Source organism: Callionymus lyra, chromosome 6 (genome assembly GCF_982586985.1).
Source record: "Callionymus lyra chromosome 6, fCalLyr1.hap1.1, whole genome shotgun sequence".
Classification (NCBI taxonomy): domain Eukaryota; kingdom Metazoa; phylum Chordata; class Actinopteri; order Syngnathiformes; family Callionymidae; genus Callionymus; species Callionymus lyra.
The window spans coordinates 23,971,798-24,093,693 of NC_141823.1; the positions used below are offsets into that span (position 1 = coordinate 23,971,798).

Below are 121,896 nucleotides of genomic sequence, written 5' to 3' on the forward strand. Positions count from 1 at the left end.
ACATTGTACATCATTACCAGCATACTTTATATGATCACAACCACTGTAGGAAGCTAGGAAATGCGCATCCTCTCATGTTGTGTAAAAATGCTGCAGTTGTTTCCCATTAACTTTCATTCATTTTTAGCAACTATCCAAGTAACATTATCTGGTTAAATATAGTGCTCTGTAAAAGGTAAATAGACCATTGTTTAAACATATTTGTATTAATGGGAGAACCAGGATGTATATAACCTTAAATGTATACCAAGATGAATTCTATAGACTCATGTCTGGAATGTACAGAGCCAAAAACATTATGTGTGTTTTTCTCCTGAGGTCTCCCGGCAAAAGACTATCTTTAGCCTGTAGAGTGATCGTGGCAGAGCTCAGCAGGCCTTGTTTGGTCCCCCAGTGCAGAACAGATGTGCTTCAGATCAATAGTGGCTCAGAGGCAGCACTGAAACGAAGACGAGCACCAGAAACACAGTTGTGTTTTTAGCCTCTCACCATGCCAACAACCCCCCCTTTCAGCCACAATTGTACAATTCTTAAATCACATTTTTGTATATACATAACTGCAAATCCTCAGTCAAATTGATTCAAATGTCCACATCCATCGTGTGTCTTATTTCGCGTCAAGCTATTCATGCTCAGGATCCTCGGAGCTTGAACTAAATAGCCTTATCTGGGCGAACCACGTGTCGCGTGTAGGCCGTGTCAAAGAGAATTGTTTTCACATCACAGGCAGATGGACGGATAGACGCCGTACGCCCGTCTTTCCGTCAATTCTCAGAGCGGCGGCACACGCTAGCTGTTATCGGCCGGTAGATTGATTTCTGTGTCCCTCTTGTTTGTCCTTCCCTTTGTATTTCGAAGCTCAATTTATAGAAGCCGATGATGTATTGACGCGCGTGCGGAGGAATCGGCCTGTTTAAAGATGCAAGCGCACAAAATACCTCACACAAACAAACAGGGTCTCTCGCTTCGGTTGGCCACGGCGGGCTTGTTTGCCGTTCCGGGCACGTTCCTGTGGTGTGTGATGTCTCGCACAGATGAAGCTAATGTTTGGCGGCCGAACCGCTGCAGCGCTAACTAGATTAAGCCACACAGAAATAGGATGTCAATTGTGACTAATAAGAAACTATTTTCCTTGTGGTGAAGGACTCTTTTTTTTTCAAACTGGAAATGCATCCATCAGCAGACACACAGGACAGCAAACACCATCACTCTCTGACGCTTACACACACATACACACACACACACGTCTACATCATTACCTCGACAGGTCATTTGTAGGCCTTAATGTGGACGTCCAATTAACAAACTTACTTAATTAAAAAAAGAGGTAATAAGCCTTTATTGGTGACAAAAATAATGAGCGTGTCAATGTGGGACTCGGTAATGACCAGCTACACACACACACACACACACACACGCTCAGCCTCTGCTGTTTGGTTTGGCAAGACAAAAGAATTGAAATGGTTAATGTCTGTAAACGATGCGGTCATAAAGCAGGCTTTGCTCATCAGCAGACGGGCAGAATATCATTTGCTAAAGGCCCGGAAGAGAGATTCCTCCAGAATACAGACGAGGCTGCTGCTTAAATGCCAGCGAGGCCAGAGACATTTATCTTCCTCTAATATTTTCGCGACTATCATTATGCTCATTTTCTGGCTGCAACGTGCCCGAGCGGAGAGTTCAGAGGTGTCAGATGATTCTCACGCTGTAAAACGTTGGAAGTTTTTGATGATAATTGTCAAACATTTGACCCTGCCTCTTGAAAAAAAAACCTGGAGGATGTTAAATATCGTCTGTAAAAGAGAGGTTTTTAATGGCCGGGTGCTCCATCTGAAACTGCTCAGAGATAATTTGCGCTTGACAGAAAAGGTTCTGAGGCTAACAAGGCTGCCGAGAAGAAACTGCCGGGTCAAGTATGAGTTTTCCTGATTGGATAAGTGAAGTGTAGATGCTGGTTTAATGTTTATTAATGGTTAAAATACAAAAATAAAGGCTAATTTTACAGCATCAGGAGTTAAATTTCTCGTCCACAACTTAACCAATTCCCATCTGATGCACAGAGTTTGACATAAACACCAGCACCGAGGCTTATGAATGCATGTAAATACCTTCATGAATGCTGATGGCACATTTACAACACAAAGCAGCAGCTGAAGAAGGTGAAGGAGCCGGAGCATCATGGCAGCGCCACATAACAGATGGTTGCACCGGGCTGTAAATTTCCCTCTCACAAGGCCGGAAACTCTGCAATGATATGACCCTGCAGGAAAGGCAGAGGAAGGATGAAGTCAAGGATGGGTTTTTCATTGGGAACACCTGTGATTGACAGACACTGGCTTTGTTTGTCGCTGCACTGAAGCGATAATCAATGGCTGTCTATTAGCATGAGGAGGAGACTTTCTTTCGTCGGAATGTGATTGTGGCTGCTAAGGTCAGACATCAATGAGCAAACAAAACATGGCTGACGACTGCCTAACCTCTAAAACCTTCAGGCTAATCAGTTTTTTCAATGGTAACATGGATACAAATACATCAAATACTGTTTATTTTCGGTCAACTATGGCAAGTTTTCAGGTAGGTTCCTCTCAGGTGGTCCAGTACTGTGTACGTTGGGACGGTTCCAGGACTGTCTCACCCTTTCAAGGAATGATAAGCACAATGCCAAAAAAAACATTTAAATAATCGTATATATTCACACACACAATACATTACTAATTAAAGTCCACAGCAGACAACAGAGTTCTATATCACAGTCAAAGTCTTAATAAATCCAACTTGTTCAGAAACAAAGGTGAAAACGAGGTGGCGGCAAGACGCAAAAACAAAGGAAAAAAAAGTCAATGATCAAAATAAACCAAGTAACTGAAAACACTGACAAAAAGAGCTGGAATAGGTCCAAAGAATAAAATCACAAAAGCAATATAAATCAACAAATGAGAAATCAAGGGAAGTCAATCATACCTGTTAGAGCTGTAAAACGAGCTGACGCCGGTCTTCAAATAGCCCAGCGTTTGTAAACAGTTGTATGATTTGCAGATTGCAGGCAGCCAACTTTTAAATAGGAAGTCCTGCCACACTGTCTGGAACCCGCCCCCCAACAACTACTGACAACACAAGGTGAAAAAATGGAATGGCTTGACAAAATAAAATGTCGCTGGAGAGAATCGTCACACCTCTCCGTCTTTTCCTTATCCTGGGTCAGGTAGACCGGAGTCAGATAGACCCTGCATAAGCACAGTAGGGAAGCCCACAGCTACATCATAATCAGGGGTTATACTCTGAACCTCTCCTGGTCATTCTCTGTGGAAAGTTACAGACATCCCTCACCTTTGAAACTTATCCTCTTGGCCATTTTATCTCACATCTCTCCCCGCCAGAACATCACAATGTGCTCATGTCTTTTTTTGAAGCCAATATTTATTGTGAAAAAGGTTATCTGACTTTAATTCACTTGTAAACCAAATTGTTTATTCTGCATATCCAGTGAAGCATCACATCCATATTCTGTTGTTTGTTGCCCACATGCTGCTGTAGTGTAAACAAGTCTTAAGCCTTCAAATCTTCTTGCAGTACGGTATACGTTTTCTTTGTGATGACCTGACATTGTCTTTGTGGCTATTTTCTTGATGATACAGCCTAATCACTGAGTCAACTGAATCAATAGGTCAACATCCTAGTAACAGACCCTGGACAACCTTTCCAGTGATGAGTTATTTTAGACATTTTGTCAGTTTTTTGTCTGAGGACATCTATAGCGATCGGTCTGACTGAAGAAGTTGAAGCACAGCACTCTGCTGATAGCACAAAATTATCATTCTTTTCAACAATGTGTGTGTTTTTCGGTTCTTCCTCTTTGATTGATTTGTTTTTGTTCGTGCCTCATGCCCAGAAGGCAGTGACACATTGTTTAACTGGAGGTTTAAATGTATTTATTTGTGGACGTGTCAGCAAAAAACTAGCTTTTCTAATTTTCAGGAAACATCCTCAAAGGTTCCTTGTATTAGATGTCTTCCTTTTCTGGACGATTTTCAACCATGCAGGATGTTGATTTGCAAAAAAATATGTTATAAAGCGTCTTCAAGTGTTTTCAAAAGTACTATATTGAATAATAATTATTATTATTATGATAAGTGCTCAGACTTAACAAAATCACAATAGTTACTTCACCTAAATAATCAAATGTAATATAAATTATTAAAATAACACGTTTGTATAAATCTCTTTATTATTAGGGATTAAAGGCGTATAAAATGTTGTCACAAACTCAACCGCACTCGTAATAACGGTATTTTTATATATTACTTTAATCTCATAATAAATAGAATTGATCTTGTAAAAATGTATGTTACATGAATTCAGTCTCGTATTAAATGTAATATATTGGACGTGAATTTTGTAATGAATATATTATACACAGATTAAATCTTATAATAAATTATATACGAATGTAATCTCCTAATCTAAAAAAAAGATTAAAAAATTGTCCCTAATACCCTAAAAGAAAGTGTAAGTTTGGTACAAAAATATTGTGTCCTGGTATCTAACTTCAAGGTGGCCACCGAAACTTAATAGTGATGTGAGATGTGACATGAGAAAGTAATTTCCGGAGACATCAGGACCATAAAAAAAAACAAAAAAACAATTTATTTCTCACTATATACATGACAAAAACACTTCTATGTTACTTGAATTAACAACCATACTTTAATAATTGTTTGAAAAGGTTTTCTATTCCATCCACCAGTAACTGTGAGCTAAGGACCGGCTTCCTCCTGCACGTGAGGCTAGAACTCTGCATAGATTCTCACAGTGACAGTCTAAAGATTGTTTATTTAAAACCACTCCTTCATTTATTAAGTGCACGCCTGGTTTCGGTCCCTCTGTCGAAGTGAACTTAAGAATACTCACTGAGGTGGAAACCAGAGTGCCTTGATGAAGTCCACACATTCAGAGTTAACAAACCCAGAGACTCGCACTCGCAACCCTCCTGCTGTGAGTCCGCGGCACCATCTCTTCCACGTCTAGTTGCAAGCGAGTGACCTGAACCTGTCGCCTTTCCTTTTTGATTTAGCGAGTTCCACGAGACGCTCTGCATGTTGGAGCGCAAGGACGATCTGATGTTAATAGGTTTGCGAGCGCCGCTTTAATTTCCCATGTGGAGCCCGGCGGAGCCCGTCCTTCTGACCCCTGTGTGTGTCGGACAGCCCTTCCAAAGCTCGGTGGAGAAAAACGGCCTTATTAGCCCAGTTCATTAAAATCATTAATAGTCATGAAATGAGAGGCACCGGAGTCCAAAAGGCTTAATGCACCATCCATATTAATTAGACGCCCACAAATCTGAAGTGAGGGGAAACCGGAGCAGTTCCTGGCACACGCACACTTGCAAGAGAGCTGCCTACTGTGGCGTTACCGTCTCATCCCTCCCCCCACTGTCCTCCTGTTACACCCCCGATTAAATTCAATTTTAATTAAAACAGATCACATTAAGAAACTGATGTGCTTAATTAACTGGACTCTCGTGGAAGCGCTTCCTTCTACATCTGACGGCCGCATTGTTAAACATTTCCCGCCACAGCAGGAGCGGTCTACCTCTCCCCGCCCCAGTGTGTGTGTGTGTGTGTAGCTATGTGTGTGTGACTCATGCTTTTGATAAAGAATCTCACATTCTATGGTCTGAGGCCGAATGGAAACCTTTCAGATTTGTTTCTATGGTTCACCGTCGTCGACAAATAACCTAATATTTAGTTCATAACTTAAACAAAGTAATGACCAGAAGATCTACATCTAAAAAACCCTTGAACTGGACACTTGTGAATCCATTGTATGGACAGAATGAAGGTGAATATTGTCGTATTCACATTGAAGAAAGAATGGATTTTAACCCCCTTAATTTAGAGTTTGACAAATAGAAAAATGTGTGTCGTGTAACAAGACACTGTTGTGGTTCTTGGGTCTTGGTCATTGTTGATGTCAATCTCAGGGGTCTCAAACTACTGACACTAGGGCCATTTGCTCCCAGTGTTTGATACTCTGTGGCCCTCCATTTATCTCAGTTGTTTTTATGAGTGCAGGCAGAGCGAGGGACTCCATTTATGATCAACGTCAGATGTTTATGGAATAAAAAAACATCACATGTTGTGATTTATAAACCTTTGATTATATAGTTGAAGTGATAGTTCACCCAAAATGTAATGTTATGTGAGTTATAGACAAAAAAGGATGTCAATTTTAATGTAGCGACTGGAGATCAGTTGTCTTTATCTTCGTCCTAAAAAACACTTAAATACATCCAAACACCTCCATACTGCTCGTCTATGAACGCCTTTCTTGTATTGAAGCCTCGACATGAGAAATTGTTCAGAAAAACTTAAATAAGTTATTTGTATTTTAAGCTTCTTCGTAGTGGAAGTTTTCAGTCTCTCAGCCACTGCTACACGTTTATATATATATGTCCAGGATAGCCATGTTTCTTCTGCTAAAAACAAACCTTAAATATAGACTTGTTTCATTTTTGTTGACAACAATTTCTCATGTCGAGGCTTCAATACAAGATGGATGTTACGGACGAGAACCTTGAAGGTATTTGGATGTTTTTAAGTGTCTTTTCGGAGGAAAATGAAGACCACTGAGCAGTTTATTAACAAGAAAGAAAGCACAAACAGGCAGGCAAGCAAAAAAGGAAATACAAAGGCTTCTCATTAAAAGTTCACAAAATACAGGGATCAAACTCAAGGACTCCGCAAGGAATGAAGGTGAGCTTAAATACACAAACACATGCATGGCAGAAATAAACAGGTGTCGCTAAATACAAGCCTAATGAAGCAGTGGGAAAAAACTAAAAAAAAAAAGTTGCTTTGGAACTCTCTGGTGTGCAAATAAAACAACTAAAACAAAAAGCTAAATCCTTACAATTTCTAAAATAAAAAACACATAAAATGACATAAAGACAAAAGATGTTCAGTAAAAACAATGTGAAATATATATATATATATATATATATATATATATATATATGAAATATCCAAGATTTGACCTCTGCTGGTCTCGGAGATCATTTAGTTCACAAGCTTGTTGAGTAATAACTTTAGTTAGCTAGCCTGACTAACTGTAATTCTCACCTCTGCTATGTATGAATAAAACAATGAATAAAAATATATTTTGACTATTATTTGATATATTTTTGTCTAAAAAGCGACGGCTTCTTGTATGTATTCCAAAAACAACAAAACCGATTATAAGTCCTAACCAAACTACTTCACTAAATCAGAGATGTAAAGTTAATTATTGTATTTTAAAAAACTGTTGAACCATTGTTCTATGAGTATATTTTATTAACAAGTATTTTGTTTACAAACCTTCTCTACCCGCAGTTGGAATACTGCTGTTTCAACAGGTTTCACAAACAATAATTTACAGACTCATATCATCACCTATTACTACTCATTTGCGTGAGTTTATAAACACAGACTTTTCAGCAGATCTAGATTCTAGCATTTTTCAACTGGCCTTGTTTTATGAACACTTTCACCAGCAAGGTCTGGTTTTATTTATCTTTAGTTCAGCTTCTTTCACTTCTCTTTTGGCTGCAACTTCTCCATGTTCCTGCTGGATTCAAACTGAAGAAGCTCTTCTCTCTACCTGCCTCACTATGTCTCTGTCTGCCGGCCACCTGGCTAGCTTGCTAGCAGAGAGAAGTTATGGTCCGTGGCTGCCGAGCTGACAGCGTTACAGCGAGGGCGAGATAAGGCTGTGACCTCTGAGGCCGAAGAGGATGAGATGAATACATTTGCTGCCCGCGTGATGGGAGGATGAGAGCTGGTCCCACGAGTCTAGAACTACATCTGCTGTATCTATAACAAGGACCTCAGACACACTCCGTCTTGATGGTGGATGATGTCCCGAAACCAAGGTTCTTTTCCACATGAGCACAGTTCCCCAGACTGAGTGAACTGGTTCAACTCCAGTACTAGCTGAAGCGTGTGTGTAGTTCTTATAGTTGTTAAGAAATCCTGTAGATTAACATGATAACTTCCTGAATATTTTTACAGTTCTTACTGACTCAAAACACATTTTAAATATGGAAGTACTGATACCAGAATTAAGTTTTTTGGATCAAGTCTGCACTATTTGTTCAGGCTTTTCCTTGAATTTCTCGAACTCCTGTGTTGTTCTCAGTATTATCTTGATCTTTAAAGTATGTACTTTTTTTGAGTATTGTTTTGATTGTCTAAGTGCTTTGTGACCCTGGTCTGTGACCAAAGCGCTATATAAATAAATATTACTTACTTACTTACTTACTCAGTGTTCAATGTATTTTCAGTGTTTCTCAGTGTTGATGTCACCCTTCCTCTTCCTTTCCTCTTTGCAATCACTTCTTACGAGATGAATTGCTCAAACCGTTTTTGGAAATCACCTACCCCTCCTAAATAACTTGGAGTAGCAGGTTGTTTACCAGCAAGTCACACAGAAAACAATGCAACAGAATACAAGAAATAATGCAGGCATTTTATAAGGTTACAGCAAAACAGAAGAACAATTGGGACCTAAAATATCAGTTAAATGATAAGCTATATACAAATACAATTTTTTAATCTAAAACCATTTTAAATATGTATTAAACAATATAGTTTAAATCTCACATATGCCACACTAGACTCTTGGATGCTAATGACGCGTATATGAAGCATATCATAAGAATATACTGAAAAACATTTCAAGATCATTAAAATATTTCTCAAAAGTGCTCTTTACACAACTTTATGGCAGTGGTACTGATATTTTCTTCACAGCAATAATAAATTATTTTTGGGGGAAAATATTTTACTTTGTTTTTAGAGATGTGTTCAATGACACAGCAAACATAGGGAACAAATCCCACCACCTTCCTAATGCTTAACATAAACGTCAAATACGACGTGAAATCCTAATTTTAATGGACATGTTTCAATGATAATTTTTGTCTTCTTCTATGTGATGATTTGTCTCTTTTTTAACCCCAAAAAACCTTGCCTGGTACCACCTCTGCTCTATCAAGAAGCACTCGTGTCATATTCCTGTGCTGCCTGATGAAATTCATGATGCATTTTCTTCATAAACATGTGAGGAATGACTTACAACCCACTTCTCATCTCATTACTCTAAGTTAAACTTTAAATCCTTCTTCCAACGAACGTGCTCCTTCTCTCAGCCTGTTCTCCAAGAGCATCATTTATCCAGCTGCCCCGGGGCAAAAACAACCTGCTGCCAGTATTGATGGTTCTTCTGCAGCACCTATGTGGATTGGGTTCAGAGTTCAGCGGTTGCAGGCAATCAGGAGTAAATGGAGCCTGTGTAGCAGCAAACAAATGACCGAGAGCAGTCGGACAAAGCCAAGGCCGAGCTCCGTGGTCCAGTATCTCGGCGGCCTTTGCAAGTGAAACAGGATTAGTTCTTAGTCACTTCCAGTCGTGTGACCTCGCAGGTGATCCGGGATTTGTCTTAAAGAGCGCACCTTTTACCCCAAAAAACTCTAATCCTTTTTACGTCTGACAAATAAGCCACTCAGCCCCTGATCCTTTCATCCGCCTCTGGAAGGTTTAACACTCTCAGCTCCCAGTCCGGCTTCGTCTGCAGGACTCATCCGACTCGTCTTCTTTGTCTTCCCTCTCTGGGCCGACGCCGAGGTTCATAAATGCCGGTGGGAAGCGGGGCGAAAGCGAGCTGTCAGATCCAGCATCTTGGAGCGGGACAAGCCGAGGCAGGAGGACACATATCAAAGAGGCATTAAATGCACTGATCCGCCGAGCCTTAACTCTCTCTTACATCATCATAAAACATCATCCAATTTAGCTGCTCCGTCAGTGAGGAAGCAGAACACATCTGCATAATGCAGCGTCCTCACTATGTTAATTCTGCCTCCGCTTCGCCCGGGTTCCACCACGGACTCCCTGGTTTTTAGGACCGACTCTCTGTGTGTTGTGCGAGCACATTACTCCACGAGAGCATGCCAGACTTGCGGACCGATTACGAAGGTAAATGAGGCTCTCCAGAACCCTCCAGGCTCTCCACAGAGCCGCGTGATACTGCAGGGCACATTACAGGAGAAGCAATAGAAACACATTATCGCCCCAAATCGCATTGCTGTCCTCCACTGAGGGGTGTGAGTTACCGGGGGAAAAGGATGGAGCTCATAGGAGTGTGTGTGGTGGGGGGGGGAGAGGTGATGGCTGAGAGCCTCTCCACAATTCCCATTGACTCATGTGAGCTCTTTTTAATTTCCAGCCCGTGTGAAATATGGAAGATGACTTGATTAAATTCTGATCCGCGGCTGCACGCCCACCCCCCGGCTGCCTTTGTGCTGTGGAAGTTCAAGCTTGTTACGAGAAGAAAACCGCTTTAAAAAAGGGATCCAGAGGATACTTCCTTGTTTGATTTGAGGCTGTTCGAACTGTTAAACGATTAACAAAAAAAATCTCTAAAAAGAATTTAATCAAAGACCGCTTTTTTTTTGTCTGCTTTCGTTCAAATAGAAAATCCCTTCGCTCTACAACAGTTGACACATAACTGTGCAAATACACTGAAGACTCTCCTGGGTCCTCCCTCGCTCCACGCTCTCTTAGAGCCTGAAAAAAACCCTCAAATCAGGAGGAACAAATGACTACGAGGGATCGCTTTGTTGCAAGCTCTCTCACCTCCAGTGTAACGAGAAACCAATTTACAACTAATGTTTTTCCAAAATAGAAAGTTTGTCTTTTATTTTCTGGTTTAATCTAAATTCAAAAAATCAAGTCTTTTTGTATTTTGTTTCTGTTTGATTAAATGTTCTCTGCACGCTACTTTTTTCTGTATTCCTTGAGTTTTAATGTGAGGTGGAGGACACACGTGGGTGAGTCCGAGCATGGAGGTGCATGTGTGGAACGTGACATTGATTGTGATTAAATAGTATTTTGTGAACGTTTTCTGTACAGAACCGAATGTTGCCATGTATAAATTTGTAAAACCATTTTTACTTTATCAATCTCTAACCAACTTAAAACATATGTTGCCATTTACAAGTGCATTTTAAAGACAGGCTTCAGTCATTACACTTTGTTTTGATAATCAGAAGGTGCCACAAATCAACATGTTGGTTTTAAACATGTGCTTCATCAACATTAATGTCATTAACAACATTTTTACACTTAAGTTTAAAAGATCATGTAACAAAAATAAATCTTCGACCTATAGGTTTAAATTAGTTTGAATAAATATGTTATCTTTCTTGTGAGTATTGACACAGACAATTTAAACCAAGTTGAAATCATAGTTTGTCAGAAGAAGAAATCTCTGATAAGTTTTACTTGTAGTTCAGCATAAATTATGAATACTTTTATTTTTATTTTTCATATACAGTGTTTGACAAATATATGGGACGACCCATTTTTAATTATTTTTTGGGAAGATAAATAAAAAACGAGAACTCAGAGAGGATTATTTTGTTATTATTTATTTCACAAATAGTGTTATTTATTGCCCGAACCAAGAGAGGTTATGGTTTTCTTAAAAACTATATATGTTAACGTTAAGCAGTCCTGTGATCTTCACACTTTTTAAGTTACTGACCCTGGCCGCCCATCAGTGACGGGAAACAAGTTTGGCGACAGTTTAACACGAACATAAACTCAGATCAAGATAACCTAAGGACTTTGCTGCCCCCTACAGGTAAAAATGACCGGGTGCCGATTGGAACGACCTTCCAAGTGATACAAACACATATTTATACCGTATATGTATATTTTTGTATTCATTTTTAATAAAGGAAGAAAACAAAAGATTTATTTTTGCACGAATTCTGCAGTACTTAAATACTCTACTGTAAAACACTACTTCAGTACATTTGTAAGTATACAAGCCATTTCACCAATACACTCAAGTAAAAGCAAAATTGGTATTTTATAGTATTAATTGTTTTTATTGACACGTGTTTTTGGAGATAAAATGTGTATTTTCTGCTAAAATGAATCAAAGTCACCAACTTAAAATTAATAAAAGCTGAATTTAAGTCACAGAAACAATGTAAAAATAAAGGTTTCAAACACAAATACATGTTAATATCGTTTTCTTTTGAAGTACTATTTAAAAAACTTGTGTATATAATAATTTATACTTATAGCTACAAGCTAAAAAATATTTTTTTGTGTTGGTACAAGCTGGACTTCTCTCCTCATGCAGTAGTTCAACATTTGTTAGTTGTATTTTTTTTTCATCATGGGATGTCAGTAACATTAATGGCATAGTATGGAATGTTCTCCGTCTATGAAGCCGTCTTAGATGTTTCAATGACCTTCATCTCTATGTCTCTGGAGACGTGTGTTCATCACAGCACTTCATCAGTAAGTAAGTAATATCTGTAGAGCGCTGTTCTAGACCAGGGTCACAAAGCGCTTAAACAATCAATACAATACCCAATAAAATAGATCTCTCCAGAGTTGATCAGAGCCACTGTGGTCATCTGTCCTCCTACCATGTGACACCTGCTGAGCTCTGGTCCTCAAAGATCTTACTTGTTGATGACCTCGGTCAGTGTTTATTCACATTGTGAGTGACTTCAATAAAAGTAACTAATGAACTGCTGCAATCCTTACATAGAACTAAACACCCTTCATACAATCATTCCTTGTAAACATCTCTACATATCTATATTTGTGTAAAAATTCCACATTTATCAGTAGTGACACAACCATGATTCTAATCATAATCTCCTAAAACATGGTTGTACTGCCCCCTGGTGGATGCTATTTAAACCATCGCCTTTAATTGAATTATTTTAAGTGATATGTATTTACCTCCAAGCTGAATAAAAATAAACAAAATGTATCTTTTACGCAATTTTGTACAAAAAAAATCATTAGCCGCTTCACATTATGCAAGAAAATGACCACCAATGGCATCAATAATAAAATAAACGTTTTTAAATTGAGACATTTTCTAAAATCTAAATGATGCTGTCATTAAATGCCATCAATTTCATATAATAAACTATTAGTTTGTTGTTTTTCAGATAGATGGATGAACTTTAAAGGCGAATTGGTTAATTTCACCTAACTGTGTCTGCAGCTAACACTGGTAATATCTGAAATACATCAAGCTATCAAGTCTAACATTCATTAAAAATGTCATTCATTTCACATCACAGTTTTACCTTTTTTTAAACTTTGTTCGGGAACTGTAATATTTCTCAACTAAACAGTGTCTTCATAAACGCTGCAACAGCAGTTACCCTTACGAGGGGGTATGTAAAACAAATGTAGTATAATAATGAAATTACTCTATAAAATGTGTGAAAATTATATGATAAATAATTTGATAATGCAATGTGAATTATTTTAATAAATGTCTAAATCATTTTTTTCACACTGACATTATTGATTCATGTATTACTATGTAGTATCTATTGGAAAGTTGTATTTTTTCAAATATTTTTGACACATTTTTACATTTTTGAGAGTGTACTGGTAAAGGTTAGATTAGTGAGTCTTTCTTCATTAAACAGCAGGACGAGGTATTTTTTTGCTGACGAGGCAACATCTGACGACAAGAATAGCATCAACTATAGATGATGTTGTTTCTCAATCATGTCAATACTTCAACTCACTGTGTCTCTCAGTCCAGACTGAGGCGGATCAGTAGTGTTTTGGTTCTTCTTCAGGAGCTCAGCATGGCATTCGCAGACTTCCTGATCTCCACCATCTGGATCTTCTCTTTCATCCACGACCTGAGTGGATGTCCAGAACGCTGCCTCTGTTCATTTCTTCAAGCTGACTGTGGGAACCAGGACTTGACCGAAGTCCCTGCCGGTGTTCCTCCTGATGTGACCACTCTGGGTCTCGGCGGCAACAGGTTAACTCTGGTATCACGAGGAAGTTTTGACGACAACGCTGGGCTGACCGGTCTGTGGATGTCCCGCAACAGCATCGTCACCGTCGAGTCAGGATCCCTCGCACCCTTGGTGGACCTGCAGAACCTGGACTTGAGTTACAACAGGATAAGGGACTTCCCGTGGGCTGATCTTCGAAATCTCACCGCCCTGCGACTGCTGAAGTTGAGCCACAACAAGATGGTTAAGTTGCCAAAAGACGCCTTGGTCCGCCTGAGAAGTCTCCAGTCCCTGCACCTCAACAGCAACAGGTTGGTCTCCATCGAAGCGGGGACGTTTGACGGTCTGGTGTCTTTGGGGAATTTGCGGATTTTCAGGAATCCATTCCTGTGCGACTGCTCTCTGTACTGGCTCACACTCTGGATGTCGAACACCACCGTCTCAGTTTCAGAGCAGGATTTGATCACGTGCGCAGCTCCTGGAGAACTCAAAGGGAAACCGGTTGGTCTGACGCCCGGGTCAGTGTGCCCGAGTCCAGATGTCACTCTTAGACCGGATGTTGATCACATACGTCTACTGGAGGGGGGTGAGTTGATGGTGACGTGTGAGGCGAAAGGAAACCCTCCACCAACCGTGAGGTGGCATGGAAGCAAAGGTGAAACCATTCTCAGTGGGGAAGCATCAAACGAAGACCACCAGGAACCAGTTCAGGTTCATGACAACAGGACTCTTCTTATACCAGAGGATCCAACAGTGACCAACGATGCCTTCACTGACACGTCCGTGGGGGATTTTCCAGTGGAGCAGAATAGAAGTAAGATATGCGAAGGGACCCGCGACACTCACTACATCTCCAACACGGTTCTCAACAGAAGCTCGACAGACGATCCAGCTCGACACGTGTTTAACTTGGGCGTCATTTCGTTGGGTGTGTCCGAAACTGACGCTACCGTACGTCTGAATCCTTTACTTCTGAGACGATCCAAACAGTCTGAGGAGCCATCATGGATTCTTCTTGAAGAGCAGCCTCTACGCTTGTATCTCTGCGCCACAGGCGACCATTCATCCGTTCAATGGACCCGCATCAAGGCCGGCGTCAACACCTACCTGTTCGATGACCTGTCACCGAGAAGGACCTACTCGTTGTGCCTGATGGACCGTCAGGGCGAGTGTGAAGTCCACGTCTTCTTCACCACGACGGGAGGAGCTCCTGATCTTCTGGTCATCATCTGGGTCAGCGTCTGCCTCCTCGCCGTGGCCACCCTTCCTCTCGTCGTCGCCGTCGGTTACCACTTGGCGTACAAGCGCCGCAACCGGATGCGCAACACACTGAACTCACACCGGCATGATTCACCCACTGGATCTCAGGTGGACATCAACGGGAGCCGGTCAGACGAGGAGGGAAGTGAAAGTATAGAAGAAGAAAAGTCGACTGACAGCGAAGAATCTGTTTTGTTTCAACGATCACTGGACAGAGAGAATCTGGATTCTTGCGTCTGAGAACAGTGTTTTTCAAGATGTTGAAACTAGTAATATTACTGCAGACAATAAAAATAGCTCATTTTGCCTAAACCAAACTACTGTGAAATGTTGTTTCTTTGACCTGACGCCCGGTTACATAGTGAAGAATATCATTTAAATAACACACAGAGAGTTCTACTGACTGTTCACATTTAAAGCAACCAATGTGAGAGAAATCTAATACAATTATTCCACAATGTTACATATTGCTGCTTTAAAGTCCAAAGAAATACAATCTTGGAATGTGAAACTGATAAAATGGTAACAAAAAAATATTGTTTTTTATATAATAATAAAGCCCAAAAATGCACATACATGAGTTAGAAAGCCACAAAACTATATTTCTTGTGTATGTGTTTCTACTCATGGTGTTGCATTCATGTGCTGTGAGTGTGTGACTGAAGTACATTGTGTTGTTTTAGTTTTGTTCAATTAACGTGTGAAGTTTTGGTGTAATTTAATTATTTTTGGCTTAAAATGACTTTGACCTGTGATTCATAAATTTGCCACATTCGGTGGAGAGCAAATATCACCAGATACAATCTGACCACCAGGGGGAAATCTTTTGTACACAAATATAATGTGTTTCAATCATATAGGAGGCAAGAGAGAGAATTCTGATGAAGGTATGAAACAAGAGCAGGCTTGATATATTTTTATGTAGTTTATATTTCAAGAACAAGTACAAATGAGTGATTATATTCTGTGTCACTCTAACATTAACCTGACTGATGTGTTTGCTCAAATAAAGCATGTCTGAACAAGATAAACAGGAAATCAGTAAAAGTGATCATTGAAACAGAAACTTGCAACTTCTGTAAAGAGAGAAATGTGGCTCGGAGATAAAACCACAGGTTTCATGTGTCAACATACGACTGTTTTTGTTTGTTCAAGTGTGTTTGTGCACATGTGATCCATAACTGGTATTGAAATAAGTTTCAGTTTTAATCCTGTATTTCAAAGACTAAAGATGAAAACTCGTTTGTATTTTTCTCTTGATGTATCGTCTTGAGTATCCAGTGGCTTTAGCAGCTTGTGACAGTATAACAGCTTTATCTATAGTGATATGAAGCATGACCTTTGACCCTTCTGAGCTCATGAACCCAGACTTAACATGTCAATATGGAACTGCAAACCTCATCTTGTCTCTATTGCTTCATTCGTTTACTTTTACTTTTTATCCGTTTTTTTTAAGGTATTAAATGTTTTAAGCGTTATTTTTATTTTTCTTCCCATATATTATTATTTTTCTTACTATGGAGGATTTTGTAAATATTGTTGATGAAAAACATTTGAATATATGTATTTTTTATTGAAGTGTGATTAAGTCACATATATGTTTTGCTTTTTTTTTTTTATTAAAAATGTTTTTATTAAGTTTAGACAGACCAGGCAATGTTGTTTTGCTCATTTTTCAAAAGTACTTTATCAACCACTTAAAATACACACAATTTATTATTTAATTAAATAAAAAAAAATACATTATCAAATAATCTTTCTAATTGTTTGAATTTTTAAAAAATGTATTGTATTTTCCGCTCTGTATACTATTATATAATATCCCTATTGAATTTTGTACCATTTAATAATTTATAGAACATTATTATCATTATTATTATTACATATTTATTTCAAGATAGAGTCTCTAATACTTCAAAAATAGTTTTATTTCTATAAACACCACAAACAGTATAATATTATGACATGTTTTCTTTCTTTTTTTTTATCTTATAAAGTAATTAGAAAATATCAACAGTGAAATCCGAGAGGAGCTTGTTGAAATGACATTATGGGGTTTAATTTAAAAGAAGATTTTTTTTTTTTTTACTAATTAAAAAATATGATAAAATGTTTGTCTTGAGTTGTATTTATTAAAAAATACACAGAAACAACATATGTTTTCAGAATCTGCATGTTGGTCATAACCAATATCTGTGTGAAGATCTATAAAACCATAAGTATGGACGTCTAACAGTGCCTTCAACGGATCTCACTCAGTCGTGTCTTGTCCGGCTGGGCTCTCTGTGGCCTCCTCCGGCTCGGCTGTGATCTTCCCAGCTTCCCTCTTGCTGCCTTTCTTGGACGTGTGTTTTGGGGTACCGTTGAGGGTGCTGTCTGAAGTCTGAAGGGTCTGGAAGTGTTTCCTGCAGCCCAGCAGAGATGGGTTGTTGACCAGAGTGTACACCAGGTGCCAGCGACAACGAATCCTCCGACTGCTGCCGGCCCTGCTTGCTTTGTTCTCCTGGATCCCTGAGAGCACGAGGGAGGAGACCATCAGGGACAGAATGGAGAAGACCACAGCCTGGAGCTCAGTTTGGTGACGGGTTTACGACAGAACTTGTGTCTAAATAAGGCTGCTGCTCTTCAATTACTCGCAGCAGAAAAAATGAAAGCATGTTTTCTCAGCAATAACCCAAACGAACCTTCCTCTGCATCTCGTATCTTCTGTCCCACTCGACCTCCCTCCACCATCATGTCCAGCAGGAGGCCACAGAAAGCCTTCATCACCGGGTGTGACTGGCTGACCTCCACTTTCAGGAAGCCGGTGTAGTAATGATAGGCTGAAAAACACACATTTGGCATCTAGTTTCAGAAAAGTAGTACCATAATATTCACTCTTTTTTTCTGTATAATTACAATAACCAAATCATAAAGATGCTATATTGTCAGCATACAGTCACTAAAAGTCATATTTTTTACACATTTGAAAAATATATACAGTAATAGAACATTACGATTTTCTCCTACACAGCATTAAACTAATATATCATACATTGAAATGTGTTTGAAAATATTTAACCGTCAAAATAAAAGTTGAATACCCCAAAATGTTTTTTAATAATTGTGCTTAATTTTTCTACTTACATTACTAGTCTTAAGGCCTAATTTGTTGGTCTTCTGGCAAAACGATGTCCATTTAAGCCCAATATACTTCAAACTCAAGCTATATCACATAAGAATTTCTATCAACTTCTCTGACAAACGACTCCTCAATCAATCAAAGTTGAGTCGTGTGAAATCCCTTCATTACCGGGGTCGTAGGACTCGGCGGTGCGGTGCAGGAGACTGATGTCCACGCGGCCCATATGAACGATGTTGTAGAGCGCCGTGATGATCATCCTCCACATGACCACGATCAGTCCGATGAAGGTGTTGATCATGAACAGCAGGTAGGTGAGGAGAAAGAGACTCTCTCTTCAACACAAACACATTTAGACACACACTTTTAATACCCATGCTTTATACAAACACAGTGGCAGAAAATAAAATGAGTAGTAACTGTTATAACACAATCGACTGTTGCAGTGCATTATGGTGCTTGCAGTATCGGTGGTGAAAGTGTCTTTGGTGCGACAGTTACTATTTAATGGACAAAATGACTTTAATAAGATCAATGTGTTGTTTTTGGAATCACATCAATATGCAATGATTTCTGATCGTGTTTATCCGTGAACATGGTTACCTGTTGTGCAAGTCTCTGGTTCCAGATTCTTTCTTGACAAATAGAAACTTGGCCGCCACGTGCTGGAGCGCCGTCACCAGGAGCAGACAGACCCAGGCCGGCCTGAAGATGAAAACACATCAAAGTTTTCACTTTTTCTTTTACTCTTCAGTAGCTATTGCTGCTGATTGAAGTATAAAAGCTGAGTTAGCTGTTAGCTGTTAGCTCCACGACAAACTGGACTCACCATGCTTTTCCCAAAATCTGAAAGACGAAAAGGTTTCGTCCGTGAAAAACAGGGATGATTACGATAAACACCAGGAACAGGAAGCAAATGAAAAACACCAACGTCTGTATCACCAACGCTGCAAGCAAACACCACGTTAATCCAATAATTGCGAGAAATAACCAGATCTTTAAGAAACAAAACTCTATTTAAATGACAAACTCTCTCATTACCCAGACTGACGATGGCAGCTTGGTATCCAGTCAGACCCAGCCAGCAGACCACGCCACTTCTGGAGGGACGGATGGTCTTCTGGCTGTTGTAGAGACTGTAAACATCTCCCTTGTACAGTCCTCGCAGGTTGCACCTGAAATATAACGTGTGTGTAGTTGAACTAGCACTTGACTCATTTATATTCATCGATACGATCATCAAGACAGATGTTGGAGTTTCTAGTTATGTTCTTTGAGAAAATCTAACCGATGTGATTAAAGCAAGGTCACAGGAATTTGTTTTTTCCATCACTCCGTCAGACAAACAAACAAACCCTCACATGAACACCTATTATGAGGAAAAACGATGTTAGAAAAATGGGGAAGAAACATGAGTGCAGAGAAAACCTGAACAGCCTAAAAACGCCCCTATTTAGAAGAGAAATGTTACATGAATGCAATGCATAAGGTTTATTAGAATTTTCTTTTTTTTCTTGTTCAATGTTGTGTTTTTTACATGTCTAATGGATTTTGTTATTATAAGTTAAATAATAATAATAAAAATACATAAATAAAGTATATTATGTAATAAGGTCTTCCATTACTAGTAATACAAATTCTAAATAAAAAAATATGATGGATTTGTCATGTCTCTCTATTTTATTTTGTATCTTTTTTCCTGTTTTGTTGTGTTTCGTGTGCAGGTGTGCACAGGAGGAATCAACAATTTTCCCCTCAACAGGAGTTCCACAACTCATTAGAAGTCTCCTGACTAGGTAGTGGCCTGGTCAGGATCTCTCTCCCTGCCTCTGTGGATTTTGTGATGTTGTCAGCTCTTTATTATTCCTAACATGAATTTGATTTGATTTTGTTTCCAGCTGTGCCTCTTGCCTGGAAAATGTTTGTTTCAATATTTGCAAATATGGATCATTTTCTGGAGTTTTGGGATTACTTTGGATTAAGACTTTCAAACTCAACTTCCTGTGACTGTTTCAACTTCTGAGTTCTTTTTAAAAACCATACATATGACATGAATGGCCACCTGTCCAGGGTGTCCTTCATCTCTCACTTTATTTAGATAGTAGATGTTCATTTCTGTCCTTTTTTGTAACCAGGAAATGAAGTACACAATCATGTGACATCTAGGGAGGCACGAGTACCTGTGAAGCACCAGGGACCTCATGAGCATCACCAGGCTGATCGCACACGACAGGCTCATCGCACAAAGGTAACACACTGTGAAACAACCACATTTAATTAGTCAACATTCATTATTGTTGTTTTTTTAAAAGCTTCCAACCTTCGAGCAACCAGGTGTAAAAGGTCACAATCTGCACCACCTCCATCCTGTCATCTGACAGGACCACGTCCACGCTCAGCAGCAGGAAGGCGATGTTTTCATCGATGCCGGCGCGGACGATGTGAAGAGTCGGAATCACCGTGACGACCAGCAGCAAGGCGGTCTGAAGCCAGGAGATGAACCGGATGTTTCGCAGGTTCCTTGTGGATCACGAGTCTTGTGTTGGAGGAACTTACATGATAGATGGCCATGAACGCCACCATCGTGGACACGGCCAGTTTCAGCGGGAAACGGAATGCTAAAGAAAAGTTATTATAAAAGTAAGTGGATAGATAAATGTGATTTTAATGTTGAATGTTTGAAGGACATTTATATCAAATTATCGTGATCATGATTCGTATGTTGTTGCTTTTGATTAATCTGACTTCACAAACCTTTTTCTGGGAAGTAAATGTAACTTTTTGGAACTTCCAGTATTCTTTCTGTCCACGACTTCTTGTGTTCAGTGGAGGAGCTGCCGGATGATAAAACAAGTAGGACGGACAAGCATAACTGACCATTGAGTCTCTGATTTGTGGAAACTGTACCTGCTGGTCGACGACTTCTTCTTGAGGAGTGACTTGACATAGTTGGAGTAGTAGCTGCTGTCAAGGTCCTGCGTGAACCAACACATGTAGTCACTTATGGTTCTCATTTAACATCATTATTCCATCAGTTCAACAGCATTTTGAAGGTAAAATTATTATTATTTTTAATTTCCTGCGAGCTTAAGCAAATATTCTGAGACTTTTGGGCACCTTTCTGTTTGCCTGTCTGATTAAAAAGTTAGTCCAAGAAACTTTTATCAAGTTGTTCTTTTGATTTAATTCTATGCTTGGCAATATTTTAACTATTTATGTTAAGATTCTATCAGTTCCCATGACAAGTTAAATGTAAATATTAATGTAAACAGTTGAGAACATCTGAAAACTTCTTCTTGTTTCCCTTTTTTCGAGCCTTGACCCCAGTTGTTGTTCGCCCCCTGAACAAAAACGTGATTCAAGAACAAATTCCTGCCGTTGCTATAATCTGTTAAACGTGTTAAACCTCCTGCGATCAGTTCAAGCAGCTTAATGTCACGTTATTACAAAGCAGTTTACACGTAACACTGGTCGTGTTCTCTGTGATCGGTTATAGCAGAGTTTCTGTGTCACCTCGTCGTTGTGGGCTCCTTTGAAGAACAGCAGACCGTACTGGACGAAGATAAAAGCCAGACAAGCCAGCTGAGGAAGGGTGGCCAGCAGCAGGTAGAACTTGTCAATCTGTCAGGAGACATTTAGAGGTTTGTAGACACATGGTTTATAGGTGAAAGGAAGTGACATAATTGGGTCTACTTTTGTGTTTTTAAGCAGTATATTTCCCATTTGAAGGCCAAAACCCTCTTGTTCTGCAGTGGTCAGTACCTTCAACATGATAGTTCAATGCAGTTGAATCCAATTTATTTCATTTTGAAGTCATAACAACGTTGTGTAAGAGAAAAGAAGAACAGGTCCAAGTGAAAAGATCCACCTCAGGAATAAGTCTCACTTTTTTTTTACTGTCGTTGATATTTTTGAAAGCGAGTTGTTACATGGCGTCCAGTGACATGTTGGTCTTACCTCTGGAGTCTTGGGACAGTCGAACTTCTGCCAGAGCGTCACAGCAAAGTGTGAGAACGACAGCAGCGAACCAAACACGAACCCTGCTCTGTGCTGCAGCGTGCTGCAGGCCACCAGGGGGTAGTAGAGAACAGGGTAGTAGAAGATGGCAATTATCTTCATGAACTCTGAAATGAAAAGTTTGAAGCAGATCAGTGAAACAATAACTTGAAACAGCTCACTAGCTCCCCCTACAGGTATTAAGAAACACCCCCCAACTTCAAATACAGGTTCAACCTGTTGATGTTTTATTAAAAAAAATTGAATTAGGGATAGTATATACCAAATAATAAAATAATAATTTTCTAATTTTCTGATAATTACCAGTAATCTAAGTGTTTTTTTTTAGAGTGAATACTTAATTAACAACCTAGGAAAGAATGTATTCACATAGACAAATAATAATAATAATAATAATAATAATCTCTATTTATATATGTCCTTTACCTTTAAATTAGTTTAATGTCTAATTAGTTAAATGAATTATTTTGATCTGTAGAGAAAGTTACCTTTCATCTCTGCCGGGGTATCTGTGGAGAAGGGCAGAGGGTCTGGAGCGAGCAGCAGAACCGCCAGTTTACTGAAGATGAGTCCGAAAACCGCCATCACCAGACCCTTGTTCTGAGTCTGATCCATGAAGTTTGTGGGACTGTGAGGGGTGAATGCGTCACAGTTAATCCAAAAAACCTAAACTCGCCGAGTCAGTGCCTGAGCTCACCTGAAGATGCTGGAAGATCCTCTGGTGAACCCTTGGAAGACTTTCTTCTTCCTGACCACAGTGGCCAGGATCAGCATAATGACCAGCTGCAAAGAGATGCCACATGAAGAATAAACAAAAGACGTTCTTAACTCACTTTTCTGGCTATTATTTATGTGGAAATAATGATCTCTTTTTCTACAAGTGTTCAGGTGCTATAATATGAGATCAATAATCAATGTTCAAATAATGCCACTCGTGAATGTGCAAGAACACCCATTAGGGAGTCAGATCTTAAACTAATGTCAATAAAAACTGTCAGTCTGGATATGGACTAAAGCTCTTAAAGAGAGAAAATGTTTTGAGGGAAAATTTCAATTTTAAAATACAAAAAAATGTAAAAATCCTTTTATCTTTGATGAGATAAACCTGTTTCCTTCTTTCCTTCAACCCTTGACTGCCGACTATTCGCAACAGAGTAGGCATAGACTGGGGAAAATATATTTACAACAGTGCTCCACTAGGATACATATAAGGTTATACTTATACATATAAGGGATACTAATAAGCCAAAAATCAGTTTAAATTTTTCCACCAACAAAATATTTGCTTTTTTTTCATTCACTGGGTTCAAGACCTTATGTGTTATTAGGCTATAAAGTCTTTTAAATAATTCTTCCTTTTATCATTGGAAAGAATGTTTAAAAAGAAACATGATTTGTGATTTTTAAGAAACTAAAATCAATAAATGAAAAAGTGATTGGTGGTTCAAATACCTACAGATATTGGAAGGACGCAGATGTGGAAAAGCCTTTCTTCCGCTAACGGATAACATGGTGGAATAATTCTGTTGGGGAAAAAATACAACATATGAATTCAGAAGAGAATGTAAATATACTTTAAACGTGATCTTAATCAACAAAAGTTAACATAGAAACAGTAATTTTACAAAGACACACAAAGTAGAACTGAATAAGAGTCATCGTGTACATAAATAAATATTTACAACGTTCAACACAATCACAGGAACAAACCTGATACCTGGTTCTGATACTCACTCTATGGGTGGTTTGGTGGGCTCAGCGTTGTCCGAGTACCAGTCGGAATAGTCATAATAGGAATATTCGAAAGGTTCAAGGTGGACTTTGCTGCTGTTCATGGTGACAGATGAAGAGTTGCAGGTCAAGCAGGAGGAAGAAAGTTCCTCTGACTCTGCTGCTGCCGGTTCAATTCCTCTCAAACATTCCAGACCCCCTCGGCAGGGAGGAGATTTAAGCTTCAACATGAGTTAGTCACCGAGGATGTGGACTGACTTAGATCGCTGCAGAAACTACTGCTAACAAGCAAAAATAACATTAACACCATTTAAATAAATAAAAATGTTTCATAGCAGGAATTAAATAAATAATCACAAATGTATTTTATTTCTATTTCACATCAATTTTCTCTCTCACTTCCCTCTGTTCTCACTCGAAATATCTCGTTTCACATGTTCTGAGGAGACGCTTTGATCGTGAACAATAACATTTTTTAGTTGTATTTGTTTCTGCTGAACTATTGAGGGTCTGCTGCAATTTGCACGCCTGTTACCTCAGAAGCTAATCTTATAATAAGATGAAGATGGAAACAGAGAGAGCTTTGTTTGGAAAAGCTGGAAAAAGTTCAACCGTGTGAATGCTGATTATTGAAGCACGTGAAGAAAACACTGTTTGCAGTCTTTGTTTTGTTTTTTTAAATGGAAAATATATAAATAAAATAATAAATATTTGATGACAGAGGAATAAAACGTGGCATTATTTATTTAATATTTAGTAGCTGGTCGATCGTTGATCATTTATAAAAGTTGTTTGAATTTTTTGTGTGTAAATTTGTGTTACACATTTAAATTAAACCAGTTTCCATTCACACTGAAAGGGAGTTTTATCATTATTGTCCAGTTGTTTTCTTGTTTGTTGTTGCCAGATAAATTCCCAGTCGTGGAGAAGAGAATTTCTTGACGAATAACCACAAATCTCAATTCAAAAGATGAACCTGTCATTTGATATGATAGTAAAAGATGGTTTATTATTTTTTCATATATTCTAGATTGATTATTGACCACTAAGAAAACTTAACCACTAAAATAAAAATAATTACTTCCACCCAATGTATAATCTGTGAAAAATGAAAGAACCGATTTCAATAAAAAATTTCAAGAAATGTCAACAATAGAATAAGGAATAGATGATAACGTGTCGGTGGTATTCTGCACTACCATCTGGATCTATGAACCTTTTGAAGAATTTGTCACATTGTGTGTCGATACCTTTTTTTCTCTCACTGTGTTTGGTGCCTTATTTTGGTGCATCATTATTTTCCATATTAAAATGTTGATTAACCTACAAAAATGTATTTGAAATATATCCGTCATGTCAGTGATTGGCAGCACTCTCGGTCCATATCTGAACTCAGAGACCCTCATACGTACCGTCTCACACACAATTTAGCCACAAAATTATTCTGAGAGAAGATAATTCTGACAATACGTTACATTTTTGTGTTTGTTTTTGACTATAGTTAAAGCATTTGGGAAAAATTTGCGGTGTATTGTTAACACCCACACCCATGTCGAAAACATTTGAGTGCTTATCTGTGACATGACGTTACTTAAAGGATGAAAATAAGATTAGTGGATAGAATTTTATCACTGTGTTAGTCCACTGTTTAAAAGTTGTGCCTTTTTTAAATTAAATATTGTTTGATGAGGAATAAAGGATCATGAAGGCAGGAAAGAAATACCTTTAAAAATATTAGAAAAAAATACGAATAGTTGCCTTTTGAAAATGAGTTTTTGATTGGATCAGTACTTGAGAGTAAGGGTGAAGCATGACATGGGTATAATTGAACCCAATGAAAGATTTCATAAAAAAATAAAAAAAGGAATTAAAACGTCATCATTTTATCAACACAGAAAGTCATAAACATCAATTACAGGCTTTCAGCAGCTCCACAAATATTTCATAAAAACAACAAGATATGTAATTGAAACACAATCAAAGGACAAATTCTAAATATGATGCATGTTATCATCATAGCAAGTGCATTTTTTTCCGGGTGTAATATAGAAACAAACATGATAAAGTGGCTTAAAAAAATAACAGCATGCAGAATCTCTGGAGTCTCTTTACACAATAGGAAGCAGGTTTTGTTCCAAACATGTAGACTTTCTCGTGACTGCAAGGGATTATGGGTAAAGGAGTCAGTTCTTGAACATGTCACACAGGAGTTTCTCCATGGGAGTGTTTCCGATGGTTCTGTGGAAGAACAGCAGCTCGATCCGCTCGGAGTTTACGAAGCGCAGAGACGGGAGAAGAAGAAGAAGCTTCCCGAACCTGAAGACGATGTCAACGTTAGAAGACGAATACTGAAGTATTTCAAACGTAAAAACAAACTTGTACCTTTTTTCATTTGGTTTATACTAAATATGAAACATGTTTATCCTCATTATTGAGTATGTTTCTGTTATTTGTATTATTTATTTATTTGTATTTATTTGCTGTTGATCCAAAGGTGATCATACACTAATGAAAATATATTCAGTTAAATCAAAAAAATATTTATGTTGGAAGAGAAACATTTTGGTGTAAAAATTATAACATGTTTAACATGCTTTCCTGATGATATATCAATAAAATGTCTTCTTATGTCTCAAAACTAGATGTAATGTTTCTTTAAATCCAAGGATATACTAAATCAAATACATCTCTAGTGGACACTTCATATACATGTAAATATTATGAGGTAAAGATGAAATAAAATTGATAAAACTGTCTTAAATGTATCATTAAATGTACTGCCATACTGTTTAAACATATATAAAGAGGCTTCTGTTACCTGGCAGGCTGACCGGGGTAGTGCGAGCGGACGTGCTGCCCCAACATGACGTGGGACTGGTCCTGGAGGTTCTCCACCTGCTCCGGATCTTTCAGACCACGAGTCTCTGAGGAAGACGACGAGTTCATGAATGTGGGGTCAAGCATTACGTAGAACCGGTATGACCTTTGACATGAGGTATTTACCTGGCTTGAAGAGCACGATCGCCTTGAGGCAGGCGAACTCAGTGGGGTCCACGGCGAGGGCTTTGAAACGACTGAAGACCTCCTGCAGGAGGCGCAGGTCCAGGCTGGTGTAGCTGGTCTTGCCCTGCATGCCCGGGCAGAGGTCCGGGAGCGAGAGCAGCGGGCAGCTGTCCAGCGGGAGTGACCACTGGATGGCGCAGAGCAGGAAGAGCTCGCTCCAGGCCTCCTCCAGCAGGATCACCTGGTGGCAGGTTCAAGGGTGAGTGACAGTTCTATACGAAAGGGTCAAACCTCTGAGAAACCATCTCACCTGGTCTCTGAAGGGCAGGTTGGAGAACACGGGCAGGTTCTTGGCCCACTTGACGGACATGAAGAGGAGCCTGGCCGACGTCTCGTAGACGTTTTCCGTGGCCGACGGGTACACGGCCATGTGGTACTCCGAAGACGCTCGCTCGGGCTCGTTGCTCGTCACGTCGATGTTCTCGTCCACTGGAGATAAAGAAGGTCAGTAACCCAGAGGTTCTCCCCGCTCGCTCTCCTTCAACCCAGCTCCTCACCGTCCTCGGGCTCCAGCTTGGCGCAGGTCTCCGCCGTCATGAGGCTGGCCATGAAGCGGTGGTTGTTCTGCGGGCTGGAGCAGCGCTGGGAGGCCGCCGCCGCCGCCGAGGTGATGTTCATGGAGGAGGTGATGTGGGGCCACGTGATGACGGAGCCCGTGGAGGAGGAAGACGACGACGAAGAGGAGGAGGACGTGGGCTCCCGCGTGGTCGCCAGGTGGTCCTTCTCCGGATCCACGTCGATGGAGTCCAGGCGGACCTGAGCGGTGCTGCGGGGCTGACGCTCGTTCTGAACGGCTGCAGAGAGATTCGTTGAGACGCCTTTAAACTTCTGAGTCGACATGAGTTGAAATCTCACCATCTTTGTTCATCCCCGCCTGCAGGCACTTCTTCAGCCGGCAGGCCTGGCACTGGTTGCGATGAGCTTTATCCACAGGACACATTCCCGTCCCCGCTTGACACCTGCGACGGACAACGACGGCCTCGCTCAGAAACGTGGCCTCGGAGGAGAGTCAACAACACGTACCTGTAGATGAGTCTCCGCCGGACGCTGCGCTTGAAGAAGCCGCTGCAGCCGTTGCAGGCGTAGATGCCGTAGTGTTTCCCGCTGCTGGTGTCGCCGCACACCTTGCAGACCAGCACCGGACTCAGAGCCTTGCCGGGGCCCGGGCTCTTGGCTGCCGGTCAAAAGAGGGGGGGGGAGGTCAGTTATGATGGTATTGTTCGGGTACGTGTGCCTGCCATCTGCGGCCTGAACTCAGACCCGGCATCCGAACAAAACACACAAGTCGATGCGACGACGGCAGCTGTGGCCCAAATAGCTAAAAACACACGTTTGTGGAACTACATTTTTTAATTTTTCAAATGTATTAAATTCATGACCTGAAGTATGATAAAGTACTTACTAAACTGAAGTGTCATCAGAATTAAGTTAAGCCATGATACTCAATTTAAAAAGACTATTTATTTTTGATGTATTATTTTAAACTAGTTCTTAAACTTTACCTTTACAGCTATACTTATTGTATAGATCTTTTTTTTTCATGCTTATCTTCCGTCTTTGCTTTGCAAAATTAATTAAAATAAGAAAAGTGTAAGCATATTTTCATTATATCTGTTTTAATTCATATTTTTGCAAATAAAAGTTAAGTAAATATTTTTGTGAGCTTCCTTTTATTTATTCAAATAAATTAATTATTAATTCACAAAGTATTTATTAATAATTTAGAATATTTTCCTAAATTTCCAAACAAATTCTCACCTCCGCGACTGTCGTCCGTCCCGCTGCTCCCATTGGAGTCGGTGGGTGAAGACGAGGGTCTCATGGGAATCTTACACAGGTGGTCCTCCATCATCATGGTTGTTAGTGACAAAGAGTTTTGTCTGGCAAAAAAAAAGTTTTCAAGAGAAAAACAAGTCGTAGAAGAGAGGTTGTAGCTGCTGGGCGTCCGTGCAGAGGATGGTGTCGCAGGTGGTCCGACTGCTACTTGTTGCTCAGGTCGTGTGTCCTCCCACCAGTCAGGGACCGTCAGTGTCTGTGGTGCTCCTCTTGTGGCAGCTCCTCAAAAGCGAGCCCAAAGGGGGGGCGAGAGAGGCTGGTTGATGGGGGGGCGGAGGGGTTGGATTAGCCCCGAGCGCTGTGTAAGCAGCATGCTTCTTTGTCATCCTCTTAATCTTAACTGTTCATCTACTGGATCAATCAGTCATATTGCCACTAGATTCTCAAGTTGGGTTCCTCAGAGGAGACATGGAGCTTCACCATCCATTTGACTTTTTCTCCAGTATTTGATCTAAGTGATTGGCTCTCATTTTAAATAATGTTTGCTCAAGAGTTGATTATCTTCCGAGCCTCTCTGACCGAACTATTTTCCGGGGGGGGGAGGAGAGTGTCGGGTCACAAGTTCAAATTCTGAACGATCACTAATAATATGACGGCTTTCTCATGGATTATTAATGGAGGAAGGTTATTATAATGTGCTGTTCACACACGTGTGGAGCGGCTGATCGATCCATAGAGGCCTATTTCTCTAGTTGTTTCAAATCAATTCTTAAATTTATCAGCTCATTATTCTAAATTGTTATGTGGATTTCATTCAATGTTTTCTATGTATCAATAATAACAGTTTGAATCAAAAAGTATCTATATTTATTGACATCACTTTAGGATATAAAACACAATTTCACACACACAATAAAACTCAGATGGGAGTAGGCTGCGATGCATCATGCCAGCTCACCATCAGGAAACCTCTGGCCTAAGTGTCTTGCTCAGGGACACAAAGGCACAATCTAAAAAGAATCTAAAAAGCTAGTATTAAACCTACAATGCTGACCTATGCTGCCAATGCAAACATTGTTCATTACATTGTAGTTCTTAAAGTTCAACTAATGTGTAGATTTAAGTGTGTCTTAATTAGATCTGTTACCTCTATTGTATCATCAGTTTGTGTCTGTTTGTACAAAACTCTCTTTTCATTTAAATATTTACATTATAAATACATAATTTATACTTATAAATTAGTCAAGCACTGAGGTTTGTCAGCATGTGTCATAAATCCCAGAAGTCTCTGTCCCCAGGGGATTTGTTGTATAAACAAAGCGGGGCATGATTACAGCTGTCTGGAGGAGGAGTGAAGACCATTATTACATCATAATGGACTCTCGTAACCTTTTGTTCATCAAGATTTCAGACGGGGGAGAACTTTATATAGTAATAAGTTCAAAACATGGTCATGACGAGAGACTTACTGCATCTTGGAGAGGAAGACTTTTCAACATTTGAAACATGTGAGTGAGTCACATTAGTTAACCTTTAAACTTTAATCAGTTGAAAATAACGCAAAAGTTAAGCTGAACAAACTTTTGGGTTGTCTTTTAAGTTTCTTTCAAAATGGGGTAGCATTTTATGTTGTTTTTTTTAAATTGACATTCGACCCCAGATGGAAAGTTCATTGAGTTAATATAAATATATTAACTGATAAATCAGATGTACTTTTTCTCTAATAGACTTACTGTGCCTTGACCTGCCTCGGATATGCATGTGTAGTCTTTGTTGCAATGCTGTGAACCAAATAAAATGCATAACTAAACTATAAGAGCCATTCCTTGGTATTTATATAATCCAAACACTTATGTAAAAACATCACAGAGTTAGACAAATAGAGTGAAGGAATCAAACCTGCTATGATCACAAAAATGTTTTTTGACACGACAAATAAAACAAAAAACATTTAATTAAGGAGTTGGTAGTGGATGTGGGAGGCCTGCTCAAACATCATCAGGTGGTTTTGTTTTATCCTCTTCATGTATTTCCTAGTGAAGGTTCGTTTTGCATTACCTCAAGAAAATGACAAAAGGAAAATGTTTATGTAAACTTGTTTAGACAACTTAACACAGTTCTCTCAGAGCTCAGAAACAGACTTTCAGTAACAGCAGATATCAACATTCAAAACTGTGTGATTGAATATTCCGTTCAATCAGGTTGCACCGATGACTTGGAGAAACGATTCGCACAAAGAGCAAATTTCACGTCGGTGTCAGCGACTTCCTCAGCCACAACAACAAGGCCGCAGCATAATTGGAAAAACAAAGTGGAAAGCAGTTAAGTAGATTAGAGTTTGACCACATTTTGTCTGCCTGGGCACCAGAAGACTTTGGGGGGGGAAGAAACACAATTAGCTCAAAAGATTAAAAGAGCAGTGAAGACACACTTCTTGTGGGCATCTTTAGCCATATGGTGGCTACTCTCTTCATCCCTGACCACCACATCCTTGACCTTTGCAGTTAATTAGTGCTGCGGGTCAGTGCTGGACAGGCCTTCTGCATGGATTCACATAATCACACGCCGATTACTGATCCGGCCATTTAAACCACTCGAGCTTTATCGACACGACCCCGAGTGGCTTCTAAGGTTGAGCAAAATAATTATTTAGACAACAAATAGTTGCTGCGGGTCCATCTCTAACAGTGAGTCCTGTAATTTCCTGCAAAACGAAAAGTAAAATGTGTGATTATGGGATTGCTTGTATCACGGCAAGATAAAAAAACAACAGACCAGAACAGTCAAGTTGTCAAGTTCATCTTTCTTAATCTCTAATGCTTTTGTTGTCTTTTTGCATTGAGTCAGTTCTTTACGCTGCCGTCCCCAACATCTCACCATCGATTAATTTGTCCCAAGTTTACATACAGCATCTCTATTTCCTTCATTAATAACCAAATGAATTGTCTTTAATTTCCTCTGCATAGTTTGTCTTCCATCTGTTTGTGACATTCTTAAGTTCCTGCCAGAGCGCCTCCTGGAGGCAGCTTACCTGTAAAAATCCGTTCATTATCATCGTATAAACTGTGACATTCAAAGCATGTGAAAGAAAAGTAGTCGCTTATAGTCCAGAAATGACCCTTTCAAGTAAAAGCATGAGTATAGGAAATGTGTGATTCCATTTTTTATAGTAATTTTTCCTCGTCTTTCAGGAAATATGATGCACATTTTTTCAAGTAAATTAAAACCCTTGCTGTTCTTTAAATCCCCCCTGAATGCGTTTATTAATAACTTACTTAATAATAATTAATAATATTCCTGGGAAAAATGTCCCTCAAGCTACATCCATTTACTACTTTTGAAAAGAGTATTTCCTATAGAATACAAACAAACTTAACCCTACAAATACTTAATCCACTTCAATAAACTATATCAGACATAGAAAAACGTCAGCTAGCCTTGAGCTAATAACGCCTTCATTTCAATGCAGCTAGCATGAGTGGAGATGCTGATGTAAAGAAATATATCTTATATGGATGCTTTATTTTCCAGCACCACTGTATCTTATCTCACTTTTATTCTATTCATTATATTATTATTATTTTAGAGCTATTCATGGTCAGGCTCCTCCTTACGTCACTGATCTGATCCAGCCTTACACCCCAGCTCGGGCTCTGAGGTCTGTGGATCAGAATCTACTGATGGTTCCACGCACACGGTTCAGGACCAGAGAAGAGAAATCCTTCCAGGCTGTTGCTCCTAAGCTTTGGAACGATCTTCCTCTCTCTTTGCGCTTGATGGAGTCTACTGACTCCTTTAAAAAACATCTTAAGACGTTTTTATTTGTTCAGGCTTTTCCTTGAATTTCTGGAACTCCTGTGTTGTTCTCAGTATTATCTTGATCTTTAAAGTATGTACTTTTTTGAGTATTGTTTTGATTGTTTAAGTGCTTTGTGACCCTGGTCTCGAAAAGCGCTATATAAATAAATATTACTTACTTACTTACTTACTTACTTACTTATGTACATGTTAATCTGTCTCGCTCTGCCTGCTGTTTGTCAATGAAGTGAATTATAAACATGCTCGCCGTGGAGGGCGTGGATTGTTAGCTTGACACAAGGGTGAATGTTACAGTGAAGAGAATTTTTTTTACTGACTTTTGTTTTTTAATATCATGAGATCCCCAACCTAATCTATTGAATGATTTGTTGTTTTTCTTATACTATGCAAAGGTTTCTAAGTCCAAATAATGCAAATTGATCCATGTTAGAAAAATATAATCACCGGTGTTTCTCCCTAAGAGATAAACATTGACTTTAAAATCCAAAATTAAATTGACATTTGTATATATTTTGGATTCATTAATGATCTTTACTGTTGTTGGTGAACAGCTGGACTGAAGCAGGATCACAGCAAGTGATGGGAGAACGAGGCAAATATACTTTTGAGACAATGTTTGGTTTTTGTGACATATTTTAGTTTGTTAATTTTTCCTCTCTCCCTCTCCCATTTTTAATGAGCTTTCACTGAATTATTTCGATTCTGGTGAAATATTTTAGGATCTAACTGAAACACAATTCTCAATTTTTTCAACTCCCTGGATGCGTAACATTACTGTGAACAATCAGAGTCGCCACACTGAGGAATTTGTTTTTCACATATTCGATAATTTTTGGATTATTCATTTGACATGTAAATAATAAAGAAACATATATGAATAAAGCAATTTAGAACATGGTACAGATTTATAAACTTGTTAATCTCAGAATATTGGACTTCCTGACAGCAAGGCTGCATAAACTCAAATTATTTTATACATTTTAACTGTTATTCCAAATGACTATTTCAAACAATTATAATTAATGATTAGTGATCAATTAAATCCTACTGTATAGTATTTGACTTCCTTTATAATATTACCAAAAGGAAGCAGACAGGAATAAAAGGCAGAACACGGAGGGAATTAAACAAATCACAGTAAAGTTCATGAGCTTCATGTTTTATTCAGCTTCATTATACTTCATATGAGCCTTTGAATATATCATGAGGTAAGCATTATTGCATTATTATTTATTGAAGCAGGGATCACGGCTCGATAAGACGTGAATTACACGTGTTTTTTTGATGAAGCGTCACAGATGGAGCAGCGATAGTTTAACAGACATTCACACGGATGATGGAAGAAGCTTAACAACATGTTGAAAAAAATAAAAACATGTCTGGAGTCTGAGGGCAGCACTATGACACTTTGGATAATAAGAATAATCCCAAGTGTCGCCACGAAGATGAGTTTTAGTTGTAGACTTGCTGACACGAGCGGGTCCATAGATTAAGCCAAGACAAATAGATTAACAGTCTAATATTAGGACTCATGGAATAGCAGGACGGGTTACGCAACATTATGGACGTACAGCTCCACGTCCTGAGTCCTGGCGAGACGCTGAAGCGAAGGTTCCGGGTTTTAAGTCGTGATTCAGGCGACCCGTTTGAAGTGGTTTTCCTCAGGCTACTCCTCTTTTTTTACTTTATATAAATACAGTAGAGCAGTTATCATTTATAAACAACAGTATTACTTGTTTTTTACTTTATTACTTCTTCAGAAATAATGGAATCACGTCAACATGTATATCAGTATGTTTTATCATTTCAAGTCAAAATATCTTTTGACACTTAATATAAAACCTAAACAGGCGCCAGATTATAATAAACATGGTATGTACGTTCTCTAGGCAGCTGGGATTACCACCAGGACCATCTGTCATTCAAATAATATGATCACAGTGAGGAAATCAATTTAGCGAGTAAATATCAACTAACTAGCTAACTTAGTAGTAGATGAAGTAGAATGTATTTTCAACTATTTTTAAAAGAATATCTCACACAAACACACACTTCTTTACATCTGTAGTTGTACTGGAGAGGATTTTCTTGTACTATTTTATATTTATCTTTATTAAAAATATATATTATTATTTATTATTTTACATTATTAATTTTGTTTTATTATTATATTGTCATTTTTTTTACTTTGTTATTACTTCTATTGTTTATTGTTATTATTATTAAGGACAATTATTTGTAAAAAAAAAAATAGGTATAGGTGATATAGGTATAGAATAGGTGTACAGTATGTCCTAATACAACATTTAAGTATTGTGTACTTTAACATTATTAACAATATTAAATAAAATACATATTTAATTTTAAAATGTTTGATTACAAAAGAGATTTTTGGTAATAAATAAATAATCTAAATGTATTTATATATATATATATATATATAAACTTTGATCATATGCAATAATGAACAGAATAAGTTCATTACGCATTCGGATAAAACTAAAGATCAATTAATTAAAATAAATGTTTCTTAAATCGGTTTCTCTTTGTTCCAATGAAAAAGTAGAATATTCTTTTGAATTAGCTATATCATTTATTTGGTCACTAAAGGATAAATATTAACTCTTAATATAAAACCCAAACATTTGTGTGATGTATAGGAACTTGTATTTATTCATCTTTGAAGTCTTGAGAACATATTTGTTGGGTTTAAACTAGAGACGGACCAAAGAACAGATGCGAACAGCAGATAAAAACGGAAAGAATCCAAAAAAGGTGTAATCAGAATCAGAATCAGAATCCTTTATTTGTCCCGTGAGGGGAAATTCGGTTTAAACAGCAGAGCAATATACAAACAAATAAAAACACCCAGAAATAAAATAATAAAATGAAAAAAATCTAAATAGAATAAAATAGAAATCTGCACCATATTATATATACAACATATTTACAAAAATAAGAAGAAGAGGTGCTGTTAATCACAATAGTTCATAAATAATAAAAAACAGTAAGTCCACATCACTGTCCAAAGGAAGCTCAAAGTGCACCACAAGTCGGGCAGAGATAGAAACAAGAGGAGACCAGGCTCAGGCACAAGGAGGAAAAAAACACCAAAAAAAAAGAGTGAGAGAGAGAGAGAGTGTAGAGATCGTACATACCATAGAGTGACGATTATAATCTGGCGCCTGTTGCTGCAGGGGAGGTGCCTTTAAGGTCTGGTGATTGTGTGATTAGCTGCAGCTGCAGCAACAGGGGCCGTTAGGGAGTTAGAAAACATAAGAACATTTCAAAACAAAATAAAAATTATAAAACAGGTTAAAAAATGTTTTTTGACATCACAAAGGTTTTTAAAGTTATTTTATATATTGTTTGATGAAATAATGTGACTCAAATGAAGACGTAAAATCTGCTTCATTGAAAACCACAAGAAAACAAAAACGTCACACATTATAATGATAGTTAAACTTTGGATATTTTTCTTCTTACACATTATTACCAGACCTTGATTGGTTTATATATTTTTTCTTATCTCAATAAATCTTATCAAGATCATTTTCACTTGTTTTTTTTAAATATATTATTTGCTTTCTTACAAGCAAACCTTCTAAAATCTTATTTTTTTGCTCCCTTTTTTGCTGTGTCGAACATTAAGCCCAAATTCAGAATTGATCTGTTTCTTTTTTTTCACTTAAAATTTGCTTCACTTAATCAAGGTCGGAGAGTTTGAAGGATGTCTTTCCTTTTCATAGTGTGACTAAATAATAATTAATATATATTTAATATATACAATCTTATAATTCATCAAAATGAAAAAAAAGTCGATTTTCAAGTTTATTTCTAAATGATAAATGATTTCCAAAAAGTAAAAATGTATTTTGACAAATTAATATAAAATGAACAACAATTACATTTTTGTTAACCAGTTTTGATTTTGTCGTGAAAGAAATTCAGATCTGTATCTATGATTATTGTTATCATCAAGACGACCAGAAGTCAGACCGGCTGACTCAAGTGCAGATGTTTAGGAAGAGGATCTTGGACGACGAAATTATAGAATCTGATTTTACTTTTCATTGTAAGGTCCATAACGAGGAAAATATTGACAGACTCACACTCATTCACTTCTTTGTCAATTTGAAAATTACATTATTTCACTTTTATATTGGATTATCGAGAAGTAAGATCGTGAAAATACAAAGAGAGTTATAGTGAGAAAGAAACATTTGAAATACATTTTTAGGCGAAAATATTCAGCATCACTGAAGACCCCAGCATCAGGCAAAAGATGTATGACAATGTAACTACTCGTATTTGTGTGTAGAAACAACATCTAATGATGTGCGTCTATGTAGTCTTTGTCTCTCAGGCCTGGCTATGATGGTCCGTCTGGTTGACCTGAACACATGCAGAGCATTACCATGGATCATGAAGAAAACTCCGGGAGATGAAGGAGGAGAATTAAATCTGATCTGATCACTGCTGACGATGGCATCCCTTCCTCAGAGTGTGTGTGTGGGTGTGTGTGTGTTATATAACAGCGTTATAAATCTTCCAGTGCGATCTGACCGCGGCTGCTGAGCCTCTTACCTGCACGTCAGGTGTTCTGACACCAGATCTTTATCTTGCACACGGGTCAGTGGTTGAGCTGTAAATAAATATTAGTCAGATTATTCCAAAGAATAAGCTGATGGTGTCTGAGAGTATTTTCCATTTGAAAGAACCTTATTGAATTTAAAGCAACATCTGAGATCAACTGTTGATGGAAATAATTATTTATTTATTTGTGTAAAATATGGTTTTGCTACAAAAAATATGACTTTAATAAGCTTCTACTTCATTTAAGTGGCTTCAGAAACAAGTTTGTTAAATATTTTTTTATTTATAGAAATATGTGTTGACAGTACAAACTTTTATGTCTCAGTGTTGGGATGCAAACGGTTGCCAGGATCACGTCCTCCACTGGACGGTCCAGCTCTGCCTGTCCTGACCTAGATCTCTGACAGTAAACAGCTGCTTCCTAAAGCGACGTGGCGCTGCCATCAGCAAAACGGGCCCTGAGAGATAAATGTCAGATTGGACCTGAGCTGAGCCTCTTCATGCAGCTCAGGCCGTTTGTGTCGCCGAGCCACTTCCCAACTGCTGCTGCTGTTTTTGTGCGGTATTAATTAAAACTGCTTCTATTCAAGCCGCGCAACAAAAGAGGGAAACGTGCGACACAATGTTGCGTCCCTAGTGCGCTGCGAAGAATGGATTTAGAACAAAGAAAAGTTCAATGTCGTGTCCTCAATCTCGCAACATGTGACGAGAAACTACATTACATCGTTAAGTTCACAGCCAGACTTATTAACCCGCGCTACAGGAAGGAGAGATTCTGCCGCTCCTTTCTACCCACTACTGTCATAATTAAAACATATATAAAAGTTGTATTCAGTGTTTATAGGCGCTGCAGAATGGCTGCCTTTGTGTTTGGTTCTGTTTTTTTATTGCTTGTTTTGTGTGTTATCTTATTTAATTCTTTTATTCTGTACTGACACTTAAAAAACTCTTTGTTTTGTTTACAATACTTGCCAAAGTGTAAGTAAATAAGTTTATAATTCTGAGTTTGATAACTTTCTCTCCCTCTTCTGTACTTGTGTATGTAGAATAATGTTAATTTCTTAATGACATATTAATCATTATTTTATTTATTATTACGCAAATTTGGTTTATTATGTGTATTATTATTATTATTATTATTATTATTAATGTTTTATTTATGAATCCTAGTTTTTGATTAAAGAAAAAATATATGTGAACTGGTTTATATTTATTTGTAAACTGCTGTAACAACTTAATCTACTCTATTTAAGAAAGGAAAAAAAACAATCAATCAATCAATCCATCATGATATAAAAAACCCTAGAAAACTTGAATGAATCAAATAGATTATAATTCATGAAATTTCATTTGACTCATGGCCTTCTTCAACGAGAAAGACTGATGATAGACATCATGACCTCACCCTCCATCTTTCCCTCACTCATGAGCAAGACCCCAAGATGCCTGACATAGGGAGGGATCTCTCCTCTGACTTGATTCTTCATCGACGTCCCAGCAACTGTTTTTTGGTGAGGGAAAGTTGTTCAAGTCTCTTTGATGACGCCATCTTCTCCATAACATCCTACCGCTGACACCTTGTTACCCTCGCATCAGATGCGTAAAACAAACTAATTAGACCCCCGTCTGGCAGATGGCTGTCAGTCAAAGACCTGATTCACCTCGACCACTGGTGCCGCTGCGCAGGATTAGTGGAGATGACTTTAGATGAGATTAGGGGCCCGCTGGAAACGCAGAGGAGGCAAGAAGATTACTGCAAATGAGGTAACTGAAATGACCATTGTTTCGTTTCTGTCGGCTCAAAACCGTTTTCGTTGTTCCTCGTGGAGGTGGTGACTTTGAGGAGGAATACGACTTTCTACACCGAGGCTCACACGGATGACACGGGTGACACTGAACACAACGTCTAGAAACTTCAAAATAGACATGTTGCTAAATAAATGATCGATAGATACTAATACTACTAATAATAGCCAAAACAACTTTTATTTCCTACACTTCTTTAATCAGTGAAATGATGATAGTTTCAGGACATCAATGTGTCACTCCAGTCTCACTCCTCCGGCTCATCTGCTGACCGCTGACTCAGCCTTTACTAACCAGCGCAAAGCAGCTCTTTGGTCCTGCAGCTCAGCCGCTCCGTTTAGTTCTGGGTTTTGGGGCGGGGGGGTGGAATTGGGGGGTGACTGCATGTTGGTTTGGGAGGAGGTGGTAGGTGTAAAAGGGGGCAAACCAATAGGCAGCTGGGATTACCACCAGGACCACCATCTGCCATTCAAATAATGATCACTGTGAGGGAATCAATTGAGCGAGTAAATATCGACTAACTAGCTAACTTAGAAGTAGATAAAGTATACTGTATTTTTTTATATCTTGAAAATATATATATTATAATTTATTATTTTATATTATTAAAAAAAAATGTATTACTATTAAATTGTGAGTGATTTTATTTTTGTTATTTCTTCTATTGTTTTTTATGATTATTATTATTATGTACAATTCTTGTTTATTTTTAATAGGTGTAAAGTATGTCCTAATATAATGTGTAACTGTGTTAAATGTTCAAACAACTCAAATTGACCAAATGACAGAGAGAACAATGGTTTACAGTAAATCAATAAACCAGTCAAGTCTCAAGTATTTTCTTCTTTTTTTTTAAGTTACAGGTCATATATATATATATATATATATAAAAAATCAAACATAGATTAATATTTCTGAGACATATTGTTAATATTGAGAACTGTAAAATTTGAACCAAATAATTCATTTTGTTTTCATAATTTCACTGAGTAAATTAACATTATATTAACATAATAATATAGAATATTAAATATAATGTATCTTTTTTTCAAATCAGTAATATTTATTCGTAAATTCATCATTACAAGATCAGTAAAAAAAAAGGTTCTATGGTAATGAATACATAATCAAAATGTATTTTATATATATATAGAAAAAAATAAAAATAATCAGATACAATAATGAAAAGAATGAGGTCATTATTCATTCAGAGGTTTCTTTTTAGAATTGTATATTTGAAAAATGTTGAAGGGTTAAACTAAAGATCAATTCCTTAAAATACATTTTGACAATAAACTAAATTAATGAATTTAATAAGTATTATTAAACTAAGATTTAAATGAAAATCCAAATAATGAAATTGTTAATTTATATACATATGTTTCTTAAATCAGTTTCTTTTTGTTAAAATAAAATTCACAATTTAATAAACATTTTGAATTAGCGATATAATTTAGTTTATAATTTAGTTGGTCACTGAAGGATGAAGATTAAAACAAAGTGGCAGCTGAAATAGCGACTGTATATTTTATTTTATTTAAAAAAATAATAAAGTGAGTTATAATTGCATATCAATTGTTTGATGTTTTGATGTGTGAATGGTTAATTAGACACATATTTAATAAATATTCAATAATATTATGTCCATTTATTATTAATTTGAGAAAGACTGAATTGGTTATTCTGGGAGTTTCCATCGTTAATCTCAGTGGTTAGTGACAAACTGACCAGTGTGAGCCACAATTGTCTAGTTTTGAACACAGATGCTGCAGCATATGAGTCACGAGCTTACAAGCACTAATTCAGACAGATGCCTCGTTCTTTTCCCGCCTTTTACAAAAGACTCATATTGTGATCTAATCGGCTCAGCAATAATTAAAAATGATGCACACATCCTCTCTTTTCTTCTCATGCAAATCTCAAACTGTCCTAATCCATCACTTGCTGGTCTGAGCGCAGTGATGTGGGAACACAGGACAAGTGCTGGCGACGAGTGGTCCGTGAGGTCATGGCACTGGTCATTTGGTGGGAGTGTGATGCTGCACGGAGGCGTCAGGGCAGGATTAGCAGCAGTGAGAGTGTGGACTGAAGCGTGCTGGAGACGCCGGACGTCATCAGACTCAGAGCTGCTTACACTTCATCTCCGCAGGGACACAGACCAGGGTCACGACCATGTCATGGTCTATGGAACCACAATAATATGTGATGTAAAAACAACAACAGCTCTTGACCATCAGTGTCAGTTGAAGAGTTTCCAAAATATTGATTTATGTCAGATTTGCATGTGGGCTCTCTATTTGAGATCAGACGAGGAGCTCAGTCATTGATTCAAACTAGAACCTTTTAGAACTAGTTGAGTTTTTTAAGGATCTCTCATGGACCCCTATTGTGTTCTGGGCATTTTCACCTACCAGCGAAAGAGACCTCGGAGCAGGGGAGACCATGTCCCAAGCTCGGTGTTACTCCAGCATAAATGGAAGAGGCTTTATGGGGAGAAAACTCTGGGCCTTTTAATTCCTGCTGATATCGTCTCAACCATACATTGGTAAAGTGGAAAAATAAGTATGGATGGATGGATGGATAAATGGATGGATGGATGAATGGATGGTAATAAAGTTTTACCTTACCATACCTTATAAATGGATGGAGGGATTAATAAATGGGTAGATGGAAAGACGCATGGATGGATGGATAAATGGATGGATGGATAAATAAATGGATAGATGGAAAGAAGCATGGATGGATGGATAAATGGATGGATGGATATATAGATCGATAGATGAAAATAATGATGGATGAATTAACCATGGAGGGATGAATGATGGATACAAGGATGGATCAATGAATGAATGGATGGATAAATGGATAAATGGATAAATGGATAAATGGATAAATGGATAAATTGATAAATGGATAAATGGATAGATAGATAAATGAATGGGTGGATGAATGGGTGGATGGATGATGGATGGATAGATGGATACATGGATGGATAGATTGATTGATGGATGGATGGATAGAAGGACAGATGAATTGATTGGTGGTTGGATGGATGGATGGATGGATGGATGGATGGATGGATAAAAACATAGGAACTATACTATTAGAGTTGTATTCTCTGTGTTTTCTTGATCATTCTAAAACTTTGATTTCCTCGCTTGATGAAAAAGTATTAATGAATATAAGGAAAGATGTTTATTAATGAAAAAAAAGTTTGATTTTTAACGTGTTATTTTTCTTAAGCTATAGAACAGAAACCCTTCACCTTCATGTATTCACCGCCTGCCATTACAGGGCTGTCACAGACGTACTCACGTCATCCAGTCATTGGTGGACCTGGGCAGGTTTGCACGAGCTGCCATGTAATCAGGACTGGAACCGGAGCCCACGCTCAGCAGGTCGCTGTGGCCCCGCTTATTATCTTATCTGCCATTGTAACCTGTGTAATTCCCCCTCTCTCGATTGATGATGTGCACGTCTGATTACAGCCAAACAAAACCTCCTGAAGATCACGTTTCTCTGTTGTGGCCAACTCCAAAACTCCATGAGGTCCTGCAACAGAACCCAACGCCTTCATCGTGTCTGCCTCAGCAGCAGCAACATGATTTCCATCACCGCGTAGGATAAACAAGCGCTCGCAGATTCTCTATCAGTGTTCAGAATTAAATGGAAAATCATATATTTAAAATCAGCATAAAGTAATATATTATTTATTCTATAGTATTTTATATGTTTTATTTTTGAACTGAGCTTAAAACTGATGTTAAACTACCACATAAACAAAAAAAATGATACTTAGTTTTTGCTATTTCTAACAGGTTTTAATAAATAGTGTAATGCTTTGTCAGCATTAATTTTGATATACATAGTTTTACTGGCAAACAACAAAAATACTTTTACAGGCAAGCATTGTGACCTGACACTGGTTAGTAAATGAAGATGTTCTTTGGTGCACATCTGGTTTTGACCGTCAAGCATGAACATACACACAACATAAAATAGTGAAAAAAAATTCAGAACCCATCCAAGAGAAACAAGGGGCAGACAATATAACGCACAAGGTTGTTTGTTACTTCTACTTTTTTTCCTTTGGAAAAGTTGGTCAAAATCAACTCCAAAATGTTGCAAGTGACAATTACAATTAAATAAAAATTTATATAGGTTTTGCTTGATCATGTCTTCATCTTGATTTCTGTCTGTCCTGGTCTTGTCTTGGACTTGATCCTCCAGTGAGTGTCGCTGAAACAACCAAACACAGAACAGCTTCTCCTGCACGTGTGTCAAGAGTTAGTCCGGCTTTTCAGTACAACAACTACAAACGATTCTGAATGCAGAAAACAAGAGTTTAAAAATCATATTTTGCTTGTGCATGATGACGATAAAGATCTGCTAATAACTAATACTAATGCATCTACGGAGTGTTGTTGAAAAACTATATTGAGTTGGAAGGTAAGTTGGAAAGTAACACTTCAGATCAGGGGTCTTAAGCCTATCCTTAAAGGGCCAAGGCCCCTACTCTCCGGACTGGTTTTAGACCCCTGCTGTAGATGGTACAGCTCAAAATCAACTCCAAAATGATGCAAGTGACAATTTCAAGTAAATAAATATATGTAGGTTTTGCTTGATCATTTCAAGAGTTAGTCCGGCTTTTCAATACAACAACTACAAGCGACTCTGAATGCAGAAAACAAGAGTTTAAAAATGATATTTTTCTTGTGCATGATGATGATAAAGATCTGCCAATAACATGCATCTACAGAGTTTTGTTGAAAAACTATATAGGGTTAGAAAGTAACACTTTAGATCAGGGGTCTTAAGCCCATCCTTAAAGGGCCAAGGCCCCTACTTTCCGGACTGGTTTTAGACCCCTGCTGTAGATGGTATTTGGGCAGTATTGTGTCACATTTTTTAAGTCAAAATTTGTATGAGTTTTACTTCAGGATCTTTTCCATGTTCCACAATAATCCCTAAAAAAACAGCTCAGCCTTGCAAGAAAAGCATAATAATAAATAATAGCAATAAAAGAATCCTTGGGCACACATGTGGTGCCTCACACGTGATCCGCCTCACAGCTAGAAGGTTGCTGGTTCGTTTCCAGGTGGGGAGGGAGGCAACTTGTCACCTTTCTGTATGGAGTTTGTAAGTTCGTTGCATGGGTTTACTCCGGGCACTCCGGTTTCCTCCCACAGTCCAAAAACATACAGAGGTGAATTGGGAACTTGAGGTCCCCCGCCCCTTTCCCAATTAAACTGGAATAGGCTCCAGCCCCTCCTGCGACCCCCCATAAGGGATTAAACTGTAGAAGATGAGTGAAAATGTAGAGCTTACAGCCTTAAATTGCAATAATAATAGTTATAAAGTATTTTCAGAATACTTTGATCTAAAACAAATACAGCCATAATGACAGATTATTTTCGTGTGTACAGTCTTCGTCGAGGTCTCTGTAAGTCAGTGTGTCTGGAGGTTCATTACAGTAAGTGAAGACCCCGCCTAGACCCCCCCCTAGTGGACCCAAGAAAGCCTTGGTATAAAACATTTAGGCAGAAGGCTCCTCTGCTCCCCTGGCTCGAGGAGGCAAATCAGAAAAGTAACCTGTCGTCTTTTGAAGCGAGACAGTGATCCTGCTGTCAGCAGGCGGCAGGTGGAGAGAGACGCCTCATTATCCATGCCCCCTTCCTCGGCATTCAGTTTCCAGTCAGCCACACCGGCGAGCCTGGAGCGCCGCCGGGCCCGGCTCATCTCTGACCTCGGTGAGTGCAGGTCGCTGGCAGAGTCACATTAAACTTTCAGAGGACCCAAAGGTCCCCGTCAGGAGTGTTAACAGCAGCATTGTCCCGGCTCCCCCATGACTCAAAGGGCCAAGTGTAACAGGGCACCCCCTCCTGCAGTCAGGGCCCCCCCGCCCCCCCCTGGACTCACAGATACAGTGACAGCCTTCGACTCATCTACAGTTCCCTCAGTGTTAGTCAGGGAACATTCAAGAGTCATTTAAAGGTGTTTAGTGACTCAAATGTTCGAATATAAAATGCAGAATTAAGAGTTGTGTAACTGAATGACCATCTTTCATAAATATATTGTCTTCTCTGTATTTTCTTCGGACAGACTCGACATACTCGGGTCTCCTGAAGGACTCGTAGAATAATCTACAGGTGTTTTTATCTCATATGAAATCTAACAAGACAGGTCTCTCTGATTATGGCAAGTCAATGAAAATGTGCAGAACCACGAGTGAAATACAAGACGGTTTGATCAATGCTCATCATTCACATGTACAAATGAAACGTATACTTTGACTTCTTGCTTGTTATTAGTCACATTGGTTCTCTGTCCTGTAGGTTGCACCTGGAACTGCAAGTTAGCAAGCGCCTTAAGTTTACTAAGAACTGGATCGCAATCATTTAAAGAGGCCCTTTGGTCTCTTTTTAAAAAAAGGCTTTTGTGTCAATTTTGAGAAAAATGAATGTCTCAAAAGGACTTTAGACTCAGAGTCGCTGTAATCGATTGAATTTCACTTTTCAAAGCACTGTTGTTCTTCAATGTATGTTGACTATTACATGTAGTTGTTTCTTTACTTCTTTTTTTCATAATATTGATTTCTAGTTTTTAAAACACTGTACATTCTCAGTGAATGCATCAAATCTAGTTTACATGTCTGTGTGAATCCATTCTGAAGCACAGAGCTGTTAGTTCGCTGTTATGTCTCTGTCGCAGGTTCGCACGACATTTATGATCCTACTCCAAAGGTTTCTCACCAGAAACATGCTTGGATGAGTTATTATCCTTAAGGTCGTAGGTGTGAGGCTTTAACTTGAGCCGGACCCAAGTGCAGATGCAACTAAAAACAGACAAAAAAGGAATGAATCAAAAATAGTTTAATCACAATAGTTCCAAAAAATGTAATTAAACTCAAAGTGCACCAAAGGTCATCCGGAGAACAAAAACTCAAAGAGACTGAAAAAACAAAGAGCGGGGATTAGAAAAAATAAACACACTGGATAAAACAAAAAAAAGTACAGCACAGGCACTTGAAGGACAAAACTACGAACAAACAAAATGTATTCTAGTAAGAGAAAATATAGAATGTACAATTAGAATTACGTTTAGAATCTGGCGCCTGTTGCTGCAGAAGAGGTGGCTTTAAGCTCTGCTGCCGAGTTGATTGTTTATCGAGCTGCAGCTGCTGTGAGAGCAACAGGCGCCGTTTAACTCAGGAAACAACATACAAAATAAGTGTCAAAATAAAATCATGAGACAAGACATGACAGTAGGTGGCGTTTACTCCTACAGAGACCTGTTTCTGGCATGAAGGCATGTCTAATCCTCACGTTACTTTCTCACACATGCAGTGATAGAAAACAATAGCAGTGATACATTTATATTATATGGGGTTAAGTACATTGATTAAAAAAACTCTCTCACTCTAGCCCAAAACTGACCTATCAATAGCTTAAAAAAAAAAGGGTTTAAAAAACAGAAAACATGCCTAATATTCTTGTTTCTTCAAAGTAGTCATCCTTTTCTCGGATTACCAGTTTTGCCAATTTTGGGCTTTTTCTTGATGAATTCAAGAGGTAGTCACCTGACATGGTTTTTACTTCAGAAGATGTGTCCAAACCTTCGGCTGAACTTCACTTTTACTCTACATTTACAGTAACACAGATACTTCTGTTGCTCATTGTGTGAACAAATTAGCAAAGAACGTCCAATCAAACGCTTGATAATCATTCTTTGAAGCGATGACCCCCTGCGGTTGGATTAAGCTGTAATCGCGGTGGATTGTACAGTGCGATGTGTGAAACAACAGTGCCTGGAAACAATGAGACACCTGCTGCGGATTTTGTGACATCACAACTGGCAGCCAAATATGCTGGACGGCAGAGACACACGACCAGGACATGATAATCACATGTTCCCTTGTCTTTCTGCCCCAGTGGAGAAACATAATTTCATCCTGCTGAACCGGCAGGAATTTAATCCCTCAAGCGACACCTCGTCTCTATAGACACGTGATTCAGAATCATTTTTTAATGTGTCATTGATATGCAGATTAGCATCGCTGGTAACAAAAACGTACAAAAGGACCGAAAACCTGCTCTGGTGCGACTAACCTGATGAGACATGGATTCATATTTTACCTCAGATCGATCATTTATCTGAATCATTTCCTCCTTTTATAACTGAATTATCACTTTTTAATACACTTACATATCAGGGGTGTTACACTCAATCACACAAGGGACCAACATATTTCAACCCCTAGTGTTATCTCAGGGTCAAGGTGACCCGAAGGCCCGAAAACAATTTGTTTTATACTTTGTTGCTTCTGGGTCAAGACGAACAACCTCCACCACTGCATTTGTTTTTCTGGCCGTGGAGATCGTACACTTGACGCATTTGTTTTTACGGACCTTCGGGTCACCTTGACCCTGAGGTAACACAAGGTTGTTTCACAATGTATGACAACAGCCAAACAAAATGTTTACCAAACTTCCTGTAACAGGAAGTGTTTATTTTCAGGTTTTATTTATCTTGATCATGTTCTTGTTTTTTTAAACAAATTATTTTCCTACACATTATTTTGACTCTGACAATAATCTTGGCACCCTTTCCAGTGTTTCCTCTGCCTCTCATGTAATTCAGGCTAACAAAAACATGTACATTGAAAGATTAGCTCATATTTCTTTCCTAGAGAAACTTTTTTACAGCCTTTTTCAGGGTTTAACTTAGAGATCTTAGAACCAATAAAAGATCAATGCTGTAGGCCCTGATATTGTAATTAATTTGATTTAATCAACTATTTTCCCACTTTTGATGTAATTTATCTTATTCATCTGAATTCAAAAATTACATTCTGTACTGTCATCACCATAAAATAATATTTTGTGTTTATACATTTTATGATTCTGGTTAATTTGACATCCCGGCTTTTGAGCGTGTTTGTTTGTTTGAAAAATTGCAGAAGATGGAAGAATCCTTTCAGAATCTAAAATTGCTGTGATGAGAAGCAGGTTTCTGGGATAATTACAAATATTCACATTAGAGTTGAGATCATCTGAATGCCAGTGGATGAAGAAACTTTAAACGGGCTTGAAATATATAATTTAGTAGAAATAAAAAAACAATGAAGTAAACGATCTTGAGGTTTATTGGCAAAAAAATAATAACATGTCAGATATAAAAGTACATTTAAACGTGTTCTATCTTGTCAAAGATATAAAAGATAAGGTATTATCCAAAGGGATCAAAAAAGTTCTAACTAACTATCTAGCTTAACATAAATATATTGATCAGAAAAAGTAAAATTGAGTGTCATCTAGTGGTCATTTGAAGGATTGCATGTAGGACAGTCCGAGAGATCAGCGCTGACATACTTGGAAAAAAAAAGCAAAAATGTAGTAAAAGATTTTAAATCTTGCATATTAATTAAGGTTAAACTCTAGTCATTCTTGGGTTTGAGGGAGCGGTTCAGCAGGTAGATAAAGACACCGGTGTTCACGGTGAACTGAAAGAAGCCCAGAGAGGAGACGCCGTGGTTCTCGTACAGGTATCCTCCCACCGTCGGTCCGATGGTGCGGAGCAGAGACTGGACGGAGGAGCAGAGGCCCATCATCGTGCCTGCGTGGAACGTAAGAGTTTTATTACGATGATACGATCAAGAAAATGAGACGGTGGTCGTGCCTGTGTCGGCGGCCGGGACGCTCTTGGTCAGCATGCTCTCGGTGATGACGTTGAACATGCTCAGAGAGAACATCATGGGGACGACGGTGAGGCAGAAGTGGAACACCGTCTTCATGTAAGCCTGTCAAAACAACACGTTCTGTTTATGTGACCATCAACCCATAATCACTCTGTTCAATCTTGCAGTTGCAGATATAATAATAGTGTGTTCACACATAATCAAGTCAATTTAACAAGAATCAGTGACATGTATTACTATTTAACAATTAAGAAAAATTGCAAATGAAAAAAGAAACTGAAATCAAGACTAAGGTAAAGGTGAATGATTCAATCACATGGCAGAGTAGATAGTTTGATAACATGAACTCTGACCATGACAATCATAAACTTACAAAGTACTTTCACACAAAATAAAAAAATCCTTCACTCATTGTGAGATCATGTAAAACACGTTTCTTCTTATCCATTTACCTGACCCAGACCAACGAAGGCGGACACCGCGATGGAGAGAAGCAGCAACGAGCCCTCGGAGTATCTGGCCGTGAGTCGCCCGATCACTCCGCCCTGGACGATCTGAGAAAACGTTTGGATTTTTTACCTTCAACCTTCATTCTCAAATGAAAGATTATTATTTGCTAACCATCTGGATGATGCCGAAGTAGGCCATCAGGTAGCCGTTCTCCTCCGGCATGAGCAGGAAGAACTCTGTGGCGATGGTGGAGAACATCACCTGGAAGATGCCTGAAGAAAAACAAGAAATACTTTTCTTTTAATCAAGTTTAAACTGACAAACTGGACCATCATCGATGACTCAAAATACTGATGTTTATAGTAACTTACTCAACGGCATTTTCTAAATGTTCTTAAATATTCAACAGTTCTTGCTCACTAGTAATAAATATAATTATTTGCATCAGGTCAGTCTATACCTGCTGGTAATCCTGCAAAAATCTTCACAAGGAAGGTCGGGGTCACTCCTGGGAACCTCATCAGTCTGGTAATCTCTCCGAGGTTAAACACAGATTGTCTCTGTAATTCGGCTGAAAAGAGACGACAGCGGTTAAACTGGCAGACAGTCTTAAATCTTCTCGGAAAAAGAGGGTGCAACAAGCTTTACACTCAGTGTCCGATCCGGGAGCTCGAGTTTTGGTGGTCTTGGGGATGAAGAGCAGCACCAGCAGCAGAGTGATGGCACTGCCGACAGCACCGAAGTAACAGGCGGTCCTCTCCCTGAGAAAGAGACAATAAAGTAATAAACGGGAAAAAAAAGAACTAATGTGGTTCAAATCTTTCACTGACCCGTATTGGGCAATGATGTGGCCGCCCAGTGTGGAGCCGAGGATCATGCCGATGCCAAAACACAGACCCAATTTAGCCAGTCTATCGGCGCGCTTGTGGGGCTCTGAGAGGTCAGCGAGGACCATCTGACAGGCTGCGGGCATGAACCCATGGTTACAAGAAATGTGTCAAAAACACTCAAAAAGTGGAAAAGAGAAAATAAGTAAACGTGAAAAAATATTAGAGGTAAAATGTCATTACCAGGCACTACATGCATGAACATGGTGGGGAACTTGTGGATAAAGAGCATGTAGGGGTTTGCGGCCAGAGCGAGAAGCAGGAAGAAGACAATGGTTGAGGTTGTCGCGAGCGTCAAAGCCATCCGTGCACCGCACAAGTCTGCGAATCTATGGTTCAAAATAACCAATGGGGAACATTTGAGGATTTTTAAGGACATTAAGCAGAGAAAAAAGAAAAGAAAAGATGTATGGTCCAAATAACTTACCGTCCAAATATTGGACCCCCCAACAGTTGCATCAGGCCCACTGTGGTCTGTAAGTATCCGAGCCATAAGGTGTCGAAGCCAAGTTTTTTAGCCAGATACTGCAACACACATCATAAAGATTTTTTATTTTCACTTTCGCTATAATGCAATACAAACAAAAAAACACTATTTGCAGTGAGTTAAATAACTGTTAATGTCAATAAGGAAGTGGTCGTTGTAAAAGGGATAAAGAAAATGGTCGAAAATGTTATAATAATTATTAAAAAGATTTTTTTTTTTTTTTCAGATTTGGTTTTAAGCAGCCAGACCTAAAATTTGATTTTGTGTAAACGTGTTAAAACTAGAGGCATGAAATGTTATTTATTACACTGTATAACTAATACAAAGGTTGAAGGTACGACTCCAGATTATGCCATTACATAGGAAGGACAACCACTGGCTTATCGTGTGAGAAACTGTATATATATATATATATATATATATATATATATATTAACGGTAAATACAAGAACTTAATGATATTTAGTGGAACACCTGTGGGTTACTATTAAAATATAGTACTGCACGTAATAACTATACAATAATATCATGATATTATTGTATACTATACAATAATATGATACTTCTATAGCTTCATTGCCGTGTTTATCTGTGTTATGATGTGTTTATGTGTCTAAATCGAGGGTTTAAAACAAGAATAAAAAAGCTTGATAAAGATCACAACAAATCTCTGCCGCCACCATTTCCGCACCAAGCGACTACTTCGCGGTCATCACGTAAATCCGAAACCCCCCGGGTGGTCCCAGCACGGATCTTACTCACGGGGGTTATGGAGAACTGCAGGAACATGCACGTGATGTCCAAGGTGGCGATGAGATAAACCAGTTTGACGGTTTTATCTTTCTGCTCCTGCTCCGCCGTGGAGCCGGCGTCAGGCGAGGCGTCTGGAGGATCATCTCGTCTTCTCATGGTGCCCTGAACACACCAGGACTAGTTATCACAGCGAGACACGCACACGCATGAGGATAATATTCTAGTAATGGTTCAGCGTTTTGACCCTTTGGTCAAGACACTCGCGAGCCAGCGCGTGCACTTTGGAACATTATAGAAACATGGAGGCGTTCCCGATGTAAACTAGCGAGTCATGTGTGAGACAGAGCTAGATCTCACGAAAAAAAAAGCTGGTTTAATAAGTGTCTATTTGATCGATTAGTTATCGATTTAATATCATGAGTCGATCATGTCAGACGCAAAGAAGTTGAAACTTCCGCGTTGAGATTAAAGAGTGTTGCGTTCACGTCCTCGTCCGGTAGCAGACGGTTCCAAGTAGGGTAAAGTGAAGCCCTGTTGTGTCATAAGAACACGTAACATTACTTGTAGTCTAAGTCCATTAGACCTTGAAAAACAAAGATTTTAAGTTTTAAAAGTAAATTTGTTAATTAATTTATTTTTATTTTTATTTGATTAAATTTAACTAAAAATATATATATTTTATTTGTAGACGGAAGATAGTGGAGAGAAGTTATAAAGTAAGTAAGTAAGTGAAAGTAAAGCGCTCAAACAATCAAAACAATATTCAATAAAGTATATACTTTAAAGATCAAGATAAAACTGATAACACAACAGGAGTTCCAGACAATCAAGGAAAAGCCTGAACAAATAAAAACGTCTTAAGATGTTTCTTGAAGGAGTCAGTACACTTCATCAAGCGCAAAGAGAAAGATAAAGGTACTTACAAATATATTACAAAATAATCAGGAAAAACGTCAAATAATATATCAGTGTAGTAAAGACAGTCCTTTATTGAGTATTGTTTTGATTGTTTAAGCGCTTTATGACCCTGGTCTAGAAAAGCGCTATATAAATATAAATATTACTTACTTACTTACTGACTTTATAAAGCCCTGCAATACGATTAATGTTTTCGAACAAACAAAGTATCATGGCTTGAGGAATAAAGATTCTACAATGACAGTGTGTTTATGTATTTATCTTTACACTAAAGGCACTTAACTGGTCATAAGAAAATTGTCAGTCAACAACAGTCGTCCACAAACACAGAAAAGACCCACAACATTCTTGAAACTCTTCTGTACTTGAGATTTTTTATAAAAACATTCTTGAAACTCTTCTGTACTTATAAAATAGACCGACAATGTCTCGTTGTTTTTATATTCACTAAATGTTTCTATTTGCCTAGATAAGTAATTACACACAAATTATGATGAAAATGTTGCTGAAGTTCATAAAGATTAAGGGTTAAAACATGGCAAAAAAAACAAAAACAAAACTAACAAGGCATGTATCAAGATATCTTGTATTATTAATCTGTCTGTTGAAAATAAAAACAATCACACAAAACATCTGTACTCACGGACAGTAGATGCCGATCAAGTGTGTAAAATCTTCTACTTGAAGACACGATTTGTGTGTCAGTATCCTCACTTGTTTCTTTGCTTGATTCGAAGCGTTTCGCCAGGTCACTCAGGCTGATGTTTAACTTCCAAATCTTCTCAATTTAATGCTAAATATATTTTTTCTAATTTCTCTCCCATGTTCAGTATTAAGGCCAATTTGAGGGGAAATCATGTGTATTAAAGTCATTCATCACATTAGAGTCTGGATGTTCTGGCACTGATCATGTCATATTTCTGGACTAAAGTACATTAGTCTCTGTGGATCCTTAACCCTCACTTCTTTGTCTATTTTGATAGATATAATAGGATGTTCTTGAATGTCTCAACTTGTGCCTAACAAATCTTGTCGTAATTAATTGAAAAGAGTGAATGATTTAATGAACACTAGCAAAATGTGAAGTACATTTCTGTTTAAATAAACAGATGGTGGGCTGGTACCATATTTTTGGTTATCAGGTATGACGTCTAACACAGGGGAAAGATCATCATTCTGTAACACAGGTGGACATTGCAACCAAACTTAATCTTACTATTTTCAATAAACCTATAAAGCTTTTTAAATCTTTATTTACTTAAGGGATCTATAAGCATTTCAATTATAAGGCAATACATGTACATATATACATATAATACATAAATATTTTGGTAATATATATTCATTAATAAGGATGTATGACTGGTAGTCTGGAGTAAAGGGGAACACACTCGCACACCCTTGTCCTCTTTAGCTGTCACCTGGATGACACTGTTGACCTGAAAAACAAACCGTTCACATGACGTGTATGTCAAAAAGGGCCAAAATCAGGATTGGGAAATTAATTTTCCTCAGTGTCCACCTTTGAAACCATGACTGTTAAGCCAAAAGCCAGACCAGATTCATTAAAATCTGCATTTAAATGACTGGAAAATGATACAAAAATAACAAGGACAAAAATAGATTTTTAGGGACAACATACTCAAATGCAGTTCTAAAAATGGTTTTAATGAAATGGAAAATACAACATAAATTATTCAACATAATAATAAGATTATAACATAATACTTACATTCATCAGAACAATTTCTTCATGACCAAGTTAGATTCTCTCTAAGATTCATAGATTCACATGTACTGGAGAAAAAACGTAAGTCATGATTTCTAGTTTACATATAAGAAAAATACACAGTTAAACATCAGTTAAGAGAATCATTTTAATAATGAAACAAAGATAAAGGATTTTTTGTGTTACTTTCAGACATTTGATTCATATTTTTGTATTTGGAATTCAATCCAACGGTTATCATTTGAGTTTGGCACGTGATCGTGAGACTGACCGAATTGATACATATTTTGTTTTGAAGCCGCTCACTGGTCCATGCTTTTATTTTGAAAAAGAGCCACATCCTCCCCATCCCGGAAGTTGAATCCCCCTGTTCCCCAGTTACCTCTGTGTTTATGGGGGTTTGTGGAGAAATGTCCCTCGTTCCTCGGATTTAGGAATCACCAGCGTTTTGTTTGTTCGGCACCTTGGCGATGGAGGTTCTAACCCCGCGAGTGTACTGGGCTCAACGGCACCAAGACATTCTGCTCCGTGTGGAGCTGAGCGATGCTTCGGTATGACGGAGCTCAACATCCTGCTTTATAACGTTTCACCTGCTTGTCTTCCGCCTGAATATATTATACATTTTAACTTCAGGACGTTATTTTAGGTTTGTGTTCATTAGACTAATAATGCTGTTACAACTCCTTTTCCTTTATATTGAAATGTATGCTTGACATCTGTCCTCTGAAACATTCATGAGCTGAGATCCTGGATCACGTTCACACTGTAACAATAGAAGCTTCAAGTTACACCTTCGACATTTAATACAAGTTTACTCGTATTTTACACAAGAGACTTTTTATTATTAGGGTTGCTTCTATTATTCTTCATTTAAAAAAAAAGAAGTATATTTTAACTTCATTTTTGCTTGAATAAACAGTTAATATTAACAGTTTCTGTTTGTGTTTCCAGAATATTCAAGTCAGCCTTCAAGAGAACATCCTTCACTTCAGAGGTTTGTATGCACTGAATTCATGAATGGATGATTTTTAGGTCTACTTTCGAATTGAAAGTCCAAATAAAGCGTTTTTTTTTAATGTTATTGTTAAGCTGGTTTTGTGTTAGTGTCATATCATTGGCGACATCAAACTGATCTCGCTGGATTATCTCTCCGGCAGCCATGGGACACGGAGCTAAAGGAGATAATGAGTACGAGTTCAGATTGGAATTCCTGGAGCCCGTCGATCCGGAGGTACTTACACGTTTTCATTTGCTATTAATCCTCGACTCTGAAGGACGAATATGAACCAGAAAAGGTTCTGGACGTATTCGTCAAGCCGCCTCTTTTCAGACTCGAATAAAGAATACAAAACCTTTTCAAAACATTACATTTTTCAGGCCAAGTACAGCTCCAACCAGCGACAGGTCGACGTCAAAATAAAGAAGCAGAACGAGCGATGGTGGGACCGGCTGACCCTGCAGGAGAGGAAGCCTCTTTTTCTGTCTCCCGACTTTGACCGGTGGCAGGACGAGTCTGACGCCGAGATGGAGCGTCAGGCGAAAGCTGACGATAATGGATTCATGGTATGTTCGTTTAGTAACAATTCAGTCAAGATTATAATAATAGGTAATTAAATAATAATGGAAATGATTTATTATTTATTTAGATCATTTCACTGGCAGGAAATGATCTCATGTTTTGTACAGACTCCATGTTCTCTTTAAATAATTGGATCCTAATATGCTCAATGCAATCTTGAGTGATTTAATTCAATAATAATGTATTGTTTCATTTTATTTGATGTGTTTTTGCGATGACTCAATGATACACATTTCTTTTAAGCTGGGAAACAATATAAAAGTGGAGTCGAGAGTCCGTGAAGACCGTGAGTTGATCCTCTTTTTTTCTTGTTATTGTTATAACAGTGTCACAACAATGCTTTTATTTTGTCTTGTCAGCGTATCTGGGTCTGAAGAAGGGCTACTTGTTCATGTACAGTCTGGTACAGTTCCTGGGGTTCGCCTGGATCTTTGTCATCATGACCGTCCGCCTCTTCGTTCTTGGGGAAGGTTTGTTCGTTGTTACGTTGTTTGAATAAATATTCGGTCAGTATTTTTCTCTTTGTGCGCCATGATGGTAAAATTAATAATTGTGAGAGTAAATCGATGTTTTTTGGAAGTCCTAAAGTCTGGGTCTATTTAGTTATTAAGCTACCCCGACAACCCGATAATTGAACTGAGAAAACATAAGATTTGATAAAGTTATTTTAATGTGGCACAACAATCTTCTTATTCCCCTTAATTTATATTTTGATTCAATAAATCATCAGATTCACCTGAATCACTAGTAAATGGTTGCTTGATACTTCTTTTTCTGACCCTCCACAGACTCATTCTACGACACATTCGACAACATTGCTGACATGATGTATTTCTGTCAAATGATGGCCGTGCTGGATGTCATTAACCCTTTGTTGGGTTTGACAAAGTCAGGAGTTTTCCCGGCGATGATACAGGTATGTTTTAGAGACATTTATAGTCTTCATAGCAATACATCAGAAGAACGATCAGCTACTAACCTAAGTGATTATAGGAGGTGTTGTTCTGCCAATGTCTCATCAACTGTATGAAAATATAACTAAATACATTTTAATTGAAACTCGAGTATTAAAGAAATATACAATAGCAGTATTTTTTACCTTTAATATAAATAGTTTCTCTTGCTTTCCCGTTATTGCTTACATCTTGAAAATATTATTTTTGCTGAAAATACTTAAACTGGCTTGGATTTCAGTTTGAGCACACATTCATAACAGCTATTTATGCATTGATAATGTTTGATGATGAAATATGATGCATTCATCATTTTCAAAGGCCACTATTGGCACGCTTTGCTCTTTGGCTATGACCCACTAATTTAATGAAACCCTTAAATAACTCCAATGTGTCACCCAACTCTCCTAACTTACATGTTTCAAATGTTAAAGTATTTCTATTTTCCAAGATGCAGAAAAACCATCATCATGATGATGTTTTGAACTTATTACTTTATAAAGTTCTCACCAGTCTGAAGTCTCGGCGAACGAGAGGTTACGAGAGCAGAGTCAGTTATTTCATAATATTGGCTTCACTCTTCCTCCAGCCAGCTGTAATCACGCCCCTGCTTTGTTTATACAACAAGTCCATTGAAGGTGAAGTGATTGATAACACATAGTGACAAATGTTCATGTTTGACCAATCACGGCAGAGTGGGTGTGGATTATTTTATATTTTAAAGTGTTTTCAGTGGGTGGGGCTTAAGCACATTTTCTAATGTAAATATTTCAATGAAAAGAGAGTTTTGTTCAGACAGACACATACTGATGATACAATAGAAGTTCAGGCTTTATTTAAGGCACACTTAAATTCAAACGTATATCTAATACATCCCATAAGTTTCCTACTGCATTTGTATTCATTGTGCTCTGGTGTTGTTTTAGGTCGCGGGAAGGAACGTCATTTTGTTCGTCATCTTCGGCTGTCTGGAACAAATGCAGAACAAACCAGTTGTCTTCTTCGTCTTCTACATGTGGAGCACCATCGAGACCTTCAGGTAGGCATGAGAGAGACCTCTGGTGGTGGACCATATACGACGTCTTCTGCTCCGGCAGGCATCCTTTCTACATGCTGGCGTGCATCGGGATGGAGTGGAAGCTGCTGACGTGGCTCAGATACAGTCTGTGGATTCCTCTGTACCCGCTGAGCGTGGTGGCTGAAGGTGTGACGAATGCTCGTACGTTGAGATGATGGCCATATTTGTTGTCTAACCGTGTGATTCTGTGAGCAGCTGTGGCAGTCGTCCAGTCCATGGCCATATTCGATGAGACTCGCTTGTTCAGTTTTCCACTCCCTGCATTGCTGGGACACTCGCTGAGCTTCTCCTACACACTTCAGGTCTATCTGGTCATCATGTTCCTGGGTGAGAAATCACTAAGTCCTCAAATCACTTGTATTCCTACAGATGTTTTAAAATGATGAGAAAAGAATTGTGAGTTAACTCCAGTAATATTTCTGTCCGTGTCAGGCCTCTTCATCAACTTCCGTCATCTGTACAAGCAGAGAAGGAGACGATACCGCTCCAGAAAGAGGAAAGTCCAATAAAAGAAGAACATTTTGGAAATGAAGACTGTCAGCCATTTTCACGAAGCCTCTTCCTGTTTTTGCCTTCTTTGTTATAGCGGTTATCCTTTGTTTCTACTGGATCATCTTCTTGCTGATGAGGTTTTAAAGTGTAAATGACAAGAGCGCTGCTATCTTTATATTTATGACGACTTCTTGAAGTATTTGCCTTGACAAGTTCCCAACTTTCAGAACTAAGTTACGCTGAAAGAAAAGATCATCATGTATGTGTTAAAATTCCGCATGTCACACAAGAGGGTTATTTATTTTAATAAGTTATCAATGTCGGCACATGGCTGGAAAAGGGTTCTTGAAAGTTGTCGGATTTCTTGGTCTTGTTTGAAATGTATTTATTTATTTGTACCAGCAGGGGGCGACCTCACTCCAATGAAGCGTCGTTTCTGTCAAGTTCCTTTTTAATTTTAAATACTTTCCAGAAAGAACTGTTGTATATGAACTGATCTTTCTGTTTTTATTGTTTCTTGGTTTCATAAATTATTTTTTACCTCTGTTAACCTTTTCATCCTCTATGGTTAATAAAAGAGTTGAAAATTATTTATCATTCTTCACCTCATGGTTTAATTTCCCAGCGACTTTTTTTTTCTTCATCATTTCTCTAGTCAGACCAATAATATAGTAGATAATTATTTGATAAAAGTAATAGTAAAATACTTGGACGGCTACTGTAAAATTCAATAACGTATACATATTTTAATATGCAGTTAAAGACTCCCAGTATAAATCATTAAATAATGTAGGAACTCTTCAAATGTTTTTGAAACAATAAGACATTTCTGATAAAAAAAAGAAAACAATGTTTTCAAATAATAATAATAAAAAAAGACATTATCTGTGCACAGATTTCAATGTAAATATATTTATTTCAATATAAGTTTGTTTAAAAAAAAAAAAAAAATGATAAATATCACCGCAGAAACTTGAAAAATATAAAAAAATATATTTTTCATTTTTATTTGTCCATATAAACTCATACCGAGGGCCGAAAGGGGCCCACACGCAGCAGGTAGTCCAGGTCGTTGGAGATACTTTAACTTCCTCAAAAGTAAGTACTTAATCGCATTCTGACACGGGAATATCTTGGTTTTATTAGCTTTATAATCTTACATTGTTTTGACTCTACTCCCTTTCCTTAATGTAATTCAATTTACAATTCAATTTTATATAAAGTGTCTTATCATAACAAAGTTATCTCAAGACACTATACAGTTGAAGTAAGACTATAACCTTATATATATATATATATATATATATATATATATATATATATATATATATATATATATACAGTATATATATATATTTTTTTTATATATATATAAAATATATATGTATAATAGACCTTATATGTTATGTATAAGACTTTCCTACTTAACTTATTCTCTCTTACTTCCTCGTCTACCTTCTTCTTCTCTAAGATAGCTGATGACAGACAAACATTTCCATTTGACCCTCAAATCCACCAGACATTTTCATCCTCAGGCTCGACATAAGGGGATGATCTTTCTTCCCACTCCCACTCCCACAGCAGACCCTCCCCCCCGCGGTGTGTGATGCTGAAAGTTTAGTGTGCCAGCGCAGGTGAGATGTGTTCGGCTCATAAGCCTCTTACTTGTATAATGCTGAGCCTCTTCTTCTCACATGTGGTTCTCTCCAAAAACCCTCAGTCAGCGTCTCCGCGTCCGTCACGCGCAGCTGGAGGGTCCGCCGGCGGCGAGCAGGTGAGCGCGACCACCTCTATTCTCCTGGATCTCACCATCTGTGAGTTCATCCCTGCGACTGTTCTGACTCGCGTTCTGTGTTTATTTCTGTTAAAAATGATCTTTTTGTTAAACTGGATTCCGGGGTTAATTGACGTGACGTCTGTCTGGAGGGACTGTTTGATAAGAACCCGGTGGTTATGTATCCATAGTAACAGGTGTCTGTCTCCATCTCTGCCACTTTGTCGTCGTTTCTCTTCAATCTGTTAAATTCTATAGCGTTGAAAAACGTCTTGGTACTTTCACATCTCATGTTCTTGGATCGTGGCAGACGACGTGAAGACACCCCAGAATTCCCTCTTGCTAGACACCAGAATCCTCTTTCAGCATTTCTTACAAAAATGTTGAGTTCTTCTTGCAATCTGGGTCTGCACCTGGACCTCCTCCCGTCTCCCAAAAATGTAGTCAATTACAATTACTTTAATATACTGTATACTTGATCAATATTATAGCCATTAAAATGCTTAATTAAAGTTTCATTATTTAGACCTACTTTGTGGTCCCTTTACAACAGTTATGGGCAAAGCGACTGTATTTCTGGTGCCCTCATGATGTCAGGGTAGAACTGATCCACGTAGATCCATTAAGACAATTTTTCTGACAGCTAACCATTTTATTTTCATTATTCTTTTAACTCTAAATACATCTTCATTAACCTTTTTCTGACAAGTGTGTTCCATCTGGGTCTAGGTGACCCGGAAGCCCGAAAACAAATGTTTTTTTTTGGTGAATATTTTTTGCTCATCAACATAATTTGAGTGGAAATTTTGTTGGAGAAAAAAAGTTATTTTATATCCGTTGTATTTATTTAGTTAGTTCTGTTCTACAATGTTCAAAAGTCAGAGTATACAATGTGGCCCTTGAGGAATTGACCAACCCTGCTTTAGTCCCCGGGATCAAAAGATGAGCCAGTTTGAAGATGCTCAGGTTCACATCTCACGTGTCGGAGTGTATTGAAATCCTTAAATGTATAGTTTTTTTATGGTCAAGGCTTGTCGTTTAGGGGTTACATTTGGTCACTAAGCCATACCAGAGGAGAATCGATGAGCTCAAAATCATAGCCATTTAAAAATGCTTAAAGCATTTTATCAGAATAAAATTGTGGCTCCCTGTGATTGGTGGAGAAGTCCAGCCAATGGCAGCAGAAGGCTTCAAGCAGCAGGTCTCTGATTGGCTGTCGAGCGCGTGTGTATGACATGTTGAACGCACGTCTATGACTGGTTGAGCGCGCAGCAGAGTGATTTTGTTCCAAAAAAAAAGCCAACCAAGACACACTCGCTCCAACCTGTGGCAGTAATCTCACTCACTCATACATTCAGCTCCCCATCATTAACGCACTCGCCTTTGAAATAGAATAGGTCAGAGTTCGAAAAAATTATCTAAACTTTCATATTGTATTATACAATTATTATTATTATTTAAAATTAATTTCATTTTTTTTTTAGACGCAGCTCACTGGTGGTGAATTGTGCTATTTTTAGAACAGGCAGGTGGGCGCCTCATATGGTCCACTGTGTGGGTGACCCCTGGTCTAAGGCCACATGTGGACCCACAATTTTCTCTGTTATAACAGTTAAATAAACTTTGTGGTGTAAAAACTCACACTCTGACTCGTGTTACATTATGTTATGTGCATTGACTGTTGTGTCTCTGCAGGTCAAAGCTGGCAGCAGTCAAACGTGAGGAACACGTTGATCCTTCTCAGCTGTATCTTCTCATCATGTGACCATGCCGGAGCACGACTTAAGTTCCTGCTCGGATTCTCAATCACCATGCAGTCCCGTCCACGGAGACTGGGCCGCCAGCGCGTCGTCTTCTTCCTCTCAGGGCTGCTGCTGTGTGTCCTCTACTCTCTGACTCTGAAGGTCGGCCCGGCAGATCTCAGGGCGTCTGTCGGGTCAACTCCCAGAGATGCAGAAGAAGTCCGGGTGAACATTCGGCAGGTTGTGGTGAGAAATGAGAGCCAGGCAGATGAAGCGTTTTCTGAAAGCACAGAACCTCCTGTAGAAGTCAACAGGACAGATGTAGAACAATGTATCTACGTGGAACCAAAACCACCTCCAACTCCACCTGCTCCGGTGACCCCACCTCAGACGCCGTCTCACAAGAACGGGGAGTACCCAGAGGACATCTTCAGCGTGGAGGAAAGGCGTCAGGGCTGGGTGATGCTGCACGTCATCGGCATGACCTACATGTTCGTGGCTCTGGCCATCGTCTGCGACGAGTTCTTCGTCCCGGCTCTGGAGGTCATCACCAACAGTCTGCAGATCTCCGACGACGTGGCCGGCGCCACCTTCATGGCCGCCGGAGGCTCCGCCCCCGAGCTCTTCACCTCCCTGATCGGCGTCTTCATCTCCCACAGCAACGTGGGCATCGGCACCATCGTGGGCTCGGCCGTCTTCAACATCCTGTTCGTGATCGGGATGTGCGCCATCTTCTCGCGGGAGATGCTATACTTGACCTGGTGGCCGCTGTTCCGGGACGTGACCTTCTACATCGTGGACCTGTTCATGCTCATCGTCTTCTTCCTGGACAACACGATCTGCTGGTGGGAGAGCGCCATGTTGGTGCTGGGCTACGTCAGCTACGTCAGCTTCATGAAGTTCAACGGTCAGATCGAGCGGGCAGTCAAGTCGCAGCTCAACAAGCACATGAGCGTCGTCAAAGTATGGACGGCAACAGAGCCGGAGAAGGTCAGTGTGTCCGTGACATCATCTCCTCCTTCAGTTCCTCCAGATTCTATATATCAACTATATATACTTTATATATATATATAGCATAACCTACGGAGTCCCGGAGGGGACATGAATGTGATTTATCTTGAGTCTTGTAATATCAGTACCACATGCCTCCTTTAAGCGCGGAGAAGACCAATATGATGGACTGAGAGAGTCCATATATGTGCTACCCTGTGCACTTTTTGTACATTTCTTATTCATAAATATTTTTCGCTCTTTCAACGAGAGGGAATCCCAAAAAACACAAGATACGAATCCCACAAGATACAAATCTCACAAGATACGAATATTACAAGATACGAATCTCACAAGATACGAATATCACAAGATACGAATCTCACCAGAAAAGAATATTACAAGATACGAATCTCACAAGATACGAAACTCACAAGATACGAATCTCACCAGAAAAGAATATTACAAGATACGAATCTCACAAGATACGAATATCACAAGATACAAATCTCACAAGAAAAGAATATTCCAAGATACAAATCTCACAAGATACAAATCTCACAAGATACGAATATTACAAGATACGAATCTCACAAGATACGAATCTCACAAGAAAAGAATATTCCAAGATACAAATCTCACAAGATACAAATCTCACAAGATACGAATATTACAAGATACGAATCTCACAAGATACGAATCTCACCAGAAAAGAATATCACAAGATACGAATCTCGCAAAATACAAATCTCACCAGAAAAGAATCTCACAAGATACAAATCTCACAAGATACGAATATTACAAGATACAAATCTCACAAGAAAAGAATATTACAAGATACAAATCTCACCAGAAAAGAATATCACAAGATACGAATCTCGCAAAATACAAATCTCACCAGAAAAGAATCTCACAAGATACAATCTCACAAGATACGAATATTACAAGATACAAATCTCACAAGAAAAGAATATTACAAGATACGAATCTCACAGGATAAGAATATCACAAGATATGAATCTCACAAGATACGAATCAAATGAAATACGAATATCACAAGATACGAAACTCACGAAATAAGAATATCATGAAATAAGAATATCACAAGATACGAATCAAATGAAATACGAATATCACAAGATACAAAACTCACGAAATAAGAATATCATGAAATAAGAATATCACAAGATACAAATATCTTGAGATACGAATATCACAAGATACGAATCCTGCAAAATACGAATATTAAGAGATACACATATTTTGAGGTATGAATATAATAAATATGATTATCACAAGATACAAATATTTTGAAATACAAATATCACGAAAACACGCATATCAACAAAAACAAATAGCACAAGATATGAATATCTTGGGATACAAATATCACAAGATACAAATACTACAACATATGAATATCACAAAGCATATCACAAGAGACGAGAATATCTGGAGATGTTGCATCCATGTCATTGATAAGTTGGAGTGATGGAGACGAGAGCTGAGTATACAGTTGGTGCTTTTATCTTCAGGACAGTGAACTCTCTGAACAGGTGAAATTTACTGCAAACCTTTGATGCTGAACACAGAGGATGGCAGGTGTCTCTCACACACACACACACACACACATCGATTTACTCACACACACAAGGGAACAATGACGTGTCAGAGGCTCTTCTTTAAATTCCCTCTGAAACAACCAGATTTTTTTTATTGATATTTACTTGAGAAAAAATATTTCCCTTTAGAAATCCATGTAAAAAGCTCCTGATTTTTGTTTCCTTTCATTTGAACGGATCTTATATGAATTTGAAATGAAGACAAAAACAACCATTACATATGTCTGCCTATACGGGCACTTTGAGGGGAAACCTCTGCCAAAGCAGGGAGTTACAGCCTCTTCCTTGGTTGGTACAGATGTGCTTGCCTTGTAAACAGCTGTTCTGATTGGATAATTTCTTCACTTTATATTTTTTAACACATGTCAGGAAAGCGAAGCAACACAACCCTCTGCGCCTCCTGCTCCTTCGCTGGGACCCAAAGAGCCATCTAGAGAACAACACGAGCCACAAAACCCGCAAGTCACCAAGCCTTCGGATCCACTTGAGGACAAATCACGACTCAAGGTGACTGGAATGTCGTGTCACTAGAAATGTACACAGGAACCATAATCTCCTCATAACTGTTGATCGTCTCAGGCTCGACCCCTTCTTCAGCGAGGTGGCAGCTCCGCTTCCCTCCACAACACGTCGATGAGGAACACCATCTTCCAACTGATGATACACACACTCGACCCACTTGGAGAAGGTAAAGTATCAAGGTGTTCAAAGTTATTTTCGGTCAAAATGGAAAACTAAAAACAGATTCATAGGGAGTTGGGCTGAACTTGTGATGCAAACAAACTACTGTTGTATTGTATCGTGGAACTTGAAGTCTGAGTATTGAAAGTTTTGAAACTAGTTGCCTCTACTATCCAAAGTGACGAAGCTGGGGAAATTCATCAAATGTAATGTAGATTAAAAGATCTTCTTCAGGGACGTTAGACAAACGTACAAAAGAGCAATGAATGAACAACGTGGTCCTGTGGTGTTCAGCAGACACAGTGTTGAAGGTGTCTCTCAAGAACCCCAGCCTGGGCAGGTCCTTGCAAGGTACGAGAACCTCCATGACTGGAGGTTTTCTGTGTGTGTTGTTTGTTGTGTTCTAGGGTTTTCCTGTTTTCCTTTTTCGTTTTATTTGTCTTAACATTTGTCTAAGTCAAATTCTTTTCATTTTTAAATGAAATGTAATCCAAAAAGGCTTCAAACACATCATTATTTCTGTTGAGAATATGTTCATGTGTTCATCCATTCTCACCGCAGTGTCCACACGACGTCTACAAAACTGTTGTTCCGTAAATATTTGAACATGTGTATATGTATTTTATCAGCAGTGTGCTGTAAATTATGTGTTTTACTTCTGTCAGAGACTTCCTTTAATGGTGATGTGAGAGGGGAGAGCTCAGTAAGCAGGAGTGGTAAGAGACTTGCATGTGTGTTTCTTGATGTCGTGATACTGCGTCAATATTGTAAGTATGTGTAGACACAGCAGTGCCAAAATAATTACATTGTACCACCTCAGCTGTGACACCAATAAAAACTAAGACACTACCAAGACCAAAATACTAACAAGACCAAGACTTTCCAGATTGAGACCAAGTCAATGCCAAAACCAAAACACTAGTAAGACTTTTCCAGAATACGACCAAGACAATACCAAGGCCAAAACCAAAATACTACCAAGACCAAACAACTACCAAGTCCAAGGCGTCTCCTGATTAAGACCAAGACCAAACTACTACCAAAATACTACCAAAACAAAGACACTATTAAGAACAAAACACTACCAAAACCAAAACACTACTAAGATTTTTCAAGAATACGACAGAGACAATACCAAGGCCAAAACCAAAATACTTCCAAGACCAAACTACTATTAAGACTAAAACACTAACAAAACCAAGACACTACTAAGAAAAAACACTAACAAGACCAAGGCACTACTAAGACCAAGCCACTACCAAGACATAAAAACTATCAATACGACAAGACTACCAATACCAAAACACTACAAAGACCAAGACCTTTGCAGTTTGAGACCAACACACTACCAAGTTCTAGCAACTAACAAACAAAACCAGGACACTACAAGGTCAAAGCACCAACAAGTTTAAACACTACCAAGACTTTACCAGATCAAGACAAAGGCCAGGACACTACCAAGACCAAACTCTACCAAGACTAAGTCACTACCAAGACAGAACCCCTATCAAGACCAAGATGTCTCCAGATTAAGACCAAGACCAAAGACTACTAAAACCAGTTACTACCAAAACATTTCCAGATTGAGACCAAGACAAAGATTTGATTTAACAAGACAAAAACATGACTAAGACCAAGATATTTTTCCAAGGTCAAGTCACTACGAAGACCAAACTTGTAGTCAGAGAGAATCCAGACCAAGATTTATTACATCCCTGGATTTGTTTTTACATTTGCAAACTGTTGCTACCTTCGGTAGTAGACGGGTGTGAACACGTAGGAAACATACAAGCTTTGTTCCTACGTGGTTCTGTTAACTTTGTATATTGTAGATACTTCTGTCATGGAAATCTGTTTGATTGAATCCTGGCCAATGATATCAACCAGAACACTCAAAGCTTTCGCAAAAATAAGACATTTTAAAGAATGTGAGCACTCTTGAACAGCCAGTGTGTGTTTTGGTGTTGGTGTTGGTGTTGGTGTTATGAAGTGGTGTTCTGGGGTGAGAAGTGTCAGTCGGGTCACCGGGCCATGTTTCTCCTAATTACAGCCAAGAACAAAGTAAGAACCTTCAAGTGTTCATCGCAGCAGCCTCACTCTGGAGGTGAGTGACTAGTGACAGGTTTGTGTTTCGCACAACGTCCATCTTTTCGTGCAGTCCAGATATGATCAAGGTTTCTGCCTGTTTTTGAAATAAAAGTGCTGAGTTTGTTTACCTGAATCATTAAATGACTCTACGTATGTCAAACCACAAGTATTAAGTACTTTTATCTAAATATATTAAAGCTATTTCTTCTTTAAATGGAACGATTGTTAAAGAAAAGAAAGGCATAAGAAATAATGTCAAATGTTACCTATTGTTGCTTTAACCCTTGCTTTATCTCTGGGTCAAGGTGACCCAAAGGTTCGAAAACAAATGTGTTTGAGGTGTCCCTTGTGTTGTCTCTGGGTCAAGGTGAACGACCTCCAGCACTGCATATGTATTTATGGAAGCCAGGAAGGTCGTTCAGCCAGATTATGATATTAATGAACAAGAGGAAATAGTTTCGTGGATGACTGGTAAAGATATATAATGTTCTCCTCAAAGATTTGCTCCTACTTTTGTGATTGGGTCAGTAGGCAGGTTAGGACTTGAACCTTCTTCAATGCTTACAAACAAACGGTAAAATAAAATAAAATGTCTAATAAATATGCATTTTCCTTTCAATTTCCTGTTTATCCGATATAAACGTTCCTTTAAAAGAGCCGTTGAAAGGACTGGCTCGTTTTTATGACTCATTCCAGTATCAAAGGATATTGGACAATAGAACTTGCAGTACATCTATGCTTGTAGAAGTTTGTAGACGAAAACAATTTTTTTTGGTGAAGTTGTTAGGATGTGAAGGTTCTTCATGAACCTCCTGAATCCAACATCCTGGACATTGATCTAACGTCTCAATCCTTCTCATATGAAAGAGCGTTTTCGGTAATTCGTCTGCGCTCGGCCATTTATCTAACAGCAGAAATGATTTTGGGCTGAAGAGGGTCGTCGAGCCTCATCAGCCGTGCCATGTGTGTGCGTCACACTTCACCGCTGATGAGATGCTTCAGACGCACAGATGCCGGGCCAAGTAGGTCTTTGGGGCTCTGGATGTTCCAAGTCAATCAGCAGGAGAATCAACACTGGGCTTGTGTGTGTGCGAGCGCATAATGGACGCATGCTTGTCTTTTATTTTTTAACCAAATAGTCACTGTGTTTTCTCAGGTGATGAAGACAAACCTGAGTTACCTGCTGGACCGTCCACCTCGCAGCAGCCTCAGAAGGAGACGAACGAAACAGGAAAGGAGCCTCCAGAGAAGTCGAAGGTACAGACGAATTACAAGAAACGGCAGTTTAAAAAATCATACGGCTCAGGAGGTCTTTTCATGTTTCCTGAAGGATGACGTTCTAGGATCGGATGTTTCTCAGACCAGCAGTGAAGAAGAGAGCGGTGGTGGCGAAGAAAGCGACGAGAGCGATGATGACGACGATGATGATGATGATAAGGGAAAGGAGGAGGAAGAGGAGGAGGAGGAGGAGGAGGAGGACAATGAGCCGCTGTCATTGGAGTGGCCGCAAACGAAACGCAAGCAGGCCACTTATCTCTTCCTGCTGCCCATCGTCTTCCCGCTGTGGCTCACGCTGCCCGACGTCCGCAATCCGGTGCTTGTCATCTCCATCGCCATGACAACCGTGCATGGACATGAATACCATTCCCCCGCTTATTACCGTGTCTCCCACTTTTCCTCACGTCTTCATGTGTCTCTCTCCAGGACTCCAAGCGGTATTTCGTGGTCACGTTTCTGGGCTGCATCCTCTGGATCGCCGTCTTCTCTTACCTGATGGTGTGGTGGGCTCACCAGGTCAGCCTCACTGTCTGTCTCTTCTGTGACCCCCCTGTCCCTGACCCTGACCCCACGTCCACTCCTCTGTCCTGCCAGGTGGGAGAGACCATCGGCATCTCGGAGGAGATCATGGGTCTGACCATCCTGGCGGCCGGGACGTCCATTCCTGACCTCATCACCAGCGTGATCGTGGCCCGCAAGGGTCTCGGGGACATGGCTGTGTCCAGTTCTGTGGGCAGCAACATCTTCGACATCACTATTGGGTGAGCGTCAGGAAAGGGGCCCGGGGGCCAACTGGGGCACAGCAGGTCATTGTATGTGGCCCACAGTGGGTTTGGCTCGAATTTGAATACATTTATCTTTGAAAGGTCAACATATCTTATAAACATTTTTGTGTTTATTAATCCAGAATTTTGTTTAAATAGAGGCCATTATTAGACCATCGATAAATAGTGTGTAAGAAGGTATTGATAAACTTAAATATTGCAATATTTTACAAGATATTCGACAGCACTGCATCATAGATATTTATTAATTCATTTTTGTCTTTCAAATCATATTTTCTTTTTTTTTTCATAACCATTTTATATTTCTATAAAGTGTGTTTAAAATTAAATCATTTGATGTATTCTTTCATTTACAATTAACATAAAAATATTCATGGTTTCATTACTTTTAACAGTTATTTTATGGTTTTCGTTTCAATAATGTTTGTACACAATAAAATAATTACATTTTTTAATTTACAAATAACATGTATTATTACAATTTAACTTCAGCCGCTAGATGGCAGCAGTCATTATGTTACGTCAATGACTGAGGACGAGAGCATACAGCGACTTTTAGAATTGATGTTTGGACATATTGAGGTTTCAAAACAAATGAAAGCACTAACAACTTCATCAAGAGTCATGTGGTCTGTAGATTCTGTAACGCCAGAATCAAGTACTCGACAATACTACAAATATATTGTATCGTTGCTGTAATCGTTCTTTCTAATACACCTGTATCTCTGAATGTATTCACCCACCCCTCTCTCCACCAGTCTTCCTGTGCCCTGGCTGATCTACACTTCCTTACATGGCGGCGCTCCAGTCACTGTCAGCTCCAACGGCCTCTTCTGCGCCATCGTGCTGCTCTTCCTCATGCTCCTCTTCGTCATCATCTCCATCGCCGTCTGCCGCTGGAGGATGAGCAGGAAGCTGGGCTTCACCATGTTCCTGCTCTACTTCGTATTCCTGGTTCTGAGTGTCATGCTGGAGGATCGGATCCTCATCTGCCCCGTTTCCATCTAAAGAGCGTTTCATAGACCCCCCAGCAGGGGGCGACGTCATGATTGAATGGTGCAGTAGCTCTGAATACATTTCTCCTCACAAACTTTACATGTAAATGTACTTAAAACATTAAGGTGTTCCACCTGGCACAACCTATCAAAACATTAAGGCAGACCTGCTGCCCTTTCGAATGAAGTACTAAACTGATTTCTAAGTAACAATTTTATTTTGTACTTATTTTTATTATTCATTAAAAAAACAACATAAGTGAGTTTTTTTGCCCTCAAAATAATTCAAAGAAATTCGAATAAAATATTTGTAAAAAAAAAACGAATTTAATTTAATTTTAATTTAAGTTTCCCCCCATTTTTCAAGGTTTAATTTCTTCTTTCTATTGGCTTGAAGGTCCTTTACAACAGTCACAGTATTTAATGTGGCCCCTGAGGAAAATTGTAACTGCCGCCCCGGCAAGATGACAACCTTAGAAAACGGCTCTGTTTTTTCCTACTGTAGGTCAAATGTATTTGGGCATCAATTATTTTAATGGTTCATTTCCACCGAGTGTCGCCGCTAGATCTCGATACTTCATCCGATAGAAGTAACCGATCCAGACAGTTTTCTTCTTGGTAATCCTCGCTGCTTTTGTGGAAACACAATTTTAAAAATACGCACAATTATCAGATTTTAGGGATATTATTGAGAAAATACCTCAGATAACTATGGTCGACAGAAGTTGTATTGCAACGTAGGACGTGGGACAAGGGCTCCCTCTACTGGACATAATAATAAATAACTGGCCAGCCAGGGTTCATCATGATCTTTTTTCTTAAGAGCAGAAATGGTCCACATGTAGCTTTTGTGTCCATTCTTGCTGCTTATAACTCTGCAAAAAATACCACAAGTATAAACCACGTTCTTTGGAAAACCTCCATCCTCTGTGGAAACTAAATAAGTTACTAATATACCATCATCTGGGGTAGAATTGCACCTGCTGTCAGAAGAATTAAATGATTTGTCAGCAAATTAAAATGTAACAAAACAAAAACACTTAAGTAATTTCTATTGAACACAAATACACATTTAACAACAAACCGGAAATACAAAAAGGTATGCAACTAGATTGATAATTGAACTTGTCCCAAACATAGAGCCGTCTAGTGTGTGTTTTAGGTGTTCAAGGGAGTTTGTGACGTGATGTCCAGTGAGTCAACATAACGACAAAGGTTGTTCGATTTCGTCAATGAATAATTGTGTTGTAGTGTGAGACGTTACGTGTGTTGTGTGTCGGACGGTGTGACTCTTCAGCGTCTCCTGCTCGGTCGACTCAGAGGAATGAAGTGTAAAATAAAAGTTTCATCTCAATGATATTCTGAGGCGGCGAGAAGCTTTTGATGACGTGTTATACACATGATGTGAGAGTTTAGAATGTTTCCTCGTCTCATCGCTCACGGATCAGGATGTTGTCAGCATTTTCATTTCCAATTTCATGCTGCAATAAATTATTTTTTTAACGGTTCCCAGTATATTTATTCAATGACACGATTATGAAATTTAATAAATATGTAGGCGATTAAAAAGAAACATACACAATAAAAATACACAATTAATAAAGAAATGAGACAAAAAATGTATTATTGTATAATTTTATATACAATATCTCATCATGAAATTTTCTGTACATACATGACTCACACATTATGTATGGTTATAAAATACATTACAAAAAAAGTAATTTGCTTTTTTTTTTAATTATATCATTTCATATCGACTAACAGCTGTTGAGCTCGCTCTGCCTCTCGTTTTAAAGCTTTGTTTTCATCCCAACAAACATGGTCGACATCATAAGACCGGCGGCTGCAGACCCCGGCCCTCCCTCGACCCTCCCTCGACCTCAGTGAATCACAAGAGTTTAGAAGCCAAAGCACTCACTGGGCAACTCTTGTTAGAAATGCTGACTAGGCGGAGCAAAAATACTCTCACGACCTCTGTGCTGCAGCAGAACCCGTGCTACAAGTGCTGGTGAATAGTTGATGTAGGGGCTGATCGAGTCTTTGGACGGGACACTTTAAAGCGTTCAAGAATCACAACTACAATGTTGGGACAGCGACAATGACCTGTCGCACCAGCAGAGGGAGACAAAACCAACATAAGCCTCGCTCACAGAAAAAAAGTACCTGGTCATCAATGTTTAGTTTTCATATGAGATGTCAACATTAACCACAAAGACTATTTGAATGAGATAAACATGTAAGTGTTGGTTATATAAGTATAATGCATTTAAAATACATGGTGAATTTGATAGTTCCTCAAAACATATGCTCAAAACTGATTTGGATGAGTTCAGAAGTCAGACTTTTCTTTACGATGTAATATTTTTAAATGTCTTTTTCATGATTCTTTCTTCTCTCTGTCCTGCTCACTTCCAGCAGCAGCAGAATACATTGAAACACCTTTTTTCTACTTGTGCTCATGATTCATTTACTGGCAGTTTGTACTTTAAAGCATTAAGAGCAAAATTAATACATTTATTAAAAGTTCTAAAAGTAGCAGAATACTCCTCCAGGAAGATTTCCAAGCAGGTTTGGTAAAATATATAAGGGACCAAAACCCATTAGTCGTCCAAGTCATGGGCCAAACCAAATGCTATTTTATAATGTCCGCAACGGTGAGCATTAGTCGGATTGTGATACCGTTTTTTATTTTTGGAGGCTAAATAAAATATTAATAAAATATTATAACACATGCGTTTTTCCTCCTGATATTGAGAGACCTTGTAAAATTGTTGACAACAATAATATGTCTCAGTTTCAGTTTATTTTAAAAGGTCAATGTCCCTTATCTCATCTTAAACACAGGCATACCTATAGGACACCATGTAAAAATTAACATTAATCTACTTTGCTTTTTATACGGGCCAAATCAAATGACTTGGTGAGTCAGATTTGGCCCCCGGACCATGAGACAAGTGACCTAAACGAAGCATGAAATGACCTTGTATGACCTGTAGTGGAATGATGTTGTAACAAGACATGGACAACAGCGGATCGTTATTTTAAAAACATATTTGGTAAAAAGTGCTTTGACATCTCATGCAGCGACAGACTGTAAAATAAATAAAGCTCATTCCTTATAAATAAAGCTATCGTCGATCACCACGTGTAAGCAGGCTACTCACTACAACTGGACTCGTATTGTACAGAAACAGTCGCAGGATTGGATCAAGTGTCGTGATCCCTCAAAGTGCCTTTTTTTTCATTGAAACTTACAACAGCAACGTTCACAGTCGTCCCCAGGATTCCTGAGCTGGTCTCGGAGCAGCGGCGCGAGCTCACAGGTACGAGCTCACAGGTACGAGCTCACAGGTACGAGCTCACAGGTACGGCTCCCCGAAAGTCTTCCGACACTCCATCACTCCGGTGCTGGGAGGACGGTCGCAGTTGTGCGTCAGCTTCACCAGGTTGGGAGTGAGGCGGTCGTAGGCCAACTTGTACTCACGATCGAAGGCATCTGTGAGAGACGAGGGGAAGATTTCACAAACATCCAGGAGCATGCACTGATCCAGGATCAGTCAGAGTCTATTCAGAGACAGAATCCCCCAAAAACTTGATTGAACTAGTTCAGTTCAACATTAGAATCTATGATGTTGCTGCTCTAGTCCCTGAAAAAAAGACTAAATAATCATTTTAAATCAGCCATTATGAAGAAAATATATATTTCAGTTAATATTACATAAAACATTACGACAAAATACCTGTTCTTAATGTCAATAAAAACAAATATGTACATTTATTGATAATATAACAAATCCAATTATCCTATGTTAATTAAATAAACAGAAGAAACTGTGGGAAAAAAACTAGTTAATAATTAATCAAAAGCAACTAATATGTAACTTTAACTCTCCTGACAAATGTTTCAAATGTTGTATTCTTCCTCTCCAAGATGCAGTAAGTCTCTCATCATGACCATGTTTTCAACTTATTACTTTATAAAGTTCTTCCTCATCTGAAATCTCAGCGAAGGAGAGGTTACGAGAGCTAAGTCCATTATGACGTAATAATGGCTTCACTCCTCCTGCAGCAGCAAAGAACGCCTGCTTCTTTTTTTATACAAGTCATTTGGAGATAAAGACAAGGATTGATGATGCTGCAAACCTTGACGCTTGACCAATCACAGCAGAGTGGGCGAGGTTATGGTAAAGGAGATTTTAGCTTGAAAAAAACAAGGGCTTTCAGTTGGCGGGGCTTAAGCACATGTTTGCACTGCTGCAACAAAATATTAACATATTAATACTAACAAAATACTATGAAAATAACAAAAAAATAAAAAGGAATGCTTTATTATTTATTATTTTTGAGTTATTACATTCTTGAAATTCAAGTCGAACTTTACCTCGAAGATGCCATTTAAAAAAAATATCTGCCCTCATTACGGTGTTTCTATTGAGGTTTATAGCAGGATTTTAGATGAGCGAGCAGTGACTGTTCTTACATCTGTTTAACTCTGTTTCCTGATTCCCTCATTTAACTTAGACTTGTATTTATACCTTTTACATCTAAATGTAAATGTATACTTCTTCTCTAGCCTTTTAGTTGTACTACTCCTGTCAGTCTGATACAACATCAACTAAACATGATTAGAAAAAAACTCACCAATGTCAATGTTTTCCTTTCCCAGAGCCACCAGAGAGAGGAAGAGAACGTCTCTGTACAAACTCCTGAACGAAACAAATGAAGAATTCACGTGAGTGATGGCTGACACATCAGTTATTGAACTAGTGAAACAAACAAAAAATATCATAAATATGAGGATTAATGATTTATTCAACGCAACCGAGTGTAGGATTGTTTTTATTCATTTAGTTTTGTGTTGGGGATGGAGAAACAACACTTTGATCAGAAGACACATTAACATTAATAATGCATCAATACCAGGAGCATATTAGCCAGTACTTCATCATCATAAAGTACATATTAGCATCTGGTTCAACACAACTATATCCTACACAACAGGATGGTGAGTTTACTCTTAATAAAAACTCCCTTTATTACGGATTATTGACCAATATATAAGGTGCCGTCCCTCTGATCAACCCTCTGCTGCCCAGTCAACCAATCACAGCTGTTGCTCGCTTTTAACATTGCAACGTTGACATATCATTTAAATACAGTATATAGTGACCGGTGAGCAGTCAATAAATAGAGCAGTGTGTAGAAAGGCATTGTGGGAGTTCAGTGTTAAGTGGCACCATAAGTAAGGTGCAGTGATCAGTGTCTCCCACTAGTAAGTAATGACAAAGAGATTTGCAACTCCTGACTACTACTTGCTACAATGTTTTTTAAATATGCAGTCATTTAATAAAAAGGGATCATTTCCATTTTGTGTGCCAGTCATTCAGGATCTCCTACCGTTGCCTGGTGCCCCCTGGCGTCTGGTCGAGGAGCTGCAGCAGCTGAGCCATGGGTCTGCTGACGTCATTCCTCTGAATGCTCCTCACCACGTTCTGCAGCAGCTCTTTGCCGACCACACTCTCCTGCTCCAGGAAGGTCCGGGTCAGAGGGTAGCCCACGTCTTCACAGACACAACAGAGGTCAAAGGTTAACAACGAGCCCGGATGTGAAGTTCAAGTTTCACAGATTTACTTAATAATGTGTCAGATTAATGACTGTTCAACGAATTCAAACCTTTATAAACAAATCTACAGTAACGACTAAGAACAATAAAAGTTAATCCGGTTCATGAAACAGTGTCCAGTAGATGGCGCTGTCTGCTAAAGAATAGTTGGCTCTGAGACACTAAAACAAGCCTAAAACAACGGAGAGCGCCACCTACAGAAACCTGACCCAAGATAATGTCCTGAGAGAGCACAACACACGGTAAACGATCAAATACAAGAGCAGGTGTATTTGGCTCCCACATGGTTGGACTGTGCACAGACGTCACAGGGATGTATGGAAGCAGAAACACGACACACAGAGGGAGAACGAGAGACTCACTTTCTAACAACAGAGAACAATTAAGTCCTGAAAAACAAAGAGCAGACAACAAGCGTGATCACCAAGATATTTTTACAAAGTTTTATTAGGCTCTGCTGCCTTCTGTGTAAATTCAGTTTACACAGAAAATGTATATATTTTATTACATAATTGTCTTCAAAACAAAGAGAAACAAACAACTAAGGTTGAACATACAATAACTACCTTAAGGTTGTTAGTTACTGAAGGTGAAATATGCACTTATGGCAACCCTTAGAGCAGACACTGGCGTAGTGCAGCCGTCGTGAGGTCAAAGATCGAGTAGAAAATAACCATTTTATTTTCTGTTTATTTCTGTTACTCATTATCAGTCTCAAAATATTTTTTGTTTGTGGATTTTTGTCATTCTTGTGATAATGTTTTGCCCCTAGAAAGATTTAAGTAAGTATAAAAATGATATATATTTTGGGGAAAAGTGCTTTTATACAAGATTATAAAAAATAAAAGTAATTTTAAATACAATAAAATAATTCTTTTAGCATTAAAATCTTGCTTTTAATGCTAAGATTTTTATTTTTTTTTCCTTTATTTTTGCTTGCTGGCCCCTCACAACAGTCACTTTGTAAAATGTGCACAACTTATTTGTTCAGTTTTGGTTTTATAGAATCTCAGAAAGGTAAATCAGAGTACTTTGGACCTGTGGCTGTGTGTGAGGAGGAACTCACTGTAAGTGTTCCAGAGGATGTAGAGCGGCTGCACGCGGTCCTGGTGCATCTTCAGATTGTCCCACAAGATTTGTATCAGGACGTCTTTACTGTCCTCTGACATCCAGTGACGAGGCGTCTGTGGAGATGAAACACGGATCAAGAAACCAAACTTGGAACGCTGTCTCTACAATAAAGCTTCTTCTCACAGTGGAGTCCCTGTTGCAGTGGTCCGAGGTGAGGATGAGGCCGGGCAGGTTGCTGGGAAGGTCAAGCCGTCTGAAATACCAGACCAGGTTCCAGTAGATGATGGGATGATGGTCCACCAGGCCGGGCTCCGTGATCACCTGGTCGCCCTCGTTCTCCAGGAGACTCTCCAGCTCCTTCCACAGAACCAGAGGACTCAGGTAGGGAACCGTCATGGGCTCCGGGTTGTGGAGCTTCCAGTCCATGCTCAGAGGATCCTGTTTCAAGAGGCCCTTGTTAACAAAACAACACAATGCACTTTAAATGCTTTACTATCAACTCACGGTTGCTTCACTGAGGCGACACGGAAGACTCCCGGATATTGGTAAACTGTGATTCCTTCTGGTGGCTTCGTCGGGAATATCGATTCCCTGAGTTCTACTTGACGGACGCCTGAGCGGAGAGAAGAGGGGAAAACTTCATGTTAAAATTCATTATTTAAATTGTATTTGTTTTATGTAATGTTTGCATTTTCATAAATAAAAATAAAACTACATTATAGGAAAAAAAAAACAATTAATTTGTTACTTTTTATGATCATTCTAATTAATTTAAAATCATGATTAAATGAAACATCTTCCTAGAATCTTAAATATCTGGTTGATACAATATTAGAATGTCAAATACCTCTCAGTCAGCAAGTTCTGAGGCAGACCAGAAGTGGGGGAAGGAGGGGACACGGCTGATGCTGGACCTGGGGTCGACATATTGGAAGTACCGGTACCGAATCCCGTAGAGGCGGAGAACGAGGACGTCATCACTTGATCTACCGACGGGCAGGTCTTCAGGAACAGCCTGGAGATCAAGACAGATCACAGTTTCTAGGTTACAAAAAAATTAAATTAAAATTGAAAAATAAAATAAATGGAAATATTATATCAACATCTTTTCATTGTCGAGCCCATTCTTATTGCCACGCCAATAAACGCTTACTTTCTTAAAATGAAAGTGAGATTTGAATGTAATTCTACTAAAATACAAGGGATGGACATCAAATACCTGCCGGGTCCTCGCATGTCTCTGATCTCCACGTTGAGAAAAGGCAGGAAGGGGTTCCCACAGAAAGGACACGTGGTGTTCAGGTTGGAGTCGTCAGCCGTCCAGCCGGCCATGATTTCCTCGTCGTACACCAGACACTCGCACGTCTTGCAGCAGGAACAGCTGGAGATCAGCAGCTGAGGAGAAGAAGGTGAGAAAAGATGATCGACTCAAGTCGCAGCCACGAAAAAGTGTGGCAGGAAGTGCAAAGTCACCTCCATGGCGTAATTGTTAAAAATGCTGGTGCTGCTGGTGTTGGTGGTGTTGCTGGTGTAGCGTGAAGAACTGAGCTCCGACTTGTCTGCGGGAGAAACCACTCGATCTGTTGATGCAAAAATAAAGTTGTCAAAACTGATGCATGGTCGTGTCGTTCTCCAGTGTCTGTCTGACCTTGGAGCACGGAGGCGGGGCCATGTGTGGGGCTCTGCAGCCGGCTGCGAGCGGGACTTCGTCGAGGCTGAGATCCTGAGAAACCAACAGCTTTGGTTTTATGCAAGGAGCGAGTGGAGCTCTTGGTTGAATCTCTGCAGTCATCTTCGTCATCGTCGGGGGAGGAAGAACAGTCTGGGTCTTCAACACTGAGACGATGCTTTTCAAACCAATGAAACAAGTGGAGAGAAGGTGAAAACCATCATAGTGGAAGAATGGTTATGATTATAATATATAAGTTAATGTGCATCAAGATATTAACCAACATAACGTTTTAAGCAACTATATGCAACATTTATATTTTTTTCCTCACATTTCTCACAGTCATGATTAGTTTCCTTTTAAGAAGTCATGACTCATGTAGAAAAACTTTCTGGCTTTTATTTTAACAACTTTTTCTGGCTTTACAGTGGCTCGGAGACAGTGTTTTAAGTACTGAGAGACTTTTTAAAAGTTAAAACATTAAACTTTCACAACAAAAGCTTCCATTTTGAAAATAAATTTAGACAGTATGTGTCTACAGATTCAAAAACATTACAGTGACACTGTTCAGACACTTGGGGGAGCCACCAACAATGTCTTCAATCTTAATCATTGCATATTAAATAGGAATTATAATTATATTATACGTACTGGTGAGAAAAATCACAACACAATATCACTGAATTATTTAATGATTTGCATGTAAACATTTAGTCAGTAATCACCCGGAAAAACTCATTTGATTACTTTAGAAAAAATAATTTCCAGAAGAAAATGTATTACTCAACACGTTAAAGTCACCATAAGTTTTACTTCTCTTCTTCTCATTACTGTATCATTTAATTTAACTGCAGATGTCAACAGCTCAGGGAGGTCCAAGTCGAAACTTAATTGTTATTAATGAAAAGATGAGAGCTTCAGTCATGAATGGGATTTAAGTGGATTGGCTGAAAGAATGTAATCTGTTTAGAAGCTGTTGTCAGTGAGTCGAGTAAGTGTTTATGTAACACATTTTGTAGACAGAACTCGGGTCTGTGGGAAAAAAAATCTGACCACATGGGGGCAGCAAACGTTACTGTATACATTTTTTAAAGATCTTGCTTCTCTTTGGAATTGATTCCGATTGTAAAGTTGAATCCACACATAATGTGAATATTAAATAATGTAACTCGTCATGATCATTATCGTTAATAAAAGATTTATGGTCATTAAAGTAAAGAAGTAGTATGTTGTTTTTCTTACTTTTATATCAAAACAATGAAGTTACCTTAGTAGGGGTGCTGTTGGTGGATACTTTGGAATACCAGCGACTGGCTTTCTCAGCCACTCCTTTACCGGCGGAAAACATTTTGCTCTTGAACACGTCGAGCGTCGGTGGGATCAGTGTATCCAGGGAAAATGAGGATGAAGAAGGCGAAGGCGAGGCGAGGCTCCTCCGGTCTGCTCGCTCTTTGAACGGACTGGGTCGAGGACTGGGACTCGGGGTGGTGCTGTACGACGGTGGGGATGAACACACGCTGGGATGCGAGGCAGGTATGGACGGGGAAGGAGGTTGGAAGGTACGTGAACGCTGCACACCGGAAGTCCTGAGCGGGGAGCTCTGAGGGAGGCTGGCTCTGCGAGGAGCAGACAGGGACGTGGAAGACAGGAAGACAGGGTTGTCCGGCTCCTGGAAGTCCATACTGGGAGTCCGGCTGCTCAGCGGGCTGCCGATGTTGTTCATGTAAAGCTCGATCTCGTGCGCCAGGTGTCTCCGAGCGCTCGGAGTGCTAGTCTCACTCCCGAGCGAGTACGAGTCCAGGCTCCGCTGTTCCGACTCTGCTGCCAGAAGAGATAGAGGATCATTTCCAGCCTGGATGTCCGTCCGAGTGACGGCTCCTCTGAGGGTCATGTCGTAAGAGCAATTGTTCTTATTTGTTACGTTGCTTTGACACATCTTGAACCCCTTGTCTAAATCCACGTCCTCGATATCAAAAATGTCATCTAAATTGATCGTTTCCTCATCACTGAACTCCTGTCCCTCGTCTTCCTCTCTGTGAAGACATGCATCCATGACTAATCTCTTGGAGGTATGCAGATTGAGAGACTTGGGCCTCGGGCTCCTCTTGGGGTTGGCAGCGATTCTTGCATCATCATCTATATGTGCTACACTGTTATCTGGGTCACGTCCCAGATCGTGGCCCAGAACAGTGTTGCTTCTTCTCACGCCGTCTCCACACAGACGCCGACCCCTCACTCCCTGCCAGGCTGGACCAGAGCCATTGACGACTTCTTCCAGCGTGCTCTTGTGCCTCCTGAGCAGCTTTTTGTTCTGGACCTCACCGATCTCATTCAGGGAAGATGTGAAGAGGAGCCCGGCCACATGACCTGAAGAGGAGCAATAAGGAAGTGTATTTGGTTGCTATTTATCCTACTTAAAATTTTATGAACAAAATTTTGACATTGAAAAAATAATAATTACTAAATATTCGAATGTTTAATTTATTGATCTTACCTGTGCTCAGGGAGGTCTTAGGTTTGCAGGACGAATCGTTGTAGCCGCTGCGAACGATACCCCGCGGTTTGAAAGACGGATTGACCTCCACGTCCACCTGAGTGAGACAGTCTTTGCTTCCCTTGTTGCTTTCATTTTCTGACACTGAAAATAAGACATTAGACTCACAGATATGTCTTTCACCGAGTCCCAAGATACACAGAAAACTTCAGTCAGAATACCAAAGGACAGAAAAACGCTCTTCAAGGGCAGCCAAAAATAAAAAAAATAGCACAAGAATGGAGGAGGAAATCCCAGTGGCTGCTACAACGCAGAGTTATAAAAGGCAAAATAGATCTTTGATTGACAAAAAAAAAAGGTGAAATACTCACAAGAACTGCAGTCACTCTCCTTTTTGTTGTACTTCTCTGGAGCAGAACGTTTGGCAGCACTGTCTCCTCTCCAAACCTCCTCTTTAGACAGAGAGTTATATCCCAAATCTGACTGACCTCCTGGAGAAATAGAGAATATTTTTTTTGATTAACTTTTTCTCTTTATATATTCAATAATTCGTGAAAGCAAACCTTTTGCTTAATGCAAATACAATTAAAATAAATGTTGGGTATTTCAATATACATACTTTAAATTGTTTTTAAAATTACACATGGTTTATGTAGGATTAGTTTCCTGGTAATATGTCTTTCATTTGTATCACTATATAAAAGTCATGTATTTAAAAATAGAAATATGAGATTGAACTATTGACAAGACACATCACATTTCTGCAAAATATTAATACAATAATAGCTTCATCTTAAAATTAAATAATCTAATTTTAATTAATCATTTAAAATAATTAAAAAAGAGATTTTCCTCACTTAAAAGTGTGAAATGTGATGAATCCAAAAGAGTAAAGAAAAGAGTATTTTAAACATCTCTTTCCTCTGATCAGCGTAAGTGCAGGAGCTACTTTGCTGTTAGAGGGAGGAAAGCAAAACACAGATAAGACATGCCCTCGAGAAATATGCAGTCTGTACCTGCAGTTTCACCATTTTTATTGAATGTTTAATAGAAAACCTGCCATGACTTCAGGGCGACTCTACCATCTGTCCCTGAAAATCTAGTCGCTTGAAAATGTGCACTCAATGCTGTCATAAAAGAAAAAGAAGTCCATGTTTTATAGTTTCAAATGAAAAAATCAAGAGGTTGCAGAGCTTTAGTGAAGTGATTTCCAACTGCTGGCAAGAAGAGAAAAATAATTTCAAGCTACAGAAATGCAGACAGATTCTTCCCTCCTGCTGTGCAGCGAGAGGAAGCCCTTGTTTAATTCTTTTGGTTGAAAATTCCTGCCTAGAAGTTTCATAAAAAGAGTCAGAAAACAACGCACTTCATACCAGCAGCACATTTGATGGTTGATGAGTGAAAAGATGAAGGGTTTTCGGAATTCAGTAGCAGGTTGTAGAGTGAAAGAGAAACATGGGAAGAGAGATTTACCTTTGTAAGGTTGGACTTTTCTGACATCACTATCTCTGACGACGCCGTGGCCGACTTCATGCAACACAAGTGCGGTCAGAGTGAAAGGGAGGTCAGGCGATAGATGGCCACAGGGTGCGTAGATTAAAGAGGAGGTGGTTGAAGGTGAAAATGAGGATGAGGACGGTTAGTGAGCAAGGCGTGATGAAATAGAGCAATCAAAAGGAAATGAAACGAGTGATGGAGTTGAGCCGCTGGAGTTGCGGGTGTATACCTGTGCTGGATCTATCATCAGTGGGGTCTAGTCTGATGGAGTCAGTGGTGAAGGGGCCCTGCTCCACAAGGTTGGTGTCTGCAGAGCTATCCAGGCTGCTATGACTCACAGCGTCCAGGTCACTGCCATCTGCCCGAAAACAACATGGTGTTAAAAGAAACAAGTTTATGGAGCAGCATCCCTATTAAAAGCACTGAAGCTTTGGGGACAATAACAGTAAAAAAAAATGATGCATTACATAAATAAGTACATTCCCACTAGGTAAAAAAGAAGAAAGTAGATTAACAGTTTTTTTTCTAGGAATTTGAGATGCATTCAATCTGACCTGGAAACAATTTTATCTCACGTAAATTACATTAGTATGTTTCGAATTTCAACATACAAACAACTACAATACATCAATAAGAAATAGGTTGTCTCTTCAGTTTGGCATATACTGAACACTGAACATTCCCTGCCTGATTTTTTGCTTCTATTCTTTCTCCACCGGGCGATAATGTGATTCCACAGAATAAAATTTTATTATTTTCTATGCTGGTTTGTTTCATTACAATTTATTATCTCCACAAGAAGTCCATTATTTAAAGAAAATGCATCAAAAAGAGTAATCATATCTTATCATATAAGAGTCATCATAAACTTATAAGAAACCATTTGTGATGTATTTTTCATTAACATGTGTTGGGCTCAGTACCTGATAAAGGGCTCTGAGTGAGAAGGCTTTGTTTCCTCAAAGCATGTTTGAACTGGGCGACACCGAGAACCACATTTCTCAGTTTCATCCACAGGAAGTAGCCACCTCTGGTGCTGGAAGGCCATTTGCTTTCCAAGACCGCCTGAAGACGTCAAGAATGAGGAGATGAAGTTACCAAAACTGTTTCACATTTCATTGATCCTTAAAAATGAGTGCTCAACGCAGTAAATATGATATTGTTGCACTGAATGAATGCTTAAAAAAATGAAGCGTTTTTGATCTTTATTTAAATGCGTGAACCAAATGTGACCTGAACACTGGAGAGTATAAATAATGCTGAATATATTTTGATCAAAGCAGAAATAACACACGCACATTCCTGCACTGCAGCAGAAAGGGAAATACAGAACAGCTGCCTGTGGACGAGTGCGGTCCAACTATCTGACTGCTTATAAATGATGGAACAAAAAGCATACGATTCACAGCTGATCACAGGTGGAACACAGAACAATCACTTCTTAGACTCTTTTTTCTTAAGGAATCAAACTCAAGGCCAGGGGGGAAATTCTGCGCTCCAAGTCATTACATGTGGCCCATGAAATAAAAACTATAATTTGCAAGAATCTGGAAATACAATATGAATCATGATGCAGACAATACAATATATTGCAATACATCCATCAGTCTCCCCCCCAGCCGGTCGCAGCAGGAGGCCGTCAACACAGAGTCTGGTTCTGCTCGAGGTTTCTGCCTTCTAAGAGGAAGTTTTTCCTTGCCACAGCCATATGATTCACTCATTGTAAAGTTGCTGGGATCTGTTTTTCTTTTCTCCAATATAGTCTTATTTAGTCATGTGTCTTGAGATAAATTTGTTAAAATAAATTCAGAACTTAAAGATAGCATAAATTTTGATGAAGTCGTAACTGCTTTATTTGTTTCAAAACCAGGATATTTCCAAACATAGGCTTTTAAAAGCTGCTGGAGTCGACTGTATCCTCTCATCCTCAGTCATCGCTTGGATCTCGCAGGATTTAAATGTTTATTTAGCTGCGGAGGACGTAATGACTGCTGCCATCTAGAGGCAGGCTAAATTGCAACACAAAAATGAACAAATGTCATTAAATTATTTCCATATTAAATGTAAAAAAATTTTTTTAACACATTATCGAACGATAAACCCTAAAAAAAACTATGGTACACTTTTTTTTAAAGTGCTATGGGCACTAAGCGATATTGAATGATTTGCAGCCAGAAATAATAAGGATTAAAATAAAAATAACCTTAAGTAATCCCACTACATTATAAGCCAAACACGATAGTATATGTATTGTACTTTACCTTATTGTAGTAGCCGTATGTGATGGCGTTAGGGTGAACTCCTGCCTTTTTCATCTCAAACAGAACCCTGACTGCCAGAACGGGCTGACCATACTGTCCACACAGCTGCATCAAGACTCTGTAGCAAACCTAAACATGTACATCACAGCCATAAGTTCATAAGTTACAGAAGAAGCTTCATATTGCTTTTGTAATTACATCAATACATCTTTATACACAACTAAAACAACACAAGTCAACTTAGTTATATAGTTGCAGGAAGAGAAATGCACCTCATCAGGCGGCTGTAGCTCTTTGGCCTGCATCTTCCTCAGGACGTCATAGGCGATGCGAAGTACCCGCACTTTAGAGTGGCAAACGCTGACGTACGCTGGCAGACAGATAAACCACATGCCGTAACAAGTATGAAGGAGACACTTGGACCACAGCTGGGGGACGGATGCATTCTTCTTGGCTATCTTCTGAGCCAATTTGATCTCCTGTGAACAAAACAGTGAGTAACATTAAAACTTCTTGGGAGTTTCTCAATGCCAGAAATTTGATTTCCTTTTTCTCTATGGGTTATAGTACACCACATTATAGTTCTTTGTTAAATCTGGGCATACATTCAAATATTGTACAAAACGAAGACAACTGTTAATTATTACATTTGGAAGCATCAAAGGATATTGTGAAGAACAAAGATACACAAGATAAAATCATTGAAATGGAATTGCTGACGAATGAAAGGACAGAAGAAGTGAAATTTATATACAAATATACTATATTTACACAGCAATTACATGTGTGAGGATGTAGGTTTTATTTTATCCATTTGTATTCTGTATACACAAGTTACAAGTAATCAATTATTTTAATGTGAAGAAAATATAAACCTTAAGTGAAATAAATTGGTTTCTTATCTATAAAAGTTGTAACACGTTTAAACATTTAAATAACCTAAATATGAATCTATTTTTGTAGAAATCACTTTAATATTAAGAACATATAAAACAAAAGCATTTGTTTTGAAAAAAAAGCACAGACCATCTGGAATCAAGCTGTACTTTCACCATGAACTTTGACTCAATGGCCTCAGACAGAGTGAAAAACAAAGCTGAGCAGCAGGAACAGCAACATAAATCAGCAGCAACCTCGTCTAAAATCACAACCCTCGAACCCTCGGTGACACAGAGACACTCACCAGTTACACCACTTTATCCATCCATAACTCAAACTAGCAGAACCACATTTACACTTTTTACACCTTAGGAGCTCAAAACTATTCAAATTTAATCATGAAAAGTAGTTGTTTAAAAATTCCAATTTAAAAAATGTACAAATGTGGGTTAAGTTTAATCACCTGCTTTGTACGCCTAAACATTGGTGGGGGGTTGGTCGGACCCTTGAGCTGTGACGAAGGGCGGTCAGAGGTCTTGCGAAGACCTTCAATCGGGTCAAAGAGTTCAAGACATAACACTGGAAAGCCATCATACCTGACAGACCAGCACAGAGAAAGAAAGCAGATGATGAGTTTAGCATAAATACTCCAGATTATCATCAGGAAAACATTTGGAGCAAACATTTTAGACTATTTACAAGAGTAAATGAAGGTCACAATTGTTGTTTATCATATTTATCCTGCATTTCCACTGCAGAAAAATGAACTGTGAAATCACTTTTGTCAATCCTGCAAGAATAAGTGATCATTTAATACCTGTAACAGTCTGGGTATTCGCTGCCATCCGCAGCATGAGGCAGCTCTGGAGGTGTGATGAAGACGGTGTGCTCACTGCGCTGAGACTCATCAATCTCTATCAACCTGGTCTCGTCTCCCTGCTCGCCTCCCACCTACAGAAACGCAAACAAAACACATCTGAGTGATGCCATGACCTTTAACATGTGAGAACTGGCACACCTGCTGACATTTAACCCTGTGTGTGAGGATTACATGGATTCTCGTTTCCAGGATGGAAAATTCATATTAATAACTGATAGAAAGACAGTTGCAGTTTCACTTCTGGCTTCTAGCTGTAGCTGCATCATTTCTAGGTGGGGTTATTGTAATGGCTTTATGGGTCAACTCCATGCACCCCGGTGTCCTCCCACAATCTAAAAAAGCTGGCAACCTGTTCGTTGTTCCCTTCTTCTTTAACTGAGCAACCTGGACGGGCTTCTGCCCAACAACCCTGATAGAGGGTTTAAGTGGTGGAAAATAATGAACCATCCATTCGGTCCTTTATTTAACAAAGATGTAATATTTGGCTTTAAAAAGGAGTTATTTATGGAGTAATTTTAACCTTCTGAAAAACATAATATGAGGTCTATTAAAGGGAACAGGAAGTAAAAGTGAAATCATCCAAATTACTATTTGAAAGTATATTAATGTGTAGAGATGGTTTCATGCGGTTTCATGATACACAGTCATTTTCGAAGGACACTAGATGGCACTATCTGCCCTACAATCCCTGGCTCTGAACCACTTCATTAAAACATGCACAAGTTTTAAAATGACTAACACTGTATCATGAAACCTCATCGACTATTAGTTTGAATAAATTGATAGATAAGAGACTCACTTTATCTACACAGTCGTCGAAAAAAGCAAGACTTGTGTCTTTATCGCTGACAAAGGAGCATTCTTCGATGAAGCGGATGAACATCTGGGTTTTGGTCATCAGGGTATAGAACTTCTGGTGCGAACGGTCCCGGCTCTTCAAGAACCCTGAGGACACAACAGACTCCCATCAAGCTCACATCCTACTAAGAGGTTTCAAGTTAATATATAATATTCTTATCTTATTAGAACTTCAGAGGTATAAATCCAGGAATGGCTTAAAGTCTAGTCTAACTTTATCTGTGCTATGATTAATTCAAGATGACAGCCTCACTAACGGATTGCTCAATCTTCACCAAAAGCTTGTGTAAATTGTGTAGTAAGTCTGGGAAAATAATGAATGTCATCTGGCTCGGAGCACTGCAGCGAGAGCCAAACACGGAGTCCCTGTTCAGAAACACTTCCTACAGCTGATAAATATTTCACTCCTGATATTTATTGCCAGCATGCAACCGAGTTGATCAACAATACCTCACCGGAAATGTTCAAGTCTGTGAGAAGCTTGCTTTTTCAAAACCAGAGTCAATAATACATCATGGCAAAATTAATCTGACATTTTTAATACATACAACTACAGTTAAGAATCCCATAGGTCGGTGATTTCATCCATCAGCGTGCAGCCATTGGATCGAAGCCTAAACACACGTCAGTGTTCAATGTGTGTGTTTGTTTGTGTGTGAGAGTGTGTTAGCATGTGTAAGTGAGTGTAAACCAATCCTATAACTTGTATAATCCCTTAAATTACACCCAGAATGCTTCATTACAGTCTTTTAATGCCAATTATGGGACTTTAAAGAGGAAATGCTTCTTTCATCTCAAGAAAAATGTCTTGAAAATGGAAAATAGGACTGTAAAAAGATGAATATTAAAGTGTTGCTACTGACAGGGAATTATTGTGACCCTTTGGAAAGTGGTAAAAATAAAGCTTTAGGCAAGAGGCCACTCTGAAGCCTGCAGAACATTATGTTGACAGACAAGGCTTCAGTCGTCAGTCCGATTTGAACTTTAAAAACAAATATTGCATCAGCTTTTCAGTAAGAGAGTCCAAAGACTCAGGACAAAGATCCTTTATAAAAAAGAAAAACTAATCTAATCTTTACTTAACCTTCAGAAACAGAAGTTTCAATATATATTTTTAAATCCTAACAATAATGAGAAATACGATTGTATTGTTATTAATTTTGTTATTGAAAGAAAACATATTATTAACCACTGGACCAAAGATAATCATAAAATAACTCCGATAATTTGAGAATCATGTTGTCAAGAATAAGAATATATTGCTACATTTAGAGCGAACATTGTTTTCGATTTAAAGCATCAATTCACAACCAGGGCATGGATCATTCGTCTCAGGTAATTTTCAATACCTTGCAAGTCAAACAGTGAACTGGCATGTGTGGCTTTCTCAGAGGGTGCCTGGGTGATGGGGCGCAAGAAGGAACGGTAGCCTTTTAGAATGGCCGCCATGAAGCGTAGAAAGGCTTCCTGGATTTCCAGCTCCAGGGTGTGAAGAGTCTTTCCACAGTTCAACTCAGTTGAGCCGTTCATGGAAGGTTCCAGCAGCCCATCTGGACGACACTGACCTGAGAGAGATACCAAAAATGTTAAAATCAATGTTTGTTTGCAGAATGTATACGATGTATACGATTCCCTACGATGAATAAACATGTAAAAGCTTTCAGAGCAATTTTTTTATTTTTTATTTTCTTTAAATAAATAAAAATGTTTTTTACATAATAAAGCAATGCTTGTTTACATGGTGGAGTATTAGACACATTAAAAAATGAATAACCATAATTTAAAATGGGAAATATTATTAAGTCGTATTAATTTTAATGCTACATCGACAAAGCCCAAATAAATAAAAAAGCTTAGAACAGTTTATTTTAACATTCACTCACCCTCTGTCAACTGCATGTAGAGGTTCTTTGAAACGTTCATTAGGTTTTTACATGCCATCTTTGGAAGGATCTTCCATGTGAGAGCTTTCTTTTCTTCATCACTGGAAAGAAAAATAAGACGGTGTTCACTCTTGATTTACATTCGAAGAAGCCAAAACCCACACGCTCCGCAAGTCCGGGAAGCCGGAGCCAGACCCGGCCAAAGTCGTGTTCATCTGATGTACTGCTAAATTCATGACACTGCAATAAATTATGCCCAACCTCCAGTGGAAATGTCAAAAAGCTTTATTTATAACAAGGTTTGTGATCCATCAAAACCTACAGGTGACAGAAGAAGAAGCCAGAGTGCTTTTAGAATGTTCCAACTTTGTGGTACAATGTGGAGAATGTGACAGTATATTCAAGAATATCTTTACTTTAGATTTTTTTTCTCCTGTCAGCTGAATCAACCTGACTCTCTTTAGCAGATCTCAGCAGTGTCAGTGTGTTCGAGGTTTTTTCCACAGCTTTCCACAGGACATTCCAAGATGAGATTAATGGAAAGATTTGAAGTGGTTGATAAAGTTAGAAATGACCTCCAACTACAACAGAGGTGGCCAATTAAATTCCCTAAAGAGCCACATGCTTTCAACGATATCTTTTTTGATGCACACTCCAGCCAAACAGAAGGAACAACAAATGTCTTCAATTTGATAGGAAAGATTTAACAAAATTAACCTAAGGACAGAAAAGAAATTTAAGATTCCTTTTTTTTTCTTTTTTTTTTTATAATTTCATTGTATAATATTGTTCATGTAAAGACCCTTAAGTCAAATAATAACCCCTTTTTTAAAAAAAATAAAATGGTTAAAATGGTGATGGCAAAGATAGTTGCTGAACACAGGAGGAAATCCTAAAATAAAGATCACGAACCACATGAGGGTTGCATAAATAAAGTAAAAGATCTGCATGTTGATAGTTTGACCTGGCCTGATTCTATAAGATCGTAGATCAAATCCACGACTACAAGCAGAAATTAAAGAATTTCCATTTTGAAATAATAGACAGAAAGGATTTGCTGAGGCATTTGGGAGAAACTCCAAGGAACACAGCAGCAGTTAAAAAAGTATTATACACTAAAATGTTGTGCAAACTTACAAGTAGATGTTGTTGGTGTCCAGGTCCACACAACAGACATCTGGGGGAGGTTCATAAAGATCAAAGTACCGGGAGTCCACACCAACAATAAAAGGACAGGGAGCACTCAGCACATCTGCCAGAGCCAGTGGGCACAGAGGAATATACGGACACGACCAGTGGAAGGGAAATATCATCTGCAACAGAAAAAAGAAATGATAGTGTATGTTCTACACATGACACAACTTAGATTTATTTATTGACAATTATAAAAAATTAAAAAAGGAATCTTCGGATTTACTCACAGAGACCAAGGCTTCAGTGACTCTTGTCAGTACTGCTGGTCGTAATGAATGAACCAGGATTTTGTGCTCGGACAGAGCGAACACAAGCAAAGTGAGGGCGTTCTCCGGTCCCAGGTTCTGGAGCAGTGTAGAACACCCTCCTTCACTAGTAAGAGAGAAGTTCAATTTAAGAGTTTATTTATTTTTAATACTACAGAAACAGAAGTTTGAAACCATAAATCAATTCCATAATTATAAGGAATGTGGTGACATTCTTGTTAATCTTTATAAGCAAGGATTACAATTAAAACATAATGATAAAGAATTACTTAATAAGATCAAATGTATGAATCAAAAACAACAGCTGACACAATATAGTAATAATTCAAGCTAGAGCATATCATTTAAATAGCAAATAACTGAATCATATAATTAAAATAAAAGTAAGTTAACATGTTAGAAATTGTGAGATTATATAATATACAGTATAATTTGAAGACTGTCACCAGCATGACAGCATTATTGTGTCTATCTTTGTAGGTCTGAAAGGCTTTTATTGTGTAGATGCATTACAAATGATCCTCTGGAGAGAAGTTGGCTGTAAAGAAAGCATCTTAAGAGCAGCACTGAACGACCACTGTATCCCATCTATCGCCAACATTGTTAAGAGGTCAGTGTAAAAGGTCAGAGAGATCGTTGGGCTGCACTGCTGCCTCACCTCAGAGGTAATGGAGATGAGACTGGTTGGCTCAGCATTAGGCTGTCATGAGGCGAGAGCTGTGGGGAGAGACATTCATTTTGATGATCAGGAAAATAACAAAAATTACAGTAAACAAATCAGGAATGAAATCAAGTTAAAATGTCTTCAGAAGAAGTATTAGATTACACTGGAAATTACGCTGCGTCATTAAATTACCTGAACAAGGATCCGAGGCCTTTGAGGAGATGGGAAGGGAACGTTGTGCATGAAATGAGAGATGTGTCTGGCAGGAGAAAGACATCAATGATAAGTGAGGTCAGAGGTGCAGATTTAACAGGACACTCACTTCTCAATAGGCAGGGCATGAGGGCCGGAGATGGAATAACGATACAGGAAGGTGAGGAATTTGTGGAACGCATCAAAGAAAGGCCAGTGAGAGAGCAAGCAGATGGACTTGTTGGTGTAGACCTCCACCGCTGTGGGTGAGGCAGAGTTTTGCAGATCTGGTGTCAGACCGAGCTGAGAGCACTGCTGGTCTGTCAGACACTCCTGAGGATACGACTCATAGAACTGAATGGCAGCACCGTAGACCTGGAAAGAGAAATTATGAGCTCAATGTCTGCACATAAACATTTTAAACTTGTTTTACAAATGTGTGTTTCTACATTGTAATTATCTATAGTTTCAAACAGAAGCTTTTTGTGTCCAATCTATCAATTAAAATTATATTTTTATCAAAAGGCATGACCACGCTGGGCAGGAAGGAGCGGTGGAAACTTTCCTTCCTAGAGCGCTCGTGCATCAGTCTGAAGGTGCTATTTAGTGTCTGGGACATCAGCGCCATCATGGACGACTTCTTGTTGTAATTTCATGCCTAACCCGCAGTTTAAAGTACCACCCTGTGATGCTTACATAAAATGGCTGAAAGTTATGTGACAGGTTGTATGAAAAACTCAAACCTTTGCAGGAGCCAAGGTCTGAAGCTCTTTTCCTAGTTAAACAGGGTACGTTCAACTCTACTTAACATGCATAATATATAAATAAACTGTTAAAATATAAAGAGAAGAAACTGGATGGTATATTTGTTAGCTTAGCTGGTCACTAACAGAGCCAAACACACTACACACACTTGCTTTCCTTTTCATCGCACTTTTTTTCTCTTTCCCCCTCCAACAACAATTTGCTCTGTGGTCAGAACAGCTGAACTTTTATGACGGTTAGTCGAGCCCGTCTGTGGAGCAACTGTTTCTGCCCGTCTGTTGTGTGGTTGCGATTAAGCTGCAAGATAGTCAGCTGACAGGGGGGAGAAAACAAACATAAACACGTCTGCATCAGCCTCACCTTCTCTGCTGACGATCCGGTCAGGACAAATGTAGAGAACACAGGGAGGGAATATTTAGTTTTAGCTGGCCAGCACTCAATAGTGGTCCCCATGGGAAAGCAGAAGAGTGGAACAGACTCCGGCAGTTGGAATGACTCATAGTCCTCCTCTGGATATCTGCTGAATAAACCTGAGGCAGAGGGAGAAATACATCATTTGGAATCTAAATGTGATTATCAGTTGGAAGATTATTGTAATTTGGATATACTTACCTAAAAAAGATCAAGATTAATTAATTATTACAAGGAAAGTAACTTGATTAAGGCTTAAGTGATTTGCACAAGTGTGTATATATATATATATATATATATATATATATATATAGTGTGTGTGTGCAGTACAGGAGCACCTCAGACTTCTGATACAACTCAGAGCTGAGTCTCGTCCAGAAGTATGCTGACGACACTGCCATTGTTGGATGCATCAGGGACAACAACGAGGACGAGCAAAGGAGTTTGATACGTGACTTAGTGGACTGGAGTGAGAGGAACCACTTGCAGCTGGACACCTCAAAGACCAATGAGATGGTTTTGGACTTTGGGAGGTCCAGGACAAAGCCACGTTTAATTCTTGGTGGCAGGGGTGGAGTGAAAAGTTGAGTCTATTCTAGTTTAATCTTTGTTTCCTTTGTCTTTGTTATTTGTCTTTGATGTATTTACTTTATCTTTAGACTTAAATTGTGTAATTTTGCACTTTCTTTTCATAGAAACTTTGTTCTTGTTCTTATTTTTATGAATCTATCATCTGTGTTGCTGTGTGCTGACGAAGGAGACCTCGGGAGGGATCAATAAAGTTTTATCTATCCATCTATCTAACCGTCTATCTATCTATCTATCTTTATGTGTGTAAACTGTACATAACTACATGTTTATCTTGTTAAAACTTCAACAGAAAAAAATCATCAGATTCCAAGGAAAAAGCCTAGCTGAACTTTTCTCACATATAAATCCTCGTTTACTAGTTCACCGCAAGCTTTACTAGGGGAATGATAGGATCACGTTATTCACACTCCACTAGACATCTGCAGCCGCCGACCTGAAAGCCGAGCCAAAACCCCTGCCGTCGTAAGAGTGTCAATCAAATTCCTGGAGAGATCGGCCTTGACACACAGTGACAGTGAAATGAGCTATTAAATAACAATGATAATAAGGCTGTCATTGTCTTCCTCAGAAACATCCAGCAATGTCAAGGCTTATCTGAACGGTCACATCAAGGACATGCTTAAACAAGTCCAAGCAACTCCAGACAGGGTGAGACCCTCCTTTCTTTAGACACATATGATGAAGATAACAGCAGGAAACAGTAGTGTTATCATGTAAAAGATGTGCCTCAAAATATTTGTTTTATTCACATTGGAGATGTTAAGAGAAACATAATAGAGAATACCAGCATACATTAAACTCACCTGCTTTGTAGGTTATTGTGTTGGTTTTGACAACTGACTTCTTATAGCACAGGTAGACAGAAGACCCCCACTAAAGAAATGAAAGAAAATAATTAATTTAGACACAGAGGAGACATATTTAGGCCAAATTTTTGGATACAGCATCAAAAGTTATTATATTGTTCTCCAATGTCTGCTTATCTTAATAAATCCATGTAAAACTTATTATTGGAGAACAAATAATCTATTAGATATCTCTTTATTAGTTTCTTAAAACTCAAATGTATCTTCTATTAACTTAATAAATAACTATACGCAGAACCCAAAAAACCAAGGGTTTCTTCAAAGTTATCTTTGTTTTGTTCAGTAATCTTAAATTAACCTCATGAGCCTCGCTGGTACATTTTCGTCTCTCCTCTCCAAACCTCCATCAAAGCCTCTGGCCTTATTAACTTAACCTCTTAAAACTTCTCCATATGAGCCATTACTCTGATATATTAATTTCTAAGTAAGTCCTACGTAGGTGCTCCCATTTAAAAAAAAGGGAGAATATTAAACTCTGCTCCTGGCTTTTTGCGTCTCTAAACCAAAGATCATTGTAGTTCTCACCACTTTAGCTTCAAAACCTTACATTTCACCTGCTAGAGTTAATATTAACTTGTGGTTTCTGCATGATGAACACACAAGTTTTTTTCTGATATTGATCAAATAAATAGACATCTCTCACCATGCTGCTGTTGAGGTTTTTGTCTACTTTGCAGAAAGTGTGTGGAGGTTTCTCTGCTTTGCTGGGGATGATGATGCAGAGATCCGTGACCGCCAGGGAAGCGTGGGATTGGTTTTCAGGTGCGCGTCGATAGGTGATATAGACGCGCTGGGATGAATTTCCACTGATGTTTGCTGGACGTCCAGAGGGTGTGGTCCAAATAAGGCGGCAACCTTGTTTCAGCTGCTCCTGCCACTCGTACAACACACTGAGGAGGGAGTGAAATACGCTAAATAAATGAGATGAGATGTACAGTAATGTAGGCCAGACACTTGTAACAGGTTTTTATGTAATGTTTCACAGTAATATCTGAAGAAAAAGTATATCAAAGTCAGCAACAATTCAGTGTATGTTGACTAACTTACATACTTAGAAATAGTGACACATGAACTCACTGGTTCTGACCATTGTCTATGGAGCCCAGCTAATCTGAGGCATCAGAGCACAAAGGCAGCTGATACATTCGGACAAGAAGCTTGTGTCAGTGCCCGATAAGCACTGCAGTGTATACTGTCAGAATCACAATCCTGAGCGCTGCCACTCTTAGAAAGCAAGAGATGAGAGAAGCTGCACTAACAGTATTACGTTCCTTGTGCAAAGCAGACAAGAACCACAACTGGGAATCTGTGTAACATTATATGGTTTCTTCAAGTGGAAAAGCAGTTATTTTTTGAGGATTTAAATAATAAGTGTTATCTTGTCACCTACCCCAGGTCAGTAAGTGGGGGCTTGTCATGGCCTCGTCTGTAGCACAGAAATATCTGTGGGGCCATAAAGCCGCCGTTGTTAAGATCGGCCGAGTGACCCCCCGGTGTCGACTCTATGCAGGTGAAGCCCTGAGGTACGCTGTCGCCGAGCGAGCGCATCACCACCGCCACGTCAGTGATCGGGGCTTTGGGCCTGGCCGTCTTGTGGCAGACGTCGTCGAAGTGGATCTCCTGATCCATCTGCTTCGACGGGTCCGTCAGACCCGCCACGACAAAGTAGTCGGCTACGCGAGGGCCTTTGTCTTCCATCTTCGATCATCCCCGCCAACTGCACACACACACAGAAAACCAGAACAACAAGGGTTGGTAATATTCCTCTACATAGCTTCACATTGACACAGAGGATTCCCCGAATACATTAAACAGCGAATGTGGTTAATTTTGTTGAATTTTAGAAATCGTTTTGACTCAAATATAATTATTCCAATGTGACATTTTGCAGCAGCTTCCCATAAAATTGTTTTCTTCCCCGGCTTCGGATTCTTCAATTTGTTTACACCACAAACCCAAAATGTCAACATAAAATCACTTAGTTTCAGAATATCATGTGTGTGTGCAAGTATAAAAGTGTGAACGGATGTTAATGTAATAGCCGGTGATTGTTGTGTTATAAGGACTAGAACATCAAGAGCTCAACCTGACTGAATTAAAACCCTGCAATAGGGGCAGGATTTTATCCTTCAACCCACATTTTGGACTCAGATTTGGAGGGGCTCGTTTCATTCCACCCACTTTGACTTGATAATCCAGCGAGAGCTGAGAGTCACTGTCCTAATCCTGACCTGGTGAAGGCTACAGGACCACATCATCTGCTAAAAGCAGGTACTCCTGAGATGTTCTCAGGGGCAGAGTCTGGTTTTAGAGACAAGATTAACTTTTATCTTTCCCTCTTGTGGTAATAAACTGATATAATTCACAACATCTTCTTAACAAAAATAAGACAAAGACTTGAATGTATACAAAGAGCATCACAGTAGTTCTTAAATGAGGTACTTGCTGCTCCCTTTTTCATCCAAGTACAGTTTGGTGGTTCTCTAATTATTTTCATTACTAGCACGCATGAGACCAGAGTGTTTATATTCATACATGGCATGCTAAGAGTAAAAATAAGTCTGGTCCAAGAGGGAAAAAAAGATCAAAAATGATGTCACATTATGTGACAATGTCTCTCATTTTATTGCAGCCATATTTTCATCCAACCTCAATTAAAATCGGAATGATTCCAGTGGAGGGTAGATATTTGAAACATGTGTAAGAGGGTGTGGGCCGGGAGGATTAATTGGATGGGCGTGCTATCTAGCTTTAAATTGGTTCCAAACCACAAGCCAAGCAGCATTTGGGACGACGTGCAATATGAGCTTTTTGGATGATCTGTATAATACAGTTTCCCTCAACAAAAGGGTCATGGAGTCCATTGTGTCGATGTTTTACTTTGTTTATTTTGGTGCAACAGGGCATTAAGTCTCATTTTAAAAGAAAGATTATCATAAGTAAAAGCATAATAGTCTCCAAAATGTGTTGTTTTCCTTTTCTGGGTCGTAGCTTACATTTTATTTGTTATACATTTATTTATTAAGAAACAGGAAAGGTTGTAGATCTAGTTTAGTAAAAATATAAACATTTATTATCATTAACTGTTGAATTAACAACTTGAATTATGTAAATATTCCAGATAAGAAGAATAAAGATATAGTTAAGAAGATAAACCATTTCCAATTACTTTTTTGTCATCTTTCATGCAAGCATATAGAAGTAAAGCTCTAATAACCATTAAACTTACATTGTTTTGAAATTGGCAACTATTGACTTCCCTTACATTAACCAATACTGTTGGTCAAGATGCTACAGTGTTGAGAAACATCCAACAGATGTCAAGTATATAATATAACATACTAAAAGTATTTTACTATTGTATTCTTTAAACTATGTTCTCGTAATTAAAAGTTAGTTCAGTTGGTTCAGTTTATCTAAAAGTGTGTAGAGTTCACGAGAAGTTTTTCAAAAGCTTGGATAATCGTCTTAAGGCTCAACAACTCTATCAATAATTTAGAATTTTCAGTAGAATGGATTCAATGATCTGAGAATGTTAGCGCATTAACTACAACTTTGCAATTCACAAGGCTAAGTTCAGTTGAGAGTTACATATTGTTAAGAGAATATACCAAAAAAAACACATTTCAAGACAGTAACCTTGGAAACCAGAGAGGGGAAACATTTTCATTTTTTAACATCCAAAAATCATCGCCTATTTAACTCAAAGAGTTAAACGCTGTAGGCATTAAGTACTCAGAGGTATGGTTTTAAAAGCTCCCAGAAGTCATGTACAGTGGTAGAAGGAAGTAATAAAACAAAAGTCTTCCTAAATTATGTATGAGGGGATCATTCAGCACAAATGCCTGAAGATAGTTTCCCCAAACTCTTGTCGGAGTCTGCACTCAGATCTGCTTGTTTTCTGAAGTCTGTCAAAAAATGTGGGATTAAAACTGTGTAGCAAGGGACGGAGAATGTAGAAGAAAAAGAAACAAAGCGGATGGAAAAGCACCACAGGCCCAGTAACACGAAACTTATCCTCACGGAGGGTTGGATTGGAGATTTGCAAACGAAGCATAAACCCCCCTGACTTATGAGCAGTGAAGGAGTTCAGGAAGGAGTTCGATAAGATTTCGAGACCCGTCGAGAACTTTCACAAGGGGTTTGTTTTAGAGAATGTGACAGAGAAACGACTTCCAGCTGTCTATGCTCAATGAAAATCACCAAATCCAGCCCAGTCTGCGCTTTGGGGTTCCAGCTGTATAGACACCAAAACCAGAGGCAGACACAGCAGGACAGCCACGTGGAGGAGGTGAGAAGGAATGTCTTTAAAAAAAAAACATAAAACAAATTGGCGGCCTCTCTTGCCACGCATATGCCTTTAGTTAGTGGCTGCTGAAGTTGCGCGACCTTTGTGACAAATGAAGAGCATAGTCAATGAGCCTTTGAGCAAGAGAAGTCAGTGTCATTTAGCCAAACTTTGCTCTGATATTTTATTTGGTGACTAAAGAAGGCGAAATGCAATGGCCTGTTTTGTTTGGGGTTGGCTTATTTTTACGCTCAGCGTTTAGTGTCAACCACATTTTAATTATTTTACTTCAATTATAATTAACCTTTTTAAAAGCATCTTCTAAATGATCTTTAATGTAAGTAAGTAAGTAATATTTATTTATATAGCGCTTTTCCAGACCAGGGTCACAAAGCGCTTTAACAATCAAAACAATACTCAAAAAAGGATATACTTTAAAGATCAAGATAATACTGAGAACAACACAGGAGTTCCAGAAAATCAAGGAAAAGCCTGAACAAATAGAAACGTCTTAAGATGTTTCTTAAAGGAGTCAGTAGACTCCATCAAGCGCAAAGAGAGAGGAAGATCGTTCCAAAGCTTAGGAGCAACAGCCTGAAAAGATTTCTCTCCTCTGGTCCTGAACCGTGTGCGTGGAACCATCAGTAGATTCTGATTCACAGATCTCAGAGCCTGAGCTGGGGTCTAAGGCTGGATGAGATCAGTGATGTAAGGAGGTGCCTGACCATGAATAGATCTGAAAGTAAGAACCAGAATTTTAAAGTTGATCCTGAAAGAAACTGGAAGCCAGTGAAGAGTTTTAAGGATCGGAGAAATGTGAGTTCTTCTACTTGAGCGGGTTAGAATTCTCGCTGCAGAGTTCTGAATCAACTGCAGGCGAGACAGCTCTTTCTTGTTAAGACATGAAAACAAACTGTTACAATAGTCCAGACGAGAAGAAACAAACGCATGGATTACAAGCTCCAGATCATGTTGTGACAACATTTTCCTAAATTTAGAGATTTTTCTCAGTTGAAGGAAACAGTTACTGGTCAGTTTTCTGCAGTGTTGAACAAGAGACATGTCTTTATCAAATACAACACCCAGGTTTCTCAGGCTCAGTTTGACAGACTGACCTAAGTCACCCAAGTACTGACTCAACCCTGGAACCTTATCATCAGGAGCAATCACCAGTGTTTCAGTTTTGTCCACATTTAGCTGTAGAGTGTTTTCACTCAGCCATTGTTTGATTTCTAGCAAACAATTGACTAAGCTGTTCAGCCTTTGTAACATCATGATGATCTTCTGGATCCCGTTTTATGCTATATCCACATTGAAACCCATTTTGCATCACCAGCCGAGTACAGGACTGGGGGTAGCAATCGTCGCAAAGAGAACGGTCCCTAAAAAACCCATTAGCTCTTGTATAGGAGGGTCATCAACCCCTTGCCCGTGGGCAGTATATAGGTAGCCAGCAGACACAAGAGGATTAGCCCTTCGGCCCATTCGAAAAAAAATAACTTCAATACATTGTCTAATTTTTCATTTCCCAAATCAGTAGTTATTGAAGAATGGATAAGGTGATAACTGTATTTGAGGAATACTATAATCCATAATAATATAAGTAATTTCAGGAGTGTATAACAAACTAATGGTAGCCCTTTGGGTCACATGGCACCCTTGGCATAGTTCACAATTGCAAAAAATTGGTGATCTCTGTCTTATAGCATTAGAATAATTAGCAATGAAAACATTTTTTACTATGGAAAATGAACCGAAAGTGCTTTGAAATAAAATGTTAGGACTGTTACAGCAGGTTTATATGTGGAGCGAACTGTTCATGAGGGTTCCAACTCTCACAGATAGATGTTCTGATAAGGTGCGAAAATAAAAAGGGAGACTAAAGGGATACAAAGACGTGCTCACTTGATCCACATCATCCAGCCACCGACGTCAAAATGTAATAAACCATTGTTTATATTTAGTTTAATTCACAGACACACACATTAACCATCTAATGAAAATTTCACAGTCGAGAACAACGGAGAAGAATCATTTCAAAGGCCACACAGCAGCCGCCGAGCAGCGTGAGAATCAAGTAATTACCTTCTTCACAAGTAAGCCGGGGTGATTTGTAACCTCACCTCCAGATAGTTGCTTTAAATGGGGACATGCTGAAGCTAAGATAAATCTTGACAGTTCATTATATGTGTTCAAAACATGTGATTATAATAAAGCATATATTTGTGGAGCCAAACAGCCTGGATAACAGTCTGTGAACGCTCGTTTTGCCGTCAGTAAACAGTGACGCACTCAGAAGATAAACGTAAACACAATCTTGAGCCGGGGTTTTAGTTCCTTTGGAGCAGCTGAATACAGTGATGTAACAATACAAATCCATTCAAGATGTGCTACCAGTGCAATTGAAAATATACCAAAAAAAATATAGAAGCATGCAGTGACTGAGAAGAAAATCTGAGAATAGATGCATCTTTCGTTTTTTTACCTTATATTTTGGGAGACTCCATCTCTGACAAGCAAAATAGAAAAGTGTAGAGGTCAATCTCTTGTATATAAAAAAAAGATTGCAGAGACCTTTAACTAGGCTCAGTAGTACCTCCAGTATCCTGATTAGAAGCCTCAGATTGCTACATCTCCAAGACTCTCTGACTGCACAAAAAAAAAAACCTTGTTTTACTGGACCAAGATTGGTACTTTTTTGGAGCCAGCACTTATTATTCATTACTCATTATTCTTTGTAATAGTTGCTCATTTTGGTGTAACATTGACTAGTAGATTTTAGTTGCTCTTTTCAATTAATTAACTTTTTCGCAAAATGATTAAAAATAAATTGTATATTGTGTAAAAGGGTTCCTACTTCCTCAGAGAATATAAACTCATTGAAAGGAAAAAACAGGAGAGAACAAATATATAAATATATTATACCGCAGAGCGTGTAAGGTTCAGTTACTATGTAATGACTTATGCAAATGTCAATTTTGACAAACAAATTGATATAACTAAATATGAAATTGAAAAGAAACAGAGAACATTTTTTTTAATTGTTGTTAATTGTTTTCTAAAAGTGCCTTTTTTCCTTGTGTTTTATATTGCTTGTAAAATGCTTATCTTTTGCTCAAACGTGTATCAGTTGGCAGGAAAAAAAACGTACATTCTCGGGAAAATTATAAAAAACTTTAGTTTTACCGAAACACTGTGAAAAAATGAAAATATTTGTATTCACTGTTAACAGAGAATGTACTTTTCAAATAGAGACCAAATTACAGCTTATCATAGACAAATTACCTACAATATGTGGACAACTCCCTTTTTCTTGTCGTGACACCTTAGCCATCGCTATTGCTAGAACAACTTTTCTTCTTGTTTCTCTTCATTTCAATGTCTAATATATATATTTATATATGTATTTTTTTTAAACATAAGGTTTGTCTCCCTCACAGACTTGGCCACCCTCTTGTAAAGAGAGTCAGAGTCTCCCCTTCATAAAACAGAAGACAATAATTACCATTAATCTAATGAGTTTGTAAATGTGTTACTCAAGAGTACATGTAATCCTCTCCTGAAATCTCCTGTTTCTGCGTGGGTGCAGTTTCGTTTTCAAGAAAACGGCATTTTGTCAGAAGCATCTCACATATATAACAAAGTTAGGGCCACATATTTTCATATATATATCAAAGTGAGGGCCACATATTAGTTTTCCATTCATTGGCTAGGGATCAGCAAACCATTGTTAGAGCTAAGGAAGAGCTTTGTTGTCTGGTACTGGTAAAGTTGTCTTTTTTCTTCACTTTTGTATTTGCAAGTTTTCCTTGAGCAACAATTTAAAGCATAGAACACTCTCGGGAAAATGGAATTTTAGTTTTTTTCCTATTAGAAGTAACCGTGTATCACAAAGATGGAATCATTATATACATGGTTCCTTTAAAAATATTGTACCCGGTTTCGTTGAGTTGTCAGAGCATAGATGTGATTGTTTACCATGACTCTTCTAGAAGGAAGACAATACTTTTATGCTGAGGCTCCTTTGTCACCATTAACTTATTCCCATATGGTCCATTTGTACACATCATTAGTTTACCCGAGACTCCAAATCTTTCTAAATAATTCCGAGACCTGAACATTTTCTTCCATATTGCAGATGAATTGTCTGCACATCCATTATTTAAACCCATGCTCTCATCCCAGAGGTTATACTGGGTTGAAATGGGTTGTTTATTCTAATAGGTGACAGGAATAGATTTTTCCAAGTCGTTTGCAGCATAATTGTGTGTCTAAATCTATACAATTTTCCCATCAGAAATCACAAAATAACATCATCCGATCTCTCTCAGATTCATCATCCGCATACACTGGTAGACTTGTTCGTGCAATGTCAGACTATAATGTTAAACATATCTAGTCTCCCAATAAGAATGTATTTTTAACTAGCATATTACTGCTCACATAATGATCATGCCTTCTTTAACAATTACATTAAGAAACCTTGAGAAGGTCAATATATTCATTTTACTATTATAACAGGATATCTGGATTTTCTTTTTATTCCATGCATACTTAAATGAAGTATGAGTGATTGTGTTCATTTTTACCATCCATTTCTTTTGAATTTAAAAAAGTAGAACTCTTGACGTCCTTTTGAAAAGTGCAATGTCCAGACATTTTTGTTGTTGGTGTTGAACGACTGAGCATCTATTTTCCAAATGAATAAACATTCAATATACATGCTCATGCAACGCAATGAAAAACTGTTGCTTTCTCCTTTTAGAAAACTTCTTTCATCACACCAAAGGTTGAGGGAAGATTGTACTGAGAAGCATGTGTAACTCTTTACCCACCTGCTGATGCTCTACTATCTGCACTGTGTTTGAACTCTTCTGCAGAAATACCACCGACTACCGTAACTACATTAATCGCAAAACCCCTGCCTCTCTTCTTTTAGATGTTATTACACATTAGTAATAACATCAGCAGTGGCAGGATCAATAAAAGGTTGAAATAAATCTGACTACTAACTAGGTTTAAATACCTGCAACAAACTGTCAAACCACTTTTACAGAAATGAATAAATTAAACCTTGTTCAACATTTTGATGGATCCCATAAAACGTCTTTTTAGAAACATATTGCTTGGGAGCGTACGACCCATAATACCGTCATAACCCAAAGACAAATTGTTTGGATTGCTTTTCTTAGGTGGGACACGGCCAAAGCTTTAGAAAGTTATAGGACTGGGTCTATAAATTATGAGCCATACTTTAAGCAGATTTTGGGGGAAACTTGGCAAAAGGATGAAAGTGCACCTAAACTAGCATTGTATACAGCTCAGGCAGTATTTCTTCATGAAGATTAATAAGCCTCTCTGGTCTGCATACTTTATGTTATTTGTGTTTTTATTCATCTCCCTGTTTTTTTTTTTACTGGAAAAGATCTACTGGAGGAGAATAAATGGTTCTGACAACAACTTTAAATCTCCTCCCACATTAAACACAGAGCAGAGACATCTGTTATTTTACACGTTTATATTATTATACACAAACACGAATGGGGTCAACCATCCACATTCTTAGGATGACACGAGTGGGCTTCTTTGTGTTTGAGAAATAACCCACCAGTACCTCAGGTCAGGACACGTGTTCTCACTTACTGGCACTAATTGACCCCGAGGCTGGAGTCAGGATGATAAGAGTCGGGGTGTTAGTCCAAGTCTTCAATCAGCCCGGCCAGTCGCCGTCTAACCGTCTGTCCTTTCATCTTTTATTCACATCCGGAAAAATCCTCCACATCTACCCCGACTTTTTTTTCCCCAGACACCGAGGACTTGGATCGCCACTGAAATGCCAGTGGCTTCGATCTTAATTATTCTCTCTGGATTCCACGTAGGTGGCCCTCCTGCCCTCAGAGCAGGAACAGACGAGACACGGGGGACACTGAGGTCCTTCAACTTTCATTCGCAGCTGAAGGGAAATTCTTTTGTAAAGCAAGAAATGACCTAAGAATATTTTATGTTAAAATCAAAGTGTGAATCATATAATGGACCAAAAAAAAAAAAAAAAAAGGGCTCGATCCTGTTACAAATTTTTAAAGTGCTTTTCTCATATTAATGAGTTCTATTTAGCCCGCAGGCAAGTTGATTTTTTATTGACGACAGACCGGCTGTAAACGCTTCTGCGGAAATAAATGCGCCTTTGAAGAATCACTCGGATTGAAGTAGGGAGAATATTGATGCCACGAATGTAAGTCTGTTCATGTTATTTCACAGGAAAATGGACAAAATCATATGAAGATTTTCGAATAGAATTTCCATCATTATATTCGTGTCAATAGCATGTTAAACAACTATGAGCCATGAAGTGTCAAATCTGACTAAAATAACATGTGTTCGGTAACAACCACAAACATGACCTTAACTGTGACTGTTTGGGGCCAGAAATAAACTTGCGTAGAATATATAGCCATTTTTTGTTTGTGAAAAATATCACTACACAGATATATCGCGATATTCTTACGATATTGTTTTGATTTGTTTAGCTTTAATAGCATATTTTTATCATAGTTCTTTTAAGGTTTTATTTCAATGAAATATTTTTACAATAAAACAATTAATTATACAATTATCATACAAATATTCACAGCATTTGTTCATTTTTGTGTTGCAATTAAACTTCTGGGCACTAGATGGCAGCAAATTAATTACATCATCCATAGCTAGAGAAACAATCCCAACGATGGCTGAGGACGAGAGGATACAGTCGACTCCAGCTGCTTCTAAAGCTGATGTATTGGGCTAAATTTGGCAGTACCAAGTTCATCAAGAGTCATGTAGTCTGTAAATTATGTAAAGATAAAGTCAAGTTCTTGGATAATACTACAAATATATTAGAATCAGAAACTTTTATTGCCAGTGTCGTAAACACAACATATGAATATTTATTGTTCCTACAGTATCGCGATATATCGTATTGTCGCCTCCATTTTCGGATACGTATTGTATCTTGTTATATATACATGTCATAGTAATAGTACTAGTGACATTTAATTACTAGTGACACTTGTTGCTAGTTTTTTTTTAAACAAGGTTAAGCCAGTGACCTGAAACACAGCACCCACAGAATATAGTCCCTGGCCTGCTTTGGGGACGTTTTTTTTTGGTTATTTTTAGCCCCAAACCAGTGCATGCTAGGGGGTTAAACATGTCACCGGAGGTCCTGTCCAGGTTTAATGTGGCGTGACTGGGGGGGGTTATTTATGTACACACACACACTCAGACACACACACACACAGACACACACAACATTATAAACAACCTGTGGCACATACTGACACATATATTCAGTATATATAGTGAAACAAACAGTCCGGTCAGGCGTCCAGAGATGACCCAACAGTGTCATGGCCAATAACAGAGAAAATACTCAAAACAAATGATCAATATCTGTCTTTTTTTAAGGCGAGGAAGTGTGTGTCCTCCAAGAGTGCAGGCGACTCATCCCTCAGTACTCACCCTCGGTGCTGCTCTTCAAACCAGTCTCCCAGCAGCACAAGTTCCACTGCGGCCGTGCACCGGTTCCGCTCTAGACCCGCGCAGAGCGACCAGAACCGGGGATGCAACCGCTCGTCATGTCGCTTCTTCTTCGTGTTGTTGTTGTTGTTGTTGTTGTGCGCGAGTGTAGCGTTAGCTTCCCCACCGAGCTTCTGTCAGTCACTGTGCGGCGCCGGCTGTCCGCTCCAGCGCCATCTTGGTTGTGATGGGAAACCGCCGTCCTCCACACACACACACACACACACACACACACACACTCACACATGCACGCGCGCGGACGCACGGGCGCACACACACTCGCTTGTGACCACTGAAGACAGACGTATCATCATATTGAAATAAAATTGTCGAACGTGTTCCCTGAAGATAATTTATATTTTTTCGGTGTCTCCTCTCATCTTTCTCTGTAAATATCTGTTTTTATAGTGTGTTTTATCTCCATATACATGTTTGTTTTATACAGTTCACAGCTTCAAAAGCACCGTTTATTTATTTGATTTATATATATATATATATGTATATATCTGATACGTAAAGTATTAAAAAGCACGTATAAGATGTATCATAAGGTTTTACAGAATTATTTTAAAAATTATATTAATGTATAAAAACAGATAAATTAGAGATAAACGATATAAAACTCCATACCGGTCATCGGTTTATATAAAAACGGCATAAATACAATTTTAAAAATACGAATAATAGACAATGAAATGTCTTGTCATGCCTCATATCATACCCCAGCTGTGATAACTTTATAATCATTGTATAGTTCATCACATGTTTTTTGGAGGGTCTTTTTTATGAGGAAATATTTCCTATAAGTTACAACAAAATATACAAAATAAACACATTGTAAACAACTCGTTGGAAAAACAAATGATTTGCTCATGTTTACAGTGGACCACATCTAAGTGCGCCTCCACATATTTATTTACTGGAATTTCTCGTAAACTGAATATGACAAAGTAATTAAGTTTAGGGATACGATTTAAAAAAAATAAAAACTATAAATTAAAAATAATTTGAAGAGAAAATGCGTTATGTGATATTGGCTTGTGTCAATGCTTCCATCTACTGGACACGATTGTAAAACACATGGGGGTTTTTTCAATCTTTTAATTATATTAATTATATTTAAAAAACGTAATTCTTGTTGCAATTGAAGAAGTAATCACAATTTAATTTAAGTTCAGTCTTAAGATTGTTTTTGTTTGATCTCACAGGTTCATGTGTCCACATTTAACACCAGTGTATGTACATTATTCTATAGGTGTTTTATGTTTGATTGGTGTCTTTATGAGTATTCAAAGGAGTGTATTTCAAAGGTCCCACAGAGTAGATTTATAGATGCGTGCTCGATACTGCTTATAGAGATATTAAAAAGGTCTCATTTCATGAGTCTAAGGACATGGCTGCCTCTAATTCAGTACAGTTTTCAGGTCCAGGGGAAGAACACGCCCTCTCCTTCAGAGAGAGAGAGTTACAGTGGCTTCAGTTCTGTTGCATCGATGTCTCCACCTTGTCGACAGCGTTGTCCTCAGAGGAAAGTGAGTCTCTAGTTTTAGGTCACGCTGGCCTGAAGGAGAAAGATGCACAGTGGCCCAATTTGGAACAGATGAAGAAAGCCAAGGCGTTGTTTTCACAGTCCGCCGGTGAGGAGGTGAACTGTTTGGAGGACGCCTTTGAGACATGTGAAATCATACACAAAAATAAAACCGGAGAAAACTGGGGGACGGGTAAAGCTGGTCAAAGAAAGAACAAGAACAATCCACTTGCAAAAATGTTTACATTTCTGCCCATTTCATGTTGGAGGAAATCAGAGTATCCTGATGAAAATCTCCCTTGCACAGAGAGAGAGAGATACACACTTTGCAAAGAGAGACAATGATGCCCAATATCGAAGTCAGCAAGATTATCTCATGAAGTCCTGCTGCTTTTCATAGATTTTCTTCTGCACGGTTTTAAAGCATTATTCATTGACTAGTCATGGAATTTGTCAAGAAATGGCCAAACAGAATCAGATAACTGTTTATATACAGTGGTGAACTACCATAACCAGATTTATTTTGTGATGAGCACTAATATAGCCTAAATAATAGTAGTAATAAAGGAGCCAGCTAAACACTGTTGCAGCCATACTCTATCTTGTGACAAAAAAAATGTATTGTCAAATACTGTTAATAAGATTGCTGGAAAACATTTTATATATTGATCTAGTTCGGTCTATGATGAATAAACCTTCAGTCATGTATATTGCTGTATGTGTTGGTGCATATAAAAAATTTTTTTAGAAATAGTGTAAAAGTAAATTATTCATCTATTTTTAAATGTGTGCTTTTGATTGTTTAAGCACGTTGTGACCCTAGTGTAGAAAGGCGCTTTACAAATAACTATTACTTTCTTACTTACTTACTTTTATGAGCCATAAAGAAATACATGGAGATGTTCCGAGGAACAAAAGGAAGAAATATTTTAGCGATGCCAGACATATCTAACCCAAGGAACCCAATCCCCTGGATGGGAATAAATGGCCCAAAAATGACGGTAAATATTTTCTGGCTTGAATTCCGATGTGTTCAAGGATTCATAGAATTTATTTTTTTGTCATTCCACTGAAGCTGAATGGAGGGTAACTAGTTTCATGAGAACATAAGCTTTTTTTTTCATAGTTTCACTTCATACTTTCTTCCAAATATGACTAATAGAGGAGTTTTATTTAAGTTTCTCAAATTAAAAAAACAGGATTCTAGTTTTTGTTAAAAAATGCTTATATTTTAGTCAGCTTATTATATTTAGTACAAAAACCTTTTGTTTTAAAGCCAATACACATCAGAGGCACTAGTGTAAATTTGAACACTAGTGAGAAATGGATGTATTTTCACATGGTAGTTTGTTAATCAATTGTAAAGGCCATTATAAAAACATCTTATCTCCCTTTTTCAATGAAAAGAAACCAATACAAAACCCAGTTGATGACTTTAATGAAGAGCAAATTGCAAACTCACAATCAAAGATGATGATGTAACATGAAAAAGAATATTGTCATTGATCGTGGATAAAGGCGAGAGAATGGCATGTGATCACAAAGGCAAAAGTCAGATATAATAGCCTGTAGATAAGAAAATAATACATTGGTCACAAAGAGACTAAAGGTAAATCTTCTACTTTTCAGTTTATTGATGCATTGTGATAAAACCATGCTATTTTGGATGTTTTCTCTAGGTACTCCCTGCCGTTCCTGTTCCTTGATTTTTCGATTCTTCCAGAAGAATTGAGTTGATTACATGAACAATCTAACAGATATTTGACGATAATTCAAAAGGCAAATATGGCAGAAAGCAAGATGGCCAACCCGGAAGAACAAAATGGTTTGGTGGAAGCGTCTGCTGTTGAAGACATCTTCTCAGAATGCAATGTAAACACCATGAACAGCATTGTAGAGGCTGAGATGGACAACACTGACTGGAATACTTTGGATTCCAAGCAGGTTTTTTCTCTACCTTTCAAGAAGGAATCAAAGGCCAAAGATCAAAAAGATCCATCCAAAAAAGCTGTAAATATCAAGGTTTCCCTCATGAAATTGACCAGACGATCCAGAAGTCAAGCCGATTCACCCATCGAAAAGCCAGATGAAAAAAGGTCAGCTACCCTGGGTAAAGTGCAGAATCTTGGTGGAAGGATGGAAGAGATCAATCTGAATGATGACCTGGATGGTTTTGACCGCCAATCCAAGATAGACAAGAAAGGTTTAACCTGGACCTTGGTCAAGAAGAGAACCAACGAATATCTGATGGAGAAAAGTGGAAAGATGAAGATCACCTTCACAAAGATGGTGAGTCGTCTTCCCTTCAATGGCACCACGTCATCTGCCGAAGAGAGCCCCTCATCCGATGACAACCTGATCAGCGGGGACAAGAAGGAGGTGAACGGGGACAAGAAGGAGGTGAACGGTGACAAGAAAGAGTTGAACGGGGACAAGGAGGTGGTGAAAGGGGACAAGAAGGAGTTGAACGGGGACAAGGAGGTGGTGAACGGGGACAAGAAGGAGTTGAACGGGGACAAGGAGGTGGTGAACGGGGACAAGAAGGAGTTGAACGGGGACAAGGAGGTGGTGAAAGGGGACAAGAAGGAGTTGAACGGTGATAAGAAGGAGGTGAACAGGGACAAGAAGGAGTTCAACGGGGACAAGGAGGTGGTCAACGGAGAAAAGAAGGAGGTAAACGGTGACGACAAGATGAGTGGCGACAAGAAAGAGGTTAACCATGAGAAGATGGAGGTGATCAGTCAAAACATAGAACTCAATGGTGACAAGAAGGAGGTGGACTGTGATGAGGAGATGAACGGTCACAAGAAGGAGGTTAACAGTGAAGAGAAGGAGGTTAACGGTGAAGAGAAGGTGGATGGTGACAAGAAGGAGGTGGACTGTGATGAGGAGATGGACGGTCAGAAGGATGTTAACAGTGAAGAGAAGGTGGTGAACAGTCACAAGAAGGAGGTGAATGGCCAAGAAAAGGAGGTAAACAGCGTCAAGAAGGAGGAGAACAGTGCTCCAGACATGGATGATGGGCCTATTGAGAAATCGTGTTAAATTATGTATTAAAAAAGAAAAATAAGATGAACTGTTATATTAAATAAATAAAAACCTTTTTGGATTAACAACATTGGAAAGAGTTTGAATGAGTTTTGTGTGAGTTAACACTACATTTTAGAATACAAAATGGCCGAAGCAACGATTATGTAATATTTCAGATCAGCCCTTTTGGGTCACTCGAGGACAACTCATCATCAAACCAGGAACTAATGCTGTTAAGCTTTTTGTTTCGTATTCAAAACATGGTTAACATAGCTTATGTATGTGTATCCAATGTCGGTGAAAGTTATATTTTAATGCACAATCTTTATCTTTACTTTTTAAGGCCTTAACATTGGGAATTATTATACAAACTGAATTGATCAAAGGTTTCAACTGGTCAGGCAGGAACCAAAAGTCGGTTGTGTTGTGTTTTGACATAAAATAGTTACGGTAAAACCACTGACTATTTTTTAAAAGTTTCATTCAAGGAGAACAAAGCTACTTTCCAGATGTGAAGATAACAAGGCCTGTGACTTTAAGAGAGTTCACAGTCCGACCTCTGAGTGATGATGAAAGACGTACTTTGACTTTTATCAAAAGATGAATAAAAGATGAATTAAGAATATCGTTTAAAGAGGAGAGGTGTTTGCAAAGGCTGTCCCAGGAGTAATGACACAGATTATACAGCTGTTCTCTTCCATCCATATTCCTGGCAAACCACAACCATCAATCAACCCTAATGAATGTTTTGGGATTGGGAGAGGTCTTCTAAGTGCACGACGGAGACTCACAAGCATCAACACATGAACCCTCCTCTAACATGCCGCCATTACTGTACTAGTTCCTTATTCACGTCTTAACAGCTATGAATCACATTTGTCATTTGGATGATGATGAAAACGACTGAGAAATATTATTTAAATAATTAGGTCTATGTTTTTCCATTCACCTTAAATTATGGGGATCAAACTCAATAATATGGTTCAGGGATTCAAACTGCAAAGCTGAAAGCACATTTATGGTTATTTTCTCCTTCAGCAAATCATTTGAATTTTTTTTTTAGCAAATTTAGATGCATATTTTGTGGTGTTATGTGTTGCTGATGTGGTGTTTTTTTCTTCCAAGAATTGTCTGAGCTATTAGGTAATAACTTAACTGATATTTTTTGTAGTTCTTTTCCAAGTTTTGGTATCTATTTGGAGAAACTTGTTTCATCAACAGTTTCATTTGAAGGTCTTCTACACTATGCAAAAATGTTACTGAGATGTTAGTGGGACATCTGAATCATAAGTCTAAGGGGTTGCAACATATATACGCACCTAGGTACATAGGTATACGTAGATTTAAACCGTGTTCCTGTTTTATATTCCTACATGCACATCACACTTAGACATTAAGTGGAAGGTAACAGAATATCACCAATAAGGCAAAACATGGGATGTGGACTTAAGGTTTGAGATCCCTGTCTAGTTCAAATGAGGAACTAGATGTCTGGTAGATGCTCTATTCAAATCTGGCCTACTTGGACACCCCATGTTCAAAAATCTATAAATTCTAACAAGCACTCTTTAAGGGGTTAACAGGGTGCAAATGCTTGGGAAACCTTTCCATCACCAGTCTTGTCCATTCACCCTGCATTCTACCCAGATTATCGACTGGACTGTTCGGTCTATACCACAGCCACACAGAGTAAGTTATGACGCTCCAATGTGTTTGTCACAAAACCGTCTCTTCCGCTGTAAGATAAGCTCTGCACGCTCTCTGTTACTGGAATTTCTCCTCTCTGGTATTGATTTTTGAAAGGGCTTACAAATGTTTGCATGACTATCAGCAGACACACAAGCCTTTGCAGCAGATCCCCTCCCCTGCCCTACTCAGTGCATTAGAGGTCAGGAGACGTGCAGGATGTGAGCCGGACACTGAGCTGGACCTAGACAGGAAGACTGTTAGGTATCTTCCTGCTGTCAGTCATTGCCTGACATCCTGCATTTAAGGTGGTTGTTATCATTCATCATCACATCTGACAGTGGATGTTAACATTGGAACTCTTGCTTGTAAGAGGGAGATGGTGTCATGTAACATCAGGGCCAGCTGCTAATACATGGAGAGAAGGAATAATCGATATACAGATGGATGGATGGATGGATGGATGGATGGATGGATGGATGGATGGATGGATGGATGGATGGATGGATGGATGGATGGATGGATGGATGGATGGATGGATGGATGGATGGATGGACGGACGGATGGACGGACGGATGGATGGATGGATGGATGGACGGACGGACGGACGGACGGACAGATGGATGGCGAGAGATGGAGACTAGTAGAGATAAATAGTTAGATAGATGGATGGATGGATGGATGATGGATGGATGGATGGACGGATGGACGGATGGACGGATGGACGGATGGACTGATGGACGGATGGACGGATGGATGGATGGACGGGTGGACGGATGGACGGATGGACGGATGAACGGAAGGACAGATGGACTGATGGGCAGATGGACGGAAGGACGGATGGACGGATGGATGGACGGATGGATGGACGGATGGATGGACGGATGGACGGATGGATGGACGGATGGACGGAAAGACGGATGGATGGTAAATGGATGGACGGATGGATGGATGGATGGATGGACGGATGGACGGATGGACGGATGGACGGATGGACGGATGGACGGATGGACGGATGGACGGATGGACGGATGGACGGATGGACGGATGGACGGATGGACGGATGGACGGATGGACGGATGGACGGATGGACGGATGGACGGATAGGCAGATGGTCGGATGGACAGATGGATAGACGCATTTTCTTGTGACCCAGTGTAATGATGCTGCAATCAGTGGTAATGGTGTTATCTACTTGCTGTCCCGTCTTCATCCTCTTAACATTGATTCACTGTAGCAGGGCACGCTGGGGTGTGAGGCATCAATGGCTCACATCCTGCTGCGTCGTCTCACCCCAAAAAGCCCATTCATTCATTATTTATTCACACTCAGGAAAACCCATATGTTGTACCTCAGAAGAGTTGAAAGGGCCCAAATTTTGGTGGATCTATTTACAAATAATTATTAATTGGACAAAGGAAAAGTATTTTTTAAAAACTCAACTTGCACTTACACACTTGCAAAATACTGACAGTCACGATGAATAAACAAAGAAGCTAAAGAAGGCGTTAAAGGAGCATTTTGAGGGGAAGATGTCAACTCTGATCCCAGGATCCCCTGGGTGGTGAAATAAGAATCGAAACAGAATCATGGATTTGACAGATGCACAGTCAATACAGTCAAAGCTGTGAGACAATCGAGTGTCATCATTATTTAAGCTGACTTCATCATATGATGGATGGATGAGCTTGTGCCCAGTGTGCACTACTGGGAGGGTCGTCTTCTCCCAACAAAGAAAAGTTAACACTTTGTTTCCAGAGAGATGAATCCTGGCTTTTGACCACCATATCCTAATCAACATACTTGAAACACTTTGAAAAGGAACTAATGTTTTTATTATTAACTGAAGTTATTGCATGATATAAAATCTGGTGTATTTCAGTATAACAAGCGACATCAGACAACAGCTCCAGGATATTCTCTCTAGGGTTTTAAGGTTTTTCAATTATTTGGAACAACACACATCACAATAAAATATACAGGATAATACAATATGTAGACAATGAAGGAGCTGATTTCCCTTTATAAAAATCACAAATACCATTGAAACTATTTCCATGATTGAATGGATATATTTACGGCATAATAAAGAGGCTCCATTACATATACTTAACCAGGGACTGGGGTTAAGTTTTTACTAACCCACTAGCGATGTAATCTATAAACTCTGAGCGGAGAAGGTTTCGTGAGCTATAGCGGAGAGGATTGGATTAAACACTATAATTAAATGCTACAATCTGTGTGTGGTCTCAATATCAAAACACCTTTATCTAAACTTGATCAGAATATTTTAAAACATTTTGACCATAAAAACAAGGATAAAACTTCCTTGGAATTAGTCATAAAATAAAGAAATGATCCGTCCACTGACCAGTCTAGCTTGGGTTACACTTCTTGGTGGGACAGTGAAGGGGAAAAAAAAGGAACTGGATGTTTGCGGGAAGCCAAGAGCCTGGAGGCAGAAATAAATCTCCCTTGAGGAAAGCCAATCGAGCAGCTCGCATGTCCTCTGCAGATGAATATCCAGGGTCTTAATGGATCAGTATACAGTACATGCTATTTCTGACACTAGTGGTAACAGAAGCAAGGTTAATAGTTTGATGCTCAAGTTGATATTTTCCATTGAATAGTATTATGCTAGATCACTTTGAGAGACTACAGTAAAGTAAACTTAGTCTAGAATTTCTTTATCTTTTATCCAATAAGGAGAATTTATGGAGATCATCTAATGTCCAGCAGTTCAATGAGCCAAAGGCAACCAATGGTGACAGAGGTTAATCTCGATCTATACTTATCATTTGTTTTTATGATCTCCCTGTGTACACTGGTTGGTGCCAAGTCTCTAGAAAACACTCAGTATTTGTAAACATTTGAGAATAGTTGTGTATTATCTGAGGAAACTGAGATTGGCAACCCTTAATTCAGGAAATAACTGGCAGAAACACGTTAAAATAAATCCATTCATAGCACAAAATGCTGTCATCTATTATTTATATTGCTTAAATTAGGAGTAAGATATGTTTTTCTATTGCTTATTTTGCATGGTATCTTATTTCATTCTTTTATTGTCATTCCAACACACATAATTCATATCACTCAAAAATGTTATGTTTACAACACTGGCAATAAAAATGTCTGATTACCATTCTGATATAAATGTTGGTTCTAAGTCCAACAAAACAAAATGTTTACAAGGAAAAAGTATAATAAATTGGTTCTGAATAAAAGAAAAAACACATTTCTTCTACTATGAAAATAAAGAGATGAGTTGAGATGAGAAGAAAACCGAACGACATAAATACTTCTTGTGTTTAAATACATCTATCCATGTGTATCTGAAGTGGGAGGTGTACAGTGCGGCGGTCAGACGAGTATTCTGATAAAAATCAATGAATAAAATAAGAGCCGTGGAGCCAGATACTCTGTGATTCAATTTGTTCTCCTTGTAATTCACATGATCAAGCCGCCTCTTGACAAACACTCACTGCAGGCTTGAGTCTAGTGTTTCGAGCGCGGAACTCAAGCTGAGTTACTTGAGTTCTGTGAAACACCCTTCTTCACAAAGAAATATGAAAGTAACATAACAGCGACATGGGAACATGCCGTCATCCTGACTTGATGCACCCAGGAATGATCGAGCTTTAATGAAGGTCCGCTGCTCTTAACTCAATAATTACCAATTAAAGTAATGCATGTATATAATTCAATAACCTTAAAATATAGGGGGATTCATTCTTGTATCAATTATTCATAAATGCTGGCTGTGCAGATGCTGATCAATGCTTTAGTAATGTGGACAGATATAAGCTCTGGTCCAGTGGATTTCACTGACTTGTAGAAGTAACTTTATAGCATCGCAGGGTTGGTTTTCTTGAAACTAAGAATGCAAAAGTCAACAGAGTCAAGAGGTCTCTGAAAACATTAGATGCTAGTCGTGGATTCATTATTAGTTGGTTTATTCACCTTGATGTATGCACAGATAATCTGCAGGTTGGTATATTGTAATGGAATGTTTTATTCATTCATGAAATATTCATGACCAGTGGTCCATTAAACAATGTATTATTATTACCATTTATTATTACTGCCTAAAGTAAGTAGTAGTGTTTCATTTAGAAAAAGAAATTAGCATGTGTCTCTTGACTAGTGAAAACTCTGGAAACTAAACTTCTGTTCCACAGTCCTTGTTCCATATCTCTAAAGACAAGGAGACACACATGTCGGCATACAATCAAACATACTGTAAATAGACGCAAATACACAAACATTGTTGTTACCAATCCAGAGCCCTTGCTGAGTCAGCGTTATGGTGAGATGTTTTTTTCATAATAATTGTAATAATTTTATTTATATAGCACTTTTAAAACTGTAGTTACAAAGTGCTTTACATAAAAGCAAACAACTACAGTTGAAAGCAACACAATCCATTAAAACAGTATTAAATCAAGATAAAATAACACACATTCAATTCAAGGAAAATATTATTAAATAAAATGATAAAACACTGAAAATAAAAGAGAGTAAAAGCCCAGTTAAGGGTTAAAAGGCGACATTACACAAAAGCCAGTCTGTTAAAGTGTGTTTTTAAAAGAGATTTAAAAGAAGGCACTTAAGTAGTGTTTTGGGGGGGTCATGCTAATGTATTTTTGTATCTGAAAGTCGGTCCTTGATTATAATCCAGACATTTTCGTGATGGAAAAAAAAAGTTGGGGACCTCTGATCTATAAAGTAGTCTCAGGCAACTATTACAGAATTAAACATATACATTTCCCTAAATATTTACTTTTAATTTCCAGAATTTGTGTTCTGTGTTACATTTCGTGCCTCTTTGCCTGTGTTTGTATTGGTTTAGCCCTTTATGTGTGTTATAGCAGTGATCTCTGGTTTCTTCCTACAGTCCATTAGTTCATGAATGATTTTTTATTTCAAATACAGTGTATGGATGAATATTGTACATTAATCAGTGTGTGTAACAGAAGGACAGTTGAGGGAGACCAAACTGTTTGGACACATGGACAGGACTGACCGTGTTCACGCTGGATGAAGAATAATGGAGATAAAGATAAAAAAAAGAAAAGTTTAGTTAATGTACAGGTCACTGATGGGTAATACTCAAAGATAGACAGTAAAGAAAAGAGAAAGATTCAAACATCCGTGATGCATATCAACATAAAGTCCATCAAAAGATACTCATTTATTCTCCTTCTTCTTCTCTTCAAACCTTTGAAGAAGAAGATCACGCTGAGATGAATTGATCTGGTTATGTGTGTAAGATCATCCATCATAGGCTGTTTGATAATGTGCGAAGCATTAAATATTCAACTAAAAGGAAGTAGAGTGTCACTACATTATCTGAGATGTCAAGCATTTATTGATGACTATCCGTTATCTGTAGCACACACAGACACACACAGACACACACACACACACACACACACACACACACAAACACACACACAAACACACACATGCATGGGGGGTGGCATGATAATTGGTTAGATAAACACAGTCTACTTGTTTCATGAATTCCAGATTTTTTTTTATAAAGGTCATCCATGATCTGAGAGCCTGCTACAGATGGATGCTTCCATGAGAAGTCGCTGAAAGTTTTTAACCGGGAAACCTAAAGGCAAATCAATCAATAAGCAAAGCTTTTTACGAGGCGTGTTTGTTTCCTCTGTTGTGCTGGATCATTAAGTCCCACACAGGATGCCAGTTAGTCTTTGATTAATTGTTCTGGCCTGATGTCCACACAGGTCGATTCAACAAATGTAGTCAAATTATTTTGAATACATTAGTTTTATTGGGGAAACTAACAAAATAATTATTTATTGTGGATTGTTTGTATGATCTGTTGGACATGAACATTTGATACCGCACCACTGCCAAGGAGGTCACCTATACACAACTTTATAAAACAGATCACTATCTGTTTTATAAAGTTGTGTATAGGAAACACAAATCTATGCTTCCATTTTCAGCTAGTTTTGAACAAGTCAGGACCAAATCCTATAAATCCTTCCTGTATCTAGATGGTTATCTAAGACTCGTGACTCTAATAAAAACCATCTCAGAGTTCAGCTGCTGCTTTATCTGTGGTGACTAACATCAAGAGTGTTTACAGTAAATGCCTTTTAAACATGCTGCGGCCAGAAGACCACTCTGCAGACCGAACACCCAATTAATCAATGAATTTATTTTCCATGACCCATGACTAGAATCTTGAAACTGTGAATCTTTGAACAAAAAATAGTGTTAACAGAAAATAATGATAGACTCAGAAAATGTAATAATAGTCAAAGAATTCTTGATGATCCCACCTTTGGCCCTCCCAGTGGCAGTGTCCTGAGACCCTTCCTGTTCACCCTGATGACACACCACTGCTTGGTAAGGGAACTTGAGCTGTCATATCATGAACAACAGTGGTGGGATGTATTGATAACAACAATTAGTATGAACACAGACACAATGTAGACGTCGGAGACAAAATAACTCCAACAGGAGTACTTGATTTCTACATATGCACACCTTTCAGACTCAATTACTGAAGTGATTTCTTCTTTTGAAAATTAAAAATGCTTAGAATGTCAAATTACATCTAACTACTGCAACATCTCCTGGTGATCATCATTGACTATCAAAGAAAAATAAATTAAGGACCGTTGAACTAGACATTGATATTCTAAGAATGTACTCTCTGCCAACTATTAAAGAAGTTAACATTTAAACATGTATTTTCTTTGATGGGATTTCCTAAGTAATTACATATTTATATCATATAGATTTATTTTAATTACATACATTTGTGTTCTGTGTTATATTTGTATGTCTTTGACTGTATTTATGTTGGTTTAGTTTAACTTTCTAAGTAAGAAAGTTTAAAACAAAGCCTGATTTGGTACGTCTAGATATGACAAACCAATGCCTTAAACCAGAGGTGTCCATTGTGGTATCAGTCTCTCTTCTACTGTATTCTTGGAGGTTTAATCAAGCAAATATAATGTTCACTGTAAAACTCTTAGACACTCTCCAGGTAGCCCAAACATTTTACTCTTCATAAAATTTCCTTTTCACATCAACTTTGACACATTTAAACCAGGGCAGATCTAAAAAGAATAGGTTTGTAGTGGGTGGCAGGAACATTTGAGGGGTTGTGATATGACAGACCTATAGAAAAAATTGAATCAGGTAGGAAGGCAAATTGGTGTGGCAAGGATTTCTCACCTAAAGCCAGCCTTTTAGATCATGCATAGAATGTATATATTCTCTTTAAGAGCCATTGAAGTATAATTTGTTCGCCTCCTTCATCCTCATCTAATCCAGTATGAGCCAACATTGATTTTAGCAACATCGTTTAGAAGGATGTTTTTTAAAATAACACAATAAATTATCTTTCAAAAACATTGTCTGTGTCCAGGAGGAACAGATTAAATCCTGCAGAAAGAAATGATTGCTGCTTTAACAATGAAACCACCCTCATCCAATACCCCACCCATCTCTTCTCCAGCCTCTTTCATTCTCAGCCCCGGTCAGGAGGAAGCGCCTGCCCCCTCAGGGATTTGACATCATAATTATATAGGAAGCGGAGGAGTCGGCCATCTGTCAGAGTGGCCGAGGCTGCATGCTCAGCACACATTTTTTTTCCAATATGTCATGAACGACTGGTCCAGACCTGGATGTGGAGTTCTCTGTCTGACTGTTAGAAGGTAAGAGAAAATGTCTTTAACTCTCTTTGACTAAGGATTCATTTTAACTTTTGTATCTTGGTGTACAGCTGCTGAATTAACTTGACTTTTAAGAAATGTTAACATTAATTTAGACTTACTCATTCTAACTCTAATGCGTGACCCTTTCAAAAGGGGGAGTCAAGATGTCGGAGAAAAAGTCCAGAGGATCAGATGTCCGTCCTAAGAGTGGCTTCCGGAGTTGGAGTGCCGACAGTTACGTCTGGAGGGGCAAGAAACGCTCCCGAAGCTCCCGCAACGATTCCAGTCCAGGAGCGGACGGGACGGACGACCTGGGCGTTCGGTCCACGTCCTGCCCGAGGCGGCGCCGGGAGAGAAAGTGCAGCTGCAGTACTCTCGGGGATTCGTCCACTTCTGCCGATGTTGATACTGTGTGTCGCAAGGCCCTGTCGCGACGCTCTCTGCGTCAAAAGTTCCAGGATGCAGTGGGGCAATGTTTGCCTCTGCGATCCCATCACCACCACAGTCACCACCACTCGGCGGCGTCTTCGCGTCCCTTCTCGGTCCTCTTCTGGTCCAAACGAAAGATCCATGTCTCTGAACTCATGCAGGACAAGTGTCCCTTCACACCCAAGTCAGAACTGGCCCGCTGTTGGCACCTTATCAAGAGTCACGGTACCAACTCCAGCACCCTCAAGGACACAGAACCGCTTAGACCTCATGTCTCGTCCTCGTCTACGTCTCCACCTGAGACGCCTCTCTCTTGGGAGGACCTCTGTTGTTCACCTGGACCTGGCAGCGGCGGTCTAGAATGGGAACCTTCTTGTTCTGGTGGAGCAGAGGTTGACGACTGCGGTGACCCGGACAACATTTTGGTTCCAGACCTGCTTCAGATCAACAACAATCCGTGCTACTGGGGAGTGTTGAACCGATTCGAGGCCGAGGAGCTTCTAGACGGACAACCAGAAGGAACTTTCCTCCTGCGTGACTCGGCCCAGGAAGAGTTCTTGTTCTCGGTAAGCTTCCGGCGCTATAGCCGCTCGCTGCATGCACGTATCGAGCAGAACGGGAAGCGGTTCAGCTTCGATGTGCGAGACCCCTGCATGTATCAGGACCCGAGCGTGACTGGACTTCTCCGACACTACAGCGACCCCACCACCTGCCTCTTTTTTGAGCCGCTTCTTTCTCAGCCACTTCCCCGGAATTTCCCTTTTTCACTGCAGCACCTTTCCAGGGCGGTCATTTGCAGCTGCACCACATATCAAGGTATAGAGGGTCTTCCACTCCCGCCCCAGCTCACGGACTATCTCCGCCTGTACCACATCAAGTGTGAAGGGGCCTGTGTCGCGTGAGGAGGGACGTCAAAAATCGCCCGCCTTGTGGTGCTCAACAGCCTCCAAATATGTCTGTCTTCTGCTGTTAGGAAGATGATTGCTACTAAGTTGCACAATATATGGTTATCTTTGACCTAAAAAGGTCAGAGTAGAACATTTGAAAAATGTTTCGGACAGCTAACAATTGTATTTTGTATTTATTATTCTATTAGCTCTGAATACATCTTCCTTAAGTTCTTTGTTTTGTTTTACCTTCTGTTCTTTGTCCTTCTTTTGAATATTTCTTACCCCTTAAGTATATTTAAGTTCATGTTGAGATCATGTGTAGAAAATACATTTTCTATCAGTTTCTTTTTTGGAAGAGGTTTACACATAATTCTTTAGATGTATTTTTCTTGTTTCCATACTTGCTTAATGTTTTATTACACATCATATTTTGGCTCTTCACTGATCTCTTTTTCTTGACTTTCCCTTACAAAAGTCACAAAATATAATGTGGGACCCCCGAGGAAATGTAATTTCCCACCCCAATCTCAGACTTTAGAGCGATGGATATAATGAAGAGGCATTTCACTTTTTTTTACTGATTTTTTTCTTATTCACTTGAGAGTTCTCTTGTTTAGACTCAATTATACTTTGTATTAAAACAATATTCCAGCATTCGTAGTCGTCAGTCAGTATAGCCGAATATACAGAATAAACGTGATCTTGCTCGCTTTG

The 121,896-nt window shown here is 38.8% G+C and overlaps 8 protein-coding genes across 10 annotated transcripts; 4 read left to right on the plus strand and 4 right to left on the minus strand.

Annotated features, from left to right (window-relative positions):
• The first annotated feature begins 13,675 nt into the window (after positions 1 to 13,675).
• LOC148077644 (immunoglobulin superfamily containing leucine-rich repeat protein 2-like) lies at positions 13,676 to 15,334 on the plus strand. The gene has a single exon (XM_087793236.1). It carries the CDS (start codon positions 13,676 to 13,678, stop codon positions 15,332 to 15,334), a length of 1,659 nt encoding a protein of 552 aa, XP_087649362.1.
• A 2,011-nt stretch (positions 15,335 to 17,345) lies between these two features.
• Positions 17,346 to 24,067, minus strand: LOC148077645 (receptor for retinol uptake stra6-like). The gene is made up of 17 exons (XM_087793349.1): positions 23,967 to 24,067; positions 23,689 to 23,755; positions 22,930 to 23,015; positions 22,721 to 22,860; positions 22,173 to 22,339; positions 21,729 to 21,836; positions 21,123 to 21,190; positions 20,970 to 21,049; positions 20,772 to 20,833; positions 20,536 to 20,698; positions 20,396 to 20,471; positions 19,257 to 19,390; positions 19,045 to 19,162; positions 18,819 to 18,920; positions 18,387 to 18,550; positions 17,779 to 17,916; positions 17,346 to 17,605 (listed from the first exon to the last, which is right to left on the minus strand). The coding sequence occupies exons 1-17, from the start codon at positions 24,065 to 24,067 to the stop codon at positions 17,346 to 17,348; spliced, it is 2,034 nt and encodes a 677-aa protein (XP_087649475.1).
• Positions 24,068 to 26,125: 2,058 nt separating this feature from the next.
• On the minus strand, positions 26,126 to 28,881 carry nr2e3 (nuclear receptor subfamily 2, group E, member 3). Its single transcript, XM_087793237.1, has 8 exons — positions 28,785 to 28,881; positions 28,050 to 28,200; positions 27,882 to 27,985; positions 27,524 to 27,820; positions 27,277 to 27,455; positions 26,967 to 27,207; positions 26,782 to 26,887; positions 26,126 to 26,279 (listed from the first exon to the last, which is right to left on the minus strand). The coding sequence occupies exons 1-8, from the start codon at positions 28,879 to 28,881 to the stop codon at positions 26,147 to 26,149; spliced, it is 1,308 nt and encodes a 435-aa protein (XP_087649363.1). The 3' UTR covers positions 26,126 to 26,146.
• A 19,269-nt stretch (positions 28,882 to 48,150) lies between these two features.
• Positions 48,151 to 53,047, minus strand: slc67a1 (solute carrier family 67 member 1). Of its 2 annotated transcripts, none has more exons than XM_087793350.1 (11): positions 52,859 to 53,047; positions 51,307 to 51,459; positions 50,485 to 50,582; positions 50,241 to 50,386; positions 50,001 to 50,133; positions 49,819 to 49,931; positions 49,631 to 49,741; positions 49,342 to 49,442; positions 49,173 to 49,274; positions 48,702 to 48,822; positions 48,151 to 48,638 (listed from the first exon to the last, which is right to left on the minus strand). In XM_087793350.1, the coding sequence occupies exons 2-11, from the start codon at positions 51,451 to 51,453 to the stop codon at positions 48,460 to 48,462; spliced, it is 1,251 nt and encodes a 416-aa protein (XP_087649476.1). In that variant the 5' UTR covers positions 51,454 to 51,459; positions 52,859 to 53,047; the 3' UTR covers positions 48,151 to 48,459. The 2 variants fall into 2 exon arrangements, with proteins under 2 accessions (XP_087649476.1, XP_087649477.1); XM_087793351.1 differs by lacking the exon at positions 52,859 to 53,047 and adding an exon at positions 52,221 to 52,238.
• Positions 53,048 to 54,317: 1,270 nt separating this feature from the next.
• LOC148077648 (very-long-chain (3R)-3-hydroxyacyl-CoA dehydratase-like) lies at positions 54,318 to 58,598 on the plus strand. Its single transcript, XM_087794336.1, has 11 exons — positions 54,318 to 54,495; positions 54,896 to 54,938; positions 55,102 to 55,175; positions 55,322 to 55,507; positions 55,767 to 55,809; positions 55,883 to 55,993; positions 56,312 to 56,439; positions 57,403 to 57,515; positions 57,574 to 57,680; positions 57,750 to 57,881; positions 57,987 to 58,598. Exons 1-11 carry the CDS (start codon positions 54,415 to 54,417, stop codon positions 58,061 to 58,063), a joined length of 1,095 nt encoding a protein of 364 aa, XP_087650462.1. The 5' UTR covers positions 54,318 to 54,414; the 3' UTR covers positions 58,064 to 58,598.
• A 3,033-nt stretch (positions 58,599 to 61,631) lies between these two features.
• Positions 61,632 to 70,246, plus strand: LOC148077649 (sodium/potassium/calcium exchanger 1-like). Its single transcript, XM_087793238.1, has 11 exons — positions 61,632 to 62,552; positions 64,544 to 64,681; positions 64,754 to 64,862; positions 65,153 to 65,206; positions 65,521 to 65,571; positions 66,906 to 66,959; positions 68,100 to 68,200; positions 68,274 to 68,537; positions 68,648 to 68,737; positions 68,816 to 68,982; positions 69,765 to 70,246. Exons 1-11 carry the CDS (start codon positions 61,632 to 61,634, stop codon positions 70,012 to 70,014), a joined length of 2,199 nt encoding a protein of 732 aa, XP_087649364.1. The 3' UTR covers positions 70,015 to 70,246.
• Positions 70,247 to 71,622: 1,376 nt separating this feature from the next.
• Positions 71,623 to 106,048, minus strand: LOC148077650 (C-myc promoter-binding protein-like). 2 transcript variants are annotated; one of them, XM_087794337.1, is made up of 33 exons: positions 105,857 to 106,048; positions 95,459 to 95,785; positions 94,712 to 94,958; positions 94,006 to 94,075; positions 92,561 to 92,730; positions 91,566 to 91,810; positions 91,436 to 91,502; positions 91,238 to 91,296; positions 90,541 to 90,685; positions 90,257 to 90,432; positions 89,120 to 89,220; positions 88,586 to 88,801; positions 87,178 to 87,323; positions 86,316 to 86,449; positions 85,962 to 86,094; positions 84,892 to 85,098; positions 84,620 to 84,748; positions 83,282 to 83,423; positions 82,588 to 82,716; positions 81,233 to 81,352; positions 80,862 to 81,005; positions 79,635 to 80,734; positions 78,347 to 78,545; positions 78,172 to 78,278; positions 77,918 to 78,093; positions 77,546 to 77,713; positions 77,203 to 77,311; positions 76,882 to 77,136; positions 76,694 to 76,811; positions 75,990 to 76,016; positions 75,402 to 75,564; positions 74,646 to 74,710; positions 71,623 to 73,500 (listed from the first exon to the last, which is right to left on the minus strand). In XM_087794337.1, the coding sequence occupies exons 2-33, from the start codon at positions 95,764 to 95,766 to the stop codon at positions 73,364 to 73,366; spliced, it is 5,712 nt and encodes a 1,903-aa protein (XP_087650463.1). In that variant the 5' UTR covers positions 95,767 to 95,785; positions 105,857 to 106,048; the 3' UTR covers positions 71,623 to 73,363. The 2 variants fall into 2 exon arrangements, with proteins under 2 accessions (XP_087650463.1, XP_087650464.1); XM_087794338.1 differs by lacking the exon at positions 75,990 to 76,016 and having other exon boundaries at positions 105,857 to 106,047.
• A 13,974-nt stretch (positions 106,049 to 120,022) lies between these two features.
• Positions 120,023 to 121,194, plus strand: socs4 (suppressor of cytokine signaling 4). Its single transcript, XM_087793239.1, has one exon. The coding sequence runs from the start codon at positions 120,028 to 120,030 to the stop codon at positions 121,192 to 121,194; it is 1,167 nt and encodes a 388-aa protein (XP_087649365.1). The 5' UTR covers positions 120,023 to 120,027.
• The last annotated feature ends 702 nt before the right edge of the window (positions 121,195 to 121,896 follow it).

Bases quoted from the DNA above. Each gene is read 5' to 3' on its own strand.
- slc67a1 (XM_087793350.1), bottom strand. From the start codon at position 51,453: ATGAGAAGACGAGATGATCCTCCAGACGCCTCGCCTGACGCCGGCTCC. The intron at 49,932-50,000 runs GTCAGTGAAAGA...TCTCTTTCTCAG, and splicing joins CACATCATTGCCCAATACGG to GGAGAGGACCGCCTGTTACT. The intron at 48,823-49,172 runs GTAAATGGATAA...TTGTTTTGACAG, and splicing joins CCTTCGTTGGTCTGGGTCAG to GCTTACATGAAGACGGTGTT.
- socs4 (XM_087793239.1), top strand. From the start codon at position 120,028: ATGTCGGAGAAAAAGTCCAGAGGATCAGATGTCCGTCCTAAGAGTGGC.
- LOC148077645 (XM_087793349.1), bottom strand. From the start codon at position 24,067: ATGAACAGCAGCAAAGTCCACCTTGAACCTTTCGAATATTCCTATTAT. The intron at 20,834-20,969 runs GTTTGTGAAGTC...ACTTTTCTTTAG, and splicing joins CATTTACTTCCCAGAAAAAG to CATTCCGTTTCCCGCTGAAA. The intron at 17,917-18,386 runs GTAATGAAGGGA...TGTGTTTTTCAG, and splicing joins CGCCGAGTCCTACGACCCCG to CCTATCATTACTACACCGGC.
- LOC148077650 (XM_087794337.1), bottom strand. From the start codon at position 95,766: ATGGAAGACAAAGGCCCTCGCGTAGCCGACTACTTTGTCGTGGCGGGT. The intron at 90,686-91,237 runs GTGAGGCAGCAG...CTCTCTTACTAG, and splicing joins TCATCTCCATTACCTCTGAG to TGAAGGAGGGTGTTCTACAC. The intron at 84,749-84,891 runs GTGCATTTCTCT...GTACATGTTTAG, and splicing joins AGCTACAGCCGCCTGATGAG to GTTTGCTACAGAGTCTTGAT.
- nr2e3 (XM_087793237.1), bottom strand. From the start codon at position 28,881: ATGATGATGGAGGACCACCTGTGTAAGATTCCCATGAGACCCTCGTCT. The intron at 28,201-28,784 runs GTGAGAATTTGT...TTTGACCGGCAG, and splicing joins GACGGACGACAGTCGCGGAG to CCAAGAGCCCGGGCCCCGGC. The intron at 27,986-28,049 runs GTACGTGTTGTT...TGTCCGTCGCAG, and splicing joins CGGCGGAGACTCATCTACAG to GTGTCAAGCGGGGACGGGAA.
- LOC148077644 (XM_087793236.1), top strand. From the start codon at position 13,676: ATGGCATTCGCAGACTTCCTGATCTCCACCATCTGGATCTTCTCTTTC.
- LOC148077648 (XM_087794336.1), top strand. From the start codon at position 54,415: ATGGAGGTTCTAACCCCGCGAGTGTACTGGGCTCAACGGCACCAAGAC. The intron at 55,508-55,766 runs GTATGTTCGTTT...ATTTCTTTTAAG, and splicing joins CTGACGATAATGGATTCATG to CTGGGAAACAATATAAAAGT. The intron at 55,994-56,311 runs GTTTGTTCGTTG...GACCCTCCACAG, and splicing joins CCTCTTCGTTCTTGGGGAAG to ACTCATTCTACGACACATTC.
- LOC148077649 (XM_087793238.1), top strand. From the start codon at position 61,632: ATGCAGTCCCGTCCACGGAGACTGGGCCGCCAGCGCGTCGTCTTCTTC. The intron at 64,863-65,152 runs GTAAAGTATCAA...GGTGTTCAGCAG, and splicing joins ACTCGACCCACTTGGAGAAG to ACACAGTGTTGAAGGTGTCT. The intron at 66,960-68,099 runs GTGAGTGACTAG...GTGTTTTCTCAG, and splicing joins GCAGCAGCCTCACTCTGGAG to GTGATGAAGACAAACCTGAG.